The sequence below is a fragment of the Pecten maximus genome, chromosome 15 (assembly GCF_902652985.1).
Source record: "Pecten maximus chromosome 15, xPecMax1.1, whole genome shotgun sequence".
In the NCBI taxonomy this organism is placed as follows: domain Eukaryota; kingdom Metazoa; phylum Mollusca; class Bivalvia; order Pectinida; family Pectinidae; genus Pecten; species Pecten maximus.
This window is the reverse complement of record NC_047029.1, coordinates 25853886-25998064: the sequence shown is the minus strand read 5'-3', so window position 1 is coordinate 25998064 and position 144179 is coordinate 25853886. Positions and strand designations below refer to the sequence as shown.

Genomic DNA, 144179 nt, shown 5'->3' with positions numbered 1-144179 from the left:
GTCCAGCTTAGAGATAATTACACATACGTACCATATACTTACTATTTCCCAATCACGTATGTGCATATGAAATGTGATAGATAGTGCTGATGTCATTAATTACTTTTCCCAATTAAAAAAATCTGAACTCAAAATATAGTATAAACTATATATGCTTTGTTTTTTCGCTATCTTATGGATAGACTTAATTGAGCGAAATATCTGTGGATATACTCGCTCGAGAGAATCATCTAGCTGTGGATAGACTCATTTGAGCGAATGGGAAATACGAAGTTCAACAGGTTGACTAACAAACAAAGAGTTAGAAAGGAAGAAAAAAATAAAGAAACCAAATTGCAATACATGTAAGTCCGGCTGATTTCATTCAGTTGTTGATATGCATCCAGGTAGAGGGCACAAAAGCAAATCCCCAACTAGTCATTATAAATGAAGACGGAGGCCCTCCTCCTCCTCCTCCTCCTCCTCCTCCTTTTTCTTCTTCTTCTTCTTGGTTTTTTTTCGTGACGGAATCCAAAAGAGCAAAGACTTGGACTTTAACAGGGATGCTCCTAATGATGCATTATCCTTGTTTTCTGACATGAGAAAGTTCAACATAAGGAAGAGCCCGCAATGGATGGAGTGCAGGGTGCTTTTGTTTGTTCCTGGGGTTTTGCGTCCTTGCAATATGCAAGGTCATATGAGGACGAGTGTCTAGGGGAAACCAGAAATTAAGGTCATATGAGGACGGTTGTCTAAGGGAACACCAGAAACCAAGGTCATATGAGGACGGGTGTCTAGGGGAACACCAGAAACCAAGGGGTGTCTAGGGGAACACCAGAAACCAAGGTCATATGAGGACGGTTGTCTAGGGGAACACCAGAAACCAAGGTCATATGAAGACAGTTGTCTAGGGGAACACCAGAAACCAATGTCATATGAGGACGGTTGTCTAGCGGAACACCAGAAACCAAGGTCATATGAAGACGGTTGTCTAGGGGAACACCAGAAACCAAGGTCATATGAGGACGTTTGTCTAGGGGAATACCAACAACAGGAGATCCATTGTGACCTATTCATTGTCCATTTCTGGGATACGAAAAAAGAGCACCGCGTTCAACCGCCACCAAAGATCAAGATATGGTCAAGGTCATATTACTGGGTTCCTGCATGGTGGACGACATTTACATGACGATAACTCATGTTGTGAAGATGGAATCCTTTAACGCTATTATCTTGTCTGTTTCTTAATTCTGCGGAAATCTATTTACACTCATGCTGGGGTCTGTGAGTTGCCTTGAGGATCGATTGGGCAAAACTAACATCATATCAATTTAACACATGCAGTTCGAAGCAACCGAGAAGGCAATTTCACTTAATTATCATGTTGCAGACGTACTGACATACCATTCCGTCCTGTCCATATCCGGACACTGATGTCCGCGATTCTTCTTAAATTTAATTCACCAGGTCAATTTATCTCAATTTGTATTCTCCTGTCTCTTGATAAGAAATATGAGCCTTACACACATTAAGTCACATTTAAGCAGAAATTAAAAACTAATTTCAAAAAAGTATTTTTCACAAGATAAACTTGCTGTTTTGTAAGAGTTATTTCCCTTACTCCCTAGTCTTTTATCGCTAGTTAACGTTATACAGTAATTGATTCAGAAATTACATAAAACAATCGTGAACATATCGATTTGAATAACACGTGAATGTTTAATAACAATTAACACCGATGAGAAAAGCCCTAATGACTATCGATCACATCTGTAAGCGATTTACCTGTCACGAAACCAAGCTAACAAAACTGTCTATTTTAATGCACAATATTGCTTCTCATTAAAGCGCTACGGTCTGTTGGCAACAGAGCCGGTCTCGCTAATCCATGAAAAGATGGCCGACCACGTTTTGTTGTAGTGTTGCCATGGCGGATATAAACATGCTATGGACAAAGCCGCACACTTAGTGAAGACGTAGTACACACATACACACACTCGATTTCCAATACATGAAAATTCTGCATAATAAAAGCGAATGGTTAAATACAATCTGATCCCAGAGGGCGGCAAGGGCTAGCGACACGGGCACAGAACGGCCCTGAAATAGTGTCATATCACAAGGGACTCCCCGGATATTCTACTGACCTGTGTACAGTCTAAGGTAAACATTGGACCACTATTAAGAGCACCTGTCGGGTACACCGATCACCTGGTTACCTGGAAGTTTCAGTACAGGTAAACAAGGTGTTATTTCATGATTTGGGATTATTTGACATAATTTTGACAGGTCAGGTAAGTGAATTTATAATAAATGTGTCAAAACAATACTACAGAAAAATATTGCGGAAAGGCTATATATACGTGTATGAATGTAAATGTATACGTGTTAGTGATATAGATTGATATCAGAATCATATTATACGATATGGGTAAATACATGTAGATACACAAGCTATTGAACTGCTACTAATTTTAATCCGATTTTAAGATATACTCTCATGCGTTATTATATATAAAAAGGACGTAGATTGATAAGAATTTGGTCACGTTTATTTTAATTCCATTTACATGTACTAATAATATATAAAAGACAAGCTTGTACATTACAAATGTGTTCGTATATTGGTATACACTTTATACATGTACAAGCAGATTCAATGGTGGAATTGTCTTGTCTTCCATGAGTAGGAATATTTAAACAATTTGTATTTCGTTATGGTTTTTTTCTTGACTCATTTCTCTTAAAAAATTCTGATATTTTATTTATATTTTTTTGAATAGATATGCTACAAAAAATGTTTGGGAGTTATTTACTTCACTCCGAAGGATTTTGGTTATCAGATTTTAGTCAAATTTTCAGCGTGAACATCTTTCCTAGTTGATCAGTTCTATCGATGTCATTTTATTGTAAAACAGCGATCAATGTCAATTTCACAGTCCCATTGTCAGCATGCATATGACGTCATCAGTATGGATATGACGTCACTGCGAACAGTGTCATGTACCTACTATCAGCGACTTACCAATGGTCCTTATGACGTACGCGTCCCTATGGTCAGTATGACGTCCCTTTGGTCGTATGACGTCGTATGGTCAGTATGAAGTACCTTTGATCATTGGACGTCGTATTGTCAGTATGACGTCCATGTGGTCAGTATGAAGTACCTTTGATCATTGGACGTCGTATTGTCAGTATGACGTCCATGTGGTCAGTATGAAGTACCTTTGATCATTGGACGTCGTATTGTCAGTATGACGTCCATGTGGTCAGTATGAAGTACCTTTGATCATTGGACGTCGTATGGTGAGTCTGACGTCCATGTAGTCACTACGGTCATCGTAACCACCCTCTAGTCAATGTGTGGTCCCCGTGGCCAGTATAATGTCCGGAGGTTTAGTGTGGTAAGTGTGACATCCCTGTGTTCAGCGTTAGGTCAATGTGGTCATTGTGACGTCCCTTTGGTCAGTGCTACGCCCCTTTGGTCAGTGTGACGTCCCTATATGGTCAGTGTGAGGTTTGCCTATGTATGACATCACTCTGGTAGGTGTAGTGTTAAGTCCGTGGTCAACGTGACGTCTCTATAGTCATTTGGAACTCCTCGAGCTTATCATTACGTTCTTGACGTCGTGTGGTCAGTATAGCGTCACCATGGCCCATATAACTTAACTTAGGGGCCGCGGTGGCCGAGTGGTTAAGGTGTCCCGACACTTTAACACTAGCCCTCCACCTCTGTGTTGCGAGTTCGAAACCTACGTGGGGCAGTTGCCAGGTACTGAACGTAGGGCGGTGGTTTTTCTCCGGGTTCTCCGGCTTTCCTCCACCTCCAAAACTTGGCACGTCCTTAAATGACACTGGCTGTTAATAGGACGTTAAACAAAAACAAACCAAACAAACCATATAACTTCTCTGTAGTGAACGTGACCTTCCTGTTGTCAATGAGACGTATGATATCCCTGTGGTCAGTTTGAGGCCCGTGTGGTCATTGTGACGTCCATGTTGATTGTCGGTCTGCCATGTGGTCAGTGAGGTTATGGCTCGTTTTTTTTTGTTTTTTTTTTCAAAATCGAAATATGAAATACTTTGATTGATGCGTCCTTAAAAGAGAAAAAGTAAATCTCGAATCCGGGAAAACATACTATTTGTTCTTCAAGATTTCAAGTATAATAGAGAGCATTGGGGATATAAGCTTAACTGTATCATTTGGAAACATAATGGCGCCATTTTTCGTCGCTTTCGAATTCCCAGTTTTGACTTGACAGGGAAGTGAGTACCTGGCCATGAAATCAATTCCTCTATGCGTCAGAAATAACTACACACACACTATAGGAATCTGACGGTGACTTTGAAGCTTAAATCATGATTGACAATGTGTTTTCCGCTTACGAGAACCTTTAAAAAAGGTCATATTCTGTTAACTTTGGGATATTGATATCATACTGATATAGTGATACATTGTACGACGTGTTTGGTGTACATAGACATGGCGGTTACATTTCTTTTCCTTTGTTAGACCTGCCCATTTTATACGTAGGTGGTTTTTTGATCATGCTTTTATTGAGTCGGGATAGTTATTACAATCCAAGTATTCATCATAAATAAGTCCTTTGGAGTTTCATTTGAGTGTAATTCATGTTGGTCTTCAGTTGTGTGTTAATTCAACTGTGAATGAGTAACAGTGGATATCTATAAATAGATAAATAAATTTGATCCTAAAATAATTGATGTTAAGCTTTCAATCTCTGCTGAAAGTAACGTCTGGTTAGTGTTACGTGATTCAGTTGATATTTTCTACGTCTGTGTTAGGGTATGGTATTTCAGTATGATAACACTATAATAAGCCACCCTATCATCGATCTTTAAATGGTGTTAGGCAATGTGAGAACACCTAGAGTCCATAGACTATGCGTTTTTAGCTTGATAACACATTTTAGTTCAGGTATTAAATCCAGCGAGCAGTTGAAATACCAGAAGTCTGTATTGTTAGTGACATTAACGTTATGGAATACCGGAACTCGGTCAATGGTTAAGCATTCTGGATGTCTATGCTCTCAGAGTTTGGTTTTTGGTTTATTTTGTTTAACGTCGTATTAACAGCCGGGGTCATTTAAAGACGTGCCAGGTTTGGAGGTGGAGGAAGCCGGAGTACCCGGAGAAAAAAACATCGGATGTCTGTACTGTCAGAGACGTAAATCATAGAGAATACCTGAAATTGGATGTGTCGGACGTTCACTTTGCAAAATACTGAAAGTTGGTATTTTCGGTTTTCGGGGTCGTTCATGGTACCAAACATTCGGCACTCTCACGTTCGTTAACAGTACAGAATACCGGAAGTTGGTGCAGTCGGAATCGTTAACGGCACATAATACCAGAAGATGGTGCAGTCGGAATCGTTAACGGCACATAATACCAGAAGATGGTGCAGTCGGAATCGTTTACGGTACAGAATACCGGAAGTTGGTGCTGTCGGAATCGTTAACGGTACAGAATACCGGAAGTTAGTGCAGTCGGAATCGTTAACGGTACAGAATACCGGAAGTTGGTGCAGTCGGAATCGTTAACGGCACAGCATACCGGATATTGGTACTGATGACGTCATTTTATGGATGTCTGTATTATTGGGAACATTAATGGTAGAGAATATTGAAGAATGTTCCAAGGCCAGCCGTAAGGCATGAAGACGGTAAATAGCTTTAATCGGTATCAATGCCAAACTATATGGGATCACGCCATCGATCAACGGATGAAAACTCAGACTTTAGATAAGAGTTTCTATGATTTCCTCCGTAGAGAAGCAATTTATATTGACTGATAACGATCGGCGTGGGCGTTTAAGTTCAGCGTTTGCAATGCGTATGCGTGCTCGTGCACGTACAAAGTAACACGATGGGAAACAAACAAGGGACATTTTATACTTCTTTTGATCACCCACACAAAACAGCTTTTCTCATTACAAACTCAGGACTGATAAATTAAATTCTGCTGTAAGCAAACAGAATTTTTGGCTTAACAATGCTTTATCTTTATACTCGGGTGACCATTAAGACACAATACCATTTGGTTCGAAATTAGCTTCTATCGGTTCATTTTATTTTTTTCAATTCCATCTATCTTCTAAACTTCAATTCAAGATGGCGGCTTTGCTACTAGCAGGAATGTGAGCGGCTCACCACCAAGGGTTTGATTTGTGTATAATATGATATAATTGTGGTGCCAAACATGACTCAATAGCTACATCAAATGATTGTGTAGATTTCTGACATGTAAAAGTGCACATCTAAAGTGTTGACTGTGAAGATCAGATTGATTCAGTTGAACTCTATTGTCTATATGTACGTGACCGCCATTTTGATCGGACCACCTCGCCTATTTGTGTTTTGAACTATATCATGTACACGACCACTTCCTCACAACGAACTGAATCTGAAATTATCCCTGCATGACTGAAACGTAACCAACATGATAGCAACACTCCAAGTCCTACCACTGAACCCCCTACTAATAGACGTCGAAACTATCTGTCCAACATGGACGACATGTCCGAGTCGTCCACTCTCCACCAAGTGGACTTAACTTCGCTGCTTATGAACACTCTTGTAAACCCAGACTTTGCGGAGTCCGTTGCTCCAGCGTTAGCCCCTGCTCTTGCTAAGGCTCTACTCCCCCTCCTACAGGGATCAATCAAAGACATGCTGACAGACATAGTTGCCCCCCTTAAACACACTGTTGATCAGCAAAAAATACACATAGGCGATCTCCAGAAGACCAATGATTCACTTCAAGCTCGGTGTGTGTACTTAGAAAATGCTGTTGGAAACCTCGAGGGTCAAATCGAAGAGCTGGAACAGTATGGAAGGAGGAACTCGCTCCGATTCCACAATGTTCGCCTCAGTGGTGATGATGTAAATGATACGGACTCGACCATTATTGGTATCTGTAAGAACCACCTCAAGATCACCATCAGCGAAGACGACATATTTAGATCTCACATTATCGGTACCCCCAGAGACAACAAGTACCAAGTTATTTGTAGATTCAAAAACTGGAAAATAAAAAACAAAGTATTCCGTAGTAAGAAAGAGCTAAAGGGCAACTCCGATCGCTTGTTTATCACGGAAGATCTGACACGCGTTCGTCAGGGAATCATGAAGGACCTCTCTGCTGCTAAATCTTCGGGGGATATCCAGTCGTACTGGTCCAGCGATGGAAGGATCTTCATCAAGCGCGGTACGGACGACAGGAAGATTCTCCTTAAATCACGCGTACACATGTATGATGTCCTTCCCTCACTCCGCCCAGGGGACACACGTGCACGCGATCGCGAATGAACAGAATCCGAACTATTTCTGAACTGTCCAACTACTCATGTTATTACATGACAGAGACGTGAAACCTCATTCTATCATTTTCCGAAAATGTTCTTGTGTTGATTTGCAATTGATATGCTTGGTTGTGTTTTTCTTCATAATTTGAAAAATGCATGCTAGTTATTTAAGACTCTTGTAAACATATAAAATATCATAAGATATAGATATGTATGAATATAGGTTTTAAAAAAAACAATAACAAATATATCCCAGTCAAACATACACATGCAAGATACAGATCTCCCAGTGATTCATAAACATATAACATACAAGATCTCAGAGTGATATATATACATGTAAGATACAAGATCTTTTAGTGATATATTCACATGCAAGATTCAGATCCCCCATTGATTTATATCTATGTAAGATACAAGATATCCAAGTGATATATACATATGTAAGATACAAAATATCCTAGTGATACACACAAACGAAAGATACAAGATCTCCAAATTATATATATCCATGTAAGAGAAAAGATATCTTAGTGATACATACACATGTAAGATGCAAGATCTCCAAGTGATACATACACATGTATGAAACAAGATCTCCCAGAGATATATACACATATAAGATGCAAGATCTCCAAGTGATACATAAACATGTAAGATACAAGATCTCTTAGTGATACGTACACATGTAAGATACAAGATCTCCCAGAGATATATACACATGCAAGACACAGATCCTCAAGTGATATATAACCATCCAAGATCCAAGATCTCTTAGTGATACATACACATTTAAGATCCAAGATCTCTTAGTGATCTATACACATATAAGATCCAATATATCCTAGTGATATATACACATATGTAAGATACAAGATCTGCCAGGGATATATACATATACACATATAAGATCCAAGATCTCTTAGTGATATATACAAATATAAGATCCAAGATCTCTTAGTGATACATACACATGTAAGATACAAGATATCCCAGAGATATATACACATGCAAGACACAGATCCTCAAGTGATATATAACCATATAAGATCAAAGATCTCTTAGTAATATATACACATATAAGATCCAAGATCTCTTAGTGATACATACACATATAAGATGCAAGATCTCCAAGTGATATATACACATGAAAGTGAAAGATCTCGAAGGGATATATACATATACACATATAAGATCCAAGATCTCTTAGTGATATATACACATGTAAGATAAAGATCTTCCAGAGATATATACACATATAAGATACAAGATCTCTTAGTGATATATACACATATAAGATCCAAGATCTCTTAGTGATCTATACACATTTAAGATCCAAGATCTCGTAGTGATATATACACAAGTAAGATACAAGATCTCGTAGTGATATATACACATATAAGATCCAAGATCTCTTAGTGATACATACACATATAAGATCCAAGATTTCTTAGTGATACATACACATATAAGATGCAAGATCTCCAAGTGATATATACACATGAAAGTGAAAGATCTCGAAGGGATATATGCATATACACATATAAGATCCAAGATCTCTTAGTGATATATACACATGTAAGATAAAGATCTCCCAGAGATATATACACATATAAGATACAAGATCTCTTAGTGATATATACACATATAAGATCCAAGATCTCTTAGTGATCTATACACATATAAGATCCATGAACTCTTAGTGATCTATACACATATAAGATCCAAGATCTCGTAGTGATATATACACATGTAAGATACAAGATCTCGTAGTGATATATACACATATAAGATCCAAGATCTCTTATTGATCTATACACATATAAGATCCAAGATCTCTTTGTGATATATACACATATACATTTTCCATATAAAATTCACTAATTTTTTTTTCTTTATACATATATAAAAATATATGGTTTTACTCTTTGTAAATACCAAGTTCCTCAAGGGATAAGTGTTGATTTTAAAGTTGATAAATAACCCGTTAACAAGTTGTAAAGATGAAAATCCCCACACAAAATGAGGCTGAATGTAAGAACGCTTTACTGAAATGAAGTGTTGTATATAAATAGGTTTAAGACTAAATTTATTTGGTAATATACCATATTTTGATACTGACGAAATACAATGTACAAACATATAGGTTAAACACTGTTTTGTATATATTCTTTTGTGTTTCATTTTTACATTAATCATGCAGATTGAATTGAAAAAAAATTAACTAGCGTGTGAGAATGCGTTACAGCTATCATTGGTGTGTATGATTGAACAAATGGAAAGCATGTACGTTTGTATGTATGCTATTACACTAATTAGTATACAATCCATGTATTTGTAATATTTATATTTATTTGTTGCACCAATGTGAAATTTGAAATCAACAAACCCGTTCAGTTGATTTTAACTCCAAAAATTTGCTCTCATTCTCTCACTCCGGGTGGGGGGATAAATGTTTACACTTCCAGTGTCCTATGCACACGTCGTAGACCTGACTTAGAATTCCATATAGGCGAAGTTGTGTGGACAGAGATCCAGTTTCCAAACAAGAAATATCTTCTGTGTACTGTCTATAGGCCTCCTAACTGTACACAAGCTTTCTGGAATTTGTTTAGATATTCGTTAGAAACAGCCATGAATGAAACTCCTTATGTTGTAATAGTTGGCGATGTAAATGTCGACCTTCTTACAGCTGATAGTAATCACTCCATCATAGATATAACGAATCATTTCCACCTCACAAATGTAATAGACAGACCGACTAGAATTGGACGCACGTGCTGTACACTACTTGACCCTATTTTTCTATCGGACACGTGTAATCACACTATAGCTGACACTATTGACATAGACCGTGATATTTCAGACCATCAAGCAACATCTGTAGAACTAACTATAGAGACAAATATTACTAGGAGATATAAACGAAAATTTTTATGTTATAATGACGCTAATTTTGACCTTTTTAATAATAAACTAGCGATGACTGACTGGACTGAACTTTTTTCTTTGACCCACACCCCGGATGATATGTGTAGAGTTTTCACAACTAAATATTTAGAAATAGCAAGTGATTGTATTCCTTCAAAAGTAGCTACAGTAAGACCTAACGATAAGCCATGGTTTGACTCCGATTTGAGACGTGAAATTAGGAAAAGGAACAGATTACTGCAAAAATATAAATCCAACCGCACTCCTTACAATTTGAACAACTTTAGGAAACACCGAAATAGAGTCAATAATCCAAAGAAAAGGAAGAAAGACATGTTTTATGCGGACATAAATGGTTTATTAGACAATTATAATAATTCGAATCCCAAAAACTTTTGGAAACTTGTACGTAGACTTACTAAAACATCTGATATATCAAATGCTATTCCACCTTTGAGGAGTGCGGCTGGAAATCTTGAAATGGACGATAACATTAAGACAAATATACTAAATGACTACTTTGCTTCTATATCTACAATAGACGACACTGGGACTGACATTCCGACAGCAGAAACAAGAACTGACTCTAGAATCTCCGACATACCCTTCAACATAAATGATATCATTGACATACTAAAAGCCTTAAAAAGTGGTAAAGCTGTAGGAAACGATACAATAAGTCACATTATGCTTAAAAATACTGCTATATCAGTAGCTTATCCTCTGTCTTTAATCTTTCGTACTTCTTTGGAGACTGGGTCTTTCCCTACACAATGGAAACATGCTCTAGTGATGCCTATTTTAAAAAGGGAGATAAGCAAGATCCTTCCAATTATAGGCCAATATCATTACTTTGTAGTATCGGTAAAGTTTTTGAACGACTCATTGCTAAATATTTACATAATTACCTGTTAGAAAATTCTTTAATTTATAAATATCAGTCAGGCTTCCAACCAGGCCATTCTACAGTTCATCAGCTAATTGAAATCTATCAAAAAATATGTGACAACCTGGAAAAAAAAACCCCTACCTGTCTAGTTTTCTGTGATATTTCCAAGGCATTCGACAGAGTGTGGCATAGGGGACTTGAAGTGAAACTAGCTAGCTATGGTATCTCAGGTAAATTACTGGTTAATGGATTATGTGTCAGATAGAAAACAGCAGGTATTTTTTGGGAATAGCAAATCACTAGTTAAGTCTACAAACGCAGGGGTACCCCAGGGCTCGGTGCTTGGACCTCTTTTGTTCATTATATACATTAATGATATAACAGATAATATAGAAAACCTTTCAAAACTTTTCTCGGATGATACTTCTCTTTTATGCTCTGATAAATCCCCACATGTTATTGAACAGAAAATCAATAGTGATCTTTTAAATATTCAATCATGGGCAAGTAAATGGTTGGTCAAGTTCAATCCTGCAAAAACTGAAGCGTTGTTTATCTCTAATACAGAACTGGATCATATTATCGAAATAAATTTTAACAATATAAATATTGAATTTGTTGACTACCATAAGCATTTAGGAGTTTATATAGATTCTAATTGTAAATGGAGCAGTCATATACAACATATTTGTAAAACAGTAGCGAAGCAATTAGGTGTTCTCCGTAAATTGAAATATATCCTAAATAGAAGAACATTAAATATAATATATAGATCCTTTATTCTCCCTGTTTTAGAATATTGTTGTGAACTTTGGGACGGTTGTTCGATTGCTGACGCCGACAGTTTAGAAAAATTACAGTTAGAAGCTTGCCGAATTATCACTGGTCTACCTTCATATACAAGCAGAACATCCCTGTATGCTGAAACGGGATGGGAACCTTTATCCCAACGACGTTCCCGTCGAAAACTCCAATTGTTCTTTAAAATACACAATAACATTACTCCTGAATATCTAAATACTCTACTCCCGCCCATTGTTGCTGATCATTCTGAACATAATCTTCGCAATGCAGAAAACTATATCTTGCCTAAGAACAGATTGGAATCTTCTAACCTATCTTTCCCCCCTCAACAATTAGACAGTGGAATCAATTACCCTTAGATATTCGGCACATTGTTTCATTTTTAACCTTTAAAAATTCCATTCGTAATTCTAACCTACCACAGGTACCAAATTTGTTTTTATATGGTAAACGTAAAACTAATATCTTACATACACGGTTAAGAAATCGGGCTAGTACATTAAGAAATCATTTATTTAGAGCCAACCTTATTACTGATCAACGTTGTCATTGTGGCTTTCCTATTGAAAATACCCACCACTTCTTCTTTGATTGTAATACTTATGCGGAACAAAGAATTACACTATTCCGCCATCTAAACCGCTATATTCCTCTCAACGTAAATCTACTTCTTTTTGGAGACACGACTCTTTCTGAGCAAGAAAACGAATTGATTTTTATGCACACTCAGCAATTTATCAATAACTCTAACAGATTCTAACTCCTAACATCCCCTCTCTCTCTCTCTCTCTCTCTCTCTCTCTCCCTCTCTCTCTCTCTCTCTCTCTCTCTCTCTCTCTCTTTGATAAGTTTAAAAAAAACTCTGAAAGTATGTATAAGTTTACTTGTATTTGGTCTTTTCCGACGTCGGCGGCAAGAGAGAAACGAATATACAAGAAAGTACGGAATGACCAGGAGGACGCTAACCAAGGCACGGGAAGTGATGGACATAAGTAAAAGTTGTGAGCATCGAATAGTGTTAGAATTAAGTTTTGCCGTCGGTGTCGGAAAGGATTACTCACATTGTATACTGTATGTACATAATATTGAATAATAAATAAGACGCTCCCCTTCTCTCCCCCTCTCTCTCTCCTCTCTCTCTCTCTCTCTCTCTCTCTCTCTCTCTCTCTCTCTCTCCTCTCTCTCTCTCTCTCTCTCTCTCTCTCTCTCTCTCTCTCTCTCTCTCTCTCTCTCATGATGTTTCTCCACGTGTGACTGTATGATAGTGTGAGATAATGTATTTTAGTATTGTAAATAAGCCATCTTGAATTTTGTAAATATATACAGTTTTATTGTAAGGAAAGGGCTTTGTATAAGTTGAAAAACTTGTGCCCGATCCAATTTTCTAAAGGCAATAAAATATGTTTAAATCAAATCTTCTAAACTAAATGAATACTGCGCGTCAAGGTTGCTTATAGACTACATATACAATAATATGCTGCCCCATTTGGTAGCATGCTCTTAATTAAGAGTGTTGCGTAACATTTCGTTTTTGGCTTTAGGCCAATTGTAACTGAAACATATCTTCACAATCTATACCTTTAATATGAAAACGTGATATACAGGTTGGGCTGGGGTCTACTATTAGTATCAAGTTTCGTTGCGTTAGCTGGAAACCGCCACATAATTAGACTTAAGATCACACGAACAAATAGAAAATGAATGATTTTGACTTTTTGGGCGAACTTTCGAGTCTAAGTGTTCCGAACTAGCGATTGGGAATAGACGGCACTTTCCGTTTATGAGAGAAAAATCTCTTTTATGGTACATGTAAGTGCCGATAGTTTCTCGTTGCCTTTTTCGGTCAGGAGTTATTTAGGAAATGCTCTTTCAGTCAAGGACACATATTTTACCGATACGGAAATTGCCAATTGTTCAAGAATTCTTATTCGGTCAGAAGTAATTTAAAAAAAAACCCGCCCCTCTCAGTATGGGACCGATGTTTTCTCGTTTACGTAAATTGCCGACTGCTTCTGATTGCCCCATTCAGTTGGAGGTGATTCACGAACCCCTCATACAGTCATTGAACAGATATTGTATTTTATTACTTTGGGTTAAATATATTACATGCTACTTATTTATACTATTTTACCGTCGTACACATATTTCAACTATTGGTGATACTAGTCATCGATAGAATTAATAAGCCATTATATCCGCCGATCTTGTCTACCTAAATTCGGAATATTTAAATGAGATGACGTCTAGTAATCATCGAAGCTCGTGAACTTTCATTGTTTGTCATAGACCAACAAGCGTACATAGTGACGGTTGCTATTTGTCATTCTCTGCCCATATCATATATGGAGAATAATGTATTGGATATGTAATCTATACATCTATAGAAAGGCCTAAATGGAGCTTAAACCTTTTTAACCAGATGAAAAAAGGACATCTTTCGACAATGAATGGGCCACAGGGGTTTGATTCCCAACAATCCGTATGTTACAATACATATTTTGGGTTTTTTTCACCAGGGAAATTAACCACGTCCCTGTGTCATATGTTTGTTTAGTTAAGTGGGCGCCTGCATCAATATCCTTTGTTTATTTTTCTCAAATATTTAACAAAATAAAAAAGACGGAAAACAAATTAGCATATTCACTCAGGTAGTAAGAGTATTTGTTTTATTATAGCCGGACAGTTTTATTATAGCCGGACAGTTTTATTGACGGACGCGAGAGAGAAAATGAATCTTTTCGTGACTGATGCAGTAGATAAATTCATTGATATATTTACAGTTAATAGGATGATCCGTTTTAACAATACAACATTTTCTGATTTTTTTTCGGCGATATACGAATGGGTGTAACACCTGAACAATTAATGGAATCGCTAAAACTAACTTATTTTAATTTCGCGGGAAAGGTTGTCAGCAACAGGAATAAACAAAATATATTTCCGCAGTAACAACGTATTTTAATTTATTCGATTCCTGTTGGATATTTCAAACATTTTTTTCATCGTAATATTTTAGTTATTTCTACTATTTAATTGTGGAAAAAGTCAAAACAGAAATGAAAATAGTCATTGCGCATTCACACTGATTACGCAAGTGTGAACCGGACCGACTAGGAACAATGCATTCCTACGCAACAAAGTTGACGTTTAAACATTTGTAAATGATGTTTTCATTAGTATGGCTGTATTATGGCTATATATCAAACTCACACCGGAAATGAAAATATGGTTATATAAGCCTGGTAGTATATCTTAGTTTACTTACTATGGAAATTCCTGAAACCATGTAGCATAATCAATATCTTTTTATTTCACAGCGTCGTCATTCTGCTTCCGGTTCCGGTCTGACAATATGGGATGCGCAGCGTCCTCAGATACTAACCACCAGTACAACAACCTTGGTCATGGTCATGAAAACAATCGAAACTACAATGACCCGCCAGCAGCGGACAGATTGTACAACCATAACAACGTACAACCAACACCTGCACGGGACCCAACACCTCCCCCACGGGATCCAACACCTCCTCCAAAGGATCCGACACCTCCACCCCCACGGGACCCAACACCTCCGCCTCCACGGGACCCAACACCTCCCCCGAAGGATCCGACACCTCCACCCCCACGGGACCCAACACCTCCGCCTCCACGGGACCCTACACCTCCACCGAAGGATCCGACACCTCCACCGCCACGGGATCCGACGCCTCCTCCCCCGCGAGACCCAACTCCTCCTCCTCCTTCCCCACCTCCTAAAGACCCCACTCCACCTCCCCGAACCCCTACATCCCCTGTACCACCACCGCCTGAGCCTGAACAAGAATACCAAGAAGAGCTCACACCGGCACCGTATCCAAGTCATCTGGACGGCATGGCTTCGCCAGTTCCACCAACTTTTGAATCCGATTATACTAAGACAAATATAGACACGTATGAGATCCACGTCGACTTCCGGAAGAGTCCAGAAGACTATGACTATGAACAGCTTCCTGTTACGTCTGGGGGATGTCTCTACGAAGACTTGGATTTCCCGCTGGATGTCGCCTTACCCAGTCGACCTAACGGCATCGAATGGAAACGCCCAACGGTACGTTTATGGAAGGGCGCGTAACGGTGTAAATGTTCGAGTAAAGGGATTTAGATAAACACTTTTAAAATTATATTTGTAATAGATACTTTCAAAACTTTATTTCGTATAGGATTCGCTTGTTTTTAATGTAATATTTATAGAATTGGGAACAGTCGAGAATATTCGTTTACGGAATGTCCCGACTGTTCCCGATAGCGGATGATATTGTTTTTAAACACATTGTAAACTTCAAAACAAGACCCGAATTGGCTTTACCGATATTGTATTGGACTGAATAAATGTGTCGGATTTGACAATGCGTCGATCAAGTCAGTGGTCGGTAAACTTAGATTTCACTGTACTTTTGAAAAATAAGTGGTTTATCGTGATACATTTTGTCAGTGTTTTTGTTTATTGTTCAATGACGCTCAATACCGGTCGGATATTTACATTTCAGGAAATTCGTTCTCGTCCAGTGCTTTTCTCTGACGGAACCACGCGGTATGATATCGGTCAGGGTTCGATAGGGACATGCTGGTTCCTGTCCATGGTTTCAGTCATAGCAGACAAACCCAGTCTTATCAGACAGGTACGTATGTCATGTGTAATGCTTTGAGGTAGCAGTGTACAGTAAAAAATGACCAATTTTGAAAAAATAAGGAACACGTTTTAGATATGTAAACATAGTCAGTTAATCCTAAACATAGGCAGTTAAATCCTACATATTGCCTATAATAAAGTACATATATGTGAAATCTATATAACATTTGCAATTTTAATACAGCTCTGAAGGATAATTAAATTTATTTTTTCTATGTTTTTCAGACCTGTGAATACCATGGTAACCAATTTCAAAAACCTGAAATTTGTCTCGGTCAAAATCATAATGCTAAATATTTTACATGTGTATTTGATTTGTCTTTTGTGACAATACAACACTTGGGTTGTACTTGACAGGTCATTCCCCGGAACGCCTACCCGGTAGGAACTCCGGAATATAAAGGAATGTTCCATTGCCGGTTCTGGAGGTATGGAATCTGGGATGATGTATATATAGACGACAACTTGCCAATCGTATACGGAGACAAAGTTTACAGTGCTCATTCTGCTACTGACGAAAACGAAATGTGGGTCGCTCTGCTGGAGAAAGCCTTCGCCAGGTAAATATTATCTCTCTGTAGTTAAACATGTCCCTCTGTCCACAAAACGCATAACGGAGTAAACAATCGAGTTTTTGTGCGAAGAACCTCTTAAATTAGTGATTCTCTGCCAAACATATTCCGTTATGAAGTTATTGAGATGGAGAATATATTTTCGAGGTAGGCAATGATCGTGTTGCTCTGACAGATAAAGTTATCATTTTATAGGGTTGAATCACTCGATTATTAATCAGGTAATACATGATTGGTCACCCATGGGAAAATGTCGGCAAGTAGTGAATAAAGCTCACATTTGAGCAGATACGTGTTGTTTCAAATATCATTTTGATGAGTTCCCCTCTTTCAGATAAGATAGAAATAATTGTTGTGCTCCAAAATACTCTACCTGAAATGAAAGACAATTTCCTCGAAACATTTTCCTTGTGTCAGACCATTTTGCAAAATAACACCTGTGCTTTAATATTTTGGAACTAAAAACGTAACGAATAAAACGTTCTGATCTTATTTCGTATATCTAAAAGATTTGATCACCGTGCTGTGTTGTAGATCCTATGGGAGCTACGAAGCTGTAACTGGAGGATTGACGGCTGACTCTTTCATCGCCCTCACGGCCGGCGTACCGGAAATGATAGACATACAGAAAGGGAAGACTTGCGGTCCTGTCCTGTTCAAAAGAATAAGAAACGCCATAAGCTCAGGAGCCATGGTGGCATGCACTGTACCAGTACGTACAGTACACACATACTTTTACAGCTAACTGAGATATCGCCGAAGATTCCAAACCTGTTGATTATCAGCCAGAGATATAACAAGCCACGCTGCGTCGCTTAAATATTCGTAGTTTGATGTTTAGTCTTTGTTTCTGCGAACTAAATTTAAGCTCCGATTTATTTTTCTTTGTTTGAATACAAATCAGTTCTTCTACGTTATAAGGCTTCTATCTAGAAGAAAAGTGAATGGGCTCTCTTCCTTAACAGAAAATACCGAATTAATCCCACCGCTGCCACCAAACTAATATAAATGTACCAAGATAAAATATCATTCTTGTATAGAATAGTATCTCAGTATAATCAATTCCATTTTTCAAAATAAACGATTCACCAATTTTATTTATAACTCCTTTTTAGGATAAATATGACAATCACCAGGGTCTTGTTGGCGGACATGCGTACTCACTTACCGGAACTGCAATGGTAAGTATCATTACCAAAAGACAAACTACTTATGTTTCCACATTTCCTTGCGGAAAGTAAGTTACACAAGGTGACCGTAATGCAGGTAACGCAGGAGCCGACAAATCATTTGCACAAAGCAGATAGTCTACACAAAACATTTTTGTTTCACAAAGGTCATGGAGGGAGTTTTATTAGATAACGACTTAATATCAATACTCCTATTCTTGTTGGCCAGATTGGTTTTTGCAAGGTGTATTTATGTTTAAAAGATCATATTATGGTTTATTGTAGTGTTGATAAAATTAGGAATTTCACAATGTTGAATTCAAGTGAATGACGATCAAAATAAGATATTTGAATAAAGAAAAAATCCTTATGATAATTATATCCTCACAGGGAAACGATACCCAGCTGATCCGCGTCCGTAATCCATGGGGGAAACACGAGTGGACAGGGCCGTGGAGCGATGGGTAAGAACCATTTCTGCATATTGGATTAGAAAAAACAATTAATCCAACTTTTTCCTTTGTTGTTAAGCCTTCATTAAACTTATTCAGTTTCTGTAAACAAACGTTTATAAAGAGTAGGGCATAGGGTCGCACGTTCAATATACACGTACGTATTGAGAATAGGTGTTAACAAACAAGGAATAAAGCGAGAAAAAAGTATTTGAACTCCACTCAATGAAACGAGAGAATGTGAACAAAAGGAAGGATGAGTAAATGTCGCTTACTGATTCATCGAGAGCAGCAATCTTTGACACATCTAAGCATGGGCGTAAAATACATTTTGATTTGTAACAGGAGTTCTGAGTGGTCTTCTGTTCCCGAAGGCGCTGTGCAAAGAGCAAACGTAGACGACGGCGAGTTCTACATGTCTCTTGATGACTTTATGACGTATTTCTCTGACGTCACGATATGCTGTCTCACGCCAGATTTTGACAGGGATGGGAGTAGCGATACATTAAGTAAGTCGTCGTTTTGACAATTTTATATACAGCGTCTAAATTGAAAAGAAAATTTCTATCGAAAACTGACGCCATAATGATATTTGAAAAATGATCTACTGAATAATTGCGGAGAATATGAACAAAACATGACAAAATTATACCAGTGTAAAAAACTGGGGCAGTGACATCATCAATATTTGTTTTGACGTCAACATATTGACATATATTCCACTCGATAGTCTGTTTGAGGAGTTTACAACTTTTAAGTTTATATGGTAGAAACCATTTATTTGTAAATGGGAAGATACCTTCTATTATTTTAGTAGATTAAGTCTCCAATGAAACTGTAGCTTGACGTCATGGCTGTACAAAAGTCCCCAATCTGGTATTTTACCAATGTTAGGCTTTGTCATCAATGTATGTGTATTCGTACTATGTCACCACAATATGTCTACACGTATTTAATCATTGCTCTATTTGTTTACAGATTATGTCACGTGTTTATACGGGGACTGGCGCGGGAAGAATGCTGCAGGGTTTCAGAAGAAACTGGAGAATCCTAAATATCTCATAGAAGTAACAGACAAATGTAAGTATGTATAACATAAATATGTCTTATGCATGTTGGTATTGTTTCGTTGATCTCCCCCTTTTCATGCTTGCTCTCTTGCTTGCGTAAAAACCATGGAGAGATTTAAGATAGTTTATCTCTTTTTATATATATTAATCTAAGACGAAATTATTTATCTTTTTCGGTTAGCAGGTTATATTTTACGGTAATGTTTGGTAATTGGTCATGGATAAAGTCAATAATCTTTTGTTGTTGTTTACTTTACAGTATGTGACGAGTCAGGCAACGTTCCAATAGTGCTCCAGATTATACAGAGGACCCACCAGAGAAAGAGGGATAAGATATCCATCCGCTGTGATCTTTACAAGGTAGTATCCCGTCTAAAATCACTCACATTATATACGAAACCCTACAGGTCTCTGTTTTACACCAGAAAATTAAGCTCCCACCAAGATTTAATCTTATGCAATGCATCAACCCTTCACCATACCGGATTTATGCATGTGATCTAGAATAGCTTTCCGTTTACAAATACTTTTTTTTATAGTTACTGGATTCCGTCTGTTAATATAAACGGGAGGTTTAAGTTAGAGACGGATATTGTGTCTGGAAATAGTAAACAATTATTGGTTCTATAAGAAAAAAGAAACCAAAACCGAATACTGACATAATAACGAGTTCATTACATTCTAACTAAAAACGATGAAACGACGAGAACATAATTCATATAATATAGAATCGCCTGGAAATTCTTGAATATATAGTAATAGCAATTAAAAGCATGTGTTACATGGACAGTAACAATGTAATTCGAATCAATGTATCCGTGATCTAATATTATAGACATATGTTGTTTATATCTTTGAGATTTTTCATTGCGAGAAGGATCCGTTGTTTTTCTGTTATGGAAATAAACATCATGCATCATAAATCATATAACATACATCATATATATATATCATACATCATACATTATTATCATAATCATACGTCACATATTATACACCATCATACATCATACATCATCGGGTTGAAGTAGGAGTCAGATGAAACATGAAATTTTCCTTCAGTAATCCGCTGCTTTGAAATATCGTTTGATTCTGGACATTAAACTGTAATTCTGTAAAATAACTTGCAATAATCATTATTTTGTCGACAGGTATTGTCGAGTTCGGGAGGAATTTATGTTGTGGACGAACTTGGTGAAAACACCAACTCGTACAAGCAGGATCAACAGGCGTCCTTCCGGTATCTCGTTACACCAGGGCGGTACATCGTTCTTCCATCGGCCATTGAAGACGGACTTGAGAAAGAATTTATGGTCAGGGTATTTTCGTCAGGACCTCTTTCATGCTTTGAGTGAGTACATTTAATCATATAAATCATTTTTGTTTATTCAATTTTACTATTTGCTTGTGTACATATACGTTAAATCTATATTTTAAAAAAAAAAGCAGAAAAAAACCCTAGTAACTAGGAATGTATATATGTGATTGAAGTACGTTAGTTACGTTTATAGCATGATGGACTCTCGCCTGGCATTTGAAATAAAATTATCTAACTCTCAACATGCTGATCCGTCATACAAAATAATATAGAAGTAACCTTATAGTTCCCTATAACATTTGGATAAATACTTCAAACGTAGATTTATTGGTTTCTTCTTTCCAATGGGAATTGTCGTTCCTCAATAACTTTTTGCGTAAATAAATTAACTCTGGGCAGAAAATGGTTTTAGATTGGAGCTAGAACTGCACTTTTTATGGTAACTAGATACAAAAGTAAGACCATGAACTAGTCTACAAAGATCCCCCCTCCCAATTCTCAACCCTGTCAACAATCGCTTACAGCAACACTAAGAATACATTACCGATGGGATAGTGAATTCACTTTCATTTCAGTTCACGCCAAGCCGAAACCCACAGTGTGGAGTGTTGCTAATGCTAATGCTGCAATTAGTTGGACACCTTGCGCAATTTTACAATAAGTTCATTTTTTTATAAATTGAATGAGTGTGATTTGCATAAAACTTTTTGACACTTTTTTGTTTAAATTTTAGATATGTTATTTATGTGGTTGTTATGAATTGTGTTTCAGGGAAGGCAAGGTAGCAAGGTACAATGCAATAAGCATCCTTTATCTACCAGTACTCTTGAATTTAGTTTTAGACAAATTGATCATAAACAATTATTTAACTCGACTTTATGTATATCGGATGACATCTGGCTTTACCGGCGAGAGTTTCCAATCTATGATTCTATAACACGAGTTTTCGTTCTTTACACTTTCGTGGGTGCAAGAAAGCATAACTCTGGAAGGAATTTTGATAGAATGGATTTTTTGCGCCCTTCTTTGTGTCGCTTCGATGACAAGGCGATATGGTATCCGGATTACCATACACCAACGAAGTTTCTGAAGCAAAATTTAAAAGAATCTGAAGGCGTGAAAGTAGAATATGGAGTCAGCATGGCATATTGTTCCGTCTTTTGATGTTTCTTGTGTCAACTTTTTACCAAACGCAGTGGCATATTAAGATTTTGTTGAAGATTGCCTACTTTTGCCGCATCATAAAAAATCAAGATAGTGCTAAAACCTTGCAATGTCCTCATCAATTACAGCTGCTAATAGCATCATACCTAAAAAAGTAAATTTACTTAGACATCGTATTCTACTTTCACCTTCAGACATACAATCTCTAACGAGAGCTGCAGAAAATAGTCGAGGCATTAAAATTTGCACTTAACACAGCTAGATGAAATCTGCCGCTTCCTATACTATCTAATCTGCTAAGGAGAATGCTTCTTTTGCTGTTCGGTAGAGAGTTAACCGAGTACACCGAACGTTCTTGGACAGAGGGCAGAGACACGTGCTAAATGTCGACTCGGATACCTGCCAGTTGTCGTAACGAGTTACGTAAAGTCGAGTACAATACCTGATTGAAATTCTCGTGTTGCTAGATTGAATTAGTATAGCCTTGTCTATTATATAACCGACAATGTTTTGTTGAATTTCATTGCTGTTCTTATCTCATAGGTACTTACCTGAAGGTTCTAATTTTATTAATGGACTGGGTTACATATCAGTTACATCTAACAGACTTTTTCTGTGGTGCTCTTGTTTTGATTTTTACATTATACATGCATGAACTTTTATTCATCTTGTGGGTTACTGAATACACCTGATATACCGAAGTTTTCAGATAAGAATATCGAAGTTCTTTTCCTCATCTATCTCGTAGCCATAAATCAATATTCTTCTTTCATGAGTATCATTAGAAACAGTCTCTGAACCTGCATCATTTTAGGCATGTAACAAAAATATCAGTAAAACTTCACTAACTCGAACTGCTAGGGACCATGTTAATAGTTCGAGTTATACGGAGTGTTCGAATTATCAGAGGTTAGTCTTATTCCATTATAGGTATTCATTATACGTACATTTTTTGTATGTCAAACTCTAAAAACCTACTTAGTAACCTCGCTGTGATTATCAATGTTTTTAATTACTTTATTCCGAATGGAAGACATATTAAAGAGGCTTACCCGCAGACGGACCGGTAAACGGCACATCTCCGATCACTAAATAAACTTCAGTACACGTTTCTATGTGACAAAATTAGAGGCTTTCCGACTTTATTTCTTGAAAACAATTACAGAATATGTATTCAAAAGACGTTTTAAAACTTAACCTGAGAGGGGAATGTATGGAATATAACGGCAAATCTTCTTTGTAAATCGCCGCTGCCTTTGAAGTTATCACTGTGCGGCACTGTGCACGTGCTTGTTTCTTTGACGTGTCAATCAAATTAGACTTATTGCGGGTTGCGATTAAATAAATAATGTTTAAAAATGAGGTTTTAATATCACTTTTCAGCGTTTTATAAGGAAAATAAAATGAAAAACTCAACAATTCCAACAATCTGTCATGTGTAAAAAATCTTTTTCTATTAGCCAATTTTCTGATCTCTCTGCGGGCAAGCCTCTTTAACATTTATTTATTTCAAAATATATATACTGAACGTTTTAGCCATCCAATACAAATAATGGATATATCCGAAATATTGCAAAGGTCTACCTAATTTTCTGCCGTTCTGGATAATTTGAAATGACGCAATCAATATATAATATGTCTTCTGATAATAAAAAGAAAGTGACCACTGTTATACAATATCCCAATAAATGCTTTATTAAAATTCTCCTACGTAATGATTATTGTACATACAATACATATTTATGTTACACATAATATATGTTATATACATATACAGAACAGTATTCAATTGGGAAATTTGTTCCTTCCTAAAAATTACAGGAATTTGAATTAAATAAGAGATCTCGCATGCGCATGGCTAACACTTATTTGTACGCATGACCAGTATTGTCTTTCTTTGCTGTATTTTATAATGTGTATGATATACTATTGTTATTTATTTTAGTACTACCGAGTTCTAGCGTGAAGATACATATACTATATATTATATACTATAAATAAAAAAAAATGTTTTTAAATATAAATTTTGTTTGAATACGATACAAATACATGCAAGATAGGTTAATGTAGAACAAATTAAACTTCTTACTATTTTGACGATAGTTTGATATTGTAAAACTTTTAAGTTTTAATAATCCAGTTTAGTTGACTTTAATCTACAGGATGTAACCAAAAAATGTAAATTATAATTGCTTATATGTGCATGTGCATGCATAATATATTTGCGATATTTTAAATCCAGTATTAAAATATGATTTTGTGTGAAACCTGGTTCACGAATTTTGATATATATTTCTTTTTTAGTTTTTGAATGATTATACTGTGTTATTCATTTGTATATTTATATTATTTCAAATCCCTATATACATGATATGTATACATTTATGATTATCAACTTTGAGTTCAAATATAATTAAACAGTTTTCCTTTTTTTATTGTATTCAAATATATTTATATTTTCCGTTCTTATTCATTAATTTCTATTTTTTTTTAAATTTATTTTGCTCGCCTAGACTAAATTAGTTTAATGGTCAAGTGTTAAAGAAGCGTGGTGACCAAAGATGTGTCAATAATATAAAAAATAAACTTCTGAGATGAAAAGTAATATTTCAGATGAATGAGTGTTACTGACGATTATAAACAACTCAAAATCCTCTCTAAAATGTCATTTTTTCTTTTATAAATTTGCTTTATATGTGATCTAACATTGCATATATACATGTACCATACTTTACAAGTACAAAAAATGTATGTTAAAGATGCTCCCTGTTAAGAAATATTGTTTTAATGAATGTCTTTGTCAATCTATGGTTGAAAAATGTAAACTTCGTATATGTGATTCAGTTAATTGAATTTAATGAAATCCTCAGGATATTTTGTCCTTTTTCATCAACGCTTATCTTAAAAAGGCTTAGCTAAGAACATTTCCTTCTATATTGCATTTCATTTGAGAAAAATGACTTGAGGGATACATCTATGTTTTTTTTCGAAATCAAAACTGGTACAACACCTATTTGCTCACAATTGATGAAATTTACCATAAAAGTTCCTACATTTAGAAGGTAACGAAGACACATATCAGTACAGGTACATTCAATTAAACTTTATGTTTTTTTAGGAACCTAACAGAGGACGAAAGCATCAAGTACATGCTGTTTGACCGCCCTGATCTCCCTCAACTAGACGTACCGGCTGATACATGTAAGTGTTGATCAAACAGGGAAAGGTCGGGGTCGAATGACCCGGACCAAATCATTCAGGAATCGAACAAGAGTTTGTATCAAAATTCTCTATCGCTAATTATACCGACGACCCATGTACATGTATATTTTGAATAAATCGCCGAGCATTTTCTGTATATGTCAGTTCTCAATCTTACAGTTTTTATATGATTTCACATGGTTGCCCTCGCCTCTGCAGAGACCCAGATCATGTTAAGTGATTTTCGATCGTCTGGCTGATATGCTAAAACATTTGAGAGATACCCAAATAAAGATGCTCTGAACCTCACGTTGACAACAACTAATATGCATTTAGGTACCATGAATATCCATTATTTTATTTAGGCATGGCGAGATTCGTCATATAAAGGCAATAGTTTGATAAGCTATTGACCAGGAATTAGTCACGCAGAGGACGACGTTTTTTATCCATACACTAAATTATAAATGAATTGTGATAATTGTTTTATTACAGGTTTTTGTCAGTGTTTGCCAGGCGCGTTCATAAGTGGGGTGAACGCTGGAGGCCAGGTCTCTAACGATACAGTTGGCAACAATCCTCAGTTCCGATTGACCGTCAATCAGAGGGGTAAGCTATACCTTCAATATATATATATATATAAGTGTGCGTTTAGGATAGATCATATATCCACATGAAACCAAGGAAGGTAGCCCGAGTTTCCTCTGGCCCTGAAACCAGACAAGGAAGGTAGCTATTTATATATCTATAGTGCGTCAGACACAATAACCAACAGCGTATGATGTATGCATGATTTTGATTTTCAAATACAGTAAGTGAGTATAATATATATAACTTTATAAAAAAAGTTGTTATCTTATACCATTTCTTCTCTTTAAACGGTATTAACTATATTCCGTTTTGTTGATTTTTGTTTCACTCATTTTCCTTTCGCTTCACCTCGTTTACTTTACAGGCCTTGCGCGATTCCAGCTAATGCAAGAAATGAAAGAGGATCTGATGCCTTTAGGGTTCCGTATGTGGAGGGTAAGTGTTTAAATGTTTAGACAAGGAAAACATTTCAATCAGCGTTATTATTTAAATTGTTTAATATCCTATATACACTTGTTTATGTTCCACGTCTATGCTGCTTTGCTGAAAAGCAAACACTGCAGTAACAGTATCTTAGATCAACACTATTGTGGGCAATACTTCTTTCCATAGTTATTTCTTTTTCGTGATTTTCGGAGACATAAACCTATGACACCATTATTAATATATTTCCTCATCAAAGTGAAAGGCTATTGCGTTAACACTGCATGTCTTAACCACTCTAGAAAATTGTCTAAACTGATAACTTCTTGCCATACGTGTTTTCTTAATAATTCATTAAAGTTTAAGAGATATTGAATATGTACTTTAAGGTGGACGATGGGACCTTCCCTCTGACCACTAACTGGATATGGGACAACTACAGTGACGACAACAAGCTAGCGCGCATGACTGACAATGATGATGGGAAATTTGTCGTGGCCAAGAATGTATCAGCTGATTATGTCCTTGACCCCGGGCAGTACGTCATCCTTATTCACCTCGACGGCCAATCACAGGAGACGAAGTTCGTAATGATGGTAGAGTCACATGACTCCACAAATTTAGAGTACGTATAAGGGATTGTTATTTCATTTCAAAATATTTCGTTTAATAAATTAGATGCAAATTGTGCCAAATCACAGGTATCTGCATCTGGTTAGCATTTATAGAAAAACTTTTGTCCCTCCTCCGGGCAACGGCAGGCAGATTACTCGAGTATGTTTTGATTATAATATTTGTCCACCAATCAGGCTGTCTGTTGCAAATCCACTCGCCAATTGTAGAGTCGATGCGTCGTCCGCTAGCTTGACAGCTTAAAAGGTCCTATTTCTCATTAAAAATCACCAACACACGACAAAAAGATTTATACATACGCCGATATGTAAGAGATTTACCACCTAATTGTGTGTACGTTTATTAGTATTGTCGGATCGAACTAAAATTCAAAGTTAATCAAAGCTCACTTCAATTGTGTTTTCCCATTATTTCACCTTGTCGATAAAGCAGGCCTAAGAATGAATATAGTTTCTATAAATGCAAAGGTTCCATTTTTGTGTGTACAAAATGTATCTGCAATCATTCACTGAGCAGTTATTCGTGATATTTTCTATCCTCTGTGAAATGTTGAAATCTCTACTTGTTTTGGGAACGAGCGTTAATAATGTTCAAATAATGTGTTTTATCTTTTTGTTTTTCATAATGACAAAAGATTATGATTAAACCAATCGATATAAATCTATATATGACATATCTTGAGGTTATGACACGGAATTGGGGGAGAAAACAAAATGATGACACTCCTGAAGTTCCATATTATACTGCTAGAGAGTAAAGTAATATCGCATTATAAGAAAACATGCACTGCAATTTGTCCTTCTTCGCGATATTGTGCTGTAGGTTCATTATTTAAGCAATGAACAGTGGTTTTAATGTTGTTATAGTCGAAATGGCAGCAAGATGTATGGTGGGCAAATTGTATGGGAACACTTTTGGGTTCCATGCTACATTTGTCCACAATACATCTTGCTGACATATCGACTATAACAACAGTGTCAATGAGCAAATGTAAATATACTGCGATAATTCAAGCTCTTTGTTGACATCAAGACGAAACATGTATATTCTGTATCTTTTGTTCTACAGGGGTGCTCAGTTAGCTGCTGAATAACGCCGGAACAGAAAGGACTTCACAAACTTGGTGTTGTTATAAACAACTGCATTACGTAAATTATCCTAAATACCGAGCAAAATGCCGACTGATTGGTTACCATCGACACAGTGATATGGATTACCAATTTATGGGTTCATTTTCGTATGAAAAAATACAACGCCAAAACACTATGTGTTTATAATACTCCCTTCCTTGTCTAACTTGATCATCAGCATTCTCTTTCTGTAGTTCAGATACAAGACTCATCTTTCCGTGTTTATGACGTATTTTGTCTCGTACCTTGGAGTACATATCCAATCACTCCCAAAGTGCATTGTCGTCAACCTCTCCCAGAGTGCATTGCGGTTCCCTTCATTGCATTGTAATGAAGGGAACCGCAATGCACTCTGGGAGAGACTGCATTGTCGTCCATTCCATTACAAAGGATTCGTGGAGGCTCAGTCATGGGAACGATTGAAATGGTGCAAGGAAAGAAAACTAAGGTAATGCAAAAAAATAGAAATCAAAATGAAAACGAAACGTAATGAAGCTTTAAATGCCAATAGAACAATTTTATGAACAAACCCACAAACAAGTGAGATAAACTTAGACCATTGTTTATTACTGATATTTACATTTTGGCTAAGGGGCTATAACAGCTGTGGTGTTTACATTGCCGTAGGTTGACTCGGCCAGTAAATATTTGAGCAAATTAGTATTGTAGCTGGCCAAGCCGAATAAGGAAGCAATTTTGTGAATAGAAAGTAAAATTTATAATTCTTGGGGGACTTACAAATTACATAATGATGTAAAAAGCCCAATCGTACATGTATTTGAAAAGTATGAGAATACCTCAATTAGATTCATAATCCGGCTAGTAGTACACGCTAGAGTAGATATGATGCGTCTGTTGTTTAAGATGGAATATCTGTCATACTTAAGACCAGACCTATCTCTGTTATCTATATATTATATGGCAAGCCAAGAAGATGATGGAGGAGTGTAATCACTCTCAAGTGTGGTGTTTGGCATCACAATGTATATGATATGCATTGTTATTGATGTATGGTTTCTATACATGCTAATTTCGGTTAATATTTATGTTTTAATAATGGTTTTATGTACATGTATTAGTAAATTATTATATTGAGAGGGATCTATATGGGATTTCGAGCACACTGTGAAATGGAATATTGATAATACTAGTATATGCATGTCTTATTCCTGAAATATTAAGGAAATTCTATTTCTTTTCGCAGAATATGCACTCAATTTCTTAAGAGACATATTACTGAAATAATACTGAAAGTTGTATTACGCATACACGAACCTTGAGTTGACAGGTGGCGGTGCACGTATACATATTCTAAATAAAAAAATTCTTATCGTTGGATAACGTGTTTCAGAGCAGACACAATGCGAAATTGAAAGAAAACAGAAACATGATTTTATACCTTTAATTCATATTTAGATTACCAAAATATGTTAACTGAGTTCGATCTAGATAGGTTTGTTTTGTAGGTAGATTCATTATTTATTCATTTTAAGCAGGAACTGTGATATCTAAGTATGAGATTCAGCATTTTGTGGGTGAAATATCCACGAACATTCGTCCAACATCTATTTTGTGAACTTTGTAAATAAACGTTTCTACATGTGAATAAGAGGTTCGGTTTCATTTGTTATTTTGAAAGATGGCTATCCATGCATTTATTTGAGTATCATGGGGTTTGTAACGTTTGTTAAAAGCACTTGATGTGAAAAGGCTATATCTGTCGTAAACGTCGGATTTATACCACACTATTGGTGTCTTTATATAAACCTACAATGTAGTATGAACTGAAATGAGTATGCATCCGAACGAGATATCAATGAAAACAAACAATGCAAATCACACTTAACTCTCGTTTGGACGAGACGAGAAGTGATAGACTTATTTCTGTTACCGTTAAAGTAGAATATTTTATCATGTTGTGTGCGGAATCGAAATTAAGTGTCTTTTAATTAAATAATTAAGTGCGGATAACATAGATATAAAAGTTAATTCTTTCCTTTACTCTCCGTCATTTGCATGCTACCGTGGTTGTCAAAATGGCCAGTATCGTTTTAGTATGTTCTCGAGTAATGCAAGCTGACACGACATGTCTGGAGAAAGATGATTCGTATCCATATAAACAGAGTTGTCTACCAGCAATATCAGGCATGAATTCGGCCATCATGCAACTCATCAAACAACTGGACGTAGACATATTTTCATTGACGACCGCATTACTCACTTTTCAAATCAGCGGACGTGTCTCCGCAATGTGACGTATATAAACACATCATGTCATTTATTATGACTGTTAATAATAATGACGATTATCAAAAGTGTGGTTCTACTGCAATTAAAAAAATACGATACAAAGATTAAAACGTTTGAACTCATTCACGATACAATACATTTTACGATATCTGCTTCCAAAGGGACTTAATTTCAAAGTATCGGCTTTAGGAGAAAGAGCACAGAAAGATCGTGTCAATGGGAACACATGTAATGGGCTGCTACGCTGATTTTAGATTTCGGAGAATCTTGGAGATATGTTTTTCTTGGTTTTCGGTTATAGTTTTTTTTCATATATGGTAAGGGATTGGAATTTAGATAAAAGTATCCACCAGCACTTTGTTTCGGGTAATAGGCAAATGACCGCCCACTACATTACAGGAAAATAAAACATATTGTAATGGGCGTTCCTATTTCGTATTTCTCATAGAGATTTGTCATTTTTTCATCACCGATGATAAAGGTTACTAGTCAATTCAAGTGTCATTTTTTATCGTTTTTTTGTTATATAGCATACTGATAGAACGCTTGTCGAAACAAAACAATGAATGACCTTGCCTAGCTCAGAAAGAGTTCAAAGGCCGTTTGAATCCGATCTAATACTATAACAGTATTTTGAAATAACGCTGATCACCATTTTATGGGACCCAGTCGGTAAGAGCGCCAGCAGCCTAATCTAAAGTGATGATATCCGATGTGTGTGGTTAGAAGCTTAAGCTCCCTATCCCTGTCGGTGTGTGTTTCTCGGGAAGCTGAGAAACGGACCGGTCTGTGCAGTCGTGGTTATGTCCTTGAGCAAGACACTTTACCCTAATTGATCTGGATGGCATGCGACGGGTCTCATGGTGCTCAAGTAGTCAACAACTACTACAAGAATAGCCCGCCTCAAAATGACCCCGGCTGTTGATGGGCGATAAACTAAGCCAACAAATAAACAATACTCTATACTATGTGAAGCCATGGCGGTGGCTAAATGTTCAAATAAAGCAACATTGATACTAATGAAACTATAAGTTGTGTTACTAAAGCAAGTATAAGGGGGGAAAAGGTTAACTGAAAAATATTTTTGTTTAGGAACAGCAAGCCGGTCAGGACCAAACGATGATAGAATACTAAGGCTAAGAAGTCGAAGTAACAAGGATGAAATCACTTATCTCCTGGTTAATAAACTGACGTGAAAGAAACTCTTCAGACTTTAGTTGTAGATACATTTCTTTTGAGCAGCATGCACACATTCCAGATGTATTCATCAAAATTGTATATCGATGTAACTTCCTATAATATCGGCGTTGGAACAGGTTCTGATAAATGTCACTTCGCCATAAAGGCATAATTGAATGATATTGTGCCCCGGTATTGTGTGTGTGTTTCTCACACGATAGACAAGTCAAAGAGATAAAAAGAAATCCTGACTGCATCATTAAAATGTCAAATGTTACCAAAGCCAATTAAAAACGGCAATAAAGGCATCATTGGAATATATTTATCTTAAGGATAGGTGCCATATATGTTAGCCGTCTACAGAAAGTTTAAATATAAACTGCAAAGGCAGAAAATCGTCCGTTCACATCTAGGATCTATTGGAATAGTCGGGGCCACGTGCATCACAATCTTGTGTTCAACTTTCGTATCTGTTGTTAAATAGGAATAGAATTTAAATCCTGAAAAAATTGAGGGGGTAATGGATTACATTCATGTTAGCTTCAATCATAGGGGCCTGACAAAATCCCCACCAGTATACATGTATGTGTAATAGATATGTATAATACCTGTGTAAAGTCCCCGTGACTATAATCGGTGCAAAAATCCAAGTAGAACACAAGAAAAGCAAACCAATATGCATTTTTAATGGGGATGGGAGTGCTGGGATGAGATGTGCGTGAGGCAGTGTGTGTTCGGGAGGGAGAATTTGTGTACGGGAGGAAGAGTGTGTGTGCGGGATCGACAGCGTGTGTGTGCGGGAGGGAGGTGGTGTGTGTGTGCGGATGTGGGTAAGTGTATTTGCAAGGGTGGTGGTTCTACTATAGAGGTTTTTTTTGTTTTTTTTTTATCTTAATCAACAACCTGCAGTAGTATTGTTTCATTGACACAAATTTCCAACCCACGTCCCATAATGTATTACTGTGTAGTAATATATATGGACCGTTGTTGTTTGAAGTTCCTGCGCCTTTAAGTTCAATACTGGCATGTCTGTTCATCTTGAACATGGAGCGGAAAACTTAATCACTTCTTGAAGTTCAATAGTACATAGAAAGATATAAATCCTTTGAAGATTAAAACAAAATCCCTACCAATTACGTGTATAGTAAGATGGAACACGTATATTCCTCGAGAAAAAATCCCTACCAATTACGTGTATAGTACAATGGAACACGTATATTCCTCGAGAAAAAATCCCTACCAATTACGTGTATAGTACAATGGAACACGTATATTCCTCGAGAAAAAATCCCTACCAATTACGTGTATAGCATAATGGAACACGTATATTCCTCGAGAAAAAATCCCGTGAGAAAACAGCTACTGCAAAATGACACACCAAAGCACAAGAGAAGCCATCGACCCGTCTCCAAAAATAAATATCCATATAACAATAGGGTTTATAACAGGGGAAACAATGAGCAGGCGATGCTTTCGTGGAGCAGGAAGCCACAAGCTGTATGTAATCACTGGTGCCACCTACCCGACCACGTGTACCGATCCAACAAATGACGTCAATTGCTTTGAAGTTCAAGCGGTATACAATGTACCTGAAGGCGACATCTATCGGGACAAATTTAAAGTTAAAATGAAAATTTCAGAAAAGCATTTCAAAATCAAATTGGATTTGCTGCAGGACAAAGAAGCATCAGCTTAAATAATTGCAATTTCAATGAAATACAACTGAGTTAAAAGTAGTTCGAAATGTTTAAATAAAACATCAAAACTTAAAATTAAGTAAATCCTTCATGTAGGTAAACTTGAGGAAAAATAAATGCATATTATGCACAAGCACTAGATATATGGGAAATACCCCTATCAAATACCTTCAGTGAAAACCATGATAGAATTCGGTATACAAACAAAAATCAATCGATGACTTAATGCGATAGATACTTATGAAACCAACATTTGAAAACCTCGCTTTGAGGTGGAACGCCAACGACTTTTAGTATTAGCTAAGAGTTACATGCAACCGTTGAAATAAGAAATATGATAATTGCTCTAAATTGAAATTACTTAAACAGATACAAAGATATTCTAAAATAAATAAATAAATAAATAAATTCATGAATCATTCATAAACAAATAAATGTCAGTTTATATTCATTATGTTTAGTACCCTTTTAAACAACGTATGCAGTATATAGACATCTTACATGAAGTGAGAAAAAAAATATTAACAAAAAACTAAAATACTGCGGTAAAAAAGTGTTTAAACCAAATACCTAGACCAACTTCAATATACAACATTCTTTAAGAGCTTGACATATGTTCAGTTTAAAAAATAATGAGAGAATTTGAGATTTTTTTTATCGGAAGCATAATTTAAATCATTTGGTTTCTTCAGTCGGGCTACTTCCGGTCGAACATTCACCGGAAGGATCGCAATTTTCCGAGAGCATATTTGTGAGTGCTGCTTTTGCCCATGCAATTACTGGAAGGATCTCCTTCGCGAAGTTTTCTTTATGCTTTTGGAAACCGTGCACGTTTTTATCGCCGTCGTTTGAAATATAATTGTTTTTGCAGAGAGAATTTGTCATATTGCCGTTAGTGTTTTCATTTGCGCTAACTTTTGAACAGTTCTTTTCCATTTTGTCAAGATAAGATTTGATACGACTATCTACCTTGTCCATTTTCTTCAGTAGCACAGATTCGTTCCGCTTGGCCATTAGTTCCGCTTTCTTCGACAATTCTTTCATATTCTTTCTTTGGCGACAGCTAGCTTCGAGTTGTTCTTTGTGAAACTGGCTGTAAACCTGTTGTTGCCTCATTTGCTTGGGCTCCCAAAGTTCTTTTGTACGTTTCCTCCCGCCTTGGTAATAAAAATATTTGTCGGCATTCGGTCCATGTGCTTTCAGTGTGGTCCCCGCTCTGCAAAATTTATTCATGAATGCCTGGAGTACTTCCGGCGGAAGTTGACCCGTCACAAGAAGGTGCAGCCAATCATTACTGCCGTATGCAAAATGCTTGTATTTAACGGGTTGCTCGACCTTGCCAGCAAGGAGTTCTGTTGCTGAAACTTTACCGACCACTCCCTGATGATTTGGAGGCGCGGCATTCAGCGGATCGATGTTGGAATTCTTCTCGCAGACACACTGTGAATAATAAGCGCCATACAGCCCAGGAATCTTAGAATCCATTGGTTCTTTGTGTATTGGTGGCAAATGCCGTTCCTGCTGGCGAATTACTTCGTCAACATTTACGTCGACCTCAGGCGCCTTCGCTTTTGGCTCCTTATTGACGATTTTGTCACAGCTCGTGGTTGAAGGGTGTGGCCGTTTATCCCCTGTTGTTTTCGCTATAACCTTCTTCCGAAACTTAAATTTAGGGGGTTCCGACGGAATTCTCAGGGCGGGGAGTCTGACATGCCGACCACTCGACATCTTCTTGTCATGGCTACAAACAACTCTTACTTCCGTTCCTATTGTGGCGTCATAATATCATAAAGTTTATTATGACGTCATAGTTACTGTCGTGTTGACCATTTTGATTGAACATCAAAATACAGATATTGGCGTCCATCGGTTTCACTCACAATGGACTATAACTTTATTAGGCCCATGCAAGTATTACTAAAGAAACTATTCAATGTATATATTTACCTTTAAATGATTGTTTTATACATTGAATGGAAAGGGAAAATCGACAGGTCATGAAACTTCAGTGTGTTACACCATACCAATAGTTGGTCCGGAGCACTTTGAAGTTCCACTTGGTCATCGGGGTTATAACTAGTATTTTTGCTCTTTTTTTCTTTTAGTATCAGCAGCAAAAAGAAATACTTCAGCTTGTGATCGGATGCTCTTTGGATGATCATTGATATAGATTACAAAAACCAATCTCTGAGTCACACCAGATGAAACGTGGGCCCACTTTGCTGCCTCTCTCCGTCTTCTACAACACGTTGTGACCTATCTCTAAAGGAACTATAATTCTTTGCTATAAGTTCATCGCTGATCTGGCGAATGTTGAACATGGCTTCAGATCATTTATCTATCACCCTAAAAAGCTAAACAGCTACAGCGATGCTACAAATCCGTATGGCGACTTGACAACAGAAAATTTGCTGTTTATGTGTCTTACGATTTCGTCTCTTATAAAATATTCCAGTATTTTTTTTATAAATGATTTTATTAGAATCACAAGCCTGTAACTCCCGGCTTGACCCTTTTCACCATTTTTGTAAGTTTTGACAGGCATTTATATTTTCTTCATGTAATCACTGTGATATATAAATTATATGATGTAACTATCTTTTGGCAGTGTATACACATAGCGATTCACTTCGAAAATGTAAATATTCTATAGTTGAAATATTTTCATTATCAGTGAATATTGAAGTACAAATTTTTAAACGACAGCAGCCGGGCATTGAGGCAGGTACATAAAATATGCATGTATAAAATAGAATTAGAGTTATCGCACCCAGACATAAATATGGTCCAACTTTCTCTCAATAAAAAAAGGATGGAAGCGGTCTCACATGTACAGATGGTGTATATATTGCACGATGTATTTCCATGTAATGACATGGTCATGAATTTGATAAATATGCGCTCGACATTACAAATTATAACATACTGTTTACATATATAAGCTACACAACTGTTCTCAATTATCATTCATAGAGTGAAGCGTTGAATTAAGAAAAATATAAGATAGACTTAAATTATTTAAAATGCCCGGAATGGCGATATCTAAAAAAATCAATCAATCATAAAATTGCAATAAAACAGATCATTAGCTCATGAGTACATCTATGAATGTAATTATCGCTCTAAGATATAGGCCTAGAATTAGATACACTGTACATGTACAGTATTTCTATCGTGTCACCAATTTTTGTGTAACCCTTTCCATTATGTAATCAACTCTTATATGTAGCTTTCTAAATTGTCATCAGTTCCTGTGCAGCTTTCAAAATTGCTAGCGATTATTGTGCAGCCTTGCAAAGTGTTGCAGATTCTTGTGCAGCTTTCGGATGGTGTTGCCAATTCTCGGGTAGCTTTCTAATGCGTAGTAATTAATTCTTGTATAGCCTTATAATACGTTATAAATTCTCGTTTAATTTTAATGCATCACCCTGTAACAGGTAATGAAAAATCTAACGGCACTCGAACCCGGGACCTCGAGATCCGAACTCTAGACGGACGCTCTAACTATTTGAGCTACCGAGCAACTGTCGTTCAGCCCAGCCCAGTTCCCATACATTCCTCCCTCTTTCAACAACTTCGACACTGAAAACACGCACGGGACCCTTTACCACCTCCGTGAGTATTTATTTGACGCCAAATGTAATACAGGAGAGGGAAAGCACAATGACCAGACCGAGACTCGAACCAGGGACACCCGAACACTAGATCGAGGCTCTAACCATTTGAGTTACTTACCAAGTTTAGTTCTTTGTGTGTAGCTTTCTAATGTCTCATCAAGTATTGTGTGGCTTTCTAACAGTTTGTGTAGCTTTCTAACAATATCTGTCATCAAATAGTGTGTAACTTTCTAATGTGTCATCAGTTCTTGTGTAGTTTTCTCAAGTGTCATCAGTTCTTGTGTAGATTTCTGACGAAGCATATTCTGTAGCTTTCTCATATGTCATCTACATGCAATCACATTCAAGAAACATGGAAGAAATTTGAACACAACAAACAACAACAATAAAAAGTCAAATAAGCATTGGATGTTTTTGTTTATGTAGTTTATTCATATATAATTGGAAATCTTAAACTTTCAGTCAAAATAATCACATATTAAAACATGGACGGTGCATATGAAATGCAAAATTTGCAGACAATATCACATATATAGTAAATATAGTAAGAACTGAACAAAACTGGCTGAACAAGATTATGTTAATTCAATGAAAGGCCTTATGAATATGCATTCCACAAGAAAAAAGACACACAACAAATTTAAACAAAACATTTTCCCCATCCCTTCTATGAACCAGTTATATTGTTTTGTATATATAATGGTGAGCATTAATGAATGTTGCAAAATATGTAAAAAATATTTTATGAACAAAATGTGTATATTCCAAGAATATGCAAGAATATATGTAATTTGTCATTTAAAATTGGAATTCAAATTTCAATATATTATAATATAAATATAACATATATTACAACTTAAAGAGTTGAAACAAGAATTGTGCCCATCAATATGTTTTGTCCATCACCGAAGTTTATCATTCAAATACCTTGATCACTCCCACACCAGTTAAATTTGAGTAATATGTCAATTTCATCTTGTTGAAATGGGCATAAATATGAACTGACTATATAATAGATATTTTACAAGAATGAACATTGCATTTTTTATTTTAATCTTTAAAAAAAGCAGTAAATTTAGTCATCAAGAACACATAAAATATCAAATAATCTGTCTAATGATTTACCTTGAGTTATTCTTTTAAGTGATTAAAATAAAGCTGAAGTTATCCTGAAAGTACTATGAAAAACATTTTAATAGCTGATTTTTTTTATTTCTTCTACCATGAAAATAAATATACATGTACTGCCAACATTGACAATAAAAACCGTGATATACTGCCAATAAGACCCTGATTTTTTTTCTTTACCTTAAAATTTCTAATAACTGCCACTCATTTTAAAGTGGCCTTTTTACCATCAACATACTGTAATTCAAGGTCCACTCTTCATTAATTTCTCAATAATATTTTACTTTCAATTTTTTTTTTTTTCCATTTTAACCATTGGCAGTATAACAAGATCTTGTACACCATGTAAGGTATACTAATTAGAAATAGAGGCACATGATGTTACAGCAGTTCATTAAATATGATTAATAATATTCATAAAAAATGAAAAAGTAAAAAAAAAAAATAAAATGATAAAATATTATAAATGGACATATGCAAAAATATGCAAATAAATTAAATGTTAAAATTATCATATATACAATGTATATGTAAATATAGACTTGTGTAGAACTTAATTGGGTAGAACTGTGGACTGTGATATTATCAATCAAAGCACCTGCACCTACAAAACTGTCCAAAGAATTTGTGAGCATGCCCAGAAGTACAGCCACATTAAACAATTATAGACTTCTGTCAAGGTCAATGCAAGGTTTGATCAACCCTAGAAAAAAAATCACCTGAGGGTGATTAAACCTTGTATTTACCTATTGGAAAAAGGCTGCAATACATAGTACTAGTAGTTTTTTTTTATATTTACTTCCCCTGACAAATGATTGGTACATACATCACAATATCATCCAGAATTCAATAAATAAAAGAATATTGAAAACAATGAACTCAAATGAGATAAACTCTATCAATATCCCAGTATATATCACACTTTGTTGCCAGTCGTAACAATTTCTCTGTCAGAACTATGCACTTATGCCACATCATATCATCTTGAATCAAATCACTTGTCAGGAAAAGTAAGAAAAAAAAACTGGTTACTAAATACATATATATATATATACATATGTACATATAAATTATCATGTTACTAAAACCTCTCGCTGATTAGAACAGTTATATTTTTTTCTCCCCTGGCAAGAAATTTTCAATAAACATCCAACTCAAGAAAAATGTATGCAACAAAGTTATTCCTCACACCCCCAAGACAAACAGCAACATTTTAGTTTATCATATCCAAAAATGTACAAAATTACATCATAAAAACAGAAATATGTATTGGCATTAACATGTAGAAATCTGCCATCAATGGAATCATAAATCTATAAAATTTTTAAACTTTGTGTAATACACAAGGTACCAAATCCTTAGTCATCAAAAGTCGTATTATGTACATTTAACAAACCAGAGCTAAAACTTCTTCTGGTCAATTTTCCATCAACATGATTCAAAAGAAAAGAAAATGATTGCATCTTTGAGTTAGTTGTTTCAGCAGTATATTTTGAAGTGTTAATGTATTCTAAAGTATTATTTTGAGAATATTTCATATAGAAAATTGATAGATCAATTGCAGTAACCTTAGAATAATGAGCACCTCAAGTATGAATTTCTAAGGATAAGTGTTAACCATGTATGAATTCCTTTATTTTAAAATAACGTATTACACAGTTTGCGTAAACTACACAAGATTGGCAAACTACCTCCCCTTAACAATTCAAGGCACACCTCCTCAAATATGTTTGTTTTGTTTTTGCGTAAATAATAATGTTTCTATTGAGTCTGTCTGTCAATCCTTTAGTCAGTTTTAATATTTCTATCTCTTTTAGACGTTGATAAGATTGATCTTCATTCACATATAATTACTACAATATATATTTGAACGTCTTAAGGGAAAATTTGATCAGGTTTTTAACTTGTACAGTTAAACCTGCCTAAATTGGACCTTGACAATTCTGATACCTACCTGAAATCTGACATACACATGCTATCTTATTTCTTATGATATACAAATTTGTAAATGCCAAAAATACTAAAAATAGCAAATTCATTTTTCATTGAAAACAAATGTTCCCATATAAAAATTGTAAGCATATCACTATCTATAGAAGTGCTTCATACAAATTATCTATTGAAAAAATGTCTGCATATTTGTATATTCTGAATGTACATAATTATCTTCTATTAAATCTAAAAAATAATAATAATAACTACAAAGTATACATCAATATAAGTTTATATACATCTGATATAATTTATCTATTTTGTAATCTTAATTTATCAGTCAAAATCTATACAAATAGAAATTTTCTAGAAAAAGATTGCTTCAAATTTCTGAGAGTGCTTAATTCATAATCTAGAATTATTCATGTTTTTTTTAGGTGTTCTATGTTCCACATTTTAATGCATACATAATATTTGAAGATAGATTATTGTAAAAAAAAAAAAAAGCAAAAATTTAATCATTGCTGTTTCATATTAATATCTACCAAAAATATCAAAAAGTTTGATCCAAAAATTGCAGATATTTTAATATCTTTTATAAAAACACCTAACAATGTAAAATTTCTAGGAAGCAGAAATTCATATCAAGTAACATCACTTTCGATTGGTCAGTGAAAATAAGAAACGTCACTTTCTATTGGTCAATGCATACCAAAGATCTTTGTCAGAAACTGATTTGTTGCTGTTGTTGTTGTTCCTGAGCAGGTCACTTGTAACACTTCGTCGGTTTGGAATTTGTCCATGGTGATTTATCTCCAGTAAGCAAAGTGCAAAACCTGTCTACACACTATAAAAAAAACGAAACAATAAAAATGAAATAAATAAATAAAAACAGAGATCAGTTTATCTGATACATTAACACAGGGATGTAAGATCCTTGATTAACAAATGTTTAATATTTATAATGGTAAATATTTTGTTTATTTTTCAGTTAAATTTTTCATTTCAGTACAATTTTTTTAAGCTGAATTGAAAAATTGTATTTCATATAACTCAAATATGAATTGGAGACAAAAATGTTTTACCATATAATGAAGATTTTCAAAAAATATCCAGTTGTTTTTGTTATTAAAATAAAGAACTGTATTGTGTAAAATTTAGCCATCTTGATTCTTTGGCCACCTTTCCATTATCATACTTCGCAGTAATATAGTTTGAAAACTTCCCTTTCAATGTACATGGACACTTCAACAAATTCATAATTCTTTGATTTTCAGTGACAATGTTAAATGATCTGACTGCTATATTTACTGACACTGATTCAAATGAAATAGACTGTTTGGAGAGACATATACCTGGGCTTCTGGCAGGCACTGTCCGAGGAACTCCAAGAGCAGCGGTTCCTCCTTCACGACTTTTGCAAAGTCCTCATATGACACTCTTTGATCCTTGTCCAGATCCTAAAGATATGAGAAGTGACACTAAAGATCTATGTATTCTTTCGACTGACATTCAACGCTTTGATACTGGTGTTTTAGGCATGGTTACTGTAACAGTTACTGTAAACTTGGTAATATTTGTCATGCTGAAATTTTAGAGTATCAACTGAATCTAAAAAGATTATTGTTCAATGACGAATTGACACAGTACTATGGTAGAAAACAATATTCAAATAGAAAATAAAGTCAGTGCAGACATAATTTAATTGAATGCTTTTAGCAAAATTGTGCTAAAATAAGATATTAACGCTAGAATATTTACAGTTTACATTTGCATATACCTAAGAAATTATTTTTAACTTTACCTATTTATTTTAAAGCAATATAATATATGTTTAAACAACTTGGTACACTATGCACTCTTTATTTGTCTGCATTAAAGAACAGCAGATAGGCTTGTGTCTTTAAGTGAGAGAAAACTTTTGTACATTTGTATCCAGAGAAAATCACATGGTCTGGCTGGTGCATTTATATAATTGATGGATTAGAATCAATGGATCAGAAATGATGGATCAGAAATAGAGAGAGGGGGCAGCTACGAATTATAGTCTCATACATCAGACAGAAAAATCTCACACATCTCCCATGGCTACATGTAAAGATCTCTCTGTCTCATCCAATCTGCCTGAGTACCATTTCATGACATGAGACAAATGCATGTACCCCAGTAATAAAAAAAACACAGTGCATACATATACATAACCAACAAGCTGTCTGGTACATTGTGTACATAACTCACAAGGGAGGTAATTCACACTTCACATATTATTTGGCTGTTCTGAGACAAGTTTATATGAAAAACAGACTCCATGACATATACCTGCATTTAACTCAGAGTGTGTGTGCATGTCAAAGACAAGAAGCTTATCATACTACAGCCATATTATAACTTACCATTTTTTTCAATACAATTTCAACTAAATCTTTAGGGGCCTCATCTGCATCCTCTTCTGAAATGACTGTCTGCAAAAAAAAAAAAAAAAAAAAAAAAAAATGTTTATATATGATCAAATAAGTTTTCCATGTGAATTTTATTCAATGTGCTCACACCTGGAAAGTAAATCTATTTCAATACCATACATTTATTCCCTAGAATATCATTTTTGTTATCATTATAAGAAAGTATTTATATAAAAAATATTTTGAGGAATTTAAGCTGAAGAGTTGTTTGAATATAGTTGCAAATATATATATATATTTCAACCTTATATATTTTCATGCTGAGCTTGTTGCCCCATTTAAGTTTTATCTAATATAAAGGCAAATAACTTTGACTCTTGGCTCATTAAGACATTCTGTCTTGTGAGTAGGCATTGATTTATATCTAATTCTTACCCAGACAAAACTGTCCTTCAAGAAATAAAACATGGATTCTCTTGTGATGGATCCCTCATCCTTAAAGTCATAGACACGAAACATGACTGTTGATAAAAAAGGAACATGTCTCCATTAGATATTGAAAATGAGGAAATTAATTATGTATTAAGCAAAACAAATCTGTTTGTTTGTCTTCTGGGTTTATTGCCCCCATGAAAAGACATGATCATTTTAAGACAGGATCTTCTTGTAGTAGTTGGTGGCTACCTCACTCTACACTAAACAGAAGCCCCTTTGTGTTATGTCTAGCAATTGTGGCATTTAAGACACAACCCTGATTAAACAACACTGCTAATTTATTACAATGAAAGGTCATCAGAAATATCAATTCACCAGGGATCAAGAGAAATGATTTTAGTTTGTAGGCGGATGTGATATTTTATTTGCATCCATCAGACTAATTACCCAGGTAAATAGTTTCTTACAAAGCTCTCATGTGCAAATTTAAGAAACAAGCAATAAATCAGGTTTGGGTAGGTTCCAGCAATAGCATATTATATTTAGGCCCTTCTTCATTTGAGGGACAAAATAAGACCACTGGACTAAGTGAGTTGTATTGATTCCTATTGAAGCAACGTACATTTCAATCATGTTTCACTCATTCATCCCCGAGTAGCACGGCCACATCCTTAATCTACCAAACAGCTAGGGTACATACATCTCAATATCAAACCATAAATTATAAAATGTAATTTCATTATGCAAAATATTACATTTTGTAAGATCTTCCGACTTCTTTGTGTAAATGCTGATCCCATAGGTAATATACTTACATTTCAGTTTCTTTTCATCCAGCTCCTTTGATAGGTAAACAGAGAACCCTACAACCCATTCCTCTTCATTGATAACCGTATCACGGTCCATGTCAAAAGCTTGAAACACTGAAAAGAAATAAACATTAAAATTAACAGATACTTAATTAAATTTCAAAAATAAAATGAAAAAAAAAAAAAAATAATAAAAAAAATAAAAAAACACTTTAAATACATGTACATATACCCCATAGCTGCCACCAAATCTTATACATTGTATGACATTTATCCTTAAATATCCATTCCCTACTAGTGTAAAAGTTTAGTATTATAGTTCAGGGTAGGCAAAAATTTAAAAAGGGGCTCAACAGAGCCACAATAGCTCAGTCGGTTTAGGGTGAGATCATACCTCTATCCATTGTATACATACTGTATGACGATCATACCTCTATTCATTGTATACATACTGTATGACGATCATACCTCTATACAAGTATACATACTGTATGACGATCATACCTCTATTCATTGTATACATACTGTATGACGATCATACCTCTATCCATTGTATAATACTGTATGACTATCATACCTCTATACAAGTATACATACTGTATGACGATCATACCTCTATTCATTGTATACATACTGTATGACGATCATACCTCTATCCATTGTATACATACTGTATGATGATCATACCTCTATCCATCAAGACATTGTCTGTCAATGAGAATTCTGCTTGCAGCATGTCCCTGAACTTTGACTTATCCACCTGTGGTTTGTCAGCATTCTTAACTTCTGTAGCATACTCCCTAAACATCATCAGCAAGCATTGAACTGCATCTTTTTTAACTGAAAATCGATAAACAAACATGCATATATGATGTACAGATATATCATTCCCAGAAATAACAGAAACGATATGTGCTTAGCTGGGATTTTGTCAGATACATGTACTTTTGGAATGGGACCCTATCTGAAAATTGGAAAAATAGCATTACTGTTTTTGTTGTTTTTTTGCATGTCTTTATTTTTTTATTTTAATGGTTACAAATTATAAAAATTTGTCATCTGACATCATCAGAATTCATAACATTCCATCCCAGTAATTGTTTTTTGTTTTGTTTTTGTTTTTAAAGTTAAGTAAGAATTACAATTATTGTTGTTGCTTTTTAGCAGTGGATATAAAATGTATTTCCAACTGGGGAAAAAAAGTCAAACATGGGTAAATACACACGGCCGATTACAGGACCGAACAGACACCTGTCACGTTACAGGTTAGGACCAAAATGTTTCGACTCAGGTTGAGGAATCAAAATCATTGAGCGAGTCGTCCTCAAACGTCCACATACAATGATGGGCCACAAAACATGTGACATCTGACAATGCAGTCGTAATATTAACTGATTATTGATGCATCTGAGCATCACTTAATTATCAGTATTGACATCATGCGTGCGTATTTTGGAGAGGGCGTTTCTGATTAAGCCAGCTTACAGTTATGCTCAGTATTTTCTTAGAGAATATGTGTTAAGAAAGGTTTGTTCTTAACTTACATCGGGTTTTCTTTGCTAAATCCTCAACCATCTTAGCTTTAGGTTTTGATCTCGACATCTTTGCTGCTGAAACTACACGGACACTCGCTTCCTCAACAACGGAATAACAGTTGTGGTATGTATAGAAATAACAAAAGAAAGCGGAACGAAACTTTTAAGAGCCGTACATTCTTTATCGATGGAAAGAAATTAATAACAAAATTGCTCATTAATCAAAATAAAAACTATATTTAACTGTTTAAAAATGCGAACATTTTTTTTTATAAGGTCACACCTTAACTGATCCTTTATTGAAATTCTGCAAAATTTCTTAATCGGTTTCTATGTGTGCCACGCATGCGCTAGTTTCACATCCGGGTTGAGGGGAATTTTTGTACGCTGTTGCTAACCCAGACCTGTTTTAGGAACACGGACTATATTTTGATAACTTATTTATTGATAAAGGTTTTTAACCAAACAGTGAAAATATGTGAAAAAAGGAAATAGTTTGAACGAAAAAATGTATTTAAGAAATCCCCGATTGCGGTTTCATTTCATGTGTTTAAGAGTATATAATGTAAAGGTTGGGATACTTCACATGCAGGTACTTGTGGACATGTTTATGATGTTTTTAATCAAACTATTACATTATAGACGAGTAAATTATTGTATTACAATCGCATGCTTAATTTGTGAAAATAATATCGTACCTTGGCCTTATAAATTATAATTTACTCGTCTATAATGTAATATTTTGAAGAAAAAAAACCCCATCATAATCATGTCCACAAGTACATGTACCTGTGGGATGCTTATACCTGTTTGCAAAAAGAAATGGCATCAACCTATACTCCTGGCATAGAGGAATAGTCGTTGCTGAAACATTCCAGAAAATTTTGATGAACTGAAAGGTCAAAACAGTAAATACTATGTGAGCAATAGCCCATTTAGATTTTTTATTTTGTATACTTGTACCCGGTATATCTAATCCATGTGTATTGTAAATGTATGGAGGATGATGACTCCACTAAGGTGTAACAACTTGTGCCCGATCTATTTTTCAAATTGATTTTGACAATAAAATATGTGACACCTATTTAGCCTCTTGGTATTAAGCACAATGACTTGGCACGAATTATAAACCAACGGTCCATATTATTGGGTTGGGATGCGTGTCAAGTCCCTGTGATACTAGGTGAGCAATTATACCATTTCGTCTTTTGTGTTAATGTACCATTACATGTAGGTGAATGGGGGAAATGTTTATATACATCTAAAATTTGGGGCTTTTAAAGAGGTTTCCTAAATATGATATGTTACTCCCTTTCATTTTTGTTGAAAGTCACATACTTTGAAAGGCTTGAATCGCACATCTGATAAACCTTCTACTAATTCATACTTCATTTGGTTCGTGAGGATGGATTACTCGTTTCGATTATCTTACCTTCTATTCCTAATTTTCGCGTACCTTGTATTTATTGCGGGATTTAGACCCCCTCCCCCCTTTTCGGATGAGGATTTTTTTTATAGCCTTAAAAAACACCTATGCCAAAGAAATGATTATAGCAAATTTTGCAATCTTGCAATCTTTCGTTTGGCATAAATATATCCTGCTTTAACTAAATGACTTATTTTGTACTACATATCATGGATATGTTGAAATGTTTATTTTTTGTTAACTTTGCGCCCTTCCACACTTTCTTACGACTCTCTACACCAATGATACATGTTGTGAAGGCCTGAGGATACTTTGGATAATTGGATAGTTTCCAAGTTTCATTGCATTTATTAATAACTTTTTGATTCTATCATAATTTATATGTTGCGAAAACATAGAAAGCCTTTAAAGTAATAATTGCAAATAAATTCAACATATACTTATGTACATTGTACAGTTTGGCTGCAGGTAGACATACTGTGTTTCTTTTCAATGTAAATTAAAGATTTTTTCAAATATTTATTTGAATTGCCACAGAAAGTATGAAATTCATTGAGCCAGAGACTTGTATATACGTCTCTGATTGAGCAGTTGCTGAGAAAAAGAAAATGTCTAGGGTCTTGGTATCTGGATCGGGTCTGGGTTCTATGTACAAAAATTCACAGGGACTGATGTTGGTTCGATATTCGAGTTATTTCCCCTATGGCAAACGTCACGTTTTCGCGGGTTATTTTAGGGGGTTATTTATAGAATCTAGTTTACAGGATTTTCCCAGATATGGTAACACGGAAGTCGTTCTCGTATGCATATATGCATTGCCATTAGGGCAGTTGTTGCACCTTTTCGTTTGGGAATGTATTTGTAAGTAGGCCAGTCCAACATCAATAGAGAGATATTTAGATGCTTATTACATATATTTTATTTTAAAAGTAATGTGTAACGGTACTGTGCGTGTATTACGAATACTAAAATATCTGAGACTCACCCAGACAGATGTGTCCAACATGAACAACACATTATCTGGCCTGTCTGACCACATTGTTCAGTAGAATAATATTTATGACCAGTTTCATGATCAGGCAACATATTACCAGAAAAAAGATAAATAAATGTCTTATTTTTTTGTCAGCAATTATAAGAAAACATGAGTGTTAAAAGTCATTGTGATTTCTGAGGATGACCAACAGACAGTTGACAGTTTCCGACATTTTGTAAGTACAATTAATCTATTTATGTTCATCAATTACTGCAGAATAAAGACAGTAATATACATGTATTATGATGCTTAAGTTAAGGCTGCACAAAAATCGCATTACAGGGAGAATTATATATTATCTCACCTCTCAAACAGACATACATTGTATGGAGCTTCGAAATTCCATTTATTATATTCATAAGTACTTTTATCTTAAACCTTGAATTAAATTAATTTTGTATGTAATTATTTAAAGAAGCATTGCATATATGCAATAATGTATACATAAGGCAAAAAATACATCTGTTCAAGGTTAAATATGGGCGTAGTATAGTGTTTAGTTACATATAGGAATTACTATAGGTTAATTCAATATTTTTCATGATATTGATTTAGTATGCATCTTCGATTCTCCTATGCGTATATGAGGTCTTATTCCACCTAATCATGAATACATTGTCGGATATTACGTATACGAGAGCCTGTCAAAAGTTTCCTGTCACATTAAATATAATGTCTATGTTATTGGAGTTATTGTGAATATGGCGCCATTTCTAATGTACGTTATAATGACGTTGTAATATATTTATGAAGTCATACGATTGTAGACGGGCTCAGAGTTTAAAATAAAATCGAAGAAGAGTAGACATGTTATTCTTAGTTGTGTTCTACCACTTATCGACAGGAGTAGTATCACAGGTGCCTGACTCGTTTTATAAAATAATAACATATAGAGTACATATAAATGAGATATGTACTCTATATGTTATTATTTTATAAAACGAGTCAGCCACCTGTGGTAGTATGTATGCATCTTGTGATTGTACGTGTTTATTAAGTTTTTTTTTTCTGGAACAGTTTTCATAAATGTTTTTGATTTAAACATATTTCTATTGCCATAACTCAAATCAAATAGGATTTGGCACATCTTTTAACAACATTAATAAAGCCCTTATATATATATTTATATAGCTTTCCCAAATAAGTACAATTAAAGTTCAACATTTGGCAAAAAAGTGAAGTTAAGGTCATCAATTGAATATTTTTGTCTAATATACATAAATGTACTAAACTAGTATATATAGAGGTTACACAACGAGTGATTGATGGATATGGAATTTATTTCACACAAGTAAGTAATTTTTTTAAAAGTTACAAAAGACACGAGCTTTAGCAAGTGTCTTTTGCAACTTTAAAAAATAACTTACGAGTGTGAAATAAATTCTATATATCCAACAATCACGAGTCATGTGACCTGTTTCTACCACAATGATATCGGCTTGAATCAAATGCAATTGTGGCCAAGTCTAATTTCTCGTATGCAAATAAAGTGTACTGCTGACGTCTGGGACCCGGTGATGTGACGTCATTAGATTATTGATGACGTCAATAACAATTGCAGCTTGGGTTAAAGTTCAAGTTCTTGACCAATCAAAAGACCGGAAGCTTAAGGTCATATACCACACTAGTGGTATATGACATATATTTATCCAACAGTCGGCACATTTATACAATGGCCTGAGAGTGGAATAACACGGCATATTGTGGTAGAAATTAGAGTAAACTAGATTACCATAAACTAATATTTAAATGAAAACCATAAAAGGGTAGTGAAATTCAGGAAAATTCTGGCTGAGGTATTTGTTTGTTATTATAGGCCAAAGGTTTAGGATCAGGATCCTGGAGGTTAAACTATGCACGTATATATATCAAGCTAGAGTTGGGAAACCCTAAACAGAAATATTTTTGGAGCCTACATATATTTAAGTCATAATTTAAATCAGACATTAAATTTTTTTGAAGATGCAATGTCATATATATGATGTCATGATCATGAGTTATTTTAATATTTTTTATGTTTAAACAGATATGATGGCAGCTTCCGTCTATCACCAAAAAAGAGAGATAAGTACCGCAAGTACTTCAAATCAACTAAGAAGAAATATGAACACTTTTTGACAGGTAACAACTAACTATTAATATACAATGTAGATGTCTTCCAGCGTTAAACTGTTACATATATATACTTAACAAGGAAATTATGTACAGCTAAATTACTGCTAAGTGAAATACTTGTTAGCATTACTGGTCTGCTTGTGGCAACAAAACACATTGGGATGACGCCCTCTCAGGCCAAGCTTGTTCATATTAACGATCTTGACCTACTTTCAAGGTCAAAGGGGTCAAATGACTTAAAATCTTTATATGACTTCTTTTCAATAACTAAGAGGCCAAGGGTTATGATATTTTGGGCCTGTAGCATGAAAACTGATCATGAGGGGGATGGGGCTATATAGTTTTCCTGCCCATCTGCTTGTGCATACGTAATGCACCTAATGCTTGATCCTTTGAGGGTTTTTGGTTAAAATTTCACACAAAACAAAGGACCATGATATCTTAACAACTTTATATTAAGTTTTAGGCTTATCTGGTCAAGTTTAAGGTCACCATTACTATTTTTAGAAAATCGATCAAACTCCATACCAATACAAATTACTAATAATATATCAGACAAGTAAGTGTTTTAAGGTTTTTGGGTGAAGGTCATGGTCACTATTTTCATGGGTGATGGGGCCAGTATGTATGTACATATGTACGTAAGGGACATGGATTTTTTAATCAATGACAACTGTATTCACTCACAGTACAGTAAATGATTTAATTATGATATATAAAATTACTGTACATTATAAATTATCAATATTAACAGATTAATTCTTAATATCAATATAGATGCTGCTGATTTATTAATATTTAATATAGTAATTTTTAATATTAATGAATCAGTGCCCTCTAGTGGATATTGTGAATATTTTTACGAGGATCTCCAAATTGAACATCATTCAGATATAACCTTAGATTTATTTGCTGCAGATGTTGTCATGTCAATAACATGCTCCACAAAACTGAAAATTAAACTCTGTCAGCAGTAACTTTTGGGAAAATTGAAAACTCCTTACTACAGGCCTGTGATGTCAGCAAATGATATGCGGAGATATGATTTAAATCATGTGAGTTGAATTAAAGAAACATTCACTGTCGATCTCAGAATGACAGTTACTTAGTAATAGTATAGCACGATATATGTTGCCATGCTGTATTCATGTTGTTAAAAGCAACATGTGAAATCCCAAATTGTGTGCAATATCACTTCAAGAAATAGTTTCCGTTTATAATAAATTGCCTTGAAAACTGCTTCATCTGACGGCATCTGTGTGACGTTTCTGTTTCTTTCATTTCCAGGTGCAGAAGTTGCTGTCATAGTCAAAGACAAAGGGCTGTCAATGAAAGACTTATTTCAGGTGTGGTAAGTATCGACTGTGAATTACAGGTATGGAAGTGTGTACATGTATGGAGGGATTTTGTTCAAATGAATGACCTTGACCTACATTTATGGATTCATGTTTTAATTGTTCTAAATCTAAGAAAAAGACAGCAAAAGAGAGAAGCAGTTATTAGTCCCCTACAGGTGAAACCTGGATGTGTGTGTGTGTGTGTGTGTGTGTGTGGGGGGGGGGGGGGGGGGGGGACTGGAGGGTGCTGGCTATAGGGTCACTCATGTCCGTCTGTCAACTCAGGTCTTTTCTCAGCCATGCTTCAAGAATCTTTTAATGTCTTGTGGCATCTGCAGACATGTTACATTAATGAGTGTTTATGTATGCTCCTACTTGTGACTTTTTAAAGTTCAAATATCTTATTTCCTGATCCCCAGCGTCTTTCGAGATAAATGTCTGGAGCCCTATACTAAGGCCTGATTTCAATTCTCCGCAAAATAAGGCATTGTTTTCTTGCCTTCCAATCCATTCACTTCAATTTAATCTGTAAATCCTATTCATTCTCTTATTCTCATTCATATGATAGAGAAATTAACTTTTTTTACTGGTGTACAGGAAATTTGCTGATGGAGACGAGGATGGCCGTCTGTCCATTGATGAGTTCTGTTTGGCGATGGCAATGATTGATATCTTAAAGGAACGACGGGAAATGCCAGGGTTCAATGGTAAAGGTTTTCTAGTTCACTGGTTTTCATGGTTAAACGGTTATGATAGCCTGAGTTTCCTCTGACCCTGACACCAAACTTGGACATTCTGACAGCTAGATATCTGGTGTATGTCCAAATTGGGTATCAGGGCCAGAGGAAACTCAGACTAGGGTTATGAGTATCATGGTATCTACAATCGTATTTATGTGTAAATCAATTAACAATGTAATTTGTAAGCAATTAGCACCATCAGTAATGTTCATAAATTTCAATTTTTTGAATTTTGTTTTTGATTACATTGTATATGCTTCTACATCTTCATGTCTATTTTCAGTTTTAAAGAAGAGTGGTTTGAGAGTTACAATCAAGAAAGGGAACATTGAAAAGGATGAGGTAAACTTTTGAGTTGGTATTTTGAAGTTGTTCTATGAATCTGAACCAGTGCTTCTGTACAAGTAACTAAAATTTACACGATTTAAACATTCCTATTTAAGCATAAAGATTTAAATTGATTTATTTAAAAACTTAACTCCTCGATGTCTGCATTCTTGGACCTGATAAGTTTTGGGATGATGCAACAATTTGTAACATTGAGTGGGTCTGTCTGTGGCAGCCATGTGTACAGGATATCTCATGAACCCCTATATTTAATTCATGTTCACCCCAAAGCATCAGATTATCAAGGTCTACACCTGATTAAATTTTGGTGATTGTCAGTCAAGGTTGAAGGTCAAAGGTTGTATTTGACCACTTTTAAAAGAAGCTGGTACATGTGATATCTCATGAATCGGCTCTTGTCAGATTTATTTTTTTGATGAGGGAGGTTGGGGTGTATGCATGAGTGATTTTATTACACCAATGCATGGTATTGTAGTTCTACACATGATCATGTTCTAATGGTTATTTGTCAAAGTTAAACGGTCAAACCTCACCTTTGACCCTTTCTGCACAGAATGCATTGTTCCTAAGCAACATAATATCTTGAGACCCCCATACCATATTTGGTATCAATTTATGCCATTTTATCACAACATTAAGCTCTATACCTTCTGAAATCATGTTCGGGTGCTCATCGGTCAAGATCAAAAGGCCAAAGCTCATATTTAACCTCTTCTTTACTTTTTACCTCTAAATTGTTAAGGAAATGTATATCATATTGAGGGTGATTTTTCTTTATTTTTATACCCATTTTAATTTTGTATTTAATAAAATTCTGATAACTGCTTTAGATTTCAAATAAATCTGCACCTTAGTTCCTCATTTTAAAATTTTTAATGTGAACTTTGTTGGAAATGAATTCCAACTGAAAGTAATTCTACAATATTGCTAATACCTCTTACCGGTATGTACATGTATTGTCTTTAGAATATTAGTCACATTTTCAGAAAATAAAGCCTATTTGCAAAATCTCCTCTTTTCAGATGGAGCTTCCCACTCAAAATTTCAATCTTTGCAGTTATCATATTTTATATGATTTTTTCTTCTATTTCAGAGTGACATGATTGTCTGTTCGTTTGGTGAAAGGGTAAATTTTGCTAGAGGCCATTTGGCGGCGTCCATTTATCTTGCTGGAGGTATAGAACTTCAAAAGTCATTTGACAGGAAGTATCCAGATGGGATCAAGGTTTGGCAGGTTGTCGCCCTACCAGCGGAAGGTGAACTGAAATGTACTCATGTGATAGTTGGCAGAATTCCTGTGTATGAAAACTCGGAAGATTTGGACGTAAGTGCCCTTCTACAGCAACTTGATTTCTTCATACGAACTCGCGATCGACCCTGTTTGAAATTTTCAACATTATTGGTGTTAAGGGAAATAAACATACTTCAACTCATATTTTTTGCCCCTTGAAAATATTTGATAGTTACTAATTTTCTTTGATTGCTTGAATTGTAAGCTTTGCATGGCAAATTTGTAAAATAACTTGCAGTATACATATAGTATTGAGTAATGAAATGGGTTTTCTCATACATAATCCCTATAACAACATGAAATAAGCCTTCTCATGTGTATCAAGTTCATTAGTTCTGAACAATCGAGTGATACTCTGTTTTGTATACTGATGAAGCAAATATGACGATATGAGTGACAATGCTCTGAAATAAAATGATTAAATTATTAATGCTTATAGTGATAACTGAGTATTTTAAGATTCTTTTAATGAATAAAACCATTCATACAAGCAATCCATAGATATTGTGCTGTCGTGAAAGAAAACAGAAACCCGTAGATATACAAGAATTCGAACTCATCTTGAAGAAAGTTTTAATTAAATTCTGTAATGCTTTCTCATAGAAAATTTCACGTTAAAGAAACTGGGGCCCTGGCTGCATGGTCACAGAACTATGAGGACTTACAGATGTACATAAGCTAGATAGGAAAAAATAAATAAAGTAAACTTAATGTGTCTTTCCCTTCATGTTTTGTTCTGGAATACATCAAGACATCAATCCATACTTGAATCTAGATATATATGTGTATTGTGTGGTACAGTTTGCAGTATAAGAACTCTTTCTCAGCAAGGAAATTTTTCCTGTCTGGATTTGTTTTTTACCCCATTAAACATTTATTCAGGGCATATACAGTCATCTGATGTTTAATGATAGGAAATAATGAGACTTTGGTCATTACTTAATTCCCTCTCTTCCATTTTGGAAAAAGTGATGATAAAATTAGATGGTGGTATTTCCTGATGTACAGTAAAGACAAGTAAAATCTATATATCTCATCAGTCTCCTTTAATTTGTGAGACTTTTGCCAGACATCTGAAGCCTGTCTGGGGTCTGTCTCCTACACTACTTGTCACTAGAATATCATACTTGGGACATGAGTTCACAAAGGTGAGGTAGAGTGTCATGTAACAAAAGTAGGTCACTCTGACCTACATTTTTAGGGCATCTGACCCGAAGGGTCAGGATGACCTATAGTCATCATGTTTCGTCTGTCGTCGTGCGCCGTCTGCCGTGCGCCGTCCGCCGTGCGTAAACTTTTCACATTTCAAACTTCTTCTCAAGTTCCACCAGTGGGATTGAGCTGAAACTTGCCTGAAATGATGGGATGGTCCTGACCAAGTGTTGTTATTTTTTGGGTCAGTCTGAAATCCAAGATGGCCGCCACAGCTGCCATTTTGAAAACACATTTGAAACTTCTTCTCAAGTTCCACTGGTCAGATTGAGCTGAAACTTGCCTGAAATGATGCTGGGATGGTTCTGAGGAAGTGTTGTTATTTTTCAGGTCGGTCAGAAATCCAAAATGGCCGCCATGGCAACCATCTTGAAAAACACATTTAAAACTTCTTCTCCAGTTCCACTCATGCCATTGAGCTGGAAATTGGTCAGGATGTTAAGGAAAGAGAGCCAATAAAGTGTTGTTATATTTCGGCTTCTTAAAAACTTTGACATGGTAGCCACGGCGGCCATTTTGTAACATGATTGCGCAATCATGGTTCTTCCTTAACACATATTTCAAACTTCTTCTCAAATTCTATCAGTGGGATTCAGCTGTAACTTACCAGAAATGATCCTGAGATGGTCTTGACCAAGTGTTGTTATTTTTCAGGTCCGTCAGAAAACCAAGATGGCCGCCATGGCAGCCATCTTGAAAAACACATTTTAAACTTCTTCACCAGTTCCACTGGTGCCATTGAGCTGGAAATTAGTGAGGATGTTAAGGAAGGAGAGCCAACAAAGTGTTGTTATTTTTCGGCCCCGTAAAAACTTTGACATGGCAGCCATGGCGGCCATTTTGTAACATGATTGCGCAATCATGGTTCTTCTGAACAACACCTATTTCAAACTTCTTCTCAAATTCCATCAGTGGGATTCAGCTCTAACTTACCAGAAATGATCCCGAGATGGTCTTGACCAAGTGTTGTTATTTTTCAGGTCAGTCAGAAATCCAAGATGGCCGCCAAAAACACATTTTAAACTTCTTCACCAGTTCCACTGGTGCCATTGAGCTGGAAATAAGTGAGGATGTTAAGGAAGGAGAGCCAACAAAGTGTTGTTATTTTTCGGCCCTGTAAAAACTTTGACATGGCAGCCATGGCGGCCATTTTGTAACATGATTGCGCAATCATGGTTCTTCTGAACAACACCTATTTCAAACTTCTTCTCAAATTCCATCAGTGGGATTCAGCTCTAACTTACCAGAAATGATCCCGAGATGGTCTTGACCAAGTGTTGTTATTTTTCAGGTCAGTCAGAAATCCAAGATGGCCGCCATGGCAGCCATCTTGAAAATACATTTTAAACTTCTTCTCCAGTTACACTGGTGCCATTGAGCTGGAAATTCGTGAGGTTGTTAAGGAAGGAGAGGCAACAAAGTGTTGTTATTTTTTGGCCCTGTAAAAACTTTGACATGACAGCTATGGCGGCCATTATGTAACATGATTGTGCAATCATGGTTCTTCCTTAACAACACCTATTTAAAACTTCTTCTCAAATTCCATCAGTGGGATTCAGCTCTAACTTACCAGTAATGATCCTGTAAGTGTTGTTATTTTTCGGGTTGATCCAAATTCCAAGATGGCCACCATGGCCTACAGTGCCACTATGCATGCTACAGAGAATGCATACTACAATAGTATAAGGGTCTTTAATTTAGAGTCAGATGACCGTTAAGGCCCTTGGGCCTCTTGTTACTTTTGTGCTTCATCTCGAGCTCGCTGGAGGTGGGGGAACTGTAATTTGCCTAATTGTTAAAAACTATTTCACACTCCTTCCTTGTGAGATGTGTACACAAAAATACTTTTATTCTCTTATAATGTATGGTATCAACTGATGTATTTCTCATCTGATTCCGTTGTAGGCAGTGCATGAGTTCATCCGTGGTTGTCTGCAGCTAGCTAATGACTACGGGGCCAAATCTGTTGCGTTCCCGTTATTTGGTACCGGAGGACTTGAATACAGTAAAGGTTATGCTGCTGAGGCTCTATATGAAGTCCTGGAAAACTTTCCGAACAGAACATCTCTTACAGATGTATGTCTTGTTGCTCATCCACTTGACAGGGCATCACTTTTTGTAAGTATTTAATACCTATTAAGATTATCAAATACTTACAAGTAAAAACTGTTTTTTCTTAAAGGGATTCTTCCTTTCACATAAAAGCTGTGAATTGTTATATTATTCATGAATTAAATTCATAAAATTTAATGTAACGTATGTCATTTGGAATATAATTACAGTTATAATTAGAATCTTTGGTCTTATTTGGCTTAATGAATATATACAACTACACTGTCAGGCCAAAAGTCTTTCCATACATTCTAATTTTGCTAATAATCTTACCATTTAACATTTTTTCAAAGAGTTTTCCTGGATTTGTTAATTGGCTGATTTTAGCAAAAGTCTGCCAAAAGAATGTTTTCTAAATTTCATTTGATAATATTTTCATTATTTTCCATTATCATTTACTTGAGAAATTCATATTCAATTTACAATATGAAATTTTGAAACATTTTGATGATAATTTGCTGAGTTAATGAATGATGACAGTACCACTGGAAATTAGGTTTTGTTGTTACTTCTAATTTCAACTTACATAATGTATTATACAATTATGCATCAAAATTGTTCATGAATAATGTATAGATGTTTCTTTTCAACACACAAAATTTCAATAAAATACAACCATGAATGAAGGCAGAGCAAGTGATTGCAAAAAGTTGAAAATACACAGAAATTGTAGTAGAATTAGGTTCTGCGGAAAGACTTTGACGTGAAACTGAATATGTATTGTTAAACCTTTAGTCCAGTTAGACTACACTGAAATCCATGTAAATAATATTATAATTGTACAGCGTTGATCATGTTTAAACTATAACGGGTTTCAGACTTGTGACATGCAGGTAGGGCGTAAGAATTGTACCTGCTGCCCCCATTGCATGATCGTAAGAGGCGACTAAACTTGGGATCTTATCTTTTCTCTTCTTTCTTGATAGCTTTCTTCCTAATGTCTCCCTTGACAACGCCTCACTTTTGGCCTTAAGTTGAGCGTTCGCCGCTGTGAGGAAAGTTTTGGGTTCTTTCCCCTAGCGTGACATACCAGAGTCTTTAAAAATGGTAGTTGCTACTCCTGCTTAGCGCTCAGCATATTTGGAGTGGGACGACTGGTTGGCCCGTTGTCAGTATAATGTGACCAGGTGGGGTGTGATGCTGGGTGTCTTCGGCAGTATGCTTCAGTGAGATAGCACTTTAAATCGGCAAAAGTTCCGGCCTATCACAAGGAGACTTAACACGAACATACCGCAGCCTCCCAAAACACACATACGCACTCACCACACTCATACATGTCGCACGCATGGGAGGCCGTCCTTAAATGACCTTAGATGTTAATAGAACGTTAAACAAAATAAACCAAACCAAACCAAACATGATGCCACATCCCCAGACAGAGCTGGGAATTATCAGCTAACAGTCTGATCCCTGAAGTATAGTTTGAATTTATAATTATCACAGGCACTCAGAGCAGCGGAGCAGAGACATTTGTATAGTTACGGTGTAGAGGGTAAGTAACTATATATACATATACATGTATTTTAATCTAGAATCTGAGAAGGCATGCAATTTAAACAGTATATTTATTTTATTAAAAAAAAAATCCATGTAATGATAACCACGTGCACTTGGGCCATGAGTTAATCTAACCTTGGGGCTGAGTCACTTGGGCCGTGAGTTAATCTAACCTTGGGGCTGGGTCATTTGGGCCATGAGTTAATCTTACCTTGGGGCTGGGTCACTTGGGCCATGAGTTAATCTAACCTTGGGGCTGGGTCACTTGGGCCATGAGTTAATCAAACCTTGGGGCTGAGTCACTTGGGCCGTGAGTTAATCTAACCTTGGGGCTGGGTCACTTGGGACGTGAGTTAATCTTACCTTGGGGCTGGGTCACTTGGGCCATGAGTTAATCTAACCTTGGGGCTGGGTCACTTGGGCCATGAGTTAATCTTACCTTGGGGCTGGGTCACTTGGGCCATGAGTTAATCTTACCTTGGGGCTGGGTCACTTGGGCCGTGAGTTAATCTAACCTTGGGGCTGAGTCACTTGGGCCGTGATTTAATCTAACCTTGGGGCTGGGTCACTTGGGCCATGAGTTAATCTAACCTTGGGGCTGGGTCACTTAGGCCATGAGTTAATCTAACCTTGGGGCTGGGTCACTTGGGCCATGAGTTAATCAAACCTTGGGGCTGGGTCACTTGGGCCATGAGTTAATCTAACCTTGGGGCTGGGTCACTTGGGCCATGAGTTAATCTAACCTTGGGACTGGGTCACTTGGGCCATGATTTAATCTAACCTTGGGGCTGGGTCACTTGGGCCGTGAGTTAATCTAACCTTGGGGCTGGGTCACTTGGGCCATGAGTTAATCTAACCTTGGGGCTGGGTCACTTGGGCCATGAGTTAATCTAACCTTGGGGCTGGGTCACTTGGGCCATGAGTTAATCTTACCTTGGGGCTGGGTCACTTGGGCCGTGAGTTAATCTTACCTTGGGGCTGAGTCACTTGGGCCATGAGTTAATCTAGCCTTGGGGCTGGGTCACTTGGGCCATGAGTTAATCTAACCTTGGGGCTGAGTCACTTGGGCCATGAGTTAATCTAACCTTGGGGCTGAGTCACTTGGGCCGTGATTTAATCTAACCTTGGGGCTGGGTCACTTGGGCCATGAGTTAATCTAACCTTGGGGCTGGGTCACTTGGGCCGTGAGTTAATCTTACCTTGGGGCTGGGTCACTTGGGCCATGAGTTAATCTAACCTTGGGGCTGGGTCACTTGGGCCATGAGTTAATCTAACCTTGGGGCTGGGTCACTTGGGCCATGAGTTAATCTAACCTTGGGGCTGGGTCACTTGGGCCATGATTTAATCTAACCTTGGGGCTGGGTCACTTGGGCCATGAGTTAATCTAACCTTGGGGCTGGGTCACTTGGGCCATGAGTTAATCTAACCTTGGGGCTGGGTCACTTGGGCCATGAGTTAATCAAACCTTGGGGCTGGGTCACTTGGGCCATGAGTTAATCTAACCTTGGGGCTGGGTCACTTGGGCCATGAGTTAATCTAACCTTGGGGCTGGGTCACTTAGGCCATGATTTAATCTAACCTTGGGGCTGGGTCACTTGGGCCATGAGTTAATCTAACCTTGGGGCCGAGTCACTTGGGCCATGAGTTTATCTAACCTTGGGGCTGGGTCACTTGGGCCATGATTTAATCTAACCTTGGGGCTGGGTCACTTGGGCCATGAGTTAATCTTACCTTGGGGCTGGGTCATTTGGGCCATGAGTTAATCTTACCTTGGGGCTGGGTTCAAAGGAAAAAGGTGAGCTTATGCTATACCTTGAGGTCCGTCGTCTGTCGTCCGTCCGTCTGTCAACAATTGACTTCTTCAAAACTGCAGTTCAGAATTTGACCAAATTTGGTCAGAAGCATCCGTATGGGGATGGGGACTCAAAATTGTACAAATGATGGGACTCAAAATTGTACAAATGGTAGGGCTGAATTTCATGCCCCTGGGGTCTCACGTTTGCCCTTGGGAGGGGGTAAACTTTACTATAGTTTATATAGGGAAATCATACTTGTGACTATCATATCATTTGTTTGATTTCTATTGGAATTCATTCTAACTTAGTTTGAAGTAGCAGGTTGGGACGACAGTTTGTTGGTATACAAGCATGTGGGTCTGAATGAATTCCATGGGTTGATGGGCGGGGTAAAATAGAGTAAAATTGACTTAAATATTTCAAAACTCACATGACCGTTAAGGCCTGTGGGACTCTTGTTATCAAAACAGTTTAAAAACTAAATATGAGCTATTGATACACATTAGAAAAATCAGATGTACATTTGCACTATGCTACTATACGGAGAGTGGCATAGTGCAAATGTACATCTGATTTTAGTTAGATTGATTAGAAGTAGAATTTTTTTTCTACATCTCTCAGTGGCTTATCAAATGTCCAGTGTGTATATTTTATACTCTTTAGATAATGCGAGGAATAAAGCAGCTGAAACAATACAGTGGAATGGTCAGTACGCGAGTACAATTTCATGGTAAGTCTTTTCATTTCATTAATTCTTTTTTATAATTGATTTTCCATTGTTTGTACGCAGAATGCGACCTTCTGATTGGTTGAATTTTTTTTTTCTTACCTCTATGAAGAAAAAAAATAAATCCGAAAATGGCGCAAAGAATGTGACATCACAATATGGCCATTGATGTTTTGTATTGATTTTTGAAAAAGAATCCCTTATAAGATCAGTTAAACTGTATATAAAACATGTTTTAATTTTGAAAATCATTTTCAAAAATTAATTATAAGCATTGATGTCAATTATTTTTTAGTTTCGTAGGGGTATGAAAAAAATGTGTTCACAAACTTTTGTAAGCATCTGCTATGCAGATTCATACAGTTTGCAAACAAAAGATTTTTTTCATACCCCAATGAAATGAAACTAAAAAAAAAATTGATATCAATGCTTAAATCAAACAAATCATTCAAGCAGCGCATTGCTATCCTTTTGAACTTACGTTTTGTGTTGGTCGTTAACTTGTTTATTTTAAGATTGATATGAAGTTAGGTAATCAAATCACTTTAATCATTTTCTATTTGACTTGGTCAAAATATATTTCAAGAATCAAACAACTGGTAGACATGGCTATGGTGAAAATTCAAATAATTATGTATGAATGAAAAAACAAAGCATCAAAATTTTCTTCTGTAGATCTGCAATTTTAGAATATAAGGATATTTATAATCAGTTGGTTGTTGTCTTTCTTAGGAAGTAAAAATATTCTTCATTAGTAACAATGTCTGTCTTTCAACAAGAAATTAAATTATATGTATAGATTTCAGCAACCACCTAGTTTCCTTTTTCAGTACTTACTGATGATATCTTGTTTTAATTTTTATTGTATCATCTTTATTAGTAAATCAGAACATCATGACGATGTTTTGATCAAGATCACAACCTATTTTATTGATGTGACTGTCAGCCTAAACAGGAATGAGAAAAATCTCTTGTATGAATATGTTTTGTTTACAGGTACATGTAATTAAAGAATCTACTTTGTTTACTTTCAGTCTTAGCCATATGTCTGAGGAAAGAAGAAAAGAATATGAAAAGAATTTTGCTAAATATGCAATTAAAAACCATGCTGATTCCAGGTATTCAATCACAGGTAATGAGATATTAAATTCATCTGTTGTAGTCTTAATTTGAAATGTATCAATGTTTACTCTTATCTGAAATCTGATGAGAGTTGTATTCGGTAAAGATGCCATGAAGGGGTTTCGAACAGTTAAAGGTACTAAATATACAGTGGACCCTCGATAATCCGAACACCTTCGTTCCCAGTCCAAACCGTCCGGATTACGAGTTTTCCGGACTGCCGAATTTCGTCTACCAGGTCAAAAAAATGGTCGTGTAAGAGTTATCTCCCTTGATTATATACAATCCGGGACGTTTCATAAACACGTCTAATTGTCAGACTTTTTAACAATAAATATACTTATGTTTCTGATATGATTCTTGTTTTGTTTTGTAGAAAGTAAAAAATAAACTGTTTTTAAAAGAACATGTAAAGTGAAAGTTGTTTTATTTATAGCGGGCATATGTGCCCTACAAACAACACACATCTGTCACGTCCCGGAGGTTCACAAACAAGAAGAAATTACAAACGTTAAATACCTTAAATAAAAGACCCGGATTTTACAACTTACCGTCAGTCCATGTTTTTTTTATGATTTTTACGTATCAGAAACCCCAAGCTATCTATTTAAAAGGAGGTAAATTCTTGCTAACTAAGAAATAGCAATATGTGTTCCTATAAAAGTTGCCGTCTGTAAAATAACTATAATAGATATTGTACGTCAAGTTGATAAAAGCAAGACTATACTATAAAATCCTTTAATACCCTAACATTTAGGTCGTAGAGAAAAAGCAATGTACCGTCATAAAAACAAAAGCTACACATTAATGTAACACAGGTAAACACCCGGGGCTATGACCTGGCAGCGGTCGCTATGACTACGCACAGTGTCAAGCGATAGTCTGTACAGCTGTCGACACGGGTGACTTGCCCCGACATTTTTTTCTCCTCGTGGTGAAAAAATCGTCCGGATTATTGAGGGAAATTTACTAATGAAAAGTACGTTCCGTTCCCAAAATGGGCTTCCGGAATCGGAATCTGAATTTCCGGACTGGTGAGTACAAATAACGTTACGGAAATCCGTTCCCGTGCATTTCCGTCCGGACTGTGAGTTTCGCGGGTCCAATGTACCACAAACAGGTATGGTGGAGTATTACATATGTGTATCATGCATTGATAACTAAGATTTTAATACAATCTCTTCTGAGCATAACTTTTAGATAAAATATGATGAAACTTGAAACATATTTGTATGCATGCAAACACAGAAATACAGTATTTGTGTTATTATAAAGGGGAGACATACAGTATTTGTGTTATTATAAAGGGGAGACATACAGTGTTTGTGTTATTATAAAGGGGATAAGGGGAGACATACAGTATTTGTGTTATTATAAAGGGGAGACATACAGTATTTGTGTTGTTATAAAGGAGATAAGGGGAGACATACAGTATTTGTGTTATTATAAAGGGGAGACATACAGTATTTGTGTTATTATAAAGGGGATAAGGGGAGACATACAGTATTTGTGTTATTATAAAGGGGAGACATACAGTATTTGTGTTGTTATAAAGGGGAGACATACAGTATTTGTGTTATTATAAAGGGGTTAAGGGGAGACATACAGTATTTGTGTTATTATCAAGGGGAGACATACAGTATTTGTGTTATTATAAAGAGGAGACATACAGTATTTGTGTTATTATCAAGGGGAGACATACAGTATTTGTGTTATTATAAAGGGGAGACATACAGTATTTGTGTTATTATCAAGGGGAGACATACAGTATTTGTGTTATTATAAAGGGGAGACATACAGTATTTGTGTTATTATAAAGGGGAGACATACAGTATTTGTGTTATTATAAAGGGGAGACATACAGTATTTGTGTTATTATAAAGGGGAGACATACAGTATTTGTGTTATTATAAAGGGGATAAGGGGAGACATACAGTGTTTGTGTTATTATAAAGGGGATAAGGGGAGACATACAGTATTTGTGTTATTATAAAGGGGTTAAGGGGAGACATACAGTATTTGTGTTATTATAAAGATGAGACATACAGTATTTGTGTTATTATAAAGGGGATAAGGGGGACATACAGTATTTGTGTTATTATAAAGGGGAGACATACAGTATTTGTGTTATTATAAAGGGGATAAGGGGGACATACAGTATTTGTGTTATTATAAAGGGGAGACATACAGTATTTGTGTTATTATAAAGGGGTTAAGGGGAGACATACAGTATTTGTGTTATTATAAAGGGGATAAGGGGAGACATACAGTATTTGTGTTATTATAAAGGGGAGACATACAGTATTTGTGTTATTATAAAGGGGAGACATACAGTGTTTGTGTTATTATAAAGGGGTTAAGGGGAGACACACAGTATTTGTGTTATTATAAAGGGGAGACATACAGTATTTGTGTTATTATAAAGGGGATAAGGGGGGACATACAGTATTTGTGTTATTATAAAGGGGATAAGGGGGACATACAGTATTTGTGTTATTATAAAGGGGAGACATACAGTATTTGTGTTATTATAAAGGAGATAAGGGGAGACATACAGTATTTGTGTTATTATAAAGGGGATAAGGGGAGACATACAGTATTTGTGTTATTATAAAGGGGATAAGGGGAGACATACAGTATTTGTGTTATTATAAAGGAGATAAGGGGGACATATAGTATTTGTGTTATTATAAAGGGGAGGCATACAGTATTTGTGTTATTATAAAGGGGATAAGGGGAGACATACAGTATTTGTGTTATTATAAAGGGGATAAGGGGAGACATACAGTATTTGTGTTATTATAAAGAGGAGACATACAGTATTTGTGTTATTATAAAGGGGATAAGGCCTAGGGGAGACATACAGTATTTGTGTTATTATAAAGGGGATAAGGGGAGACATACAGTATTTGTGTTATTATAAAGGGGAGACATACAGTGTTTGTGTTATTATAAAGGGGAGACATACAGTGTTTGTGTTATTATAAAGGGGATAAGGGGGAGACATACAGTATTTGTGTTATTATAAAGGGGAGACATACAGTGTTTGTGTTATTATAAAGGGGAGACATACAGTGTTTGTGTTATTATAAAGGGGATAAGGGGAGACATACAGTATTTGTGATATTATAAAGGGGATAAGGGGAGACATACAGTATTTGTGTTATTATAAAGGGGAGACATACAGTGTTTGTGTTATTATAAAGGGGATAAGGGGAGACATACAGTATTTGTGTTATTATAAAGGGGATAAGGGGAGACATACAGTATTTGTGTTATTATAAAGGTGAGACATACAGTGTTTGTGTTATTATAAAGGGGTTAAGGGGAGACATACAGTATTTGTGTTATTATAAAGGGGAGACATACAGTATTTGTGTTATTATAAAGGGGAGACATACAGTATTGTGTTATTATAAAGGGGAGACATACAGTGTTTGTGTTATTATAAAGGGGATAAGGGGAGACATACAGTATTTGTGTTATTATAAAGGGGATAAGGGGAGACATACAGTATTTGTGTTATTATAAAGGGGATAAGGGGAGACATACAGTATTTGTGTTATTCTAAACGGCAGACATACAGTATTTGTGTTATTATAAAGGGGAGACATACAGTATTTGTGTTATTATAAAGGGGAGACATACAGTATTTGTGTTATTATAAAGGGGAGACATACAGTATCTGTGTTATTATAAAGGGGAGACATACAGTATTTGTGTTATTATAAAGGGGATAAGGGGAGACATACAGTATTTGTGTTATTATAAAGGGGAGACATACAGTATTTGTGTTATCATAAAGGGGAGACATACAGTATTTGTGTTATTATAAAGGGGAGACATACAGTATTTGTGTTATCATAAAGGGGATAAGGGGAGACATACAGTATTTGTGTTATTATAAAGGAGATAAGGGGAGACATACAGTATTTGTGTTATTATAAAGGGGAGACATACAGTATTTGTGTTATCATAAAGGGGATAAGGGGAGACATACAGTATTTGTGTTATTATAAAGGGGATAAGGGGAGACATACAGTATTTGTGTTATCATAAAGGGGATAAGGGGAGACATACAGTATTTGTGTTATCATAAAGGGGATAAGGGGAGACATACAGTATTTGAGTTATTATAAAGGGGAGACATACAGTGTTTGTGTTATTATAAAGGGGATAAGGGGAGACATACAGTATTTGTGTTATTATAAAGGGGAGACATACAGTATTTGTGTTATCATAAAGGGGATAAGGGGAGACATACAGTATTTGTGTTATTATAAAGGGGAGACATACAGTATTTGTGTTATTATAAAGGGGAGACATACAGTATTTGTGTTATAATAAAGGGGATAAGTGGAGACATACAGTATCTGTGTTATTATAAAGGGGTTAAGGGGAGACATACAGTATTTGTGTTGTTATAAAGGGGATAAGGGGAGACATACAGTATTTGTGTTGTTATAAAGGGGAGACATACAGTGTTTGTGTTGTTATAAAGGGGATAAGAGGAGACATACAGTGTTTGTGTTATTATAAAGGGGAGACATAAAGTATTGTGTTATTATAAAGGGATACAGGAAACCGTAGGTTATTAATGTTCCTTAAGTTTCAGTGGAGGGACTAGCTCCTCAGTTAGCATGACAATTTATAGCTATGTGATAGCTGTGACATGTCTTTGTTCTCTAGGAAAACGCCTGTCAAGTATTCTACTACAGACCGGTGTAGATGTCTATACTGTCCAACAAATCATGTAAGTATTTAAACTTTATCTTTTCAACATGAATTTTAAAGTGATTCTCAACATCAATGATTGATTATATATAATTAACAGCTGATATTTAATGCTACAAAATACATGTACACTGTATCTTCTGTAAAATACATAATTATACACTGTATATATATCTACTGTATCCTAGAGATCATTTTACATAGATATCTGACATCAACACCCAATTCCGGTCTACCGACTAATGGAAATCACTTAGATTACACAAATTCTTTATTTTGCGAACTTACTCTACAAACATAATCCCAAATACACGATTTCGTCAACTCTGATCTGGAAATGGCTTTAAATTCGCGAATGATGAGCTATTAGAGACATGGATTCTGCTATAATGGTAACTGATAGCTTGGTCATTGGTAACTGATAGCTTTGTCATTGGTATTACTAATAGGTAACTGATAGCCTGGTCATTGGTAACTAATAGCTTAGTCGCAACCTTGAGGTGCTATTATAGTACACATATTAAATCGTGAAGGATTTGAGTTACCGATTGAAGCTCCACGCAAATTAACGCGAAAATAAATCCCACATTAAAAGTGTTTTATGGAATGACTTTTATATCCTTTGAACTTAATTTCATTTGTAACAAAAATGCTGTTATAATACTTTCATGTGTGAAATTAGTTACAAATTGAATTATTTTTCTTCAGAAATATGACAAGTAAATTTATTATGAAAATAGAGTAGACGAGAAGATTTGTAAGATTGTCATTATAAATTTGAAATTCTTGTAGGACCATTATCAACAAATCTGATGAGAGCCAGGTGCTTGTTGAGGATTTTCTTGCGGCTTCTGCACTAATAGATCGAGCGACGGAGGGATATCGACTTCCTGATATATCTCGACTTTATCTGATCCGAGATGGTGAGTTACAAAGAAAATTTCTTATTATAGAAAAATCAAATATCAGGAAAGTTAACATCACAACAACAGCAAGTGGACTTAATTGTGCCACACGTGGCGCAGCAAGTTGAGTTATGGTGATCTAGGAAGCATCTGGCATCCATCTGTCTGAAGTAAATATTTAGAAACATCTGCTCGATAAACCATGTGTATGGTGATGATATGAGCCTGCCCATATGAATTTAAGGGCATTTTTTGAATTAATGACCTTTAACCTACATTCAAGGTCACAGGGGTTAATGAGTGGAAACGTTTTTAACAGCTTCTTCTAAATAACCAATGGCAATGATTTTTGGCAAGTAGCAAATGCAAGTGTTTAAATGAATGACCTTGACCTTCTGTTCAAGGTATGACAAGGTCAAATCTGCTGAAATTTTCAAATCAGGTCAATTATAGGGCAAAGTCTCTTGACCAATGATATACAGGGATGAATAACCTTGACCTGCTTTAAAAATCACATTGGTCAAATGACTTAATTACTTGAATAATTTGTTCCTCAATACCAGATTTCAAGAGTTATGTTGTTACAACATGTAACAATTGCTGAAACGAAAAGGTATGAATTTGAATTAAACATCCTTGATGTAAATAGCTTTTGAAATTCACTTGCAATTCCCACTTGTTTTGCTGCAAAAAAGTTATTTATTGTGTAAATCTTCTTTTCCAGAACTGTTCAAAAACATCCAATACAAACAGCACATTTTTGACCCAAGGTATTGCTTGAGGTAAGTACAACTGTATGCTTGATGAACTGATATAAGAATGTTTATTTTTAAAACCTCTCTGTTTTTAGCCCAATGTCATCAGATTAGGTATTCAAATCTTCCTTGTCCATGGTCTGTAAATATTCCGTATGTAAATAATCTTATCACTATTTCTGCACAAGTACTGAAAGGACATTTCCCAAACTTTATATAAAGGTTTCCCTTGGTCCTTAATAGTTATGCACATACAATTTTTAGTTTGATCTGAAAAACAAAATGACTGAGAGCTCTCCGTGTTGGATTTTGCAAATCAAGTTTGTTATTTGCTTTTTCTTGAGAAATGCTGGAACAATATTTTCTTTGGGGTCCCCTTCAGGTATGTTATTGTGTATATTGAATTTCGAGACTGATCAGTAAATAAAAAAAGATAACTTTTTAAGTCTTCAATCTCATATGAAATGGAATACTGTATTAAAAACAGTTCAGCTTAGAATTTATAAGTATGTTTATGATGCTTTTTTTGCAGAATTCTGATTTTTTCTGATTTAAAATTTTTATTTAATCTTATTATGTAATTTATTCTATTTTTTTTTTCTAAATGTCTCGTTGAAATAAGGAAATGTCATGAGGTATTCCATTTGATTTACTTTTGATATGACTCGTCAGTGATATGGTAACTATATAGCAAATACAAATGTTGGCACTGTTCAGGTATGTACTGTCTATAAATGACCTTAATAACTGTGTTGCTATAGGAACAAACAAACCAAACCTAGAAATTCCAGTAAGAAGCCAAATAATTCCTGCAATCATTGAAAAGGAGAATTTTTTTTTTAAATTGAAAAAGAAAAAAAATGAGGAGAATTTAACCATGTTTGCTCAGGTACCAGTCGAACATGTTAGTCATTACACCTTTAAAAGCTTGAATGTCGAACGAAACATGTAAGTTTATATTTCTTGGCTCAAAACTGGCCCACTTGCAAATTCAAATCTTATGAATATTCTGATCTATACAGTATCATGATATCTCGATTTAGTTGATTAAAGAATTATTTGGAATTCTGTAGTTTACAGAAACAATATCAAAACATAGTCAACACACTTTCTTACATATAAATGCAAGTTTGTGATCATAGATATCACATCGGTGTAGAAATGTCAAGAAACAAACCACAAGAAGGGTAAAAATGTAAATTCCCGAGCAATGGTTTGAATATTTTCTGAAAAAGTGATAAGAAAAGAGCTAACAATATGAGCGGGGAAGACAAGAGCTAACAATGTGAGCGGGGAACAGATTTCTTTTCCGCAGTAGTGATTTGGCTGGTAATACATATATATGTAACATTACATTGTATATTTAAAACAATTCAATGGTAACGTCAAATTTCTGTTTTAAATTACAGCTGGTTTTACCATCGTGATATGAAATTTGAAACAGCTAATGGAATCTTGAAAATGCCTGGACGTCGAGATGGAAGTTTCTTGGTTTGGAGAAGGAAGAATGATGATTTTTACTCTTTAGGCACAATGTAATAATTCAAAAATAGTTATGGTATTTAAGTTTACACGTTGTCAATAATAAGTGTTTGTTGATGTTAAAGTTTAATGTATATAATTTTTATGCTGTCATACACATATATACCTGTGAGGGCCATGATATCCCAGTGGGTTAGAGCGACGGCCTCGTAACCTCATGTGAAGATCCGAGGTACATGGTTTGACACTCCCTAACCGTGTCAGTTTGTGTTTTTTCGGGAAGCTTAGAAACAGGTCGGTTTGTGCTGTCATGGTTGTGTCCATGGGCCAGACACTTTACACTAAAAGCTCTGGATGGCATTCGACGGGCCTCCTGTATGTTGTTCAGTGAAGTACTCACCAACTACTGCAAGGAGACCCTGCCTTGAAATGGCCCCGGCTTGGCTGTTCTGATCTTATGTCATATGTTTCTGATTTGCTATCTAGTTTTGATGAAGTTTCTTAACTTTCTTTTGTGCAATTGTAAATCCTTGACATCTTTACTTTCATTGTCACATAATGTGCTAAACTCTATATTTTTTTTGTGTCTGAATACCAAAATTCTAGGATCATAATTTTAGAAATACATATATACACTGCCCTCCAACAAAATTTGAGAAAAAGTGTTGTAATATCCGTAAGATAGTCCATTTGTAAGTGACGATTGCAAATTATTTAAAAAATACCTCACTTATTTGAAGTTGCAGGGAGAGGGAAAGGAAGGTCCTACTTTCCATAATGTTAAAAAATGAATAGAAATATGGGTTGTTTTTACTGACACAAATAAAAGTAATTGTTTAAGTGATTAACAGTAAAAAAAAAAATGTAAGAAATGCATTTTTGAAATTTATATTAAACAAAGAGGGAAATTTCCAGAATGTTGCATTTTGAGGATTTCCATTGTAACAAAATATATGCACTTTTGAAAAATGAACATGAACATTTGAAATAATGAACAAAAACATCCTAAGAAGTTATGATTCTAACAAATTGTAATAAAGACTTAAGGATTAGCTTCGTTGTATTATATGTAATAATTGTAACAGGACTTTTGGAGGGGCAGTGTATGACTACTGATTTTAATAGAAAGGTATAATTTGAGTTCCACATGCATAACCTAAATCATCATTGAGATTCATGTGAAATATATTTTCCAACAGTCTAAGATTCATAATCTTTGGAGTGTGCGAGTGATACCGACCCATTTGGCCTCTTGTTTCAAAAAAAAAAAAAATGTCAGTGTTGCAGGTTTCTATAGATGCAGGAGGCCTGAGAAACAACATTGTCAGCAACCCAGTCTAGATGCTCACTGACAGAGACTGTGTGACTATTGGTACATTTTTGGTTGTTGACCAATCAAACTTTTTCTTCAGGAATTTTGACCAATCAGAAGACTGCTTTCTTGGGATCCACAAAATATGTATGGTGGTATTTGATTGGTTGCTATTTTTAGAGCCAAAATGTATCCATCATCCCACTCTCTCTGACTATTAGCATCAGGGCCGTGAGTTACAGACGATGTAGAAACAAGAACTTCTCTTTGTTATGGACTTATCTGATCGTAAAAAATTCTAATGCATATATTTTGGGGAAAAAAAATTGGTATTTTCAGTTTTGGACATGGATCATTTCACTTGAGGATAGACATCACAGCGGGTATGTACAGTGTGGAGAGGAATGTGAAGTTTCCACAACTTGGCCGTCTGATACAGCATTACATGGCTCATCCTCTACCAATACCTGGAGACCGGAGGCTGAAATATCCTATTCCTGTCCATACTCCCTCAACAAAAAGGTACCTACTCTATTGTATACTTTTGTATATGGTATGTCAATAGTAGTTCCATTTGCACTAAACCCAGTTCTCATTTTGAGATTGTCAGTCAACTGTACATATAACTTGTATTGAACTTGTACAGCAATTGTTGTAAAATAAATACAATTTAATGTTTATAAAGATACTGTTTTTAGTGTAATTAATGGTTTGTTATGTTCATCTTAATTCAATAAATTAGACATACATGGTTTTATATGTATACTTATAACTCTCCCTATCAGACTGAACCATACACATAATTATGATAATGTATATATGTATATGTACATCCAAGTTGCTACTGAGAACATTTTGTTTACAGGTGGTTCTACCCGAATATTTCGCCAGTATCAGCAATATTATTGCTTCGTATATTCTCTTCTGAACAAAACTTCATCGTCCGCTATTCAGTGGAAACCCCAGGATGCTTTGCTCTTGTTTTAAGGTTAGTTTTAAACTTTGGCTCCCCAGGGAGTCCAGGAGCTGGAAAAATGCAGGTTTTTTTTTTAAAAGTCTTACTATCTCTGAATGGATGCAGAATTTCTGTCTAGTTTGATCTGGAGTGTTGTTGGGTGAAGGAAAATGTACATTGTACTGTATAAATAAAAAATCTGTCCCCCTGATTGGGAGAGGGCAGAGGTGGTTGGGGTTGGGGGCAGGACCCAGTGTGGGATATGAAAATTGGTTAAACCAACTATATTTTGACATACAAGTCCTCGCGGTGTCTTGTTGCCAGTTATTCTACAAAATATTTCAATCAAACCAATTTCCAATCAATTATCTTAAGAAGCCCATTTTCACCTTGGAATGAAGGGGTATCTAAATTGTTCAAATGAATGACAATGCATGAATGTTTTTGTCATAATGGTTAAACATGATAAAATCTTTTTTTTTCTTTTTTATGGAGGCGTTTACGCCTGCCATATTACAATCACCTACGAGTTGTGACGTCACAATCTCTCACTTTCATTTTCGTTATATTTCCTTTCACAGTTCATTTTGTAGTTTCTTTCGGTTCATATATGATGTAGTTGAACTATATATACATTTATGAAAACTATCACGACTACAAATAAAGTGCTATTACATGAAAAAAGGTATATTCAGTATAAATTTCTCTTCGGCGGAAGCCCGGAATTTGAGACCTCTGGTGGTAATTTCTGTAACTAGGGGTAATGATTCGCTTATTAGTCCAAGTATGAGGCACGTCATTGTAGTCCGTCATTCAAAGTAGATGTGCACAGAAATGTATTAACTATGCTGATAATGTTGTGAACATTTCAGGAACTATTTTGAATAAACAATAAGAATAATGTCTTGTAAATATCTACACCTGCATCGATTTTTGCAAATCTATATCGAAAATACTGATTGAAGGGAGATAACTGCGATATTCTGACGTTACCTTACAGAGGACACTTGTTTAACTACTAGGAATAAAGACGGCATAACAACCCAAGCGCAAACAAATTTCCGATTTTCATAAAACCCTCCAGGTTTTGGCTAACAACATTTCTTTTGTTTACAACTTGGTAGTTTGTTCACGAGATTTTATGAGATTTGGTCCGATATTTAGCGATCACGTGTTTCGTCTGTTTATGTTTATATCGACCCCCCATATATTTTATACATACATTATTATTGTAACGTGTTCCTGTGAACTGATCGAAGTCCCTGTGTTTCAAATCTATGAATCGGCAGACCTACGTGATGGCGTGATGGAATTCGATCGTTTATTTTTCAAAACTAAGAAAACTGGCACATATCTGTCGTGGTGGTCATTTGTGCTGTACCTTCCCCGACAGAGACAATATACAGAATCTGGATTTTTGTGATAAGGTTTACTGCAGTAGCTACTCGCACTCGTAATATATATGAAAATGCTAAATTATTATTGAACCAGCTTGTCTTATTTATATATTATTCAGCTCACGATTCAATGCAACCTTTTCAAATGTTTTCATGTAATATATATATATACATTTGTATGCACCAAGCTGTGAAATGTTTGTATTACATAGAATATTTAAACAATACAAAGTAATTGTAGATTAACAAAATGTATACCAATTGCATTTTAACGTACTAGTACAACTTTTTGTTGTTTTCATGTAATATAACTTTTTGTTGTTTTCATGTAAAATGATAAATACATGTATATCTATTGGCAATCGATATACAATCCATATAATATAAGACTTTCTCAAATATCAATATCCTCATAACTTTCAAAATAAATCTATATTTGTATTTGAAATTTCATTAAAAATGTTTGATTTTCATGTCACGAACAAATCCCTTAAAATGATCATCAATCTCCTTATTGGTCTCCAGAAAGTGTGAAAATAAATGAAACTTTTTTGTCAATAATTCTACTCATTATGAATTCATGTATAACCATTTAGGGTTTTTTTCAATGTTGACCTTTAAAACTATATATATATACAAGCAACAATCTGTGGGATGTCAAATATGGAAGGGTATAGCTGTTTCAGGATAAATTCTCAAAAATGCTTATAAGTACTGTTTCTTATCACTGATCACATATATTGGGTTTTTGACTATTATGTGTTATTGCTACTTAAGTGTGAATTTTTTCGGCTTCAGTGATAATGTATTTCTTTGTACTTATGTGCAACAGACATCGCGAGAGTTTAATTCTCCTACATATAATATTGACTCCTACAAAAAGAAGTTGAGTGATCATGATTGGTTGACTACGAGAGGCATTTTATCAAATCTCATATTTACCATACTGATTGCTCATGATCATATTTCATCCGGCCTAGTAAACTCTAGAAAAAACATCTTAATTTATGAAAGTAGCTAACTCCTTTAATGTATGTGTAAAAATTAAGTATATATATATATATCGTACAAAACATCAAACTTCTAATATGGTAGAAATGAAACATACATTTAGGCTGACTGCCTGATAATATAATACAATTTGTACAGAGTTTACAATCCTTTGACATTCAGCTCATAATATACACCATTATAATTTGATCTGTCGTCATGTGTCGGTCTTCTTCTTAAGACCAAGATATCGCAGAATGGTGTACAAAAGGTTCTTAAGCTGTTTTATCAAAATTGTTAATTTCATGGCCCCCTATGTGTCGCATTCTCCCTGGGGAGAGGATACATTTTGCTATAGTTTATATAGAAAACTCATCACACATATTTTAGCATAATTTGTTTCATTTTCATTGGAAATTGGTTAGCACGTGGTTAGGGCAAACTTTTCTCAATGACATATTGTCAGAGAATGTCAAGGCCAACAACTTGTTATGGGTTCGAATGTCAAAAATAAAAATCTTATATTGATTTTTTTTTTTCATTTCATATGAAAGAACATAGTCCACTGAAACAGAATGTGCATATTTTATTGTCAACAGATAAAAATATGGCAGAAAGATATGGCACTTGGAAAAGAATCATAAAGCTATTTTCTCCAGCCAAAATTAAAAAATAATCCAAAATTGCAGAATAAAGGTTTCTGCTCTTTTATCTATAATATACACATGAAGGCTTGATGTTTGGCGCATCGATAACGTATGGCTGGCTACAAATGTTATACTTATATTTGACCTTGACCTTCATTCAAGGTCATGGGGGTCAAATGATCAAGAAAATTCAAAGTTCTTTCAAATTATTAATTTGGGTCACATTTTAAAGAATCAGCCCTTTTAAAGGTGTGTGCAATGCATCAAGGTCAAATAATCAAAATGACGCAGATATGGCACTTTTAAAAAGAAATTCCTACCAAAATTAAAAAATGACCCAAAACTGCACATACACACGAAGGCTGGATACATGTAAGATGTGTGACTGGCTACAAATATTGAGTTTATCTCTCTGACCTTGACCTTCATTCACATTTTAAAGAACCGGCTCTTATGAAGGTGTGTGCGAAGTTTCAAAGGCAAATTATTAAAAATGATGCAGACATGCCCTTTAAAGAATGTTTTCTTGCCAAAATCAAAAATTATCCATAAATTGCAATTCAATTGTTGGCTCAAAAGGGGTCAATTTGGCTCAATTGACGGAAATAACTTCTTCTCTGAAACTAAGCAATCGATATAGCTCATACTTGACTGGTAGCATCCTTTTGGGTAGGAATTCAAAATTGTAAAAATGGTGGGGTTGACCCCCGGGGGGCAGGGTCAAAAGGGGTCAATTGGTTTCTCTGAAACTAAGTCAATTTCATTTCATGGATTGATTGCACAATTTGGTATAAAACCTACATTCGTATGGTAGCATGGTTATGGGTGGGTATTCAAAATTGTACGAATGTTGGGGTTAACCTCCCGGGGGCTGAAGGATGGGACCAAAATAGGTCAATTTCGCTAAATTGACATTTTAAGAATAACAATAAACCAATGTACATGTACCCATATAAAATGCTTATGATATATTGACAAATAAACTTAAGCATAATTTTTGTTTCATATCTCATAAAACCAGGTGAGCGATACAGGCCCTCTGGGCCTCTTGTTTTATCTGTGAAACCATTCAGATCCCAACTCCATAAGGCTGTATCTCCATTTGCCCACTTTTTAAAATCACAATATGGGGAAAATGTTGTGATAGGGATTATAGTCTATTTCAGAGTAGTTCACCTTGTTTTTACCTGTGATTTACCTGGGATTTTCACCAGTGTTACCTGTGCTACATGGCTCATACCTATAAGGAACTATAACATATAAGTAGCTACATGTATAATTTTATGCAGTACTTTATATAGGAAAAAATACACATTGATTACAGTATTATTATTTTGTTGTTATTTATGATGCGCAATGTACCTGTTTATAAGTATTTATATTTAAATATACAGTACTTTATATGAAAAAATAATAATATTGCATATAAAGATAGAGATATATCTTTTTTCTGAAATGTTACGTAAATTGTATTATATTATGCAAGTGTAATGAAAAAATGCAATATGTTACTGCTAATGTATTACTAGTGCTTAATGTATAATGTGCTATATATGTTTGTAAATATGTTATGTATCTAATATTATATATATGTGTGAATATGATGTTCTTTTTTAACTGAAGAATGTAATATAAAATGTATGAAAAATGTTTTTAGTATATAATATATATTATAATGTATTACCAGTGCTTATGTATAATGTTTGTGGATATGTTAACTATCTAATGTGTATATATATATGCTTGTAAATATGATGTGTGTATGATGAAATTCACGGATAAATGATAAATAAAAAAAACAAACTATAACTTAGTGTTATTTTCTCCACTTCTCAGGTACATAAATATACCTCTCTTTTTGCCCACTTTTTAGCACAGGTAAATCATACAGGTAAACACAGGTAAAATTATTATGGAACTGACTATAATTGGTTTTCCATTGTTCTCCTAAGTATACACTTTTCTTTGTTCTAAAAAAAGTGGGCAAATGGAGAACACACCCTCCATAATCTTGCTGGACAACAAGAGATGAACACAATCCTGATGTAAAAATAGGCCCAGGGTTCTTTCCCCACCCCAAGGGCCTTATACAATCAAATTGAATTGATATCAAATATGAAAGTTTTCTTCAATATTTTGCATGTAAAACGCTGTATATTTATATACAGTACCTATATAGCTACTAGGTTATTATCTACATCTTGGTGCTAAATTAAAAAGCTACAAATCACAAATCACAGTTTATTGTGAATATTGCCATTGGATCTATTAAAATAGATGGAATTGATATCTAATTTTGAAATAATTGTCCTTAAAAATGAGGTCTTTGTTGAAAAAAAAGTGTAATAACTTTTAAAAGCTGTCAATCTAATTTTGATATTATTCTAAGATCAAAATAGAAAGGAATAAACAATTTTGTTTACAAGATATTGAAAGACATTGCACACTTTCAACAAAAAAAGTAGCAGACACTCCCTGTATTTTCAATACATATCGTGTATTGTTATAACTTATCGAAATGCATATCATATTGTTTCGACATTTCTAATACCCAGGCCTATAAAATATAAGTTTGTTTTAAACACATAAATGCAAATTTTGAACTACTTAAGTATAAAAGATGGTTTAAAGTATGAATGTTAATGACATGTACCTAAGTAGAAGTTGATTTGAAAAAAAATTTAAAATGTTTGACTTTTTAAGTAAAGGTTTGATTGAAATAAGAAATGTTTAACTACTTTTAGAAGTAGGTTTGCAACTTTTAAGATGGTTAAAACCATTATTTACATCGAAACAGTCTAAACCATTACATTCATCAGGACTGTGCAAACCATTATGTCCAGTTGGTTTGACACACTTAAGTGGAAATGTTTAGTCATGTTGATATCAGTTTAATTTGTATTCTTGCTTTATTTCAAATATCTCCTTTTACATCTGATTAACGCCTCCTACAGTACTTTCAGTACTTTGATTTTTCTGAATATCAGTATGCTGGGGTTATTATATTGATATGTGTCAATTATTGAAAAGAGAGGGTATTAGTCTGGAGTTGAAGTCTTCTCATAGCAATCACTAGAAGGTGTGAGTGTACTAAATGATACAGTCCCATTAAGCCTTTTGTTATATTATGATATTGTTAATTTGTTTTAAAACATGTCCTTTTTTCTTTTTATTATCTTTGCATGATAACAATATTTTACTACATGCTAATTCTAGGACACCAGTCGAGACTATATCCTTCAAGATAATACACAAGCATGGATTCTATTGCCTCCAGGGAGGGGAGGATACTGCCGAAAGGTTCCGCAATTTGGATGCATTGATAGAATACTACAATAAGAATCCTATCTACTCTAACGCGTGGAGAAACCCATTTTACTGTCAATCATTTACATTGAAGCATTCTACACCTCCGTTTGTGTAAGTGAAAAAAAAAGTATGCTGCATATTTAAGCATTAAAGTGTCTTTCTTTCGTGTCTATGGTCGATATAGATGCCAGAACTTTGCAAACAAACGTCATATTGTGCGCACTAGCACAATATGACACGTTTGTTTGCAAAGTTCTGGCATCTATATCGACCATAGGCACCAAAAAAGATAGTTTAATGCTTATATTTACATTCTCGACATATTTGTTTTGTTATTTTTGAAAATTAAAATTGAGTTAGCGTAAACAAGGCCAATATTCAGCGACTTTGTCAATGGGGTTCGACAAATGGAACAGCCTATTTTTTCAAAATTAATTTGTCACATGCAGATTGGCAAATAAAAAAGTGCATTGAAATAATAAGAAAAAAAAACACAGTCTGTTCAATTCTTTTTATTATTTGTCTAACAATATTGTATAAAATTTCTTTTTGATACTTTTTATCAACATAAAAAAACAACGTAGTCTTAGGCTTTTTTTTCATAGAGCCATGATTATTTACGTTAGTTAAAAGTAGTTCTGGTGAGTGAATATATTCATGCTCGGCATGGATTGATGTCATGTTTTGGGTGTCAATTATGCTCACATAGACTGCAAATCTTTTTACTTAGTTTATATCGTGGCTTTGTCACCAAAATGTAAACAGCTAGTCCATTGAATGTCATTGGGGGCTCGTTTCTCAGTTTCCGATTAATACAAGTCGACAGGGGTAGAAAGTGTCAAACCATGCACCTCGGATCTTCACCTGAGCTTATGTAGCCAGCACTCTAACTGTCGGAGCTATTGTGGTCCCCTGCTGCATATAAGCACGTATCTTATAAAACACAATTATAGTCACCCATCAAATTACATATCTCATCATAATAAAAGGCTCTCATTATCCATAGCTTATGTTAAAGATGAAACAATTATTGATTACATAGCCAAGCAGTTTAATCTTTATTCTGCTGCAAAATTCCTTGTATCTTTTTCAAAGACATGACAGGGTACACTTTGTAGTTTGAATGACCTTGTCATAATTTCAAGATTATCGGGTCAGTTGTGTCAAAATGTTTAAACAGTACCAAGAGGTCAAGGGTCATGTTATTTGGCCAGTGGGATGATTGGCTATTAATTTGTTTCATGTGAATGACCTTGACCTGTTTTCAAAATGATTGGAATCAAACTATACATAAAAATCTTAGAAGTACCTCCAAAAATCCGAAAGTCTAAAAGTCATGATCTTTTGTCAAAAGCTTAATTATAGCTTAATTATATTGAGATGAAGGCTTACAAAGGTTTTTCAAATCAATTGCATTAATATTTTTTAAGGTCTGACATGCTTAAATCTTAATAATTATACCCACGCAACGAAGTAAGGGGGATATACTGGAATCAGGTTGTCTGTCCGTCCGTCCGTCTGTCTGTAGACAAATTTTGTCCGGACAACTCCTCCTAAACCGATGGGCCAATTCCGATGAAACTTCACACAAATATTAATGATCATGTGTGGATGTGCATGCCACTTTATTTTCTTTCAAAATTATGGTTGCTATGGCAACTGGTCACTATAAACAGGTTTTCTGATAAGAACCATAACTTTAAGTTTGTCTGGACAACTCCTCCTAAACCGAAGGGCCGATTTCAATGAAACTTCACACAAATATAGAGGACCATGTTTATATGTGCATGCCACTTTCTTTTCTTTTTTTTAAAAATTATGGTTGCTATGGCAATTGGTCACTATATTACTGGGTTTCTGAAAATTATGGTTGCTATGGCAACTGGTCACTATAAACAGGTTTTCTGATAAGAACCATAACTGTAAGTTTGTCCAGACAACTCCTCCTAAACCGAAGGGCTGATTTCAAGGAAACTTCACACAAATATAGAGGACCATGTTTATAAGTGCATGCCACTTTCTTTTTTTTTTTTAAATTATGGTTGCTATGGCAACTGGTCACTATATTACTGGGTTATCTTATTAAGCCTCTAATTAACAGTTCCAATTCACCATTGACTTGTGCAGATTGCGGGGGTATTAGTCAGCCATCCTGGCAACAGTTCTAGTTGTTCCTGAATATGTAATTATGATATGAATGCTGAACAGCAAGGGTATAAATTTGGGCTTATGATCATCTGCATGCAAGCATAACAGGCCCATGGGGCCCCTTGTTTCATTTGTCCCTTGTTCAAAATGACCATGATGTAATACCTGTTCTCTATTTTTCTCCAGGCCTGTATGTGCCCAGCATCCTAAGGTACCACTTGTGGTAGGAAAAACTGAAGATGAACTCCTTTGTATGGAATGCTCTGAAAAAGTAGATAGGTAATGTAAAAAAAAAGAAAATAAATAAAAATGAATGGCTGGCAAAAACCTATAAGTTGCAGAATTTCTTCACCACTGGGCTTGAGTAACCACAAGTAATCCCCATTATCTTCAGTGTTGACGTCCAATCCGGAAAAAATAATGTGAAGTAATTTGTATGAAAGTCCATAATATATATATAAGCAACACACCTCTTTTGTTTGGTATACACATTCAATTGATGTGTAGATATTATGGAATGGAAGTTAAGTGTTAAAATTTGTTGAAATTTTTCAGAATTCTCTTTGACATCACATTATTTGCTTTGGCTCAGATAGCATAATTTTTTCAGCTAAAAAACTGACTTAATATTTGTCCCTGTATGTTTCTTTTTTTTTTTTTTTTTTTTTTTGCTATGTTAATTTTGTATTTTGTAATTTTCACATAAAAAAACATTTTAAAAGTGTTATTTCTGACTTTATCAATATTCAGCTGTTCTTACTCATGTCTGATATGTAAACAGTATAATAGAAATCAGCTTGATCATTAGAGCCTACAGGCTGCTTTTTTACACTAATATTTTCAGTGTTTTTGATGTGTAAAAACAAATGTTCTGTCATTTAGATATTTCATAGAGAAGGGAAAACTTGCAGAATTTCGTGAGATTTTCGGTCATCTGGATTCAGAGAATTTCTCCATAGGCCTTCAAACAGGTATTATTCATACTATTTAATGTATGTTGGTCAAGTTATATGTAGCACTGAATTTCCTCTTTAAAAGTTGAGCTGATTCATGTTGCTAGCAAACTCTTAACAAACTTTACTATGTCAGCCTTTCATACTTCAGTACCTGTATATTCTCTACTTAGTGAACACAGGAAATGATCTAATAATTGATTAAAAAGCTGAATTACAGGAAATTATCTAATAATTGATTATAAAACTAAATTACATGCCGATTCCATGAAATTTTAGTACTTGAGATAACAATCATCAATGATTTTGGTGGGGTGGTGTGGGGATTTTTTTTGTATTTTACCTTGTTACTTCTGTATAAATTACTATGGTACAGTACCTTCCACTTAATCGGGTAATGCTTAATCGTGTATTTCGTTTATTTGGGTAAAAATTCAAAAACCAAAACCATTTTCATTGTATATTGTCATGACAAAATCGCTATAATACTAAGCTAAAAATACATACCATAGGTATAATATCAGGCTTCCCTGAAATTTAAACTCAAGAATAAACTGTCAAAATTCAATAACATATACTACACTTTTGATGCCTTTTGAAACTTTTCAAAAACCACTTTGAAGTACACAAACCTTGTTTATTTATGAGGCTAATGAATGTGTTTTATTTGACTGTAGAGAACAACGTTAAATCACTCCTCAGAGACAAGGGTGTGCTGGAAGATGCTGTTTCCAGAATATGGTGAGCATTAAAGATTTTCAAATGTGTCAGTTTCTTAATCTTTAGTTGTGAGTAGATGTTGAGCTGCAGGCATTTCAAGGGGCATTTCTTTGTTCGAAATACAGATATGAGTTGCTTAGTGATTTATAAGATTCAGTAACAAAAGAAGCTTACACTGTTATTTGTGACTAACCGTGGAATAAATATCATATTTTTACAAAACATTCACAAAATTCTACCGCAATACGTCTGCACTGGAATATTCCGCCACTCTTCCACTTCATTAAGATATCACGTGACACCACAGACAAATAGATCACAGCTTGGTGAGTGATGTAGGTGTATTGCTTTTGTTGTGACGATAAGTTACAGTTATAGCTCATTTTTCCTCAATTACATATGTTATGGCAACATATACAGAGCAAGTAAGTCAACTAAGAATATAAAAGAATTAAATTTCTCTCATCCCTACCGGTATCATACTGGTCTTTCCAGGTAAATACACCCATGCTTGCTGTGTGTGTATTACCTCGCTTCCGGTGTAGGATAGCCACGCGCGCGCAATGATACAAAAGTAGGTCGCCGAACCGAAAGTAGATCTATCTTTAGATTTGTAAACACATCGTCTGCTCCATGTGCTAGGCCAGATCTAATAATTTTTTTTATTTATGATAAAATTATGTAAAAAAAACACGTTCTTTTATTGTTTTTTATTAATAAAACATGGAACTATATTTTCACGCGAAAGGACACACTAGCTTGGCCGACATCAAGTGATTTGGCTTCGCTTGCAATGACAGGGCTGCTGAAACAACGTTAGACTGTGGAAATGAATGGTTTCCTTCGTTTTTAGAACAGCAAACGTTGTTTGCATATATGGGGTATGGTAAATCGATTGGCGCTGTTCTTTTTTTAGCCCACCATCATCAGATGGTGGGCTATTCAAATCGCCCTGCGTCCGTGGTCCGTGGTCCGTCCGTCCCTCCCTCCGTCCGTCCGTCCGTCCGTCCCTCCCTCCGTCCGTCCGTCCCTCCGTCCGTAAACAATTCTTGTTATCGCTATTTCTGAGAAAGCACTGAAGGAATCTTTCTCAAATTTCATATGAAGGTTCCCCTTGGTGCCTAGTTATGCATATTGCGTTTTGAGACCAATCGGATAACAACATGGCCGACAGGCAGCCATCTTGGATTTTGACAATTGAAGTTTGTTATCGCTATTTCTGAGAAAGTCCTGTAGGGATCTTTCTCAAAATTCATATGTAGGTTCCCCTTGGTGCCTAGTTATGCATATTGCGTTTTTAGACCAATCTGAAAACAACATGGCCGACAGGCAGCCATCTTGGATTTTGACAATTGAAGTTTGTTATCGCTATTTTTGAGAAAGTACTGAAGGGATCTTTCTCAAATTTCATATGAAGGTTCCCCTTGGTGCCTAGTTATGCATATTGCGTTTTGAGACCAATCGGATAACAACATGGCCGACAGGCAGCCATCTTGGATTTTGACAATTGAAGTTTGTTATCGCTATTTCTGAGAAAGTACTGAAGGGATCTTTCTCAAATTTCATATGTAGGTTCCCCTTGGTGTCTAGTTATGCATATTGCGATTTGAGACTAATCAGAAAACAACATGACCGACAGGCAGCCATCTTGGATTTTGACAATTGAAGTTAGTTATCGCTATTTCTGAGAATGTACTGAATGGATCTTTCTGAAATATAATATGTAGGTTTCCCTTGGTGCCTAGTTATGCATATTGCGTTTTGAGACCAATCTGAAAACAACATGGCCGACAGGCAGCCATCTTGGATTTTGACAATTGAAGTTTGTTATCACTATTTCTGAGAAAGCATTTAAGGGATCTTTCTCAAATTTCATATGTAAGTTTCCCTTTGTGCCTAGTTATGCATATTGCGTTTTGAGACCTATTGGAAAACAACATGGCCGACAGGCAGCCATCTTGGATTTTGACAATAGAAGTTTGTTATCGCTATTTCTCAGGAAGTACTGAAGGGATCTTTCTCAAATTTCATATGTTGGTTCCCCTTGGTGCCTAGTTATGCATGTTGCATTTTGAGACCAATCAAAAAACAACATGGCCGACAGGCAGCCATCTTGGATTTTGACAATTGAAGTTTGTTATCGCAATTTCTCAGAAAGTACTGAAGGGATCTTTCTCAAATTTCATATGTAGGTTCCCTTTGGTCACTGGTGTTGCATTTTGGGACCAATCCGAAAACAACATGGCCGACAGACAGCTATTATCGCTAAATCTTAAATTTTATATATAGGTTCCCCTTGTTTGAAAAGTACTAGAGGGCTGTTTCTGAATTTACACTGATTAGTAAGACTTAGAGGAAGGGAAAAGTAGAGAAAAGATCAATCTGACATGGAACCTATAAAGATCAATCAATGGTGGGCGCCAAGATCCCTCTGGGATCTCTTGTTATTATATGCAGTAGAAAAAAAGTTTGGATTGAGAAAAAATGGCGTCTATCTGAGAAAGCTATCGACAGATAGTGCCTATTTTTGCATATTTTAGGTTGGGGAATGAGAGAAAAATACTCAATCATATGTGGTTCATGTAGGATAGGGATATTTCACCCTCTGGGTCACAAAATGTGGTAAAACCCTCGGCGGAGCCTCGGGTTTTACCACATTTTGTGACCCCTCGGGTGGAATATCCCTATCCTACATGACCACATATGATAAAGTCTTATAATATTCCACCTAAAAATGAACATAGTTACACACAGTCGCATAAATATGAGCCCCAAAGGGCACAAACCCCTGTCTGATTTGTAACCCTTGTAATAACCCTGGTTTCTGCACAGGCAACACATCAACTTCTGTGGAATTCTTGTTATTTTTAGCCCACCATCATCAGATGGTGGGCTATTCAAATCGCCCTGCGTCCGTGGTCCGTGGTCCGTCCGTCCGTCCGTCCCTCCCTCCGTCCGTCCCTCCGTCCGTCCGTAAACAATTCTTGTTATCGCTAATCCTCAGAAAGTACTGAAGGGATCTTTCTCAAATTTCATATGTAGGTTCCCCTTGGTGCCTAGTTATGCATATTGCATTTTGAGACCAATCGGAAAACAACATGGCCGACAGGCAGCCATCTTCGATTTTGACAATTGAAGTTTGTTATCGCTATTTCTCAGAAAGTACTGAAGGGATCTTTCTCAAATTTCATATGTAGGTTCCCCTTTGTGCCTTGTTATGCATATTGCATTTTGAGACAAATCAGAAAACAACATGGCCGACAGGCAGCCATCTTGGATTTTGACAATTGAAGTTTGTTATCGCTATTTCTCAGAAAGCAATGAAGGGATCTTTCTCAAATTTCATATGTAGGTTCCTCTTGGTGCTTAGTTATGCATATTGCATTTTGAGACCAATCAGAAAACAACATGGCCGACAGGCAGCCATCTTGGATTTTGACAATTGAAGATTGTTATCGCTATTTCTCAGAAAGTACTGAAGGGATCTCTCTCAAATTTCATATTTAGGTTCCACTTGGTACCTAGTTATGCATATTGCATTTTGAGACCAATCAGAAAACAACATGGCCGACAGGCAGCCATCTTGGATTTTGACAATTGAAGTTTGTTATCGCTATTTCTCAGAAAGTGATGAAGGGATCTTTCTCAAATTTCATATGTAGGTTCCACTTTGGTGCCTAGTTATGCATATTGCATTTTGAGACCAATCGGAAAACAACATGGCCGACAGGCAGCCATCTTGGATTTTGACAATTGAAGTCTGTTATCTCTATTTCTCAGAAAGTACTGAAGGGATCTTTCTCAAATTTCATATGTAGGTTCCCCTTGGTGCCTAGTTATGCATATTGCATTTTGAGACCAATCGGAAAACAACATGGCCGACATGCAGCCATCTTGGATTTTGACAATTGAAGTTTGTTATCGCTATTTCTCAGAAAGCACTGAAGGGATCTTTCTCAAATTTCATATGTAGGTTCCTTTTGGTGCCTTGTTATGCATATTGCATTTTGAGACCAATCGGAAAACAACATGGCCGACAGGCAGCCATCTTGGATTTTGACAATTGAAGTTTGTTATCGCTATTTCTCAGAAAGTGATGAAGGGATCTTTCTCAAATTTCATATGTAGGTTCTTGTTGTTGCCTAGTTATGCATATTGCATTTTGAGACCAATCGGAAAACAACCTGGCCGACAGGCAGCCATCTTGGATTTTGACAATTGAAGTTTGTTATCGCTATTTCTCAGAAAGTAATGAAGGGATCTTTCTCAAATTTCATACATACGTTCCCCTCAGTGCCTTGTTATGCATATTGCATTTTGAGACCAATCAGAAAACAACATGGCTGACAGGTAGCCATCTTGGATATTGACAATTGAAGTTTGTTATCGCTATTTCTCAGAAAGTACTGAAGGGATCTTTCTCAAATTTCATATGTAGGTTCCCTTTGGTGCCTAGTTATGCATATTGCATTTTGAAACTAATCAGAAAACAACATGGCCGACAGGCAGCCATCTTGGATTTTGACAATTGAAGTTTGTTATCGCTATTTCTCAGAAAGCACTCAAGGGATCTTTCTCAAATTTCATATGTATGTTCCCCTCAGTGCCTAGTTTTGCATATTGGGACCAATCCAAAAACAACATGGTCGACAGACAGCCATTATCGCTTAATCTTAAATTTTATATATAGCTTCCCCTTGTTTGAAAAGTACTAGCTATAGAGGGCTGTTTCTGAATTTACACAGATTAGTAAGACTTAGAAGAAGGGAAAAGTAGAGAAAAGATCAATCTGACATGGAACCTATGAAGATCATTCAATGGTGGGCGCCAAGATCCCTCTGGGATCTCTTGTTAAAGCATAAAATCATTTTAATTACAGAACGGCCTTTTATCAAAATCTCAAAATCTTCGTTATATCAATGAAAAATGTCTTATAATTCACTGACCTGACAGATATTAATCCTGATGACTAAAATGTTTCATGCTGAGTCTAAGACATATTATATATCTTGTTGCCATATAATTATGCTACAGTGACTGGGCCATAGTCTTGCAGTGCATTAGGTAAATTTAAATCCCTCTATATTTATCAGTTATTGACATTTGGTGATATCAATAATGGTGTACGTTATACAGACCTGGTAGAATTAGATATTGACTGAGGGGGAAGCCCGAGCTCAGTATTTATACCTAGCCAGTATAACGCCATATTGATTGAATCAAAGGTCTTTGATTTTGGAAGTCACATTGATTATTAGGTAATAAACGCACGAATCACTCTCAAGTTTCTAAAATTAGAAACAGCTGGTCATCATCTCAAAATACTAACATTCACCTTACCATGTTTTGACCATGAGCATTTAGGAAAGTCGGAGATATCTAATTACACTTTTTATAGATATAATTAACACACCACTTTCAGGTACATCTTTGTATTGCACTTTATGAAATTTAATTATACCCAAATGGAATTTGGTCTTACTTTTAAGTCATTGAAATTGTTTTTGTGATTTTTTTAGCCCACCATCATCAGATGGTGGGCTATTCAAATCGCCCTGCGTCCGTGGTCCGTGGTCGGTCCGTCCGTCCGTCCGTAAACAATTCTTGTTATCGCTATTTCTGAGAAAGTACTCTGATGGGATCTTTCATATGTAGGTTCCCCTTGGTGCCTAGTTATGCATATTGCATTTTGGGACCGATCGGAAAACAACATGGCCGACAGGCAGCCATCTTGGATTTTGACAATTGAAGTTTGTTAATGCTATTTCTGAGAAAGTATTCAAGGGATCTTTCTCAAATTTCATATGTAGGTTCCCCTTGGTGCCTAGTTATGCATATTGCATTTTGGGAGCGATCGGAAAACAACATGGCCGACAGGCAGCCATCTTTGATTTTGACGATTGAAGATTGTTATCGCTATTTCTGAGGAAGTACCGAAGGGATCTTTCTCAAATATCATATGTAGGTTCCCCTTGGTGCCTTGTTATGCATATTGCATTTTGGGACCGATCGAAAAACAACATGGCCGACAGGCAGCCATCTTGGATTTTGACAATTGAAGTTTGTTATTGCTATTTCTGAGGAAGGACTGAAGGGATCTTTCTCAAATTTCATATGTAGGTTTTCCTTGGTCCGTTGTATTGCATTTTTGGACCAATCTGAAAACTTGTCGACAGACAACCATTATCGCCAAATCTCAAATTTCATATATAAGTTTCCCTTGTTTAAAAAGCACTTGAGGGATGTTTCTCAATTTATACAGATTAGTAAGAGGTAGGGGAAAAAAGAGAAAAGATCAATCTGACATGGAACCTATGAAGATCATTCAATGGTGGGCGCCAAGATCCCTCTGGGATCTCTTGTTTTTTTTAGTATGGCCGCTAGAAGACAAGAATTGCACTGTAGTTCTGTTACTATGATTTTCATCTCCAGTTACAAAATATAGGTCAAATAAGTACTTAAAGTTCTTTGAAAAAACAATCTTGATATACATATTATACAGCTGAAAGAAAATATTTATTATTAAAATTCTGATCTAGTCTGTGAAGTCTGGAAAGATTTTTTTACCAAAACTCAAGTATTAACAAATTGCACGGAAAATCTACATTAACAATAATGGTGTATGTGCCATGGGTTAATTTGGGAAGACTGATGTTTCTGTTCACAAAACAGATGTCTAGTATAATAATTATGGATTAGGGAAAAACACCACTATTACCTGGTTGTGTCATACTTTTATTAGGTACATATGTAATACCGCTACTCTTATTACAGGGAGCTTGCTGACTTAGACCGCGACAAATTTCTCAACGAAGACGAGTTCTGTATAGCGATGTATCTTGCTGAGTTAGCCTTGGCCAAGAAAATGTTACCCCAGGGTAAAAATATTCCTCCGTCGCTAATACCACCATTTGATGCCATCGGTAGGTTTCATTTTCTGCTCGCTAATACATGTAATCACTATTTGGTGTCAACAATAAGTTTCATTTTCTGCTCGCTAATTAATATATGTAATCACTATTTTGTACCAATAATAGGTTTCATTTTCTGCTCGCTAATACATGTAATCACTATTTGGTGTCAACAATAGGTTTCATTTTCTGCTCGCTAATATATGTAATCACTATTTTGTACCAATAATAGGTTTCTTTTTCTGCTCGCTAATACATGTAATCACTATTTGGTGTCAACAATGGGTTTCATTTTCTGCTCGCTAATATATGTAATCACTATTTGGTACCAACGGTAGGTTTTATTTTCTGCTCACTAATACATGTAATCACTATTTTGTACCAATAATATGTTTCATTTTCTGCTCACTAATATATGTAATCACTATTTTGTACCAAAAATAGGTTTCATTTTCTGCTCAGTAATATATGTAATCACTATTTGGTGCCAACAATGGGTTTCATTTTCTGCTCGCTAATACCACTACTGCCCAGCAAAGTCATTACAAATCTATTACAAACCCATTACAAAACCATTAAAAACACTGATTCCATTAAAATTGGCCATTATTTCTCGTTTCCATTTTTAGGACAAATCTGGAGTTAAGTAATGTAATGGGCATTATTTTTCTAAATTTCAATTACTTTCCTATTAATATTTTCTTTGTAATGGTCATTAACAAAATAATGGCCATTACTTCATGTTTTGTATTTTTCTTAATGGCCTTTATTCTGTTTGTAATGGCCATTAGAGTGGAGTCATCATAATGTTATGGCCATTACTAACTGTGGATTTTATGTACTCCCATAACATTTTCCATTTAATGGCCACAACAAATTATGATCACAATGTAATGGCAATTATTTACTGGTAACTTAATTCATGTAATGCCCATTACATTTTCCATTTAATGGCCATAACAAATTATGATCACAATGCAATGGCCATTACTTATTGGTACCTTCATGTAATGCCCATTACATTTTCCATTTAATGACCATAACAAATTATGGTCATAATGCAATAGCCATTACTTAATGGTGCCTTTATGTAATGCCATTACATTTGTTATTCCGATGTGCAATTCCTCATAAGTAACATTTTTTTTCTTGTAATGGCCATTACAAATATTACAAATATCATCACATCATATTGTAATATATATGACAATGTTTAATAAACTACCATGAATTGTTGACCTTGAATTAATGTATTATTTCAGTATCTTATTTTTAGGTCACCTGAGACAAAGTCTCAAGTGACCTATTCTAATCCCCTTTTGTCCGTCGTCGTGCGTCGTCCGTCGTGCGTCCGTAAACAATTTACATTTTCGACTTCTTCTCCAAAACCCACAAACCAAATTCTATGAAATTTGGCAGGAAGCTTCTATGGCTAAAGGTCAACCAAAATTGTAAATTATATGGTCCCCACCCCCCAGGGGCCTGAGGGGCGGGGCCAAAAAGGGTCAAATTGACTAAAACTTCAAAAATCTTCTTCTCTACTCTCAGATATGCTGGAATCAAACACTCTTCATAGATGGAAGGGTCTTAAGGTGTTTTACAAAAATTGTAAATTTCATGACCCAGGGGTTTCACGTTTGCCCCTGGGGAGGGGCTAAACTTTACTATAGTTTATATAGGGAAATCACATTTTTGACTTTAATTTGTTTTATTTCTATTGGAATTCATTCTAATTTGGTAAACATTGTCAGCATGGGATGACAATTTGATGGCATTCACATGTTGGCCCTGACTGACCCCCAGGGGCTGATGGGTGGGGCTAAAAAGGGCCAAATTGACTGAAATTTCACAAATCTTCTTCTTTACTCTCAGATATGATAGAATCATATACACTTCATAGATGGCTGGGTTTGAAAGTTCTTTTCCAAAATTGTGAATTTCATGACCCTGGGGTCTCAAGTTTGCCCCTGGGGCGGGGCTAAACTTTACTATATTTTATATAGGGAAATCACATTTTTGACTTTAATTTGTTTTATTTCTATTGGAATTCATTCTAATTTTGTAAACATTGTAAGCATGGGATGACAGTTTGATGGCATGCACATGTTGGCCCTGACTGACCCCCAGGGGCTGATGGACGGGGCTAAAAAGGTTCAAATTGACTGAAATTTCAAAAATCTTCTTCTCAAGACTGAAATAAGGTGGAATCAAATACTCTTTATAGTTTGCAGGGTCTTATGGTGCTTTATTGAAATTTTAAATTTCATGACCCTGGGGTCACAAGTTTGCCCCTGGGGAGGGGGTAAATTTTACTATAGTTTATATAGGGAAATCACATTTTTGACTGATTTGTTTTGATTTCTATTGGAATTCATTCTGGTTAACATTTTCAGCATTCCATGTCTATATTACAATTTTGTTGTTGGCTTAAAGAAGAATAAGGAATTTGTACAGGCTTACTAAACCCCTTTACAATAAGCCCGCCCAAAAACCTAAGCAGGAGAGTTCCAATACATGGCAGCCATGAGGCTTTTCTCACACATATGAACAACATGTTATTTTACAAATGTAGGGAAGTATTTATCTTTAATACCTGGTTCATGATTAATACAAGACTACCAGGAAATGAAATATTCAACTCTGGAAGTATGTCAACCTGTTTATAGGTAAGAATTAACTTAAAACCAATCACCATGCATGTGACCTAAATTTACATAGTGTACATTATATTCAAACAGCTTTGGCATTTCTTAAATTGTATTGCCTATTCAACCAAATTGTACTTGTAAACACACATCATATGTACATTGAGAATTAATGCAATAATGAACATAAATCACTCTTACATGTATCTGAAGAATATTAAAAGGATTTTGGGTCCACATGATTGTGTACTGAATTTTCTGCTCGCTAATACATGTAATCACTATTTGGTGCCAACAATGGGTTTCATTTTCTGCTCACTAATACATGTAATCACTATTTGGTATCAACAAAAAGTTTCATTTTCTGCTCACTATAATATATGTAATCACTATTTGGTACCAACAAAAAGTTTCATTTTCTACATGCTTGTGTGTAAGCATTGTTTGATCACTAAAATTATAGGAGACTTAATTTACATTTAAAGTATACATCTATTGATAATGGTCTACTCTGAAGGTCTGATGAATCAAATAGATATACTCCGTACTGGGTAATAATGTTACTGTATTTCAGTCACTCTCTTCTGGGTAATAATGTTACTGTATTTCCTTCACTCATCAGGAACTCTGGTATGTCTGGTATTTAAAAGCCTCATTCCCAATTGGAGGTCAGCCCTTTAATTTCGAAGTTTTTCTAATTGGAAGTGTTAACCACAAAAAGTGATAGTATAGACTCAAAACTGAATATTATACGCTCAGTCTGGAATGTTATGGTTACTGATGATGACGACAATTTTGAAACCAGTTAAAATATAGTCAATGAAACACTGAGACTTTTTTTATTTCCAGAAAAAATGCCAACCAGTTTTCCCTAGTTGTTATAGGACAGAGTCCTGTTCCCAAAATACAATTTTGAATATAAAATTCAATTATAGCTCGCAGTATTGTAATATATTAGTGTAGATTTCTGTACCACCTCTTCATCCATTCAGAGACTAATCTATTTTAGTTTCAAAGCTAACATTACATATTACATGTATTATTTATAATATTATTGAGACTTGTTAAAATTTGTGTAGGTTGTAACTTTGACACACCTGTAATATGACCGGATGAAATTTGTTAATGATTTCAACTGCATTTCAAGTGTAGTTCTTTGTTTCTCAATACATATTTTAGTCACCAAAAACTTTTTGGTGTTAGTGAATTTCACCATTTTGTATTACAGAAGAAAAGGATTTACCGGCAGAGATTCTGCAGATGGACCAGCGCTCCATACAACTGTACAGAGAATGTTTGGAGGACAAAGAGGAGGCTGACTATCATATAAGAGTGATTGTGATTGGTCAGACTGAGGTTGGCAAGACAACGCTTACTCGCAATCTCCTAAGGCTGCCAGAAATGAAACCACCTGGAACTACAAGTACAGATGGAGTTGATATCCACAACAGTTTTGTGTCCTTGAATGATAACACTTGGATTACTGATAAAACTGGTAGGTACATTATAATAATTGCAAATAAATATACCCCCACGCAGTTAAGTTCAAGGAGGGGTATTTATAAGTGAAACATATATCTGTGAACAGGATCTTGTCTGGACAACTCCTACAGATTCAAATGTTAAATTTTTGGTGCAAGTGTTGAAAGGCACAGTAATACATGGTATTAGGTTCCCTGTGGGGGTTAAACTATCCCTTGCCGGAGTTAAACTTAAAGATTTTTTTGGGGAAAAAACACATTTTTAAAAATTTTTGTGCAAATGGTGAAAGCTATTTACACATCACCTTATTATTGTAATAGGGTGCTGATATTTGGTAAAAGAGTCCCTATGGAGTTACACTATCCCTTCTTGGGGTGAAACTGAAAATAAAACAATGTGAAAATGCTCACATTAGACAATTTATACCGGTCCACATTTTTCAAGGGAGACAACTCTCATTAGGATAATATTTTGTCAAAAATTGAAGAAATATGTCCAAAAGCAATTACATTTGTATTTAAGATATTCATTTAATCTACAACAGCATAGCTTGTCTCCCGAATGTTTGTCAATAAATAATTTATATAATATATAAATTGGTATGGTTTTGGAAATTGCATGAATTCACAAAACATAATCTGATCAAGTAAACAATATAAATATTATTAATGCAATTTGCGAAACCATTCCAATTAATATATTTTGATTATTTATTGACAAACATTTGAGAGACGAGCTATGCTGTTCTCCAACAGCTCTTGTTACTGCAGTTATCCCCCCTTATCTTTACTGCAGTTATCCCCCTTTAGCCATGATTACTTCTACAGTTTTCATCCAAACTTCAAAATTTCTTTGATGCTCAGAAGTTGTGCACGTATACATTCTTTTTTATTCACATATTTTTTAATGGAAAATATGCCCTTTTCTTATTTCTATAGACAGAATCTTTCTAATTTTGTCCCATTTCAAAAATTGTTCAGTATGGAGTTTGAATCAGGTGCATTGGGAGCAGGAGGTATTATTAAGCCACCTTGGAGAGAGTTCTGGTAAAACTAATGTTTGATAATTGTTCAATTTGTGAATTTGAAAATGAAAAAGACTGAATGAATTGATATGATCATGGTGATCTTGTTTGATATTATACTTATCACATTTACAAACAATCAAGAGGTATGATTGGTTTATTTTTTGAGAAATTCCATAAATGGATGTCTCAAAAGAATTTTTGAGCTGTTCAAAACTTCAACTCTTTGTAAATTTTCATTTTGATTAAGTGTATATGTCTTTTTGTCGAAGTCAGGAAATGAGACTAAGGGGTTACTTTTCCGACGGTGACAGTGAAGTCTTTTGATATTTGTTTTGCTACGCATCAAATACACATGTCTATAATGTATACAGGATGCTTCAATTACGTTTTTGGAAAACATACTGAAAATCAGAAATTGTTAGTGATTATTGAAGTTTGCTTAAAACTTGTATATTCAGAAAGCAGGACAGGCTATACATATATATTTACATGCAATGCTTGTTGTAAAGACTGTTTTTCCTTCAAACAGAAAGACAAAAAGCAAGTAAATCCCATGATGCTAAACTGATAAGTTGTTCCGGAGTACCACTTCTCTGAAAACTGAAGTATCAACCCCTTCTGGGGAGGCTGAGACAGAGGATGATGACAAGTTGGCTGGTGATGAAGTGTTAGATCCAACAGAGGTTGATTCTGATTCTAACCAAATAAGCTTCACTCTTGATGATGTTGAAAACAAGGTGGATGCCCCAACAGAGATTGCTGCTGGAGTTACCTCCCCTTCACAAATCATCAGCGAAACTGAACAAGATTCAATGTCTTCATGCAAAGATTTTTTGCAAATGGTGCATACAATGGAGAAAGCCAAATTAGGAGCTAGCAATAATGGCGTTGATCAGAGTCAGACAGCAGATAATGCTTTCCTCAACACTGTCAGAAATCTGGTGATGTCTCAAAAGGATTCAGTAGCAGACTTAGATGATAAAGTAAGTAGATCTATTTGAAGGAATTTAAGATCTTTAAGATTCTATAATGAGTGACAATGGTTTATGTCAATAATTCAACAAGTACAATAATTTGATCAGGCACAAACCTTTTGGCAATTTTGAATTAGTTTCATGATGTAAAAATGACTGTAGTCACTGTGTAAGAACCGGAACCAATTTATTTATTTTAGTTTTAACAAATGTGAAGCCTGTATGTACTGCTTCATAATATGGATATACCAAATATATTGTACATTTATTTTTCCATTTTTTATGCAAATCATAATATAGGAGTTATTTGCTTAACAAAAAATCATCCATGGCTACGCTGTCTTTTTGTGTTCTAGTTGCTACCTATATTAATCAAACTGCCCAGCCAGCCCATATTCATGGGAAAATATTTACATTTTGAGTCGCATTTGTGTATATGTCATTATTAAACCGAATTGTAGTTATATGACTGTACACTACATCTTATACTGATTCGACAATATTGGAAAAGAGCTCTAGGTGTTCTTAGTAAAACAAATTAAAAATGTCTACCTTAAGCTTTAGTCATATAGGCACCACAAAATTCAAAGCAACTTCATAAGTTATGACAATTTTATTATAAGTAACAAATTGTTATTAACCGAATTTGTCAACATCGTCACGGGTTTGATTTCAAATTTTGAGAAATGCAAGGCACAACAACACTAAAAGTCCAACATTTATAAAAACATTGTGAAAATCAGGGATATTGAATATATGGTTATTGTATGTGTATATGTACTGTAATGTAAAAGGCCTACCTTACTCCAAAACCTGAAACCAAGCCCCTGTGAAAATCGTCCGATAAGACATAGAATCTGTTTTAAATGATATATCCTTGAAATCGTCACTTTCTGTCCAGATGACTTGTGATTTTTAGTGTTGATATACTTAATGTATAAATCCCATCTATCTGTTGCAATACCAGTCCAATATGCCTCATTACATCTAAACAATAATGTTATATCAATGCGCAGAAAAAGGACTTTAATTTTAAACATTAAATTATTCAAATGTTAACAGTTTTGTGATATCTAAACAGCTATGTGAAATATGTATTCAAGTTAAATTTGTGTTAAAACCATTTTATGAGTGAGGCGTTAAAGATGATACGAGGAACTATATTACATACTTCTTCTGGAAAATTTGGCTGTTCTTGGGTTTGAACTTACTGACATCATTCATATAAGCAGGAAATTCAAACACACTTTTGCTTCAGTCACAAAAAAAAATTATGAATGTAATATAAGCATTGAACTGTTACCAGATGCTGGTATATACAGTTGATATGAATACAATTTGGGTGACAGATAAATATTACTGCTGGCATGAATATCTATCAGTCACCCATTGTATTTATATCAACTGTATACCAGCATCTGGTAATAATTCAATGCTTAAATAATGGAAAATTCTGCAGCTGTTATATGTGAAAAGGTATCAGGTCACCTGCCTGATCATATTGCATTGGTTTCTCCCTACATAAGACCCCTTGTGTGCTTCCATTTGGGCCAAAAAAGATTGATATTAGTTGATATACATGTAGTTTGTTTTGCAACTGTTCTAAAGTGAAGTTTTATGTTTTATGGTAATTTGTACATTTGGAGCTCAAGTAATTAGCTTCATGATTAGAGTCAGATGAATTGTAGACCCTTTCTAACATGTATTCCTAATATATAATTGTCATGCAAATTATGAAAATATTCATTAACAAATTCTTCAAAAAACTACAAGGGGGACCAAAATGTTGATGTCCTTTTGCTAAAAGTTTGACTTTGATTTGTGTTTTGTTTGCAGAACTATGGCGAGTTGTCTGTGTGGGACTTTGCTGGTCAGTTTGTGTTTTATACAACCCATCACACATTCCTGACCCCTCGAGCAGTGTATCTTCTGGTCACAAGGCTTGACCAAAGCATCAACGATCCTGTAGATAATGACCAGTGTGTTCTTGATGTCACTGGCTGCAAAGAGTTGAAAATCAGGGGTGAGTACAAAGTTATATAGCAGCTAGGAAAATCAGGGGTGAGTACCGAGTCATGGAACAGCTTGGAAAATCAGGGGTGAGTACCGAGTCATGGAACAGCTGGGAAAATCAGGGGTGAGTACCGAGTCATGGAACAGCTTGAAAAATTGGGGTGAGAATCAGGGGTGACTACTGAGTCATGGAACAGCTTGAAAAAATGGGGTGAGAATCAGGGATGTGTAAGTTGAGTCATATAACAATATATAACAGTTATCATATAGCAGTTAAAATTTCAGATTTCATGTGAGCCATGTAATAAGCAGAAATATGTTTTATTATAAGATTATAACATTTGTTTATTAAGAGGATATCACACGGTCAGGAAATAATGAACCATGTCATGAAAATTGACACGAGTGATCTTTGCACCATCATTGATTGACTCATTTGCTTTGTTGTAAAAAATTAAATACCGTACTTGCCTTTCTTTGCTAATTTTCTTGATATCTAGGCTTTTGGAAAAACATGAAATATTTAGGTTATCTGACCCATAGGGTCAGTTCACAATGACCTATAGGATACAAATATATAGGACCATGGGTAGATGTGCATGCAACTTTTCCTACCTCAAAATTATGGTTGCTATGGTAACCAACGGCTTACAACTAGAAGAGGAGATATAATAATGTTATTGCTTACATGCTTACAGTATATTTACATTTATTTGTTGATCGTTGAATATCAATCAAATATGTATGTAAAATTTTAAGAATGAACTGGTATTTAATGCTGGTTTAAGTATTTTTATAAACATTTCTGCTTTGCACAGTATTGTTGTATTACCTGCATCGGCCATTTTATAAAAGAGATAAATCCAAAATGTCCATTTCCCACATGTGTCAAGATGTTCAATAATTCAGATTTTTCTGTTGTGCATATTTGTTGTTTATGGACATGAACATTTTTGCTAATTTAGCTAGTGCATTTCCTGTTTGACCGATGTAGTGTTCCTTCAGGTTGGACGAACTATCACATATATCAAATTCTTACTTTTACAGATTACAAATTATTGGTAGGTTTTATTGTTTTCCCATTTTTCAGAGTAAGATAATTACCAGCATATTCCACATCTGGTGTCCTCACACTTGGTTATGGAAAAACTTTGTTGTCAAGAATCATTGAATTTAGCTTTGGTTAGAACTCTTATTTACTGGTTGCGGCTTTCTTCTTAGAACTTTGTATGCTTTAATATTTTTTTTATTATACATGTATATGCATTTTTTCAATTTCTATGTAACAAGGGGATAGTGTACTTTGTTGCCTCATTATATTGTGGTGGCAAGGAATGTATGTTACGATGAACGATATATATGTTGTTGCTGTATACATATATACATGTATATATATGATTTATGAATTATATATCTATTCTTACGACAGATTTGGTGTCGTACTGGATGAACTCTGTCCACCTATACAGCCATAGTGTGGAGCATCAGCCGCCCGTGGTACTTGTGGGGACACACCTGGACAAGGTCGAGGTACAGTAGTTAATGGTGACTCCCTGATAGTAACAAATTTACTTAGTATGTGTTGATAATTATACTGAAAACTACAGGGACATGTAACCATGTTTCTAGAGGTTTCTGTTACATGCCCCGTGTCCCATATCTAGACAAGGAGGGTATAGAGTAAATTATTTTACTTTCAAATTAATAGAGGGGATAAAGTAATCACTTTTTCTCTGAAATTGAATGTGCATGAACCTTTTCTTTAGCAGCTTGTGTACGAAATAATTCATGAACTTTGCAACAGATTAAGTTCATATTTCGACTGTAGTATCAAACCGTTGACATTTGGTTCTACTATCAATTTCTGATTTAAAATTTACAAATTGAAACTGTATCGTAGGAATGTGAAACTAACAGAATTACCTGTATATTTTGTCAAAAAGATGTCCCATGGAACCAGGGAAGTGATCTGTGATTGAAAGGATCAGTGAAACTAGCTGAATTGGGGGTATAGCTACTAAAAACAAGCTTTGTTACTTAACCACTTTTGAATGAACAAGTTTGTGTACATGACAGATGATGACACATGAAGAGAGCCAACCACTTTTGAATGAACAAGTTTGTGTACATGCCAGATGATGACACATGAAGAGAGCCTTTAAACAGATTTAGTTCATGTGCACACAATAGTATCATACATCAAGTTCTACACCTGATTAGGTTTTAATGGTCATTGGTCAGGTTAAAAGGGTCAAAGGTCACACTTAACTTCTTTGAAAAAAATCCAAAGGTAATTTATAAGATATAATCAATGATTTGGAGGATGAATTAGTGACGCATATACAGTAGTTGAGAATAGTGTAAAAACTGGTTGATACATTAAGTTCCCCATCTCAAAAATTAAGATTAGATTAATTATGATATCGGAGATGAACTGGTGTAACATAAGGGGTAGCCTGTAATCAATACAGTATATTAATATATAATATATATATGTTATATATAATATATATGGTATATAATATATAATATAATATGATATATAATGTATATGATAATATTAATATATGGTGTAACTAAGATACTTAGACTTCTATGTTGGACCATATCTAAATATATCATGCATTTCAATTTAAGGGAGACATAGAAAAAAAGACCAACGATTACTTTGTGGAGCTAAGGAAATCTCTGTTGAAGACGCCCACTTCTCGTCACCTGATCGACAAGGACTTTACAATGTCAAACACACCTACTGAACAGGAAATAGGAAGTCTCCGACGGAAAATTGTGGAACTGGCTTCCAAGCAGAAATACTGGGGAGAAAAAATTCCGGCCAGATGGATAGCTCTTGAAAGGGCGATGGTGGAACAAAAGCTTAAAGGTATCTGTATTCTGTCTTATGAAGAGGTTGTAGAGCTGGATAAAAGTACTGGAGTTCCAATCGGCGAGAAGGAGAAACTAGACTTGTTCCTTCGCTTTCAGCATGCCATAGGGAATATCATTTATTTCAGTGAAGGTTGTCTGCGGGATCACATTGTTCTTAGCCCACAATGGCTCATAAATGCATTCAAATGTATTATCACAGCTCGGCAATTTTGCATCAAGAACCCAGCTCTTGCACAGCACTGGGATGACCTGAACAGCACTGGGAAGCTTCATCAATCTATGGTACAGGGAATTTTCAGAAAACAGGACAGATTCTGTCAGCACAAGGAGCATATTCTTGGTCTGATGGAACGTCTCGACATCATTAGCCGCCCCTTTGTGCATCAACCTGGTGACAAAAGTCATCCAGCACTGCAAGAGTTCTACTTTGTGCCATCATTGCTTCAGGACAAGCTAACAGAATGCCAGTTGGACAACTATGTCTATGACACAAACAGAACACCTTTCCTCTGTTATGTCTTCAAAAACAATTTCCTGCCACCTGCCGTGTTCCACAGGCTCCTTGCTGCATGTGTCTCCAAATATCCAGTGGCAAAACAGGGATCTCAGCTCCTGATGTTTTGTGGATGTGGTATGTTTGATCTAAATGGCGGCCTGACACGTCTCGTGGTGGCTTTCTATGACAACATGATTCAAATAGGACTTTTCCGATTCAGTCAAACAAAGCATCCACCAGAAAGCGCTACATGTGTTTCTGTGCAAACTTTTGTGGCCGAAACCTTGAGGCGCATTCTTGGTAGGTACTGCATGAATCTGCCATTCACGGTGCGTTTGAAGTGTGAAGGAAGTCCCCTGCTATCCAATGAGGGTCTGATTTCTGTTGAGGATCTGACAACAGAAGGGATTGAGATGGTATGTCATGGTCATGACAACAAAAGCCACATAATCAACAAAGAACGCCACCTTCAGGGATGGTTTCCTGATAAGGTAACAACATCTTTGCATTATCCTTAGATAAGCCATCTTCTATAGTATATAAGTTTACTATTAAAATTTAGGGAATTACCTATTTTTTTACCACTTTTACCTTTACAATTTGCAATATGTTGATTCTACATATTAAATGAAGGGGGCTTACTTGTAGATAGATATGGTAATATATTTCAACAAAAACATGTAGAAACAGGTATTAGGGCCATTCCAGAATTGCCTGTACATGTGTGGGAGGGGTAGGAGGTACTTGAATTAAAATCTGGTGGGTGGTGGGAGTAAAGTGCCAGTTTTCTAATATTCCTTTTACTAAATGTGTTTTTTATATTTGATGAGAGGTGGGGTGTCTAAAAAACTGCCTTCTACCCTTCCCACACAGATAAATTTGGACCAGCTTAAAACCAGATTATCTTAACAGTAAATAAAACATATAACCTCAAGTCTCCTAATTATCACTTGAACAGATAACAGTTACTTGTAGATTACCGTGGTATAACCCTTAAAATCAAACGGCCTTGGTTAGTGTCAACAAAAAGGATAGAGTGGATTCAACTTTAAGTTACAAACGTTAGTAAATAATCACTGGTTGGTTTGGTAGAAGATAAGTTATTTTTGGTTACATTTCAGAAATCAACTACTGACAACACTCTGGAAGACAAAGGTAAGGTGCAGTTTTGGTTTCTTCTAACTCAAAAAATTAAACAATTTCTTTTCAAGTGGAAGACTTTTATCTCACCTGGTCTAAAAGGCATTGTCAGACGTTTTTTTCTCTTTTTTTTTCAGGTGATCAGATAAAATCTGTCATCTTTGGACGTCTTGATGATATCCCAGATGATCTTGAACTCACTCGAATATCTGCCTTAATTGGAAAAGAATTTGAAATTCTTGCTCGTTATCTTGGAATTGATGATGCAGAGATTTTCCAGATTCGGTCTGACCACCCATTCGACACCAGATCACAGATATACCACATTTTAGTCCGATGGAAACAAAAGTCAGGGAAGAATGCTACATATCGTAGCTTAGAAGAAGCATTCCAATTTTCTGAAATTAATACAGAAATTCTCTTTGGATCGTAAATCCTTAGTGTCATTTGGTACATGTATACTGACAGCGCCAATATCAATTGTTGAAAAGTCAATAAGTTTACATGAACGTAAAAGTGTAACCTGGTTGTATGCACTTTCTTGCCTTGTTTGAGGGCTCTAACCCAGTATTCAAATCCAGTAGATATATATGTGTGTTATGATTTAGAAGTTTGAATTGTTCAGATGTACGATGCAGTTTAATTCATTTTTAACTCTCCTGCATCTAACTCTCAATTTGAATTGAGATATTCTAATAGCTTGTGTCATTTATACAACCCTAGCCTTCTAAAGCAATCAAGAACATGCGTTTCTTTAAAAGACTTAATTATAATCCAATTTTCCTGACATTTCATACATTTGCAATCATCATCTCGTGTAGGAAGATGTGATTCAATCACCCGAGATCAAAAATGTTATCTATAGATTTCCTTGCTGTACTAACTTTATTAGGTTATTTGGACCCGAAGTGTCGGGATGACCTACACTCATTGATTCGTCCGTCATCATCTGCCACACGTAAATTTTTCACATTTCAAACTTCTTCTCTCAAGTTTTACCGGTGGGATTCAGCTCTTACTTACCCGAAATGATCCTGAGATGGTTCTGACCAAGTTGTGTTATTTTTTTTGGTCTGTCCGAAATCCGAGGTGGCCGCCATGGCAGCCATCTTGAAAAACATGTTTTAAATTTCTTCTACAGTTCCACTGAGATCATTGAGCTGGAAATTGGTGAGGATGTTAAGGAAGGAGAACCAACAAAGTGTTGTTATTTTTCAGCCTCATAAAAACTTTGATTGTGGCATTCAGCTCAAACTTGGTTGCAATGATCTTTGGATGGTCCTGACCAAGTGTTGTTATTTTTCTGGTCTAAAATCCAACATGGCCACCATGGCCAACAGTGCCACTGTTCTTGCTACTGAGCATGTATACTACAATAGTACAAAGGCGTTTAGAGTCAGATGACCGTTAAGGCCCATGGGCCTCTTGTTAATTTTCTCACATTCCTCGAACTCCATGCATACACTTAATCTCAACCTGAACCGTCATCTTTTGGGAAGATTTGGGTTCCAATCTCCGGAGTTAAAATTAAGGTCATTGCTCGCTGCTAGTCGGCTATTGTAAATTGAGGTACGACGTCCCCGCTTTGCGATGGGGCCGCGGTGGCCGAGTGGTTAAGGTGCCCCGACACTTTATCACTAGCCCTTCACCTCTGGGTTGCGAATTCGAAACCAACGTTGGGCAGTTGCCAGGTACTGACCGTAGACCGGTGGTTTTTCTCCGGGTACTCCGGCTTCCCTCCACCTCCAAACCTGGCACGTCCTTAAATGACACTGGCTGTTAATAGGACGTTAAACAAAATAAACCATAAAGTAAACCTCACTTTGCCAACTGAATAATTAGATCTGATTGTCCTAAAACTGAATACACATACAGTTATGTTATGATCTCTTGAATGAATTTGCTTTTGAATCTCGTAGGACCCAAATTGAGGTCACTCTCAATAATAAAGCTTTGTTAATTATTGTATATAAAGAGGATATTGAATGGTTTCAAGTTTAATATAAGGTACAAAATGTATATTTCATGAGTATGACAGATTTGCGATATATTCTGTCATACGAGTGAAATTTGTTATATTCAACTGAAAACAATTTAATTTTCTTTTCATTGCATTTTGATTGCTTAAAAAATAAATTAAAAACGTCCAAAAATATAGAGTGTCAAACAGTTTGGGAATCAGTAACATGATTCATGATGTCGTCTCTTTGTGACTTTACTTCATCTCTTCGATTGGAAAAATTGGCAAGTTTCAATGAGGTGAATACAAAGGTTCGCTCTGATTGGTCAAAAAACGAAAAACTGAACTTTTGACTGCAAAACATAAATTTTCACTGCACAATGAATATAATATTATATCAGTTTGATAAATTTCTGTTTTACTGGCAAAAATGCAATAATTGATTATTGTTCCGTAACTTCAAACTCTTACTCACAACTATCACCTCTAATTATGATATTTAGTAGTGTTTTCTAGAGTGACACTTATCTCTTGATTACATATTGGTCATTGTTGAATATATATAGCAAGGAAATTTGTATCACTGGATATGCCTTGCTATTGTCTTAGTACTATAAGTGACTAGTTTTATAGTTCAGATATCAACTTGTTTATATGTATTTTCAAACAAACTGTATTTATATATGGATTTACATATTTTAATATATTCTACATATGTATGTGTTTTTTCACCTTAGTGTACATTTTTTGATTTTAACAAAACATATACCTTTGGCTTACAATTTTCTTTATGTAGGCGAGCTATGAAAAAAAGCAAAAATGCTTCACATAACATTGTGGTTTCTTTCTCCAAAAGTGCTAAAATATGTGTATTTGTTATATTTTAATGAGTGCTTATACATAACTATAAATTATATAATGCTTTTAATAGTTGTTATGAAGTTAACAATCACATTGTCCTAAATTGATGAGCTGTGGTCAGCCACGAGGTCCCGACATGAAATTCAACGTGCCGATAATTAGGCTATCTATATTTGGGACAACTTGTGTTCGATATAAACAGGGTCACAAAATAGTCTCTTTTTGAGGCAATGGTTGAAAGGAAAATTTAGGTTGTTTTTTTCAGGCGATTGCATTAGAATATCTACTCTATGTTAATCAGGACCGCTAATTAGGAACGACCAAAAGACGTGATTTAATTGAAATGGCGCCATATAATAGCCACATTTTCAGTTTAACCTATCATGTATAGTTCTTTTTTTTCTGGAAAGATGTTTTTTTCACTGGGCTAGTCCTTAGTGATAATCGGTCAGCTGATTAACTGTTGTACTTTTGGTTGTTTAAACTAATGTATGTGTAGGTCTGGCAGAATGTTTAACACTGAGTGATCTACACAGATATCTATGGTTAATAAGAAGTATGCTTACCCTGCCAAAAGAACTCTCAATTTTAAACCCAGACAGGGCGTAACCTTGACTGAGAGGTGTAACATCAGCTGAAATAGGTGTACCATTGGTTGATATAGGTGTAACGTTGGCTGAGATAGGTGTAACCTTGGCTGAGATAGGTGTAACGTTGGCTGAGATAGGTGTAACCTTGGCCGAGATAGGTGTAACCATGACTGAGATAGGTGTAACCATGGCTGAGATAGGTGTAACCATGACTGAGATAGGTGTAACCATGGCTGAGATAGGTGTAACCATGGCTGAGATAGGTGTTACCGTGGCTGAGATAGGTGTAACCATGGCTGAGATAGGTGTAACATTGGCTGAGATAGGTGTAACCATGGCTGAGATAGGTGTAACCTTGGCTGAGATAGGTGTAACCTTGGCTGAGATAGGTGTAACATTGGCTGAGATAGGTGTAACCTTGGCTGAGATAGGTTTAACCTTGGCTGAGATAGGTGTAACCTTGGCTGAGATAGATATGCTAATGTAGCAGTATCCTGGTGTAGCAACATTCCTGTGGGTTGGCGAAACGGGAAAAATATAAGTGGTGTTAGAAACCTAGTAGTACAACAAAATAGAACACTGATATGTCTCCGGAATTCACACAGGACACATACCTGAGGTTTTGAGACAGGTGGTATTCTACCAACAGTAAACACATAAAAAGGCAGCTCTTGCTGAACCGCTCAAAATCGTTAATTGTATTCGTTTTATATTGATCTTTAAAGTTCTTTAGATTTAGAGAGTGTTATCAAATGTCTCATATTTTTATCATAATTTGTCTCAATGGTCAGTACAGGAAAAGAGAGTGTCATTGGCTTCATTGTGGTTTTCTACCGTACAACTTTTGTGAAAGAAAATATTAATATTTTGATATCTTATGTTACATTATCTTCAGATTGTTAGACACTGTTACTCTAACCTTGGGGCCTTACATAATTCTGTTGGTTTGGCCACATAATTTTCACTAATATTTATTTTTGTTCAAGTTACTATTGATGAATTTTTGATTCTAGATAAGCATGTGTTCAATTTTATGGCAATGTAATTAATTATATTACACATCACATAGTGTAAAAATGCATTTCTGTTACAAAATGTACTTAATAAGATTACCATTACTTTGACATTGCAATTAATTAAATGACTATGACTTTGACATTGTAATTAATAAAATAACTATTACTTTGACATTGTAAATGATAAAATAACCATTACATTGACATTGTAATTAGTTAGATTACCATTACTATGACATAATGAGTATTCAATTATCATTTTTTGTGACATTGTAATCAATTAAATTACCAATATTTTGTAAAATGCCATTACAATTACTTTTACTTTGTAATAAATACCATTACAATGGACTATGACATTGTGATTAATTAAATGAGACATTACCTTTCCTGTTGAATGTCTTATTATTGTACATTGCCATTATTTTTAGAAATACCAAAATTAGAGATGATAATTATAATGAACTGTGTATGTGTCCATTTTCTTACATTTTCTAGTTTATATAAACAATCGCCAATATCTCCTTTATACAGGTTATGACGGTGAAAACAAAATGTAATGCAAGGTATATTCAAAATGTCAGTTGTTTCCCTGTAATCTGGATGTATATTCTTCACATGACTATTGTAGGTCCTTTAACTTTTACTGTTTTGTTTTATAATGTTTTTACAGTGAAATATCGAAAATTATTCATTCTACAAAAGTGATATGAACTAGTGAAAAATATAACTTTTTCTGATATTTTTCACTCATGAAATATATCTAAATATTAGGCTAACTCGTTAAATATATTTGGTACTACTGAAGGCAATGTAATATATCCTCTCTACATTGGATTATATTGTATCTATATAATGTCGAAATTATGAAGAAAAGAAACGCCCAAACTACATTTGTTCTTAGATATTTGTAGAATGATTATGAGGAACGATTGTTTTCTATTATGGTCCATGAAAGAATGAAGAATCAAATCACATATATATTAATTGAACTACACGAATAAATAAGGCTGCTGTCAAATGATAGAGCGATGAATTGAGTACTTGCATATACATTTTATGTAGCGAAAATGGAACTGCAAAGCAGTACATGTTGAATTAATTTCAAATGTTCAACCATCAGTTTAGAATATATTTTTTGCTCAAATTGCTCAAACTTACTAAAATGGAACTGCAAAGCAGTACATGTTGAATTTATTTAAAAAAAAATTATTTTCTGAAAATGGGCATTAGTTTGTGTATAAAATGTTATTTTAATATTCAAATTTGTCTTCCGATTTGCTCAGTTTTGATGTTTGATGTATTGTTTAAACTAACTAAATCGCAGAGAAGTAGAATAATAGAATCTATCATGGGTCTGTTCCGTGGACAGGGATATCTCAACCCGAGTGTAAGAGTTTGGCCAGTCAGCACGAGGCTTGCCGAGTGCTGGCCAGCCAAACTCTTACACGAGGGTTGAGATATCCTTGTTCGCGGAACAGACCCGTGATTGATTATTTTTCTCACATGCTTGCAACCAAACGTAAGTTTTTATGAAAGTTTTTATCGTGCCATCTTCAATGCTCATTGGAATGTGCGTCAGAATTGATGACGTAATCATTTACGACTTGGTGACTCAACGTAAAATGATGACGTTACGTTATTGTGAGCAGCGTCATACATGTATAGCGCGTGCCGGCTGTCTTTACCCACCCTGTGTAAGATCGATTTATCTTTTCCTCTTAACCATGTGAAATATGGGAGAATGTATGCTCTATAAGATATAATAAACCAATGTCTTTGTTATAAATATAATTTAATTGAGACTATTAAAGCATTACAACATATTTTTCAGGAGACCATTAAAAACTGTGATGATACATAGACTGTGCAATATATACACTGGTATTTAATACACATATGTAGGCGAGTTTTCATTTCATATGATATTTTCTGAAACGCGTCTTAAAACTTTTTATTTTTGCGAGCTTTGGGAAACCATTTTAGATGCACTTCATGAAATATAATTTGCAATGAAAACATTTGAAATATTTTTATCACGAACTAAGAAAATGTACATTTTCACGTGTTTTAAAGCTTAAATGTGTGGGGGACATAAAGAATACATGGTCAGTGTCTTAAAATATAAGCTGTATTTTGGCGAGGGTAAAGAAAGACAAAAGTGGCAAGCCACTTTTGTCTTTCTGTCCCGAGCCAAAAATACAGCTTATATTTCAAGACACTGACCATGTTTTCTATTTATCCTGCAACAATAAAAAAAACAATCATCAAAAATAATCATTTTGAAGTGAGACGGTGTCAAAAATGACAGAAATATGTTCGCCTTTCAAACGTTGTTTCACTTTGAAGTAGGTCAGTCGAATTGACGCACATGCGAAGATTCCAAAATACAGCTGTTTTCCGTCACTGCCGTATACAGCAAAATTATATACGGTGGGTGTATTCCGACAATGCGGTGGCAGTTGCAGGATAAAAAATAAAACGGTGACAACTATTTAGTTGTGCCATTTTCAGTTCTGAACCTAACATCAATCTCATTAATGGCGTCATACTTTATTTCTGACTGGCGCAGCAATAAAAAACGCTTCATGGTATATTATGTTAGTGGCATATGCAGACATATTACAAGGGCGAATTGTGTGATAAAGTAACCTATATCATGTATACGATGATATTTTATATGAAAGTATACATAAGTTTTGTATTGTATAATATATGAGGATATTTTATATAAAACTATACATAGCCTATGCAACGTATGTGCTGATATTTGATATAAAATTGTACATATGCTGTGTAATGTATTCACTGACATTAAATGTTTTGGAAAGATTGTCAATTTTCATTATTTAATGAAACAAGAACGCCCCAAAAAAATCCTACTTGTAAAGTTTCTCAACTAAATTAGGACTCCCTATAACCACTAAATATTAACAGAGAACTATGGCATTTTTCATCCTTATTTTGAAATAACATTTGTTTTGAAAAAAAATAATGTTTCCCATATTGAAATTGATATCGAGAAATTATCATTGAAAGGCACAGTAATTTTATATTAAGGTCAAATTTAAAGGGACTATTACGGTACGACATTTTCTGGAGATCTCCTCTACACTTTTCAACCGATCTCTTTGAAACAAAGTTACATTATAATCATAATAAATAGTTGTGTTTCCCCAAATAGAATTTTGATTCGACTATCTATGCATAAGTTATTATCATATTTTAGTGTCAGTATTTAATATTTTGCTTGGAGCTCTTCTACTACTAATATTTAAAAAAAATCTTATAAACTTGGTCAGCTTAAATAATCAAGATAAGACATATTTAGCTGAATAGAATTCTGATTCGACTACATACAATGTATTTGGGCGAAAGTTATTGTCCCATTGTTCATTTCAGCATATGATTTTTTGGCAGGAGATCTAGATTTTTTGACGAGTTCGTTTGAAATTTGGTGAGATGTTTTTTTTTTTATTATGGCATGTGGATGTGTCTATCTGAAAAGAAGTTGGATTCGACTGATTTTGCAGATGTTACTGCCCTTTGTTTATTTCAATGCGTTATAATCATAATATAAAGTTATGTTTCCACTAAACAGATTATCGGAAAAGAAGATATTGCCCTTTGTTATACCCTATACTTGAATCTTGTCCGGAGATCTCCTACAGGTTTCTTTCGATTTCTTTTGAAACTTGGTTGGTTTTTAAATCAGATATCAAGTTGTCTTTAATGGGTCAGAGATTTTGAACTGTTGTTTTCCCCCAGACTGTTAGAAAATTGACTTGTTGTGACACTGATGATTTAAAACATGCCAGCTAGCCATTCTTAAGGTGGTCCATGCAAAATAGTATATAACACTATATGGCATTTGAGGGGCGTATATTGTTCTGCTCTGAGGTACTCTTGTTTACAACAAATTAAAGCAGATAGTGACGCGATATGTAGTTTAAATCCTCCAATGCCATAAAAATGCCTGATTTGACCGAACCTTGGCTCACATGATGCACTGGAAAAAAGGTATAGTTGTTTTCAGTTCTGAATCTTTTGTTTGTGCAAATATTCTTATATAGACAAATATTATGTTATAAATGCAAAAGCATTAATGTAGTAACAAAACTAATCTGATTCCCCCCGAAACTGTATTAAATACATATCATTTCATCCCTTTCTATGCTAACATATTTAGTGTCTTCCATTTCAAAGAAAGTTAGTGGCATTGTCAAATTTATTGGATTCCTGAAGATGAAGAATACTAGAAGTCTGTGTTCAGTTGTTAAGACTTCAATAAAATACATTTTGTATTATTTTTTATGTAATTGGTGTCGTTTGTCATTTTAATTTGGTGTCGTGCATTTTAAAACACCTTACCATGTACCGGTGCCCACTTTGCAAATCGGTGTCGGTTTGACATTGAATGTTAATTAAGGGCGGGGATTAAAAAAGTATAATTTTCTAATTAAGGATTACCGATAACATTATTGGTGTAATTTGAATAAAAGGAAAATAAACAGACGTATGCATCGACAAGTAATTTGAATAAAAGGAAAATAAACAGACGTATGCATCGACAAAGTTAGGCATATTTTCCTGCTTTGGTAATGGTAACTCAAGGTTGTTAATACTTTTCTTGTGTATTAAATAATATTTGAATTTTAATGATACTATAAATCGAAAGTAATTCCATTGACCTTAAACAGGAGGCCAAGAAGCGAATATACGCTTATAAAATACCCTTAACTGCTATTGCTATTGCTAAAACTGAAATATATTCCAAATTAATTTCCTTAGAATAGTTATGGGGTAATGAAAACAAAACATATCAACTAGAACTGTAAGTCAATGACTGCCTAATACCCCTCCCCCCTTTTTTCTACGGAAAACCTGTTTATATTTATAGTGACCGGTTACCATAGCAACCAAAGGTTTTAGGAGGAAAAGTTAAATGCACATCTACACATGGTCCTTTATATTTGTGCGAAGTTTCATTGAAATTGGCCCAGCGGTTTAGGAGTTGTCCGGACAAAATTTTCCTACGAACAGACAGACAAGCTTAATCCAGTATATCGCCCACAACTTCATTGCAGGGGGGGGGGTATAATTTTATAATGATGTTATATAAACCACCATGCTATCGCTTCTACGGTATGAACTTTTGTTCAATATATATCTGGTATATACACAACGCGTACCTCTTCATTATAAAAAATTAGAAACATAAATCAGCTTTTTTTAAAATTTAAATACTGTAATTCATGTAATTCATAAAACTGTACAAGGCAAACAATTGTCATGTTTATATACTTATGCTTAGCAATATCTCCCATGGCTTCTTGTGCTACGTGACGCCAAAACGGACATAATACTTAAAAATATCAAAATAGTTCATGAAAACAAACATGGCATCGCTATACATGTATTCCTTTTAAAAACCCGAACCAGGAATCCCGGTAGTGTATCGAATTACTGTGCCACATGTGCAATAAATAATGACCTTCCCGATGTATTCTGTTGTGTTTTTAACAAATTATTATATCCATGTTCTCTATATACTCCCTACACAATTTCAACAATCATAAGAAAAGTACGTTTGATATGTCCTCCACATTTCTCCTTCTCATCCCCTCTCACAGGCTGTCGCATTAAATATATATATATATATATATATATAACAAGCGTACCAAACAACCTGAAACCTTTTATAGGAATTCAGTTGTACCAGCCTGACAATGCTCAAGTTTTCTTTTTCTTGCGCTGGGATTTCTTACCAATAAGTAATGTCCAAAAATACCTCTATTTAATGTAGGTATATTCCTGTTATATGTAAAATTGCCATTATGCCGTACTATAGGTGCGATGTTCCTAGCTAGAATGACTACCAAACCTATACCTGATCTACCCCTAACGAATGGCCCAAGTTGATTGGCTAATATCCATGCACGAGACAGACAACTCCGTGTATAAAGGACAAATATTTCCCGCTATTCTCCGAAACGCGGGGGGAACATATTTATTCATAGCTCATCATCGTGTAATCCTGGCCATTGCAATGACTTTGAAACCCTAGGGGAAAACAAAAATAAATAGAACCAAAACTGATACGTGCAGGATTTGTAACAATCGTCATGGAAACTATACAGAGTACTGGTGACAACACAAGTGCGAATATTGACGAGTACATATGTACAATACACATGCACTGTAATAAATAGTGTTATCACGATCACTGCTTATATTACATTTACTTACATGCGTTTGTACTTAAACCACGAGACATTTATCAAATAATCCAGGTGTTTGTGTGGAAGTTAATTAACCTAGATATTGATAGTCTACAAATACACAAGTGACGTCACTAGCATTGACCGCAAAATAATCACAACCAAATGTGTCTTTAGTGTATAAACCTATTGCTATACAGCCCATATCTAAGTCGGTGAACCCTAACCACAGAATGACGTCAACAAAATGTTACAGCAAGTTTAATCTTTTGCGTATTTACAAGTACATAACCTATCTAAACGTCCACCAAAAGTATGTGAATACTTATCTCATAACTATAATATCAAACAATATCTATAAAAATAAACATCGAGAAAAATGAAAATCCTTTATATATTTATTGATGACTATTTGCTATCCTGATAACTTAGCTCTTCCAAATTAGCTCTAGCATCACTGACGAGTCCTAGATGGACAAAACAGCTGTATGATGTCTCTAGCATCACTAATGAGCTATATAATGACAAAACAGCTGTATTATGTCTCTAGCATCCCTAGGGTCCTTGAAAGACAAAACAACTATGATGCAATTTATCTAACACAAAATGCACATTGATAATTGTTCATTAACATGTTTACAATCGCTTAAGACACAAGACAAAAGTGTTTAAAGGACTACCTAAAGATCAAATCAAATCTGATCTTAAAACAAGTATGTACAGGGTATGGTAATAAAAATGTCATGTGACGGTTTGCTAAAATAACCTCTTGCTGATATATATTTTCTTACCCCGGACAGGGATGCCCCCATTTTTTCTGATTTGAGATTTTCCTATCTCGCCATAGGGTTTAGACAAGCTACACTTGCTCTGCACATTCTCAACTATTGTATAACAAACAAAAACAACACAATGACATCACAGCAACAATCAATTACGTAACAGCAACAATTAAATATCGTCATGTTAACATTGTCTTAATTAACTTAACGTCAATATCAGATACATAAGTGGTTAAACAGGGTAATATTCTTTCGCTGGCAACTTAAGAATCCCCCTTGGGTTGAGATCCCCTTGTCTAACTTAGGGATGACTATCGAGGCAAAACTTATATCAATATAGTAAAATGACTATAGCGACAGTCCTGAGACTATCACGATACTTATTTTTTCTTTTGAAATATTTTTTAATCAGAATTAAAGCAGTTTCCAATTAAATGTCGGAATGGATTTTGCCATGAATGAAATTCGGGGAAGTCCAATTAAGAAGCTTGCTGTATAATTGTAATGCTAATTATCCTATTAATGTTTGTGTGATGCGGATAAGACACTAAGGACTTTGTCTTTGATTTTAAGGTCACGTGTTTTACTGTAGATGTTATTATTATTTTTTCCTTAAACAGTTTACTGTAGTTTGATGTTTCTCTGTGAACGTCCTTCCAATCTGATGTTGACCCAAGTTTTAATGGGGCGCATATGATATGCCTTCATATTGTTGTTTTGATCACTACGGTGAGGTATTTATCGAGTTATTTCTGAAAATCCCCTCTAAGACAAGTAAAGGTCACCGTTTATCCAGGCATGAAAATATACTATCGACCTATTTCTATCGAGAACAAAGCCATCGCAAGAAATCGATATATAAGTCAACCTTTAGTTACATCACTACTCTCACCCCGAAGGGAATGAAAAATTATATTATTCACAACCATATGAGTTCCATTCATGTAAACCATCTTTGTTCACTTTATTAATTTCATATGAATTGTGAGCTCTTGACCAGTTTCAAATGAAATGAATAATTGAGTTTAATAAATTCAGTACTTCATTAACACGACACGTCTGTTAAGATCTTATTCATTATTCTACTCGGAAAATATGTTTAATGATGCATTTTGATTGGTTGGTCTCTACATAAAGCGACGATCACGAGGAACGTTTTCCATAATCGAGTCAATAGCAGACATTTGGGCTGTTTTCGTGTATCCCGGTCCAAACGGTTGGACAAAAGTTGTTCGTTTTTTAATAGAAATAGGGACGGACCTGGTGATTTATTTTCAGACGAGTTTTGACAAAGACTTCCAAAGCCTGCATTAACACCAGCAAGTCAGTCCAAATATATATTTGAAATATTGCATTTAAAAACAGGACGAACCGGTTTGTCCGCATAAACGAACAGGCTTTCGTTTCGAATGCAATAAAAAGCAAATTATTGTGCATTAGGACGTGCCAAAGATGTTTTCTTTTTAAATATTTCGAAGTTTACATTGTATGGAGATCTTCATAATATCTTTAAGAAGGACATGGGCTTCATTTGGTAGTAAAGGGTACCAGCAATATTCCCTGTTTATCCTAAGGTTTACAGTATATTTTTAGATGTCTCGTCCTAAACAGCTATCTCATAAACACGACTACCGTGCAATGTTACTGTATATCAACACTAATTACGTTCAGGACTTTAATCTATAAATCAAATATCAGGTATAACAAATTTAAATAATCTTCAACTTCCTTGTACAACGCTACGTGTATAATTTATCATGATAGTTCCTTTTTGTCAGTGAGGATTACAGCAAACATCTTTGTAGAAAGCATCACATAGTGTAACTTTGGTAAACGATCTCCACACTTACTACAACATTATTATAGTACTGATGAAGATAGTTTGGTATATTGCTATTCGATATAACCTCTGCTGTACAAGTCATCGTTAAGTTATTAAATACTGACATCTTTAACATTATGATCAACATAATCTGAGTATATATGATGCATTGCGTTTTAGAATTCATATATACAGTATATGTATATATATCATTTGTTTTGGATCCTCGTACCCTGATCGGTCCTTGAACCCCTTAAAACACAATTAACGTAATGTATACTGTTATTTACATAAAATTGTTTCGTCAATAACTATTATATTTACATAGTCGTAGACATATCCGGGTTCCTCCACTGAATAGCCTTTGAACGACCTCAGCTACTATATCACAACACTTTTAAGTTAATTTGTACATAAATAACTTCCAAAATGACGTGACACACAATATCCATTGACATGTATTGTATATTATCTTCGATTACATTCCAAACACACATATAAATACTCTCCCACAAAAATATTAACGAAATGATCCCTCTGCAGTGTCATGACACGTTAACTTATCTAGTGTCATCGGCGATTAAGCAGGTATTCACACAACCTCCGACACATTGTTATGGAACTAAACATGTTTCTACGTCTACTGCCACAGCCATATACAAAATGGTGGCATCTTCTTGTTTCCGCATCATAACCGTACCAGGATAGCCTAGAACTACACAATTCTTGTTCGATAGGCAAAGGCAGCATGCACAAATCGTCTGAAAACAGGAGATAAAAATAGATTTGTTTATTCACAATAGTGTAGATGTATTTAGTTTTCTGACAGTGGAAATACAAAACAACACTATAACCGCAACATTTCGGCCAATTCCTTTAAGATTCGGGATCAGTCTAAATGTGATTGAAAGTTTTGACGGAATTGGCGGAGATGTTCCGATTTGAAAACAATATTGACATTCATCCGCCAGAAGGATCACGCCATACCATGGTAAATCAAGTTTATGTTATGATATTCAGAAGCGAAGTCAAAATCTAAATTGTAAAATCTTTTAACTCGCCTGTAATAATTGAAGTTTTTGATTTTATATTTCTACACGCTGAATCAAGATTAAGGAAGTCATGTGATGTATATAGAATATACGTACTTAAAACCTCCTGCAGACTAGGTTCATTCTCAGCATGTATAGACATAGAGAATATTCCGATGGTTATGTAGAGAGATATCCAAGACTTCATACTTCCTTTTATTGAAGATCAGCTTTCTGTTAACAAATTATGTAAACATTCAGGTAAACAAAAACAAACAAAACACGTGAAAATGTTTACAACCCTTTAAACCTACTTCCACGGAATTGTAATCAAGATTGTAAAGACCGGTCAATGGAATTACTCTTGCACACCTCAGCGTACATATGCTACAGTGATCAATCGTCAAAACGTCACACATACATACTTCAATCCTCGTCATTTTGGAGACAGACAACCTATTTTTTTTAAATCAAAATTAGATGACTTATCAGTACAATGTAAAACCGCTTTTGTTTGTATGTCTTTTGTGGGTAATTTTTTATGCTAATTCAGTCGAATTATATATAAATACATATAGATATGAAGTTTTAAGATTTTGTTTGTCAAAAGAGATCTTTTAAATAACCTTTGGAATCAAGAAAACCCATAATCCCCATCGGAATTTTCAAGAAGTATATATAATATGATGCACACTCATAACTGGCTGTTATTTGTGAAAACTTATTCTCAAACTTAATTATCATTTAACCCGGGTGTGACCTATTTTTTTATGGTGGATATCGTCTATGAAGACGCTTTCTCTGACGGAACACTTGGGTTTATTCTCCTTGGTACGTTGTCAATGGTCGCCTTGTAAATATATATTTTTTGTATATATTTTTACCCCGTTTGATCGATTTTGAGTCAGAATAAGGATTTCGTTATCAGGTCGAATATATTCTGGTTTTTTGTTGTAGATACCAAGCCAATCACCAGAAATTGTTATGCTATAAGATGTTTCATTTTCATGCTGACACAAAAAACAAACCCAATGGCCCGCTATGCTTTATTTAAATAAAGTAATTTATTGTTATTGTATATATTTATATTGATACACGGGAACCCATGTTTACAGAAATGTTAATTGTGACATGAAGTAATTGTATATTGTTTGAACATTTCATTAGACTATTATTCATATCCATCTGTACACCACCTAAGATGTCAATAACATTAGGCCTGCGGTAAATGAATTATCGACCGAACGGATCATTAACACAAAGATAACGATATCATTCATTGTTTATATACTAAACTTGTGTAACTGTTCCATTTTTTAGTATGTAAACGTTTGTAATTTAATTGTCTTAATAAAGGGACAGATTATCTGAAAAAATTCAACAATTTACTTGTCTGTACTATCGTTGTTACTACATGACCAATTAACTTTTTCTAGCAATACGCATCCAGCGAACGTCTGTTTGTTAGGATTCATGCAGTACCTTACTGGACCATACGTCGTTATTATATTTTACTTACTAAACGCTATATATAACAATATAAATATATACAAAACATTAAAAGAAAACATAGTAGTTTTACATATGCGATAATAACAAGCCAATATTACAGACATTTCAAAAATAAAACATTTTCAATATTAAGTATATTTTAACGATTTCGCTGTACAAGAAATAAATTCCATTGGTATACATATGATAAACATTCTCACCTCAATGTTAGAAGGATAGGTGACCGATATCTCGCAGACGCAGACGCATTAATCCCAGACAGCAACTTCCCACGTTCCGATGAATGGAAATTTTCAAGCAACCTTTGTATAACTATATACGTCTTACGCTTTTAGCTGAGTGACTTTCAATTTGAATTTTGCTGTTGTACGTACGTCGTCGAGAGCTTTATAGCTACAAGAACGTATGCCATTGGTGCTTTAGATGACAAACATAATGACAAAATGTAAAATCCGAATAATTTTCATTCAGAACCTGCCTCATTAGATTGTAATGTCTGACATGTGACTGTAGCTATTTATACTAACTATTATCATATTGTTTCAGCTACTCTTTTGTTCCTTAGTATGAATTGATTTCTTGTAATATTGCTTGACTATGAATTTAATAATATTTGAATAATTATTTTAAAGCCACATGTAAATAAGTAATTAAAACTGACAAGAAAAGCTGATTTACGAGGCATTTTATTGATTTCACATCTTGTATTGCATTATATCAATATGATATTAGTTAATCATTCCAATAAGTGATAGATGAAGCATTGTTTCTGCTTATGCTGAAATGTTATCGTAGAAATGCACGAAATTATGGCTTTATTATCAATTTCCATTGAGTCACGTATTGACTTATGCTGATTTACAAACACAATGTACGATAATGCAAAAATGTAAACGAATATTTATAATATCTATGACAATTATTTTTTACTGTTTCATTTGATATATTTGTTTGGTAAGTCTCATTTCTATCCCAGTCTATCTCTCTTACTTTCTCTATCATCTTGCTTCATTCGAATCCCCCCCCCCCCCCCCCCCCCCCCCCTCTCTTTTATTTTCTCATGTATTCAAACTCCTGTCTTCTGTTTTTTTGTTTTTTTTGTTGTGGAATGTATGTGATGATTTGTGAGAGGGTATGGAGAATGTGTGTATGTTGATGATATACTGTCATAATGTAAATGTGTGGATGATGATGATTTTCTTATTTTAATAATGGATGATGATGATGATGATGATGATGATGATGATGATGATGATGTATGTGTGATGATGATAGTGATTTTGATTACTATTTGTGAGATAATTAGTGTATGTAACTGAATATTGTATAGCATGAAAATAATGAAAATGGTGTATATCGAGTGATGATAATGATGATGATTATGATGATAATGATGGTGATGGTGGTGATGGTGGTGGTGGTGATGATGATGATGGTGGTGGTGGTGGTGATGATGATGATGATGATGATGATGATGATGATGATGATGACGACGACATATAATATGTGATGTGATTATGATCTTATGTGCGAGTGTAAGTGTATGGGTTATATTTTTGTATTTTTCTATGCTGAAAAACTTGAAAAATAAAATAAATACAAAACAAAAATATAAACTAAATAATAATTTTTAAGGATAAGAAGACCATATGTGCTGAAAGTGCAAGCGTCTTCTGGCTAATAGATTGAATCCGTCCTATATTTTGTAGTTGTCATTATGAGGACGGGTCTTTACCTGGACTTTTATGAAGGGTGTCATCGATGAATTAGCAGACTCTTACAGTGAAGAATAACTGGTATTTACGAAACCGCACCCATACTCGAATACACATTTTGCGCTAAAGTTCAAATAATTGATGTTTTTCAGTAGTTTGAAGGATTTTAAGAAGACTTCTGGTGAGATATTATTTGCGATATTAGGGTTTAATTATCGTTATCTTTCAAACTATTATTTCAATGATTTAAGCAAGTTATATAGGGCCGTTGTCTTTTAGTATGTTTAATAATATTATTATCAACGTTATTCTATACTAATATTCTGTTTTTTAGCTTGAATTACGATTTCGTTTATTTATCAGTATACTGGGTTTGTTTTATATAACGATGTATACAAATACTCTAATTTTACTATTGAGTTACATGGTAACGGAAGATATACTACTAGTATTTCTCTGTTGTACGTTTTTTAATCTCGCAGTGGTATATTTTGCCACTGTATGACCGTATTCTTGCATGTAAAATATAGACCGATTTTCCTCGGTTCTCATCGGCTAAAACATGGTCACGTGGATGTCAATATTTTTAGATATTATTATTAACCTAATGTTTCCATTTTTAGAAACACTGAGTCGCTGTTGCGTTTATAACGTCATAATCATTTCAACGTCACAATGCCTCAGTGTATTTCTATTATCAGCGAAATATAATGCAATTCAATCCTTTTACAAATTTCATATTTACGTGTAATATAGATGTAAAGGACCTTTGATTCGGTTAATACGGTGTATACCGACCTGGTAGAATTTGATTTTACCAGGTCTGTATAACACCATGTCGACCTCATCAGAGGTTCATAATGGATTAAATATCCTACGTGTATTAATGAGCATTGTTGGTGTAATTTCTGTTTTGATAATAACGCCGTACTTTTTTTATTTATTTATTTTTGTTTATTTCATATTCCTAATATCAACAATTAAAACACCAAATATCATTATGATGTACAAAGGCTCGGTTAAAATAACCAGACATTGAATTGTTCAGCCTGCTCCTTGACTGATAAAAATGGGAACTACATATTCATGCAAAAAGTTAATGTGTTTTTTACGAAAATATGTCAAGTAGTCTAATCTACATCTACGTAATCTGAAGCTCTGTCAGCTTAACATCAACATTTCATTTAAACATTCTACGATATAAATTAAACTTTTCGTCAATAACAAACGAATTCCGGGCTGGAGTGGATGTATTGTTATTGAGAAATTGCTATTTTTGTATAATTACTTTGAAAGCGAGAACATGTGATGTGTTATGGCTGTTATGATATAACGGTTAAACTGACTGCCGAGTCTATGTACTGAACGGCATTACACTATAGGTTGTACTAGGATAATCTGAAGCGGTCTGGGTCGGCAATTTACGTCATTCAGTCGTTATGTTGTTTACATTGTTTATGACGTGCTACCAGTTAACTCAGTACAAACGTTAAATTCTATACTAATAGACATCAACAGAGAATAACTAATCTTAGTTTGTCCGCTATTCATCAATATCCATTAACTTAATGGAAATCTTTAACTTATTCTCAGAGAAGAAGATACAGAATCTAAGGAAAGTTCTTAAGCTCAGATGTTTCCCCTGAATTCAATTATGCTTTCCCATGGAGAAGAAACCGGGTTGAGTTATTTTTTATTAACTCGATAACAATCTCTAATTGTGCATATTAGAAAATATTAAATTGAAAAATGGTTATTTTTCATAAGCACATGCAAGATAGCTTTCAAAGACCGAAGGAAATACAAGATTTCGTATATGTTTATCTTTAACGTATACGGTGTAAACCAACTGAGAATTATTCTACAATATTGCCGCTGTTGATATAAGTATGTAGATAAAATACTATTATATGGTGTCCCGGTGGTAATTTTACGAGAATACTTTGACTGAGAGTAGTTATCGGCCACTCTCTACACCAAGCGTTACATATTACATTTAATTACTTGTTTGTAGGGGTGTGGTGCAAAATTTTAATCACTCATGCTGATGCTTTGTTACATGTCTGCTGATGAGCTGAAAGCCTCCAGTTAATATAGAACGAATATCCTGTGGATCTGACCGAGAAAACATTCTCGTTGGTGAAAGCTCTTCAGACTTTGTTCGGGAGTGGCCACGGTAATTTGCATCCAACCACAAAGGTGACCCCACACACAATGGTATTATGCTAATTGTCTTGTTGGATTTTCGTATAACAGGAAATTACTTTGTTTTATTATTTTCTGTCACTTCATTTGATATGATATATCACGCATCTAGAGACATTTCTAGACTATATGCGCATTTTCATTTACGTTATTTTTCAGGTATGTCAAACATTTGCATGAAGAACAGAGATTTACATTTACAGTCATCTAGTTCATTTTCTCCCATCACATGGGCAAAATACCAAAACAACTAACTCCGACAGGAAAGTAAGTAGCATATACACGTCTCCTCCAGGGATCGAACTCTCGACCATGCGTTCACAAGTCCGCGCGAGGGTTCTACCGGGATGGAGCGTAATTGAGTCCCACTAGCGCAAAGCTAGGTGACCGCACATTGCACGTATTACTTTAGATACATGTAAACTACTAGTCTGTTCCGTTATTTTCAAAAACAGATTCTTACACCAACGAAACCTCTCAATTCCCTGTTACATAGCGTGCACTTTCAGGTTTACAACACTGAATACAACTAGAAATAGAGTATATTGTTTACCTGTTATTTTATTCACTTTATATGAGTGAGATATCTTATATGATTTATATGAGAAAGATTCTTCCATACTCTATATGAGTAGTTATCTTCTATACTTTATGTGAGAGATATTTTGCATACTTTCTATGAGATATATCTTACATATTTTATATAAGAGAGATATATCATATACATGTACTTTATATCAGAGAATTATCTTACATATTTATATGAGAGTTATTTTATATACATTATATGAAAGATATATTTACTTACTTGATACGAGCGAGATATACAGTACTTCATATGAGAGATATCGAAAATAGTTTATACTAGAGAAATATCTTACATAATTTATACTAGAGATATCTTATAATTTGTGTATGAGAGTTATATTACATACTTTACATGAGAGAAATATCTTACATACTTTATGTAAGAGAGATATCTTACAAACTGAATATGAGAGAGATATTTCCATACTTTATATTTAAGGGTTAACTGTAATATATTTTTTTTTACGTTATTGAGTAATAACACAAAAAACTGGGGTGTACTCTGATTAAACCGCTTAAAAAAATATTACAGTTAACCCTTATAATTTAATCAACAACGATAAGAAACATTTTCATTAAGTTTAACATGTTTATTTTGCTCCAGATATTTAAAAACACATCGATAAATACAAAATCCCGTGAACAACGATTAGTCCGCTGACGTCACAGTTTATTGTTTTTATGTTATGAGATGATAACATAATTTTTTGACCCAATGCAAATGCTTGTTACAAGCAAAATTAAATTATACGAGATATATCTTACATACTTTACATAAGAGAGCTTTCTAAAATACTATATATAAGAAAAATATCTTACATACTTTACATGAGAGAAATATCTTAGATATTATATCTAAGAGAAATATCTTACATACTTTACATGAGTGAAATATCTTACATACTTTACATGAGAGAAATATCTTACATATTTTATATAAGAGAAATATCTTACATACCTTATAAACATGAGAGAAAAATCTTACATACTTTACATAAGAGAAATATCTTACATACTTTACATGAGAGAAAAATCTTACATACTTTACATGAGAGAAATATCTTACATATTTTATATAAGAGAAATATGTTACATACCTTATAAACATGAGAGAAAAATCTTACATACTTTACATAAGAGAAATATCTTACATACTTTACATGAGAGAAAAATCTTACATATTTTATATAAGAGAAATATGTTACATACCTTACATAAGAGAAAAATCTTACATACTTTACATAAGAGAAATATCTTACATACTTTACATGGGAGAAATATCTTATATACTTTACATGAGAGAAATATGTTACATATTTTATATAAGAGAAATATGTTACATACCTTATACATGAGAGAAATATCTTATATACTTTACATGAGAGAAATATGTTATATATTTCATATAAGAGAAATATGTTACATACCTTATACATGAGAGAAATATCTTACATACTTTACATAAGAGAAATATCTTGCATACTTACCATGAGAAAAATATCTTACATACTTTATATGAGAGAAATATCTTATACGCTTTATATGAGGGAAATATCTTATACGCTTTATATGAGGAATCTTACATGTATATATTGTGTATTAGAAGTATATTCCATACTTTATATCAGACAGATATCTTATATTCTGTATATGAGGGATACAATTGTATATCTTACTTACCTACTACCAGAGAGATATCTTATACATACTTTATATCAGACAGATATCTTATATTCTGTATATGAGGAATACAATTGTATATCTTACTTACATGTACCTAGTACCAGAGAGATATCTTATAATACTTTATATGAGAGAGAGAGAGAGAGAGAGAGAGAGAGAGAGAGAGAGAGAGAGATATTATATACTTTATATGAGAGAGATATATCTTACATACTTTATACGAGAGATATATCTTACATACTTTATACGAGAGAGATATCTTATATACTTTATACGAGAGAGTAGTACAACAGTGCCTGTTCTGGGCCAGGGTCACCCGGTGCACTCCCTATATAATCCTTACCACCTACCTGGCACCTCCCTATTGTGTTATTCAAAATCCCGAAACCGAGCCCCTGTGCTCTTCTCTGCACATCCTCCACCTTCGGATAGATGTATAAACAGTAGAAAAATCAAACTTAATGATTTTAGATTTGATCAAAACTTCTTCCACATTTTGTTTTATTGTTGATCTGGTCTAATTCAAATTTCAATCGAATGGAAGTAGTTTAACATAAGCTTTACAGCTTGTTTCCATACCCTGTTCAGTCTTGAAGCGACATTTCTTATTTTTTGTTTTGTCTGCAAGAAACGAAATTAAGTTTCTATTAAAATGTTTAAATGGGTGAAGTCACTGGGTAAAGAAATAAGGTATTCTATAAGCATAAATAAAAAAACAGTACTAGATCAATCTGCTCCATGAATAAATGACAACTTACAATGAACCCTGCCACATAATTGATTTATCTAACTCTAATTAAAAGAAATAAATCAGAATTCATTAGACCGGCAATAGATGTATATTGTACAATTCAGATCTTAATCATAAGAAAATGACGGTCTACAAACTGAGAAGATAATAATTGTTTGACGTTATTACAATCCGGATATGCTTTACCTTTTTTTTCTCACATAATTAGACACCTACTTTAATTTCCGATACGAAAGATCATTTATGTAAACAACGTACACGTGTGTTTGTATTAATCCTGTGGCAGGAAATCCAACCACATTGGACCGAATGTAACAATATGTAAGTACACAAGTTTAATGAAGTTAGAAAATCGACATATTCACCATCTTCCTCAAGTCTTTATCTGTACAAACCGGTCAGTTGACCTAAATCGTTTACCTACGAGCCACGTACATCGGCCGGTCGGAAATGGGTCTGCATGTAGCCAGAGACGTGTATATCTGATACATACGTCTCTGATGTATATAATACGAGGTAGAGTACTACAATGTATTAATCGTCTTTTAGTGAAATAGGTTTAATATACATGTAGCGATGCACAAGCGTATACCGCGAAATGTTCTGTTAATATATCTTTTCGTGTTTTAAAACACTGCTTGCTTCGATTGTTGTGTATCTACAATGCTACAACACGGAGAAAGCCGTGTATATATATATGTGCTAGTGACGAGTCCGAGCTGCGTACGCACAACTAAATCAACCAAGTCCCTGAAGAAAATGTGTTTCTTAGGTCTATTTCCTGAGTAAGAAACATATGAAATGGATATTTTCTAAAAATGGAATTACGTAGGGTTCCAGGTGTAAAAAGGCGGTGATTCCCCAGTGCATTGTAAATGTCAGGGTTATAGTGTCTGTACAATAACATCATTTATCGGGTAATGAAATCTTCAAACTTTAATTCGATACAAATTCCACATCATTTGAACTTAAAATTAGCGAACGAAGAGATGGAGTCACTAGTAATATAACATATACTGTAGTAAAATATTTAGTTGTGTGAGACCTGGTCGTAGGATATTCATATGTTATCGAACATTATTTACAACTCTCCCTTCTTCAGCTTCATACTGTTTGACTGCGAATAAATTAACGTATACGCAGTGGAAAAAGAAAAAAGGATTAATAAGCGCGGGAATCGATATGACTTCGTATATTTGTGACGTTACCGGAACGTCAACTAGACGGCACCATTTTGAAAAGACTGATCAACGCAATTTTATCGTTTTCTCCTGTTACCCAACGATCTATGCACACAAAGCTAACGTTAAGCGAGTATTTTACCAAAAACTAAACTGAATATTGCGGATATGGGTGAATATTTAACTTCTCCACAAGGTAAGCTAACAATAAATGGCTGAAGCGTGCATTTCCAACAGAACATTTGACCACGTCACTACTAAATACACATGTAGGTCAATAAACGCTGTGCTTGACAACCATAGTTCATCTGAGACGGAAAGTGTAGATTGTGAATATATCAATTAATTAAAATCGTAAATGGTATTTTAAAAAAACAGAAGAGCTGGTTCTTGTCATTTAGCTAACAATACTGGTATCTTTATGTAGATTCACTGGAACTATATTATCTTAGCAACCACGGCTGCCGTAGTTACAAACGTCGCAACACACCCTGGATTTTATTTATAAAGATTGTACCTCATTTTGACTGCGTATACGGTATTATGCCCGCAGTTGGCAACGAACTTATATGCAAACGCTCTAACCATAGGAAATGTTCGTTAAAGACGTTGGTTTATTTAAGCATTCACTTTGGGTGACAGATAAAATAGAATGTCGCCCGTTAAGTTAATGTAAATGGCCATATAAACTTGAAAAATCGTATTTCAGTGGTTTTTAGGTCACCTGAGACAAAGTCTCAAGTGACCTATTCTAATCCCCTTTTGTCCGTCGTCGTGCGTCGTGCGTCGTCCGTCGTGCGTCCGTAAACAATTTACATTTTCGACTTCTTCTCCAAATCCCCTAAACCAAATTCAATGAAATTTGGCAGGAAGCTTCTATGGCTAAAGCTCAACCAAAATTGTAAATTATATGGTCCCCACCCCCAGGGGCCTGAGGGGCGGGGCTAAAAAGGGTCAAATTGACTAAAATCTTCTTCTCTACTCTCAGATATGGTGGAATCAAACACTCTTCATAGATGGAAGGGTCTTAAGGTGCTTTACCAAAATTGTAAATTTCATGACCCAGGGGTCTCACGTTTGCCCCTGGGGAGGGGGTAAACTTTACTATAGTTTATATAGGGAAATCACATTTTTGACTTTTATTTGTTTTATTTCAATTGGAATTCATTCTAATTTGGTAAACATTGTCAGCATGGGATGACAGTTTGATGACATGCACATGTTGGCCCTGACTGACCCCCAGGGGCTGATGGGCGGGGCTAAAAAGGGTCAAATTGACTGAAATTTCAAAAACCTTCTTCTCTACTCTCAGATATGATGGAATCAAATACACTTCATAGATGGCAGGGTCTGAAGGTGCTTTACCAAATTGTGAATTTCATGACCCTGGGGTCTCAAGTTTGCCCCTGGGAAGGGGTGAACTTTACTATAGTTTATATAGGGAAATCACATTTTTTACTATAATTTGTTTTGATTTCTATTGGAATTCATTCTAACTTGGTTAACATTATCAGCTTGTGAAGGCAGTTTGATGGTATACACATGTTGGCCCTGACTGACCCCCAGGGGCTGAGGGGCGGGGCTAAAACCGGACGTGTATAGATTAATATCTGACGTCATTCATAAAGATAAGACTTGACTATTTAATTATTAACGGTAACTCGCATCAATCCGTTACATAAAATACTGGACGAGTCACTCCATACCAATAATGCATATAAGTTATGAAATTAAAATTAATTTCGGATGAGTCCTATCTAAACCAACATGTTGACATGTAAATGCAAAAAAAAAAAAAAAAAGGGTGTATGATCGCTGAACAGAAAATGGAATTTCTGAAAGGGTGTATTGACATAAATATTAATTCTGAAAATCATTCGGACCTAGCATACCCCTCCCCCTTAACAAAAACAAACGTGCGCGTGATTTACTGTGAAAATCACCCGTAAAAGAATGATCACCTTTCTTGATTTGGAATGAATATGATATAAGAATATTCAAATGACGGAAGTGTGCGAAATTACGTGCCCCACTCGTAAATGTATTGAACTGATAGGATTTGACAATTTGTCATTTCCAAATGTCCACTATATTCTGACACAGAAGGAATTTCCATTGTAGTCATTTTTAAGACCAATTCATAACCAAAAACATCTCTTTTTGGGACCAGTCCGTAACATTTAAGGCTGAACTTGCCATATAATTTGGGAGACCCATCCCTAACGTGTAAACAAAATCGTTTTCCTTTTTTTTGTGTGTAAATATGATAGGGTTGTGAGCACAAGTTTACACCATATTGCCTACGGATACAGAAACATTATTCTGTGTAGATCATTTAATATGAGCCAAAATTCGCGGCAAATCACGCTCCGATCTCGAGATTTATGAACTAAACAGTATCCGACATATGTTGTTATATAAATGAACTATATCTCAGTTTGACTTTGTACTTGTCAATCAGATTGTTTTTTTATTAATAATTAAGTGATTTTGTAGGTTCAAGTGCACTACTGTCTTCTATGATCATGATGACCCGCCATTTTGAAAAGGCCATACACGACAGTGAGCATGCCCTTTCCCTCCTAACAAACTGGTGTGATTGAATGCGAAAATCATTGGAACATGGCATGTCCCTTCCTCTTAAAACAAAAAGAATGTACTCACATTTTGAAGTGCATGGCGCTGCTTCAGCGGGTCGTTTGCATACTCCATCGTGTTGATACGAATTCTCGCCGACCTGATAATGCACGTGCTTGGTTGATCGTTCACTTTCGGGGCGTTTTTTTGTGTAGTGTGCCATACTAATGCAGTTGACCGTAAAATACACCAAATGAAATATTTAGTGATTAATTAGTATTTTCAACTTCTTTCAATCAATAAGCCTTTTTATAAAGGCATTATATCAGTAAATAAAGTGTTTTCGTGACAAAGAAAAAACGACCCCCCCCCCCCCCCCCCCCTAAAAAACAACAACAAAAAACAACACAGCATTTACCTAAGTAAATATAGAATCTGAATCATTTCCTCGTATAATTAGAATGAACATCGTAACTAAAGTAATTCGTGTTCATCTATTTACCTGGAAATGAACTGGCCAATGTCCGTCTGTATATTGGATATCCGGGTTCGCGACTTGTTGCAGTTTCCATCTCTGTTACGGCGGTGCCATGGCCAGGATATTTCGCAAAGAGTCATCTATATCTGTATAAATAATTATAACGATAAATACAAACTGGATTAGATCTAATCACAGGTTCTCGGTACAAATTATATGATATATGAGATGTGTCGCACGTATATGTGTGTAGGGATTTATATGTAGGCTATGTGCGACCCATCTCATCTATCATGCCATTTGTAACGACACTGTGACGTCTGCAGATCTGCAGTTTAGTATTTCTAATAAAACAAAGAACGGACCGTGGGTATGGAATTTAATCTGTGCAAAGTTCCTCTGGTCGTACAGTACGATACTAAATTGGGTCGTTAAAATTTGATGTCATCGTTGATTCTAATCACCAGCAAATGACAAAAGCATGTGTTATAACGACCCAGTCCTTAACCATATGCACAGCTCAATATTTCCTTATTTGACAGATACACCAGACGATCATGGAACGAAAGCCTGATGTCCCAATAGATCTAGTCGTGAAGTTTGGCGGTAGCGCCATTACAGATAAAAGCCGTTTGGAGACTCTGAAGGAGGACAATCTGAAATTGGCAGTTGACGTCATCAGAAAGTGTGTAGAGCGCGGACTTCGATGTGTAGTTGTTCATGGAGCAGGGTGGGTTAATCGTATAATCTGTTTGTGTGATAAAAAAAAATATTTTTGTTTATCGTTTATTTTCTTGATCCATTCGTTCTTTGGTGTTTAAACAATGCTTTTTTGTATTATTTTGAGGCCCATTTAAGGCCGTCTCACACTGCAATTCGACCATATTTAAGCTACATGTAAATTGTAGACGGCCCTGCGATAGGTAATATCAGTCCAAAGTTATGTTACATTAAAGGGACATGCAAATTATGATTTTGTATAGATAGGTCGTTTGGTCATCACCATGCTAAAGAATACGAAGTTAATAATGGCGTGAAGGGGTTACCAGAAGAGGTGAAGAGGAGACGATACGGCATGTGTCTTACCCGTATATCTGTTACCAAGGTAATGTGTCTCACCTGTATATATGTTACCAAGGTAATGTGTCTCACCCGTATATCTGTTACCAAGGTAATGTGTCTCACCCGTATATCTGTTACCAAGGTAATGTGTCTCACCCATATATCTGTAACCAATTGCAAGGTAATGTGTATCACCTGTGTCTGTAACCAAGGTAATGTGTCTTACCCGTATATCTGTTACCAAGGTAATGTGTCTTACCCGTATATCTGTTACCAAGGTAATGTGTATAATCTGTATTTGTAGCCAAGGCAACGTGTCTCAATCGTATATCGGTTACCAAGGTAATGTGTCTCACCCATATATCCGTTACCAAGGTAATGTGTATAATCTGTATTTGTAGCCAAGGTAATGTGTCTCAATCGTATATCGGTTACCTAGGTGTGTCTCAGCAATTTTAGAGGGGCTGATTGGGCCAAAATAGCCAAAATTTCAAAAAACTTCTTTTCAAGACTCAAATAAGGTAGAATCAAATACTCTTCATATATGGAAGGGTTTTATGGTGTTTTATCAAACATTGCGAATTGCATGACCCTGGTATCTCACGTTTGCCCCAGGAGAGGGGATACACTTGACTATAGTCCATATAGGGAACTCACAGTTTTGACTATCATTTGTTTGATTTCTATTAGAATTTATTCTAACTTTGTTGGCCCTGACTGATCCCTAGGCTTATGGGCGGAGCCAAAAAGGTTAAGTTAACTGAAATATTTGTGTAGCCAATGGAAATGTTTGTTACAAGCAAGAGCAAAGTAACACACACTATACCAGTCTCCTATTCATGACAATATTGGCATTGATGTACATTGCATTTGTAGTTAAACCATTTGGTGGTAAGGAGTCTTGTGGAAAACGATGTCAACGCCATTGGATTACCAGTAAGTGAAAATTCTCTTAAAGAGCAGAAAGCCGTTTATGTTGAAAATGGCACAAGTAATGCAAGTGTTTGTGTTTAGAAGTAAATAGAACAGATGTTTGCCTGCAGTTTATTTGGCTTTTTAAATCTCTCATTTTGTTGGTACCTATACTTTTAATAAAACAGCTCGTTATGAAAATGTGTATCATACAAAGTTTTGTTTCCAGGCGGCAGGTTTCTGGGTGACGGACACTGGTAAGATCTCCCGCCACGGAGTTACCGGCATCATGGAGCTATTGGACAATGGTTTTGTACCAGTCCTGCATGGAGACTGTGTACTGGACATCAGTAAAGGATGTCACATCCTTAGCGGTGACGTCATCATCAAGGTAAGGAATGCAACGAAAATACTTTACTGCAAAACGTCATTAGCAACGTCAACATCAAAGTTAATAATAGCACATAGTGATATTGTACAGCGTTACTAGAGAAAAAATAGAGTTCGCATGTTTTTTTGACGTCATCAGTTATGTCAGTATTAACCCGTAGTGATTTATGACGTCATTGGTAGCAAAGTTAGTGTGAGCATGCGTACTTAAGGACTATAAAGAGGTTTGGAGTTTTCCTCAACCTCCTTATGTCATGCAATGTACATCACCTTAATCTCAGATAAATTTGTATACATCGTTACAGAAGCATACATAGTATCGAACCAAGAATGAAATTCCACTCACTAAACATGAATGGCGCATATTAATACTGTATCTATGAATGAGCCAATGAAACCTTGGAAGTATAGATTTTGGTATATTAAGATATTGAAGACTTTGTTTATATTTTCCAGACACTCTGTAAAGAACATTTGGTAAACCGTGTCGTATTTCTATCAGATGTTACAGGGGTTTATGACAAGCCTCCTTCAGAAACAGGTAAATATGGTCATTTATATAGCCTCATGCTGAATCACAACATCTCGACCTATTCTTTCAAGGCTCCTTCCGAGCCTTGGAGAGATTGGTCGAGATGATGTTTACCTACATGATAAACCTTTATATGTATCTAATACAAGAAGTCGATGAGTGCATTAAGCATTACATTTATGATAAAGCTGATTTTTGTTAGTGATTTAGAAGAAAATAATTAATTCATATTAACTAAATATAGCAAGAATTGCATGGTCTCTCTATGGCAGCATGAAGTCGATAGAAATGGTTTGTTACAATATCTACATTCTATATTCTGAAAAGATATGATAATCGTTGATTTCTATTCGACTGAGTTACGACAGGAACTACACAAGAGATTAGAATGTTTTTGTTTGACGGCTACATAGTACAGGAATATATTTAAATGTTTATTTTTTTAACAATTTTTTTTGTTTTATGTACTATGCAGACGCAAAGCACATTTCGAAAATCTGTGTGGGTGAAAATGGAAAAATAATGGCAGACATCTCTACCACAAGTAGTCCGTATGACGTCACGGGTGGAATGTTGTTAAAGATATGCACAGCTATGGACATAGTGACTGGTTCTGGCGGGAAAACAAAAGTGTATGTCACCAAAGTGGGATCTGGCAGTGTAAACCCGATCTGTTTAGGTCTGGATACGGGACAACTAGATCACACGACATTTACAGAAATTATTCATCAGACGTGACCGGGTTCCTGTCTAAACCGAATGATCCTGGGACACTTTTCCTGTCGGAATAGTAAGGTTATGTTTGCAGTGTCCGGTTTTGTTAACAGTTTGAAAACTGGATTAGGCACGTGTCTTTCACCATGACGGATCGAGTTCAACTCCAAAAGTTATTAGGTCCATGCAAGCTCGTGGGTTTTACATTTCCCCCACATTTAAGACACATGTGCTTCCATCCGAACAAACAAGAGTGGTCAAATACAATTGACAAAATGTTTCACAAATATTGCAAAACTAATAAAGTTCACCTTAGATACTATTGTCTTATGTTCACATTAACCTAATATAACGTAATTGAAGTACATGTAAAGTGAAATTATTACATACACAAATGTGTTTTTGTGATGACTTTTCGTCTCGTGTAAACCCAATTTCCTGTAATTGTGTCTCGAGATACATGTCCTGTAAATGTTTATTTGCGGTATCTCCTCCTTTCCTGTAATTGTGTTTCTGTGGTGTCTCTTCCTTTCCTGTATCATTTTCTGTGCTATGGGATATGTGTTAATTACACCGTACATGTTCCTTCTGTGTTTGAAACAAGATAAACAAAATAACATTAGTTTTCAGCATTTTTGTTTTTATTAGAATTCCATTTATATTTGAGTTTTAGTGAATAGAATTTGTTTCATAGTTGACCCTCCTTCCATGTCAGTTTTAGTATCACTCTAGGAACTTCTGCAAAAGAAAACACCAGAATAATTAAATACTGTTTACAGTTTCATCCTTTTGTGTAAGAAGATAGGTATTTGTCATTTGATATAGATATTTTGTTCAAATGTTTCATAATGTAAACAAGAAACAATGAATTTCAAGCAGTTAATTTTTTGCAAAATTTGCAATTTGCCGTAGTGACAATGGTGACATCCAGCCATGTCAATCTGTACTCACCTGTACTTATAGTAAGGGCCACTTCTGTACGAAAACATCCCTCTTTTTTAACAAACTCCTCAAACAGATGGACCCCTCCCCCGACACCAAAGTAGTGTGTCTTTGCTGCCAGATATCTGGTTATAAGAGTTAAGTTAAAGCAGGCTGGCTATGGTCAGTTCCCCTGATCATCAGTTTTATCACAACTTTGATATCATATTCAATGTCTGTTTTTTTGCCCACCATCATCAGACTCAAACACAGCTCGTGGTTATAAAGTTTTCAAAGTTACAAAATAGATTGATAGAAAACTAGAAGGAGATCTCCAGACAAGATTCAAGTACAACATACTAGAAATAATCAGAGAACCATAACCTGAGCAAAAAAAAATTGACAAATCAATCCAGCAAACACAATATCATATCATAATTTTAAAGCCTACCAAGTTTCAAAAAGTAGGTTGAAAAATATAAGAGATCTCGAGACAAAATTCAAATACTGAAAGGAACAAGGGGCAATAACTTTAGTAAAAATAATTAAAAACACAATTCTTTTCAGGGAAACAACATATAATGATTATAAAGCCTATCAAGCTTCAAAAAGATCAACTGAAACATGTAGATCTCCAAACAAAAAATAAGCAAAGGGCAATAACTCTTGTACAAATATACAATTCTAAATTCTTTTCAGGCAAACACAACTTCATGTCATGATTATGATCTATGGTATGTAATGTTGGAGATCACTGGACAAACAAAAGTAAAAAGTATAACAGATGGATGACACCGTACCATAATACTCCTGTCAAATTTAATGGAAAGTTTTAGTAAAAAATTAAATTAAAAAAAAAAAAAAAAAAAAGAAACAAAAAACAGGAAAAGTAGGTTCTGCTGGGTAAATAAAAATTGAATATATAAAATATGCTACACTGTATGTGTCACTTGGACACATTCGTTTGTAATAGTTTCACTTTAATGTATGTTGGACTGATTTAATCAGTCGGCTGGTCCTGTGTGACCTGTAGCTCCTGATGAGTGTTGGACCAAAGGATACATTACACCATCTTTAGATAAACATTGTTGAAATACAGCGTGGAGACTTTTGTAGTTGTCAGGGTTATAAATAGTTTCTGCTGATAGTATCACATCATATCTGTAAATAAAAACATAGTCATATCAACAAAATAGAACAATCTTATTAGGATTTATTAGGATTTATTAGGAAACATTATGGACGCAGGCTGAAAGCCTCTATATCCATATCCAGTAAATTACAAAGAAATAATAATTAGATAATATCTTAACTCCAAATTAAAAAAAAAAAAATGATGCAGATAATTCTGGAAGTTACCATTGAGAGACCACTGTACCCAATATGTCCAAATGTATTATCGATGATATGTTTTTATTAGCATAAAATAGTTCCTTCACATAGATTTATTTAACACTTACAGGTAAAAGGCTATTTGATTCATAAAACCGACATGCTTTAGCATACATCTGTTATTTTAGAACATATATACTACATCAAAAACCAAAAACACAAAGAAACTTGAACCGGAAAATTGATGTAATATCATGTTGGGAGAATGGTTTTACTTTTGCTGTCTTATAATTTCATGAAAGTATGACCAGTCTCCAGAGATGAAACGACAATGACAACATGTCTCATGTAGGCGGACATTCTGGATTGTAAAGTATTCTAAAACCTCAGAATTCTGAAAAAAGGGACAAAAATATAGATATATATATAAAAAAAGAAGTTTTTAGTTACAAAAATAACAACAATAATCAAATAAACAAACATCTCAATATTTCCAAATTTTTGACTTCTTTGCCTTTGATGAGAAAACAGACTATTTTCTCTCTCAAGCTACCATTTTGTATAGATTTTCAGTGTCTTTTTCAAAACCAGTAGACAGTAGATGGGGATTTGAAAATTTGGAAAGTTGAGATATGTTTGTTTATTTGTATAAGATGTTTCATGTGGAAAAAAATAAGTAAGGAACAACAATACAGTATATAATCAATTAATAGCTCACTCCTACCAGGATATGTTAGAATACCAGTAAATTTATGGTAAAGATGTATATAAAACAGTCAGGATAAAAGATAGATTTTTCAATGGTTCAAATTGTCTTTGATATACATGAACAAGAAGTTTGAAACAAAAGGAATGTACTAGTTCTTCTTCGTGAAATCTTGAAACAAAGATCTATATTCATAATACTAAACCGAATTCCATTGGCCAGGAAGAACATACTCAAAATAAATTCAAAATCTGTTTAGCCATTCTGATTGAGTAGACTTACATAATCTTGGAAATGTACTTCCGATGCACCACACTGCATAGCACATAAACCAGGAATACCAGCTCCACAGCCGAGCTTCATGACAGAAAATTTGTGAAACGGTTTATTACCAAAAACAGAACGATGTAATATGCTCAGGGTGTTACATGTATGTACATATACTTTTTTTACCTGTAAATAAGCCCCCTTCCTTGATTTTTATTGATCATCAATTTTAGAATAGTAAGCTATATGGATGGGTTCTCATTTAAGGATAAATATGGTTTGCCAGTCAAACCTCGTTATCTCGCACTGACTTGGATCATGAATAAACTTCTAAATATCCCGAGTATTCAAGGTAACCAGGTATAATTATAAGGAACTTTAACAGTCGGGACTGAATTTTTATCTCAAGTTTAGCTGAGTCTTCGAGTTAAGATAATGCAGTTTGACTGGATATTATATTACAATTGATATAATGTACTTAGTCATTGCAAAATTGTCAGGGATCTTCCTAAAATTTTTCAACTGGGTCCATGGTCTATTGAGTTGGGAATTTCTACGCAACAAAATGTGACATTGGTAAAAACAAAAAATAGTGAAATTCCTACAAATTTCAGTTTTTCTTTGATGAATATTGACTTTATATTATTTTTGATTTCATTTTGTTATCTGTAGCTGTTTTTTATTTTTAAAAAACTGCCTTAATATAGGTCATTGTATATAAAATATATTTAATTATCGTAAACGTAAAGTGACTTCAAAATTTGGAATATTTTAGTGGCAAATTGAGAATTTTCTTAAGATTTTTTTTAGGGGAATTGGTCCTTTAAACGGACCCTGTTTCTATTGTAGGAAATTCCTGACACACAGGTACTTTGGTTAAAGGCCAGTTTGCATGTTTTTTTTTTTAATTTTCCCTGTTAATTTGACTTTGTCCACTCTATAAACTGACCAGGTATCGATCAGTATCGGAATACATATTTCTCTCATTATTTTTTTTTTTTTCTGTTTTTTTTTTTTTTTTTAATCAAAGAATTATTTAATACATAAGTAATAATATCCTCAATTCCTTTTTCCAGACAACATTTAATACATGCCTACCTCCAAAACAGCTTTATTTTGTACTTGCGACTTATTGGTTGTCAAGTACTCAGCCAGGTCTAATGAACACTCCCACACGGTAAGGCCTCCTGCTCAATTACAGAAAACAAAATCATAACATGGCCCACGGAACAATTTTAAAACAAGAAGTCAAGCAAGGTCAGGAAAAGTAAACAAAACCAGCTCTTTCGTCTGTGAAAATTAAAATTGAAAATGGTAATTGAACTTTTGATCCTGAGAGTGAGCTACCAGATAAAAGAAGTGGTTTGCATTTCTGATGAAGCTGACATCCCTGACTGTCTGGTGCTGTCATGGTTGTGACTTTGAACAAGACAATTTATCCCCCCTTCCCTTTTCCCAGTGAGGTAGCCACCAGCTACAACAAAGAGACACAACTTACACATATAAAATGATCCTGGATCTCCATGGTAATAAACCCAGCAAACAAACATTAAAGTCACGAAATATTCATTGTTCACTAGTTCAACCAAACCTGGACTTCAAATATACCTATCTGATCAAAATACATTTTTACCGCCCAAATTCTTTCATTGTGTAATAACCTAGCTTATAAATGTATTATAATGTAAGGAAAGGACAAAAGTAAGAAAGAATATACATTTTCTTATTTGGCTAGTAGCGTAATCCAAATATTTAAACAAAGAAAAATACATCAGTTATAGTCTTATAGACATCCCCATGTACCCAATACCACCATGTCCAACGTCATTAGAGTGAACAAGGGAAATAACTCTTACACAATATAAACTTTGCTGTAAATCATGAAAATATTGAAGAAGCAATGTTCTGCAGGATGAAGTGTAAAAGTAAGTGTAAACTGCAAGATGAAGTGTGAACCAAGTGTGAAAATCAAAACTATGTATAAATATCAATTGTTTTATTATAAGGTGCATTCACTTGTATTAAAATGCAAGACTCGATCAGTCACCAAGACTTAACATGGTGAGAAAAAACCCAGGGCTGATGGTAACTCCTTCCCGATCAGCAAGTGCGAAATTTCTCCTAATTTTGACCTATCCCTAGAATAATTTAAGATACTACTAATTCAGATTAATGGAACCACTACGTTTTGCCTTTGGGCAATTTAATTACTTTAAATCTAAACCTTAAATTGCATGAAGGACAAGTGATACTTTTTTTTCTTGGCCTGCACAATGACACAAACCTTCATACTTATCTGGGACTAGATCAGAATGAGCGGACACTGCTGTGACAAAGTTTGATGATTGTGGTCTTTTTCTGCACAAGTACTCCTCCACAGACTCGCTGTCATAACAGTGAACTTCTACATCACCGAATGTGTGTATGGTGGCCGTGACATCTTCTGGCATGTCAACCTGTAACATCAAGTGATTCATATGATCAATAGATAGTAAGAATATAACCCGGTCTTCTTAGAAGTTTGTTTGTTGGCCATGGGTCTATCTCAACGTCAACAGTCAGGGTAATAACTGAGGCATGGCCTCCTTGTCGTAGCTTGTGGCTACCTCACTGAACAACAAATGAGAGGCAAATTGCAGGCCATCGAGAGAAATTAGGGTAAAGTGTCTTACCCAAGGACACGTTTGAACAGACTGAGAAAAATATTAGAATATCTGTAAACAAAGTTGTTTTGAGCAGGTTTAATTTTCACAACTATAGGTTATCAACAGCTTTTGGTTTCCCAGACTGCCACAGACAAAATATAATGATTTTAGGTATTATGGTTCTTCAGAAGAATGTACATCGATCAGGGTCATGAAGTTGAACATGTGTACAGTTGATATTGTAAACGAGAAAATTTATGCGAGGGGGAATTTTTCTCTAATTATATGCGAATCCTTTTGATTGCAAAAATTTTCCCCACGCATATTATTTTGATATTGGTTTGCGTAATCTCGAACTACCAACGAAGTTGGATCGATCACAAAAACTACCCCTACATGTTTAGTTTACACATCACAAATCAGGAAGATAAAATTATATGCATGAAAATTTTGATGATGAAGTGCTATTTAACATAATTCAACTTACATCATTATCCTTCAGAAATATTTCTTTAGCGTGTTCCTTGTTTGAAGTGTCTGGCTCCTCATCTTCACCTGCAACATCATTTTTTTTTAAATTATTGAATTTTATTAGTGTATCTTAAATTATTTCTTGTCATAGGAGAGATCTATATATAAATATTGAGATATATGCTTCTTCTGCACATTTTAATACATGATACATACAGAACACAAACGGGAACCTGCAATAATTGTTTAATACACAATAAATGATATAACAAATTCTATATAACAATGGCGAAATGGACAATGATTCTAGATCATTCTATTACAAGACCAAGAAATCAGGTGTGTGCTGGGTGTTGGCCTGACGTAGACAGAACTGACTGAACACATATATACAGGGACAGACTGTATATTTTCATGGTACTTAGACAAAACATCAATGAATATCAGTAATATAGTTGTCATTACAATCATACAATGTTATCATTACACTCATTGACATGCTCAGACATTGAAAAGACATCCTTATGAACTTTCATGCGGACAATTGAATATGTACATGTCACAGAAAAAGTTAATGTCGACCCCTGACAGTGGACAGAACAATGTATGGAACTCACTCCCTCCCCCTCTACACACGTGACATTTATAACACAGGCAGATTATGTATGTACTGGGTGACATTGCATAAAATGATTTCAGTACTACTGGATACACATACTAACTGTAGGCTGAGTTAACCTTCAACCCTAATGATCACCTGCCATTCAATAGAAAATTGTATGGCTTACTCTTAGGGAAAGTACATGTACATACCAAGGATTTGGCACAACTCAATTCCATATGTTATAGGAAGGAGTAATGAAAAAGACCCTGCCCTGCCCACTCAACTTTTTAGTACATGTATTTTAACATGGGCAAAGTCCAAATTATTCTGGTGCATAATATCAATGTTTTTTTATGCTGCTTAAATGTTTCAAGGTGCATATATTATATATCCCCTACATTGATTTGCCCACCTTATCACACTCTACTCCCAACTATGTTAGAGGATTACACAGTGAGAAACTTATGACCGGTGTCAGTTCAGGCGTCGTGACAATTCAGCCAGTGACCTGAAGAACTTCAAAATCTAGCAGAACATGTCTCTGTTGTAGTGTATGAACGCATTGGACATTTGACAGTCTTTTCCAAAAAAACATGCAGTCAAAACTCGAAAGTGTTATATTCATTTCCACTACAACAGTACAAATGTGTTGCTTGCTTTGTTTATTTGCTTCGTTAATCGTCCCATGAACAGCCTGAATAAATTTGAGGCAAGAAGTTCCTTGTGTAGTAGTTGGTGACTACCTCACTGAACAACATACTGGAGGCCTGATGCATGCCATCTAGAGCAATTAATTAGGGTATTCCCGGTAAAATGTCTTCCCCAAGGACACAACCACAGCAGCACTGACTGGCCTATACTATTTCTCAGCTTTCCGAGAAACACCAATTAACCAACAGGGGAAGGGAGTAAATTGAACCTCGTATCTTCACCTGAGATTGTGTGGCCTGTATATAAAAGCGCTCTAACCGACTGTCACTGAGCTACACTGTATCGCAGCCCCTTTACATGCAGCTCTATGATGAATTTAAGGTCCAAGCATAATAAAATTTCCAATACTGTTCCTGCAAGAAATTTCTAAATGAAAATGTAAGATACTTGATGGTGATGGATGTTAGCTTCAAGCATCGTAAAATTTGCAATACTGTTCCTGTAAGAAATTTCTAAATAATAAAAATGTAAAACCTAACATGCAGTTGTATTCATTCCATTACACTGTAGTCTGGTACAGTGTAAGTGTTACATGTAAGTTACATATAGTTAACGTTACCACAAAATATAAAATGTTTTAATTAACTGACTAAACGAGTAACTGATTGTCATTCTAATAACTACAAGCAGGTTACCTTTCACTAGATCATCTTTGCCGCTACCGTTATCAGTAGGGTTATCCGGATTTGGAAAATTAAATCGAAATGCCATCCTCGTGAGCTTCCAGATGAAATGAAAGTAGAAGCACACGTGGGAGGTCAAATTAAAGACGAGTCAGGATTTTTCATTGGTGCCTGGTTGTAAGATAAACCAATCAGCGTCTATTTTACTAATGCGATCGGAATTATCGAACTAACTTGCATGAAAAGCGCAGAGGTCTTCCGAACTATTTTAGACCGAAAATGGCGGCAGATGTAACAGAGAAATGCAAATATTCATTCTGCTTGACACCAAGCTGCTACAACGCTGTCAAGTGGTCGAGTGATTGTCGGATGGCCATAGCAACAAATGAATGTGTATTTATAACGGTAATTTATTCTTAACATGGCTTTTATTTGGTCAGATGATGAAAGCGTACATGCATTTTACAATTACTTACTTAACGTAAACACCGAACAGTGCACGTCATTAGATATTGTATTTTAATAGGCTCTGGTCCATATCGTATAGCCTACCTGTTCTGATATTGTAACATGCCCCAGTGTACCTAACAAATGTCTATATGTGGTTACTCTTTGTGAGAGTCAAGTGTAACATTGATGGTACATGTATCTGGGTATATCCTATCGAATCGAACAACATAGTGGTTACCAGGTAACTTATACTAGGTCTAAAGATAATTCTGTGTCTCCTTTGTTACCATAAGTTCCAGTATTGTAGCAACATTATACCTACATGTAGTGGCCAGGTAAATTTATATGTACATGATTGTACATTAATATTCACGTACATGCACTTACATGTGTAGCAGGCCGGGTTTTAATTGTAAATACTGTACATACAATGTAGTTGTATGGTCGCCTTCTAGCTTCCGGCTAGGGGGAATTTCCCTTTAGCTCAGTCGGTAGAGCGGCGGATCAGTAAGCCGAGGGTCGCGGGTTCGATCTCGGCTGGCTGCACACTACTACTCCTGGAACTTTTACACATGTATACTTAGTATACAGAGTGTAGCTATATGTATGATCATTCTTGAGCTTGTCCATCTAGAGTTTTGATATTCTGTGTCATTCAAATCCTGGTCTGATTGTTCCTATTGATCACCTATATTTCATATCACCATGCATTTCTATTAGAGATATACCATATATCCTCTCTTAATATATATGTACAGTAACCAACAGTTCCTGTTTGTGTTTGTGAACTGTATAATATGTAGCAGAACTGGACTTGGTTGAACACTGGTGGCCAGGTAAAAATGTAGCTCAAATGGTTAGAGTATCCGTCTAGAGTTCAGAGGTCTCAGCTTCGAGTCCCAGTCTGATCATTGCATTTTTCCTCTTTGTTACATTTGACAACCCAACTAAAAAACCCACAATTATGATATAGGCCCGGGTCTCGTGTGTGTCTTTGGGGTCAAGAACTTTATTGAAGGAGGAAGGAATGTAGCAGAGCTAGAATAGGCTGAATGCAAGTGACCAGGGCCAGGTAGCTCAAAGGGTTAGAGTAATCTGTCTGGAGTTTGGAGGCCCCAGGTTCAAGTTCTGGTCTGGTTGTTGTATTTTTCTTTTCCTGTTGCATATATGTACTATAACTATAGGACCTTGATTAGAAAATAAACTTTGTTTGCCTTGTATCTTGTTTTCATTTTACTATTATCCAGTGTCCAACTATGATTATAAATGCACCCACAGAACATGGTAAAAATATATGTATCATGTATGTTTGTCTATGGCCAATGGGATTTTTTAAGACTTGGTTGAAAGAGAAAGGGGTTCCTGGTTAACTGGATTTGGTTGATCACAGTGTTGGCCAGATATACATACAGGTAGCTCTGAAATATAGGTTGTCCATGGCTCCATGCAGTGTGCACCTTGATAGTTCCGGCAGTTGCCAGGTACTGACCGTAGGCCGGTGGTTTTTCTCCGGGTACTCCGGAACATTAACCTTGATAGTTCAGAGGCCCAAGATTTCCCTTTTTCCTATTATAAAAATCAAATCACAGCAAAAAGTCTTTACACAGCCAATAAATTTAAGTTCACATGTGATATACAGTAAAAAACATGTTTATTCTTCTGTTTGATTTGATTTCTTGATGTTTTTTTTAACCACTACTGCTTTAATTTTATGCTTGTTCAGAATATATTTTCTAATTAAATTTTCACAGGAGCTTGAATACTCAGCACATCAGCTTGTATCATCGTCAAGTTGTCACATCAAGTCAATACCAGCATGGGAGGAACAACACAATATGTCTGGTTTGAATGAGAATCAATTTAGAGATCTCCAGGAAAAGACAAAATCTCCAGGTTTGAAATATTGATATGATTTAATCCTATATGATACGATACAATATATATTGTGATGTAGGTAAAATATATTATACTTTTGGGAATAATATACTGTGATTTATTGGAGCATCATACTTTAGTTCATATCATTTTCCCTTCATTTTCTTGTCAAAGAGACACAAAAACACAAAAACATAACAAATCATGATGCACTCAGGTATATATATACAGAATGTGGAAAACAACTCAAATATACAACATGAAGAACATATCGCAAATCGTATTATGAAAATTTTCCATTATAATTGTTAATCACAAATTTGTGATGATTCCTAGTACAATCACAGGGGCTTGGCACGATTTTCCAAATGATAGTCTATATATATATGGACTATCATTTGGAAAATCGTGCCAAGCCCCTGTGAGTACAATAGGATAATCATCCGTGTCATAGCATATTAAGCACCAAAAGCGATACTGTTTGTTGATGCATGCTGCAGAAAATATGCCGACGTCTGTATAATCACAAATTATTAATCCAACAAGGGGAGTTAATCAGTATACTTTCCATGAACTCTTAGCTATCATGTTATCAATGACAAACTTTAAAACAATACTACTTTCTGAGGTACAGTTCACTGAAGCATTGTTAAGTGATCATGATAACATCACTGCTATACAGTAATTGTAACTAATTATTAGCTGATTTAATTAAATCAATTGTAGTTTAATTTCGAATGTTTGAAGTCCAATAATGTATACATGTACATGTAATAATGTAATTTCCTTCCCATCCCCTCAGGGACAGCAGAATAGGATCCATATAGTAATCAGAAATAATGAGTGGTGATTAAGAAAAGCTGTTCCATAGTACATTTGAGGAAAGAAATTTCAAACCTGTAATATGATAGTTTTTGATAAGATTTGTGTTTTTAACTTTGTTCAAGGTCTTAGTAGAAATTTCAAGATCATAGGCTAGAGGTAAGATTATGTGAAAATTTATGATTTTGTCAATCTTGTTTCATGTTTGGTTAATTATAAGCAGGCCCTG

The 144179-nt window shown here is 35.0% G+C and overlaps 7 protein-coding genes across 15 annotated transcripts; 4 read left to right on the top strand and 3 right to left on the bottom strand.

Annotated features, from left to right (window-relative positions):
- Window positions 1–1989: 1989 nt before the first annotated feature.
- LOC117344337 (calpain-2 catalytic subunit-like) lies at window positions 1990–29925 on the top strand. 4 transcript variants are annotated; one of them, XM_033907068.1, is made up of 17 exons: window positions 1990–2142; window positions 15245–16014; window positions 16454–16585; window positions 16954–17156; window positions 17703–17880; window positions 18284–18349; window positions 18728–18801; window positions 19135–19298; window positions 19768–19869; window positions 20119–20219; window positions 21011–21210; window positions 21949–21966; window positions 25460–25542; window positions 26038–26151; window positions 26498–26568; window positions 26946–27181; window positions 28258–29925. In XM_033907068.1, the coding sequence occupies exons 2-17, from the start codon at window positions 15280–15282 to the stop codon at window positions 28280–28282; spliced, it is 2502 nt and encodes an 833-aa protein (XP_033762959.1). In that variant the 5' UTR covers window positions 1990–2142; window positions 15245–15279; the 3' UTR covers window positions 28283–29925. The 4 variants fall into 4 exon arrangements, with proteins under 4 accessions (XP_033762959.1, XP_033762962.1, XP_033762963.1 ...); XM_033907071.1 differs by having other exon boundaries at window positions 1990–2216; XM_033907070.1 differs by lacking the exon at window positions 1990–2142 and adding an exon at window positions 2163–2273.
- A 3480-nt stretch (window positions 29926–33405) lies between these two features.
- Window positions 33406–35207, bottom strand: LOC117343153. The gene has a single exon (XM_033905477.1). The coding sequence runs from the start codon at window positions 35171–35173 to the stop codon at window positions 34121–34123; it is 1053 nt and encodes a 350-aa protein (XP_033761368.1). The 5' UTR covers window positions 35174–35207; the 3' UTR covers window positions 33406–34120.
- A 2264-nt stretch (window positions 35208–37471) lies between these two features.
- On the bottom strand, window positions 37472–45419 carry LOC117343709 (EF-hand calcium-binding domain-containing protein 1-like). The gene is made up of 7 exons (XM_033906176.1): window positions 45310–45419; window positions 44453–44605; window positions 43772–43879; window positions 42957–43042; window positions 42516–42584; window positions 41478–41582; window positions 37472–40969 (listed from the first exon to the last, which is right to left on the bottom strand). Exons 1-7 carry the CDS (start codon window positions 45365–45367, stop codon window positions 40889–40891), a joined length of 660 nt encoding a protein of 219 aa, XP_033762067.1. The 5' UTR covers window positions 45368–45419; the 3' UTR covers window positions 37472–40888.
- A 2091-nt stretch (window positions 45420–47510) lies between these two features.
- On the top strand, window positions 47511–76936 carry LOC117343340. Its single transcript, XM_033905680.1, has 18 exons — window positions 47511–47587; window positions 47856–47937; window positions 49789–49883; window positions 51165–51228; window positions 51812–51921; window positions 52238–52296; window positions 53396–53626; window positions 56711–56923; window positions 58361–58409; window positions 60874–60940; window positions 61972–62069; window positions 66749–66812; window positions 67586–67716; window positions 68423–68480; window positions 69863–69988; window positions 71587–71769; window positions 72113–72235; window positions 76924–76936. Exons 2-18 carry the CDS (start codon window positions 47903–47905, stop codon window positions 76934–76936), a joined length of 1719 nt encoding a protein of 572 aa, XP_033761571.1. The 5' UTR covers window positions 47511–47587; window positions 47856–47902.
- Window positions 76937–78467: 1531 nt separating this feature from the next.
- On the top strand, window positions 78468–103126 carry LOC117343338. The gene is made up of 13 exons (XM_033905679.1): window positions 78468–78656; window positions 80880–80972; window positions 81576–81664; window positions 82324–82387; window positions 89141–89289; window positions 93151–93417; window positions 94385–94419; window positions 95004–95414; window positions 97242–97428; window positions 98848–98948; window positions 100056–101291; window positions 101922–101955; window positions 102078–103126. Exons 2-13 carry the CDS (start codon window positions 80947–80949, stop codon window positions 102371–102373), a joined length of 2895 nt encoding a protein of 964 aa, XP_033761570.1. The 5' UTR covers window positions 78468–78656; window positions 80880–80946; the 3' UTR covers window positions 102374–103126.
- Window positions 103127–121519: 18393 nt separating this feature from the next.
- Window positions 121520–133146, top strand: LOC117343856 (isopentenyl phosphate kinase-like). Of its 6 annotated transcripts, XM_033906396.1 has the most exons (8): window positions 124876–124998; window positions 129456–129643; window positions 129901–130018; window positions 130052–130117; window positions 130852–130911; window positions 131117–131278; window positions 131734–131818; window positions 132285–133146. In XM_033906396.1, exons 2-8 carry the CDS (start codon window positions 129471–129473, stop codon window positions 132545–132547), a joined length of 927 nt encoding a protein of 308 aa, XP_033762287.1. In that variant the 5' UTR covers window positions 124876–124998; window positions 129456–129470; the 3' UTR covers window positions 132548–133146. The 6 variants fall into 6 exon arrangements, with proteins under 6 accessions (XP_033762286.1, XP_033762287.1, XP_033762288.1 ...); XM_033906395.1 differs by lacking the exon at window positions 124876–124998 and adding an exon at window positions 121520–121626 and having other exon boundaries at window positions 129901–130117; XM_033906397.1 differs by lacking the exon at window positions 130052–130117.
- Window positions 133143–140942, bottom strand: LOC117343857 (histidine protein methyltransferase 1 homolog). The gene is made up of 9 exons (XM_033906400.1): window positions 140816–140942; window positions 138882–138949; window positions 138034–138205; window positions 136848–136936; window positions 135765–135839; window positions 135052–135170; window positions 134507–134605; window positions 133475–133590; window positions 133143–133261 (listed from the first exon to the last, which is right to left on the bottom strand). The coding sequence occupies exons 1-9, from the start codon at window positions 140889–140891 to the stop codon at window positions 133212–133214; spliced, it is 864 nt and encodes a 287-aa protein (XP_033762291.1). The 5' UTR covers window positions 140892–140942; the 3' UTR covers window positions 133143–133211.
- Between the last annotated feature and the right edge of the window lie 3237 nt (window positions 140943–144179).

Coding starts and splice junctions, on each gene's coding strand:
- LOC117343857 (XM_033906400.1), bottom strand. CDS start 140,891: ATGGCATTTCGATTTAATTTTCCAAATCCGGATAACCCTACTGATAAC. Junction 135,171..135,764: donor AAGTACATTTCCAAGATTAT/GTAAGTCTACTC, acceptor CCCTTTTTTCAG/AATTCTGAGGTTTTAGAATA. Junction 133,591..134,506: donor TTATCTAAAGATGGTGTAAT/GTATCCTTTGGT, acceptor TCTTATAACCAG/ATATCTGGCAGCAAAGACAC.
- LOC117343709 (XM_033906176.1), bottom strand. CDS start 45,367: ATGTCGAGATCAAAACCTAAAGCTAAGATGGTTGAGGATTTAGCAAAG. Junction 43,880..44,452: donor CAATGTCTTGATGGATAGAG/GTATGATCATCA, acceptor ATTTCTTTTCAG/TGTTTCAAGCTTTTGACATG. Junction 42,585..42,956: donor TGAAGGACAGTTTTGTCTGG/GTAAGAATTAGA, acceptor TTTTTTTTGCAG/ACAGTCATTTCAGAAGAGGA.
- LOC117343340 (XM_033905680.1), top strand. CDS start 47,903: ATGACCAACAGACAGTTGACAGTTTCCGACATTTT. Junction 52,297..53,395: donor GGAACATTGAAAAGGATGAG/GTAAACTTTTGA, acceptor CTTCTATTTCAG/AGTGACATGATTGTCTGTTC. Junction 69,989..71,586: donor TTTTACTCTTTAGGCACAAT/GTAATAATTCAA, acceptor TGGTATTTTCAG/TTTTGGACATGGATCATTTC.
- LOC117343338 (XM_033905679.1), top strand. CDS start 80,947: ATGGAATGCTCTGAAAAAGTAGATAG. Junction 97,429..98,847: donor CAAAGAGTTGAAAATCAGGG/GTGAGTACAAAG, acceptor TTCTTACGACAG/ATTTGGTGTCGTACTGGATG. Junction 101,292..101,921: donor AGGGATGGTTTCCTGATAAG/GTAACAACATCT, acceptor GTTACATTTCAG/AAATCAACTACTGACAACAC.
- LOC117344337 (XM_033907068.1), top strand. CDS start 15,280: ATGGGATGCGCAGCGTCCTCAGATACTAACCACCAGTACAACAACCTT. Junction 19,870..20,118: donor CATAGAAGTAACAGACAAAT/GTAAGTATGTAT, acceptor TTTACTTTACAG/TATGTGACGAGTCAGGCAAC. Junction 27,182..28,257: donor CATGACTCCACAAATTTAGA/GTACGTATAAGG, acceptor TTTGTTCTACAG/GGGTGCTCAGTTAGCTGCTG.
- LOC117343153 (XM_033905477.1), bottom strand. CDS start 35,173: ATGTCGAGTGGTCGGCATGTCAGACTCCCCGCCCTGAGAATTCCGTCG.
- LOC117343856 (XM_033906395.1), top strand. CDS start 129,471: ATGGAACGAAAGCCTGATGTCCCAATAGATCTAGTCGTGAAGTTTGGC. Junction 130,118..130,851: donor CCCGTATATCTGTTACCAAG/GTAATGTGTCTC, acceptor TTGCATTTGTAG/TTAAACCATTTGGTGGTAAG. Junction 131,279..131,733: donor GCGGTGACGTCATCATCAAG/GTAAGGAATGCA, acceptor TATATTTTCCAG/ACACTCTGTAAAGAACATTT.